The sequence below is a fragment of the Ixodes scapularis genome, unplaced genomic scaffold, assembly GCF_016920785.2.
Source record: "Ixodes scapularis isolate PalLabHiFi unplaced genomic scaffold, ASM1692078v2 PGA_scaffold1__304_contigs__length_218370807, whole genome shotgun sequence".
Lineage (NCBI taxonomy): Eukaryota > Metazoa > Arthropoda > Arachnida > Ixodida > Ixodidae > Ixodes > Ixodes scapularis.
This window is the reverse complement of record NW_024609846.1, coordinates 157,881,474-158,025,652: the sequence shown is the minus strand read 5'-3', so window position 1 is coordinate 158,025,652 and position 144,179 is coordinate 157,881,474. Positions and strand designations below refer to the sequence as shown.

General features: G+C 44.6%; 1 protein-coding gene across 1 annotated transcript; it reads left to right on the top strand.

The window, feature by feature from the left end:
• Nucleotides 1–62,657: 62,657 nt before the first annotated feature.
• On the top strand, nt 62,658–131,580 carry LOC8027374 (T-box transcription factor TBX1-A-like). Its single transcript, XM_029995389.4, has 8 exons — nt 62,658–62,991; nt 68,782–69,091; nt 101,178–101,294; nt 101,832–101,988; nt 103,202–103,354; nt 110,213–110,280; nt 113,711–113,850; nt 129,485–131,580. The coding sequence occupies exons 1-8, from the start codon at nt 62,757–62,759 to the stop codon at nt 129,775–129,777; spliced, it is 1,473 nt and encodes a 490-aa protein (XP_029851249.3). The 5' UTR covers nt 62,658–62,756; the 3' UTR covers nt 129,778–131,580.
• The last annotated feature ends 12,599 nt before the right edge of the window (nt 131,581–144,179 follow it).

The window sequence follows — 144,179 nt, the reverse complement described above, 5'->3', positions numbered from 1 at the left end:
CAATCTTTCGCCGGTAGACATTCTAACCGTCACCGGAAAGTTTGTTCTTCAACTGCACGCTTCGAGATTTTGACCTTCAGGTCGGCTGCTACTGGTGTCGCTCTGGGACTTTCTGGGTGGCAGCAGGTGGGATCACTTCTTCATATCAGCTCGATTAATCATCTGGAGCTGCCACAGTTGCACCTGTCACTTGTTCAGTGCCAGTGACGCTCTCTGCTCCAAAGGAACCTTGCTTCAGCAAAACATCGGTCCTCACGCCCACCTTCGCACCACAGCGCCGTTTGACCGTCAAACTCGCCAACGTGATCTGGCCTAACGCAACCCTGAGAAACATCAACCACCATTACTGCCATGTAAGATCGTTGGTCTTCTTAACCGTACGAACAATGTTTTACTTGCTAGTTCTGCTAACTTTTTGATTGATTTATAGCGGTCATGTCTCTCCTTTGTGATGCCTGCTCAAAACCCATTCCTCCCGACGGTCGTCATATGACGTGCACTTCCTGCGGACATGACTCTCACCTCGGGAAAACTTGCTCTGGGATTAGCGAGGCCACTTTTACCGCTATGACCACCGAAAAAAAAGAAAAATGGAGGTGCAAGGTATGCCGCACAAAAACCACTCGTACTGATCTTGACGTTGGTGTGACGGGCTTTGACACGAGCTCCCAGTGTGACTCCTCCACGCTCGCAGCGCAGATTCTTGAAATGAGCCGGAAACTTGATTCTCTCCTTTCACTCAAGACCAGTGTCGACACGCTGCTTGAGCTTCCCCAAAAAGTTAACGAGCTTCTGCTGCTCAGACCGTCAATACAACTAATGAAGACGGCTGTTGAAGAGGTTCAGAGCTCGATCACTTTTCTAAGCGCCAAGTATGACGACATGTTAGCAGTTGCAACTGCTCATGAGACTGCAGTCAAGGATCTACAGGCTGAAATGAGCACCTTGAAGACCACTGTTTCTGAACAAGCACGGACAATACAAACCTTGAGAACGGAGATAAACGAGGCTGATCAGACTTCTCGCCTAAATAACATGGAGATCCAAGGCCTGAAGGTGGATCAAAATGAAACTCTTACGTCTGTCCTGATGCAGCTGGCTGACAAGCTCGCCATTGACGGACATGAACCAGCTCATGTTATATCTACCCACAGGCTGCCTGGAAAACAAGTTGCAAATCCTACCATTTTGTCGAGGTTTGCTTCGTCGGTCATTAAAGACCGCTGGATGCAGGCTCGCGTCAAACTTCGTACGTCCTTTGGAAAGGATTCCTCGGAAAGAGTATATTTTAACGATGATCTTTCCCCGATGAACAGAGAGCTTTTCTGGCTGGCTCGTTCTCGGGAAAAAGAATGCGGTTACAAATTCGTTTGGGTTAAACACTCACGAATTTATGCAAAAAAAGAAGAGGGAGCTCCTCCGATAAGAATTCTGCAACGAGGTGACCTGGATCTGATTAAATAATGGCTTCAGTCAGTTTTTCTGAGTTCACTAATTTCCATGGTTTTAATGCCTCATTCGATGCCTCTTGCTCCAATAGCTTCACCGTTGCACATGTAAACATTCGAAGCATTCGCAAATACTGGAACGAATTGAAGATTATTGTTGATAAAGTTCACGACCGGATAGATGCCTTGGTGCTAACAGAAATCAATACGGGTGTACATCATTTTTCGCTATTCAAATTACCGGGATTTCAAAACTATTTTTATACCCGCCAGAATGCTCGAGGAGGTGGAATAGCTATATATGTGAAAGAGTTTTGGACAGTCGAAGAAGTAGAAATGCAGTTCACGTCGTCAGAAAGCATAGCTCTAAAGGTGTTTAACGCAATCCATTCAATTTATCTGATAACTCTGTATAGACCTCCCTCCTCTAACTGTACTACCTTTTTAGAGGAGTTAAAAGAAAACTTAAAAACACTAACTACTGAAAGTCATTTATGTATGGTGGGTGATGTAAACATTGATACTCTCAAGAATTCCAAGCCGGTCGTCTGCGACTACCTCTCGCTACTTTCGGAGAATGGGATACATTCCACCATTCAAAGTTCCACCAGAGAGGAAATGCTCAATCAGAAATTGGTTTCATCATGCCTAGACCATGTCAACGTTCGAACATCTGATGCTTCCGTTCAGTCCTCTGTTATTTCACAAAAGCTAGCTGATCACTACTTTGTCACCTGTCGATATACTTTATTTTCCAAGCACCATAAAGAGATTCAATCAATATGTCAAGTAGAGAAACTTGATATAAACAGGTTTGATCGGCTGATCAAAGCGTTTGACTGGTCGGAATTCATGTCCTCGGTGGACACGATAAGCTTGTACCCAAAATTCATTGAAATTATAAAACGTTTTCAGATGATGTCAAAAACTGTAGTTCGTATAAAAAAGCGCAAACCAAAACTTCCCTGGTTGACTTCAGAAATTCTTGATGCTATCGATCATAAAGAGAAACTGTGGAAAAGGAGCCGACGCTCCCCTACGAACGCTGCTCTCAAACTGGAATGCAAAATTTATAGAAACCGTGTAAACGCTCTCCTTCGGTTTGCAAAGCGAATATATTTTGCAAATAAGATCTCGAACGCCCGTTCCAACCCGAGACTCACGTGGTCGGTAGTCAACGAGCTTAGAGGCTCTACAAAAAAAAATGTCTCCCTGACGCTTAGAAAACATTTCGGATTTGATATGAATCTGACTATCAACGCGCTCAATAGTTTTTTTGCTTGTTCCACTCTTAGCTCATCTACTGCAGTGATTTCAACACCCGCCATTCCGTCTGTCTCAGAATCGGCGTTTCTTCCTCTTCTTTCTGAATTTGAACTGCGATCATATATTTTCGGATTTAAGCGCTTCAGATCTGCGGGTGTTGACGGTATTACTGTGAACGATTTATGTCGTAACTATGACACCTTAAAGGACGTTCTCCTAGTAATAATTAATAGCATCCTGGAGAGTGGAAATATCCCTGGTGAATTAAAACAAGCTTTAGTAGTTCCCCTGTTTAAAGGGGGTTCACCTGATAAAGTTTCCTCGTACCGACCCATCTCAATACTTTCTTGCATTTCGCAAATCTTGGAAAAATATTTATTACTTGCTATGTCTGGTTTTCTTGAAAAACACAATATAATATCTCCCCATCAATACGGATTTGTCGCAGGACGTGGTACTTCTTGTCTCCTTGAGAAATTTTTTGATTTTTTATACCACTCTTTTGAAAACAACATGTTTACTTGTGCACTTTTCATTGATGTCGCCAAAGCTTTTGACACCGTAAATCACGACGTTCTTTTAAGCAAGTTACAAAGAATCGGCTTCCGGGGGCCATTTTATTCTTTGATTAAGAGCTTCTTATCAAATCGTACCCAGGTTGTTTGTGTTGACAACATTCGTAGTGCTCTGGCATGCTTAACATCTGGTGTTCCACAGGGGTCTATCCTGTCGCCTTTATTGTTCAACATATACGTAAATGACACCTCATCTGTTGTTACCACTTGCTTCATACATCAGTATGCAGACGACACCGTCTTATTCTCTCGGCACCTAGATTACCAGCGGGCAATGGAAATGCTTCAGGTGGACGCTGTTAACCTTATGGACTGGTTCTCTACAAACAAGCTTCGAGTTAATACTGCAAAAACGAAACTGATATGTTTTCGTAATCCATTAAAAAATGTGAATTTGACTTTCCCCTTATATCTTCATACATCTAACTGCACATGTACCGATTGTACTCCAATACAATATGCTGACTCTATGAAATACTTAGATGTTCACTTTGATTGTGATTTAGCGTGGGGTACTCATATGACTCATTTATGTCAACGCCTTCGAACAGTCTGTTGTTTCATGTACAACATTAAAGGGATTTTACCGTTATCCATTAAAAAAAAACATAATACACGCCTTAGCGTACAGCGTACTGAGGTACGGCATCACCGTATTTTTTAATTGCTCCCTCCAATGGCATTCAAGAATCGATCGGATTTTAAAGGGTATTCTCAAAAGCGTTGCCTATCACACGCAATACTCTAGTACTGATAATCTTTTTGAGTCTCTTCAGTTGCCATCCTTTTACTCGCTCTTTGTTCAAACAGTTATCAGGCGGCACTTTTGGGAAAGCGAGTTCAAAATTCCATCCAATCCATGTCGTGAACTCCGATGTTTTGTTCCTTATCAAATTCCTTCGGTACGGACTCGATATGGTGAGAGTCTGCGCAAACATTATGTACCTAGCCTTTTTAATGACTTCTCGCACTTGCTCAGTTCCATCACCTCTAACAAGCAATTGAAAAGGAAGCTGCAAAATGTATTTTCTGGCATTACGAGACAGTAACCTGGGCAATGGTTTTTTTAGGTATGTGATTGCGCCTTTGAGCGAATGCTACTGCTTTCTACATTAGCGACCTGCATCTTCTGCTTATGCTACCCGCCCTACCTTTCGGTGTCCTCCCTGCAGCATCAAGTGTTCAATTATGCTTAAATTTGTCTTTTTTTTTTTTTTTACATTTACGATCATACCGAATTCAGTCGCCCAAGATGCCGCATGTGTGCTCGTCTGCGTTTGCTTTGTTTCCTTTTTCTCTTCCACCTCATTCTACGACTTATCGAGCCACGTGACCTCGCACTGCTCTCCAAGGCCCTCCGTGGTTCTACCAACTGAGTGATTGTTGGCGTGTGCTCGTCGTTGTCGTGCCTGTGCGACTCGAAGGATCTACAATGTTGATCCAACTGAGTGTGTGTTGTGTTCTCGTCCTCGTCGTGCCTGTGTGACTCCTGGGCCCTGTGAGGCTTAGCCTACTGTCTGTGTGTTGGTTGTGTGTTCGTCGTCACCGTGCCTGTGATACTTTTGTCAATTAAACTGCTGGGTCTTATCCTACAAGCCCCTGATGGCTTTGATCGGGCCCGAAACTGAACTTGGTAGTGGGCAATTTGAGAATAAAGATTTATTATTATTATTTATTATTTTATTATTATTATTATATTATTATTATTATATTTACCCTTATGTATGTACACGATGAAAGGAGCTGAGAAAAAAGCTGCATAAGTGCAGCTTGACAAGGTGTCGGCCCCCTCCCCGAAATTGGCGATAGCGGCGCTTCACAAAAAACACAACAAAGAAAGAACAAAAATCAATAATTAAAAAAAATTACAATCAGTTAACACTTCCAAACTGAACTTGACACACACGTCTCCAATTCATGCCAACAATACAAACCACAAAAAAGTATAACAACAGAGTACTGAGTGGAACACAGAGATAAATATCGCCATGTATTGACGCTCTTAAAAATGCCTCGAATATATTTTGTTTTGACGCTAGATGTTGGACGTTTTGAGTGCATAGATCAGTGGTTCTGTACCACTGATGTTTCGGGGTTCCCTTCTGGACTGGCGGAAGTAATGAAGGACCCCATCTACGGTTAGGAAGGAGTGTCTCGAATGATTACAATGATACAAAGGTAAACGAAGTAAACTATAGGCTTGGAAACAAAGCTTGAAGCTCTGAAATGGAGAATCATCAACCCTACTCACTCGACGCATGTGGGCCGGTCTATTTGACTTCTTGGTCAAGGACTTCGGGAAGCCCGAGAAGGCCTTCATGGACCCCAAAAGCTCCGCGGACTACCATATGAAAACCACTTGTCTAGGTAATTAAATAGGTTTGGAAGTATGTGCGATACTGTCCGCTCCCCATAAGTTGTTCTAGGACAGTGTACTTTTCAGTTATCTACGCCGCGAGTAAGAGTATGTTGGCAATCTCGTCGTAAGGGATGCTAAATCAAAAAGATTACGAACATTATTTGTTTTTACTTCTGACCTATAGTTTATACATACACGATATCCGTACGAATTATACACCCTAATCATATTCAGACTTGTAAAGAGAATACAACTAGGGTGGTCATTCCTATGACACAATACATGTAGCACGCAATATTTCGTTTTAAGTACCTTGTTTAAAGTTGTTTTAGTTGCCATTATTGTAGATGGCAGGGGTGGCCAAACTGCAGCTTGCGGCTCCCTGGTTATCGTAAGTCGCCCCCCCCCCCCCCCTTTCATTCCCATTCTTTATCCCCAAAACAAAAATAGTTCTAGAATAAAAACAAAGGCAGTCTTGTACCACACTACTTCCATAGAGTTGGGGTGCTTTTGACAAAGAGATGTTTCCAATTACCCTGTTTTTTTTTATTGTTCTAGAAAGAATTTTGAACCGTATGCGCATAACGGGCGTCAGGGGCAGTGGCTGGCTAGCGAACCATGCATTCATTTTTGCTCAGCGATTGAAGAAACGTTCTGCTGTCTGGGGCTATTTGTTGTAGTCGACAATTATACTTGTCCCTTTTGGAAAGGTTTGTTCCCTCCAAATCATTTCTTGCTAAAAGTATCCCCCCCCCCCCTTTTTTTTTCCTGGGGCTCTTTGAGTTTTTGTAGTTTTGTCTGTGGCCCTAATACCATGTCACTCTGGTCACCCCTATAGTATATGGAAACTAAATAATGTGTTATAGATTAATACTTGAGCCTTTCTTGGAAAGATTGAGCAATGTCGATGAAATATGACAACAACCCGTGACAACTTTGTCCAAATTTAATTGAGATAGTCATCCCAAGTAATTATTTCCGCGAAAATAAACCTAAGTGTATTAAACTACCCAGCCCGTTTCAATCTGGATGGGCATCGTACAGGCGTGCGGTCGTGCATCACTACTGCGTGATGCACGTTAAAGACCCCAGGCTTGCGGTTGTACTGCACTTGCTAAATTTCTCATGTAAAGCTGATAGACAAGTCGCCCGTTGGGGAAAACTAAGTTCAGGCTGCATAAACGTGCACCCAAATTAAAGCCTCTATTTTTGTTGAATATAGAACGCTATCGGCTGGTAATAGTAACATTTTTTTTTTTTTGCGTGAAATAAAACAGCTTAAATTTTGAGCGACTCCGGACACCTAATTGCTGCTTCAAAGTTTGATGCTTCTGCTACTTCTGCTACTTCCTGTATTGTTTGTTTCTTCACTTCGTCATCGTCGTTTGAAGGGTTTTCATTGCGTATTAGTTTAATTCGCCCTATCGGCTAGTTCGTGACAGCAGTACTCTCTAAAGAACAAGTGGGTATTGTGGTTTTCCTTAGGGCCACTGCCTTTGGGAGTTCCACGTTCGCGGCGAGACGCTCTACCGCGAAGCGGGTTCGTACTCGCGTGGCATGCTGCTCGTTGAGCGCAAACAGACACCAGTTACGTTGGTAACGGTGATAAACTGTTTATTTACAATGAAACAAAATAACAACACAGCGGCTATAAGCTGGTGAACGCCGTCGGTGTGGAGATCGCCCACGGCCGAACGGTCGCTCACAAATGTACAAAGGACGGGCTAAACGCTCACCGGTGTGCCGGAAGGTTCCCCGTTGTCGCCGCCGCCGAATCCCAGGAAGAAGAGACCAGCGAGACTGCTGTCTGCTGGTTTTAAGATAACGGCTGGGCGAAGTGGCCAATCAAGGAGCGACACGTCGATCTCCTTTGTGCGGGGGTTCGTTACGGAAATCGCCCCAAGGGGGAGAGGAGGAAGCCACTGGATGGATGGATGGATGGATGAATACGGCTGAGCCCTTTGGATCGGGCGGTAGCTTACGCCACCTAGCCATTTTGTTTTACCATTTAAGCTTAGAATATTTAAATGTGAAATCTATATTCACTCCGCAGTGCAAAGAAAGTGAGGCTATGAAACCCCCTTGCCATCAGTGGATAAGAAAATACCTAGTTTTCTCTCGATTTCTGCCACCATTCACTTAATCTTTGCTTGGTAATCTCTACAGTCTTGAAATCCACTCTCCCTTCGCTGTCTCTAAAACCCAATGACTTTATTAAATCTATGTTGTCTTCGGTAGGCATAGGGTGAAGCCCTTTACAGTAGAGTATCAAGTGCTCAGCCGTCTCGTCCTCCTCTCCACAAACAGTGCACACTGTATCCATTTCCTGGTACTTCACTCTGTATGTTCTGGTTCGCAGAACACCCGTCCTAGCCTCAAATAGCAATGAGCTTCCCCTAGAATTGTCATAAATGCTTTCTTTGGCAATAACTCTTTTGTTTAATCTATAGCTTTCCAGAGCCGTCTTTGTCTGCATTCCCTCTAGCCACCGATCTCCTTCTGTGGCCTTAACTTTCTTCTTAACTGAGACCTGCTCTTCCGTATCTTCGCTATAGCCCAAAAACTTTCCTCTTAGTTTCCTAGTGCGCTGTCTCCACTTTGTGTCTACACTCCTCATGTATAAATAGCTGAAAACCTTTCGTGCCCATTGCTCCCCGTCCATTTGCCTCAACCTATCCTCAAATTCTACCTTGCTCACCGCTTCCCTGCTCTCAAATGATGCCCATCCCATGTCTCCTTGTACTCCCTGGTTTGGCGTTTTGCAATGTGCCCCCAAAGCCAGTCTACCTACACCGCGCTGTTTTATTTCTAGTCTCGCATGCACTTCGGATTTCATGCATAGCACTGCGTTTCCAAAAGTCAAGCCAGGCACCATGACCCCTTTCCAAATCTCTCTCACCACCTCATACCTGTTGTAATTCCAAAGTGCTCTATTTTTCATTACAGCTGCATTTCTGTTGCCCTTACCTATTATATACTTTTCATGGTCTCTGAGATATTCTGCACCATCACATATCCATACTCCTAGATACTTGTATTTACTAGCTCTCTCAACTGTAATATTCTGTATCTTCAGCCTCTCAACTTCATCCTCGTTAAAAATCATGACTGCCGATTTTTCGCTACTGAATTCTAAACCTAATTCCTCTCCTTCCCTACCACAGATGCTCATTAATTCCTGCAACTCTGTCCTGTTGTTAGCCATTAGTACAATATCATCCGCATACATCAATCCCGGTAAGGATTGCTGAATTTTTTGGCCTAGCTTACTGTAAGAAAGGTTGAACCCAAGCCCACTCTTCTCTAGTCTATCCTCCAATCCTCTCAGATACAACATAAACAGCAAAGGCGATAACGGGCACCCCTGCCTAAGGCCTCGTCTTATCTCTATTTTCCCTGTCGCCTTTCCTTCCCATGTTATAATCACCTTGTTATCTTTGTAAATGTTCCTTAATAGTGCTGTTAGTCCTTCATCTAGGTTTAAGTAGGCGCTACTTACCACTCACAGTGGTAAGTAGCGCCACCTCTCGCTACGCCAGCTCGGCCGCCACGGCGCGCCAAAACGCTGACGCGACAGAATGTTGAGGGATCACAATCCCCACAGTATCATCAGCATATATAACGTATGTTCATCTTTACTTACGTTTCCAATATCGTTTATGTATAAATTAAACAAGGGCTTAAAATACTCCCTCGCGGAATGCCAGACACGATTGGTTTAATGTCAGAAGTGTAACCGTTAATATGTACGCATTGTTGACGATGAACAAAGATAAGACTCAATTTGAGATGCCACATTTCCGGGAAACCAAAACATTTATATTTATTTTTTCTTATTAATAGGTAAACTTTATTAAGTAGGGTCCGCTCAGATAAGATTGTATATGCGTGTCCGGTCGACATTATTTTTAGATATATTTTTATGTTACTTCCAAATCTATGGGGGAACAACATCACAAAAAGGTTTTGAAGAAAAAAATTATGTACCAAGATAAAAAATCTGAGGCTGAATCAGAGCGGCAATCTCCTTTTCGGCATTTTCGGCAAGTTAGACGGATGTAATAGACAGTTCAAACGATAAAAATTTTAAATATTTAATTAAGATAGTAGTCTGTAGACTGGTTTTCGAAATACTGCCCTCTCTTGGCAGCTGTGGAATCTCTAAACAATGGAACTCTAAAACTGCAACGTCACGGTACACGCACACTTTACGTGTTTGGTTGGAGTAGAAGAAATACGCACCCATAAAAAAAAGGTGATGAGCGCAGTGACGTTGCACTTTCGCAGCTGTCTGATTGGCCCGTCGGCTCCTAAGGTTGGCCGCGCTCCGACGTTTCGCTATCTTGTGGAATTACTTGCACGTTCCACGATGTCAATTGTTCCACCATTGTGAAGTGGTTCCGACCTTCCCATAATCTACATGTGACTTCCGAAAGCGGTCTATATCGCTATTATTTACAAGTTACAACAATTTTTACAATTCTAGAAACTATATATTGCGCGTCGAAAATGCACTAGCCTTACGACTTCGACATTTTTACTTTATGTTCGTGATGTATTACCACGTAGTCTTTTTAAGATGAAATATTAAACCTTTGTATATATTGCTCATATAAGGATCTATCGTATTAATTAATAATTGGTCGCTCTAGTAGTCTAGTTTATAAAGAAATACATTTACAAAGCTTCAAACGAGTTCCAAGGTAAAAAAAAATAATTCCGGAACTTTTTACATTGGGATCTTGATTAACACAAGGCACCGGAACGACAGAATTACGCACTCTAGCAATGAATGACAAGAGTGTTCGAGAACCTGTTCGTTGAATCTTGTTCAATGTTAACGCCAGAAGTACAGACCTGTGGGATACTGCGTCGAGGTGCGAAAAATCCCAATATAAAAAAAGAGAACGGCGGTTTATTGCCTTGGTAGCGGCAGTCGGCGATCGTTCCGGTACATCGCGTGCCGTGGGTAGCAAGCTAGTTGTCTTCGAGTTTAGGCGGTGTGCTTTTATATTTTCCTACCGGAGACGGAACTTGCGTCAGCGGCAGTAGACAAGGACACTGTGGTGGCTGTGTTTCGTTTCAGTCACGCAGTGCAGCACGCGGTCGTGCTACGCCGGAGTAGACGACCACGAGGAGAAAGCTGCGCCGAAATGGTGGGGATAGCGCGCCGCCACAGACCTTTGCGAAAATCGCCTTCTGCGCGCTGCCATCTTTGTCTGCTGGGCTGTCGAACGCATTCTGAGCATTCGCTGTAGCTCTACTCTGCGGTATATCGGACGCCGCGCACGCGTCCACAGCTCAGTGACTCGTCATTTGTCGCCCGGGTGATAAGCGATGCAAAAATCTATAGTAGATAAGACTGTTGAATTAAAACATATATTATTGTCCGATTATCCTGATCTAGTAGTCATAACAAAAACATTGTTGCACGCCAACATTAACATGACGAAGTCATTCCACCAACGCATCAAATTTTCCAAAAAGACCGGGAGAAAAGAGGGGACAAGGGGCAATAATTCTTAAAAAGGATATCGAAGCAACATTAATTCGCGATATGTTAAACATTGAATCGGTCATGGGTCAAGCTGCGTATCCATGTATCCATAATCGTCCAATTCTCGTCGGATAATCTACCGGCCGCCAAATGTTTCCAAAAGTGTACTAGGAAACATATACAACTCCGTGAATGTGCGAAGACAGCGTTTTTCAATCATTGTAATTGCAGGTGACTTAAACCTTCCCAACATCAACTCGGAAATTTTAAAGCCTTTGAGCTTTAATTGCAAACGCTTTGAACTTTTGATTAATATGGTGTTGGATAATGTCTTGTCGCAAATTGTTACATGTCCCACGAGAATTCAAATACAAACAACAGTATGCTTGATATCCGGCTTATATCTGGGGAGTTAGTGAGTAAAGCGCTTGCATGCCAGATTAGGGAGGGGATATCTGATTACAAAATTGGTTGGGTGCGAATGAGTTGGACGCCTTAATACTAAGAAAACAAACCGATTAGAGAAAGTGTCGGACTACACTAGATCACTAGATGAAAGCGTTTAGATCACCTCGTATTATCATTTAACGGTTTCTGTGTACAAAAGAACGTGCATTAGATAAGAAAACAGACCGATTAGACAAAGTGTCGGACTACACTAGATCACTAGATGAAAACGTTTTAGATCATCTCGTATTATCGTTTAGCTGTTTCTGTGTACAAAAAAACGTGCATTAGATATTACCGAATTGTGATTGCCGTTTAAACATTCCGTGCACTACTGCATGGACAAGGTTTGTGCTAACGCGTTGCAAACGCATACGGAAACGTAACCTTTGGATTACTCTGAAGGTTTTGTATCTCAAACGTAAAATAAATAGAATTAAAATTCAGAAACAAACAGCGGGCAAGCCTAGTTATCACAACTTCGGAGTAAATTAAGGTCAGTAATTCAAAAGTTAAAACTATACTTCGATAAAATGACATTATAAACATTTTTGCTGTCCGATCCTAGGAACTTTTGGCGATATACGATCCATTCAAAACATTCAGTTAATACCATAACACTAAACGGAACAGAGATTGATGAACCATTCGAAAGTGCCAGCTCATCTAACGAATACTTCTCATAATTGTATGCTATGGATAATAACCAAAATCTAACAATCAAATTCTCACGGGAAAGCGTTCCAAGCGTTACAATGATGTTACGACGTTACTATTTCAAATGTTACAATGAAAACATTCCGAATGTTACAGCGACAGGCAACAAATTATGCTGAGGACGATGTCGAGATTCACGCCACAAATCTACTCTTGGAGAGGGTATTCCCGATAACGATCAAGAGGCTGCAGCAGGCCACTTCACGAGATCCGGTACTCCAGGAAGGGATCACCGCAATCTCTTATAACAAACACTGGGCGGTGTTTTTCGAGACGTGACGCAAGCGCTGTCTGTTGTGAGTGAAATTCTGTTTAAAGGAGCCCTGAAATTATTTTTTTACTTTTGCTAAATACTACTGAGAATCACTCCCTAGCATTAATAACTGAATAACTTTGCCTTGGTTTTTTCTTTCTGGGCAAAGGCAGACGTAAAATAAATTTGAGAAATATGAGCATTGCTCATCCCCTCAACTCGGAGCCAGAACAAGCGGTTACGTGGCCTGGTGCCTATCTTATGCCTCCAATCTTAATCATACCCACGCTCTGGGGTTGGCGAGGTAGGAAACGCTTGCTGAACTCCAGGCACTGTTAAAGTTCGACTGTTCTCATCACCGCTGTGGTTGAACACGAGCCTCTACCCGAGTGTCCTCCGAGGGATTGATTGTTACGAACCAAGTCGAGTGCTCACGCAGTTCTTTCTCATGTCCAATCCGTGAGCCACGCTCGACTATCGTCAGGCAGGTGCTTTCGATCCCACAATTACCTCATAAATCTTTGCGAAGGCAAGACTGAAAGAAATAGTCCCCTTTTGTCCTCGCAAATTCACCGCTAGAACAAAGTTTCTGCATCAGTGGCGGTAAGTACGAGTACATTTGGGCGAAACTAAGAACACTACACTTCTGTAAAGTTATGACCATTCCAACTTGATATCATTTCATGATCCCTTTAAAGGAAGACGTGTGGTCCTTCCTCAGACAATGCAACCCGGAATGTTAACACAAATTCATGATGGTCACCAAGGCATTTCTAAGTGTAAAGCCCAGCACGCAATCTTGTTTTTTGACCTGGCCTGAACTGATACAAAGAGTCCATGATAATTAGATGCAGTATTTGTCAGCGACATACTTACTCTCAACCCAGTGAGTCCCTTCTTATGAGTGAGACAACTTCCCATCCCTGGACACGAGTTGGGGTAAATCTATTTGAATATGCTGGAAAGTCATATTTGGTCGCATGTGACTGGCACTCGAACTTCCCGGAAATTGATCCACTTGACAACACTACAGCGCGAACTGTAGCTGAGAAGTGCTACTTTCGTAAAACACAGTATACCCATCGAAGTTTGCTCGAATAATGGACAACAATTCTCATCAAAATGATTTAAAATGTTTTTTTTTTTTTTTTTTATGACTTTCAGCACACCAGATCAAGTTCTCGCTTCCCGCGTTCTAACGACCTGGCCGGAAAGGGTGTTCAAATATCTATACGCGTCTTCAATAAAACAACGAAAGGAGGAGAAAACTTCTGGCTAGGTGTGCTAAATTATCGGACAATCCCACTGGAGGACGGCCGAGCACCGGGTAATTTCCTCAAGGGTCGGAAACTTCGGTCCCACGTGCCAGACTTCTCACAGACGCCGAAAACACAGGCACGAAAACACAAAAAAGAATAAAGGCGGGTATTGCCCGCACCCTCTCCGACACGGCAAAATTGTCAGACTTGCATCACCGACTGACTGGAACCTCAAAGCCAACGTTCTCAGCCATGTCGCTCCGAGGTCATACACCGTGCTGACAGAAAATAACCGCGCTCTTCGCAGAAACCGAGAGCATCTGAAGCCAACGCCAGAATCCTTGTATCTCAACGGTGGCGATGACGACGAATGCTACCTGGAAGAATCACCTGCAGCAACCCCACCTGGACTAGAGCCACCTGAACCAACATCAGTACCACCACCTCCTCCACCACCACCGCCACAGCTCACCCATGCTACCACCAGAAGCTCCCAACCCACGTAGGTCATCTAGACGGGGTTACCCTCCGGCAAAGTTGACCTACAACAGAAGGTAAAACCAATTCGCGTAAACCTAAATTCATCTTCAACTAAGAGAGAGAAAGATGAACAGATGTGTGACGTAACCTGACGACACTGTAAGGCTATAGAAACGCCGGCGCTCCCGTGAAATACACAGATTGCATCTCGCGACTCACGCGTGACCACGGGACTGCTTGCTCGCGACATAAAATCTAAGGAAGGCATCTTCGCAGTATTATCCAACCTCTACATTAAAAAATCAATATGACCAGATAGAATTCCGAACATATTCTTGAGGTGGTATGCGAAATCACGCTCAAATTTTTTGCTGATAATCTTCAATAAGTAAATTGAACGCAAATCTCTGACGATTGGAAAACTGCTAAAAAATCTTCCAATCTTGAAAGCAAGAGATCCGCGTCCCGTTAATAACTACCGCCCAGAGTAAATCTTGAGCAGTAGTGGAAAATTGATTAAGCACATTTTGTTTAGGCATTTTGTCTCCTTTCTTAAAGAGCCTGCCTTTTTAATAAAGGTCAACACGGTTTGAGACGCGACCTATCTACGGTTACACATATGATACTCACTGTTATTGAGTTCGCAAAGGCAATTGATTACGGTTATCATATGGACGTATTTTTATAGAATATGCAAAGACTTCCGACCGCGTGCCTCACCGAAAACTACTCATTAAACTGAGAGCATTACTACACAATGAACAAATATTAAAATGATCAGAAGCATATTTAAATAACAGAAAGCAGTTTGTTCAAATAATAGACTCCCGCTCCTCTACATAAAGAATATATTCTGGAGTTCATCAAGGATATGCTCTTGGACCCCTACTTTTCCTAATTTTTATAAACGACATTGTCGTTAACAAATCTCTTCAAATTTGTCTATTCGCCGACAATGGTATAATTTACAAGCAAGTGAAATGCTCAGATGACCAAGAAATTGCAAACGAGAGTCTTAAAACGATTTCTGAATAGTGTAATGATTGCCAAATGTCTCTTATTATCGAAACCTGTGCGCTTATATCGATAACCAGGAAAATAAACAGACTGCATTTTGGATACGCCCTTCAAGAAACACCTTTTAACATGGTACGCGAACATAAATACCTAGGATTACCTAGAATACATAACTTCAGATCTACGTTGGAACTCGCATATGTTGACTTTATTAGCCAAAAAGCAATGAATAAATTATGGCCGTTAAAAAGGAGACTGGAAGACTGCTCGAGCAAAAATATAAGTTCAGTTGTTCACCGCTTACTTAGCTGTGCTATTCCAGAAGTTACTACCTATTAACATTTAGGCGTCACGATTACTAATTCCTTAGCATGGTCAACACATATACTGAATATTTCCTCCGCAGCATTTTCAAACCTGTGTTTTCTAAGGCGTAAACTCAAACACGCCCCTAGTAACATCAAGCTTCTTGCATATAACACATTCATTAGGTCCAAACTTGAGTATGCGTCAGTCATTTTGGACCCTTACATAAAAAAAAACAGATTAAACAGGTTCAAATTGTTCAAAGAAAATCGGTCAGATTCCTATTTGGTAAAAAAAAGAGACGACTCCCTCACAAAATGAGCGAAATAACATACCAACGCTACAATCACGTAGGAAAATGACTCGTATATTATTACTTCATAACATATTAACACCCACCTCCTTCTCCGCTTAGCACAAGAAGGACACGATACACCAAGGAACACTCTGCAACCCCAAAAATATGCTTTTCAGCACAGCTTTTTCCCTCGTACAATTTCCGAGTGGAATTCACTTCCGGAGACTATTCTTCAAACACCTCATTTCAATGAGGCTCTAGAAGATTATTTACTTAATTAACCTAAATTTTTTGCAGCATTGGTCTTTTCTATATATGTACAGGGTGTTTCACGCAAGATGGACAAATTCGATATTGCGAAAACTACTTGTCGCAACAAAAAAAGGCTTGGGTCGTTTTGGACCTGGGCCAGGGCCATTTAGGAAAATTATTGAAGTCCGGGATAATTATGTTGTTAATTATTTTTGTATAATTAACTTTTTTATTTTGTGTTTATTGGCATGGTTTCAAGTAAAAAATTGCTCAGCATCATCGAAAAACACTAAAATAACAAATTGCAGAACGATAGCATTTTACGCAGCATTTTACGGCTTTCTCAAAAACCGCGCAAATTCGACGGGTTTTTAGGTTTAGGTTTGCAATCGGAGCACATCTGGGCCCCGACGGTGCAGCACCCCGTGAAGAAATCGTGCAACCAGATCTGCTGCGTTACGCGAAAACCGCGCAGCACAAATTGGTTGCACTATTTCTCATGGGGCGCGGTGCCGTCGGGGCCGAGATGCGCTCCAATTGCAAACCGAAACCAAAGAACCCGTCGAATTTGCGCGGTTTTTGAGAAAGCCGTAAAATGCTGCGTAAAATGCTGTCGTTCTGCAGTTTGTTATTTTAGTGTTTTTCGATGATGCTGAGCAATTTTTTAATTGAAACCATGCCAATAAACACAAAATAAAAAAAGTTAATTACACGAAAATAATTAACAATCAAATTATCCCGGACTTTAATCATTTTCCTAAATAGGCCCTGGCCCAGGACCAAAACGACACAAGCATTTTTTTTTTTTTTGCGACAGATATAGTTTTCGCAATGTCGAATTTATCCACTTCTCGCGAAACACCCTGTATATAAACAAACAGGGTGTTTCTTTTTTATTCTTTACAGATTAGCTTAAAAAAAGCTATGAAAGCTATACACTCTAAGAAATGCCTGCGCGTCTACTTGCCGGAAGACACTCGTAGAGCATATCTCTGCGATTTACGAAATCAGCTCAGCGAATGATGAGGCGGAACATCTGTTTAGACATCAAAATTAAGTCTTCGTTGTGGCATTACGCAATGCAAGCATGACGCTTTGCATAGCGCAATGCCATAGCGCAGACTTCATTTTCAGGTATAAACGGATGTTCCGCCTCATCATTCGCTCAGCTGATTTCGTGAATCCCAGATATTGGCTCTTTGATTGTTTTTCGGGTTAGTAGACGCGCAGGCATTTATTAGAGTGTATTTATGCGGTTTGTACGAGTGAGTTATACGGCCAGGGGGACATAGTATAGGGGGCTAATCGTTACAATCAGTCGGCTAATTAATTATAATTCGTTAATTATATTTTATAATAATACAAATAGACATATGGTTCCAACTAGAAACTTGCTCAGCATCATCGAAAACCACTAAATCAGTAATAGTCAGAAGACTTTGAGCGCGTGAGAAGCGTAGTAGTGTACTAATTTCTAAAGTTACCACTCGTGGAGCAGGTACAAGGCTGGGGCTACACAAGAGGCGGAAAAATCGCGCGGGCGCCTTACCGGAACCGCTAGCCTTGTACCTGCTCCACTATGCGCTACCCCACCCTGTGTATGCTTTATCGTGAACGTTGACCAGTCTATGTTGCTACCTTGGCTGCCCCATAGCTGCCGGTAGTATAAAGAAATAAATAAATGAAATAAATAACTTCAACGTGCAATAAAAACATAATATTGTTTTCTTTTAATCTATGTGTAGCATTTTACATCATATTACCGTGTATTTTTTATTAGATACGTGTTTCAATAGTTTGTCTCCGCCTAAAATACAGGTTGATACAAGGAGACGCCAGGCTCTTTAAATCGACCGGCAAATTCGGTTTCTTAACCTATCGCGCTACGACTTTGTGCAGCGTTGCCCACAGATGGTGCATTTTTCTTTTTTTGTAAAATTTGCAAAGAGCGAACTTATCCGATGAAAAAGTAAAGAAAGAAAAAGGCTTAGCTCTTATGGAAACGCAGCGACGCCACCGGTCTTCAAACAACAAGGCGCCATTCCGCACGGGTGACAAGAGATGGCGCAGGCTGTCGCGACGCCAACTGTCGCCAACGAACGAGCAGACGACGCCAAGAGCCGGCGTATTTAGCAGACAAGAAACTGCAGTTCCTTGTTGTTACCGCGCCTGTTTTTGTTTCTGCGACTGTCGCCGCCTGCCGAACCCGCGCCGCTTTTGAGTCGAAAAGATTGTCTGCTAAAGACGCTGGCTCTCGGCGGCGTATGCTCGTTCGTTGGTGGCGTTTGTTGCGCCATCTCTTGTGTCCCGTGCGAAACGGCGCCGTGTTGTTTGAAGACCGGTGGCGTCGCTGCGTTTCCATAGGAGCTAAGCCTTTTTCTTTCTTTACTTTTTCCTCAGGTAAGCTCGCTCTTTGCAAATTTTACAAAAAAAAAAAAAAAAAATGCACCATCTGTGGGCGTCGTTGCAGAAAGTCTAAGCGTGATAGGTTAAGAAACCGAATTTCGCGGTCGATTTAAAGACCCTGCCTTCTCCTTGTATCACCCTGTAAAGCGCTTCGAAACGCACACATTTGACTACTTTGACATTTTTACTTTATATATTTATTTAATACTTCGTAGCGTCTTTAAGATATAAAATTGTAATTCTTTTCATAATTATTCACATAAAAGTCTATCGTCTGTACATAGTATGTTTTTTCTAGTTGATAATGAAAATATTTACAGCGCTTCAAACATGTCCCAACGCAAAGAGTTTCGCAACTTTAACCGCCGAATTCAGAAACCTCACTCAAACTACACTCAAACTCAAGGGCCCCTCCACTTCCTAGAGGAAGGCTCAAGGGCCGGCGCTGGCCTATCGCGACGGCGGATCCGTCCTCGCGATTGGCCAGCGCCGGCCCTCGCGCCTTCCTCGAGGAAGTGGAGGGGCCCTTCAGTTTGAGTGTAGTTTGAGTGAGGTTTCTGAATTCGGCGGTAAGGATCAAATAAAATTAGAAAATATTTTATTTTATTTTAATTTAGGTAAAGCTGCACTATATATCACAGCGTTTTCACATTAAAAACGTGTTGCATTATTTTGTTTTCATAAAAAAAATAATGCAATTCGACAGGCGTTTTTTAGGCCATTCCAGACCGACATTTTAGGCGCTCGCCTTCCTTTTTTAATTTCTGTCCAAGTTCATATTTTAGATATTTGACTCCGTCAGTGTGACGCAGTGCTCGGGACCAACGCGGCTCTCTCGCTCGGCTGGGAGAGCTTCCGCTTCCGGTAGAAAGGCATACTTTATGTCATGAACATGTGATTTCACATGTCGGTGGCCGGGTCCGGTCGAGTCGAAGAGGAGAGCAGACTTGAGCTTTAATCTTTTTTTTATTCTTTTTTTTTGTGTGCAAACTTTGAGGCAATAAAACGAAAATGGATTCCTGCTTTGTGTTCCATGAACATTAACAATTAATTATCTTGATTTGAAAAAAAAAAGCTGAAAAATCATTTTACGGCCCCTTCTAGTGAACATATTCGCGACTCCAACTAACTATAGGTGGCGCCACTCATTTTCCAAAAATGCGGTTATAGTGAGGGTCGGAGATGCGTGCCGGGCTGTTCAGCCTGTCTAGTGTGCTGGCTTCACTGAGCGACACAGAGTATTTCTGGTAATACGAGGAAGCTAGGGTATTATGGGCGCAGGTCACCTCTTTATCCTGAAAACAAAAACGGTGTTTAGCGTAATATTTGGGCAAGGATGCGCGTTTTAATTCTGGAGAGAAACCGAAGCTAACCTCTATTTTGGATTTAATTTCTCGGATTAAATTTCTCGGATTCTTTCATACCTCAAGATGTGTCTCACATCGTAATTATTTACTTAGAGAAGTTGTTCGCGGAAACTTTATTTTGTGACATACATGTCCGATCCAGGCTGATATTTGTAGTTGTTGAAAAAATCAGTGCTGATGTTTGTACGTTCTCGCTGCTTTTTCTCGCTCAGATAATTGTCATGGGAAATAATAAACTGCGGGCCTTTTAATGGGTTTTTGGGTCCTTAGATGATTAACTGGTTTTACATTATTCCCCGCACAGAAATAAGAGAATTACAATTTTTACAAATGTCCACAAAAGTATAAATTAATAAACGCTGTTTTCACTTGTGGACGCTATAGGGGCGCCACTGTGTGTAAAGAGCGCGGGGGGCGTTACCCCCTGTGAAAGAACGCATAAAAGCAGCAACGGGGACGCCGACCAAAGAAGGAGAGAAGCGGGGCCTGGAGCGAAAGGTACACGCAGCGGCGGTGTCAACCAACGACCTTGTTATTACTAACTTCATGTTTACAATTTACTAATAAATGTAGTTTCACGTTTTCCGAAATCCGGGCTCCGTGTTGTTTCGCCGGGTTGGGCACGCAGCAAGGCAACTTTCCCACATGGCGCCCAACGTGTTTTGCTGCCCTCCTGTCGAAATGACGCGGGTCTGGGGTTTCATCGCTCGGTAAGATTTTTCAACCGTGGCGTTTCTCTTCGAAGTAGTGCACCGTGTCGGCGTTGCGTGTATTCACGACAGCGCGATTGCCCGTTGAATTGGAGCCGCAAAGCATTGCTTAATCACGCTGGCGACGCTTTGGGGGCGTGTTCATCTTTCGTTAGTTGAGTTACCGTCTGTTGCCGCACACCCTTTTGTTGTCTGCTTTGCGTTTGTTTTTTCCCGCCATGTCTCCCACACTACGGTCCGAGACGAAGGATGGCGAAAAGCCCGAAGTAAGCGGGAATCCCGCAGCGAGCTCGGCGGATGCGTAAGCCGAACTGCTTTTGAAGGTGGCAGCCATGTGTGATGCGGTCACACAGCGTCTCGCCGTCCAGCATTCACGTGAGCCGGAGCTGCGCCCCCAGCTCACGGTGCCGGTCTACACTGGCTACAGCGACACCAAGTCAGTCGCTGACTTCTTGGGTGAGTTGGACACCTACAAAGCCGCCTCAGGCACTTCGGAATCTCTCATGATTAAGAGAATACTTCCGCTTGCGCTACAGTCAAGTGCTGCGTGTTGGTTAAGGCTGCAAACCACATTCACGAGCATAGCGGAGTTTGAGCGTAGATTCCGAGATGAGTTCCTGCCCCCTGGTTACGAGTATCAAATTCTGAGAACTCGAGTCCCGAACGCAACATCCGAACGAAAACCTGGTTCAATATGTTCGCGCAATACAGGAACTCACAAGAAGGGCGAAACCTGATGCCCTCGAGTCAGAGAGTATAGCTCGGGTCATAAGGCAATGTCACCCAAAATACCACGCCTACTTACACGGCCGCACCTTTGGGACCCTTGAAGAGCTGGCCCGGCATGCCCGCGGCACAGAGGAGATCTTCCTCGCTAAGCAGAATTATCTGCCCCCGCCACTGCCAGAAAACTCTCTTGAACCCGCATGTGCTTGGACAGGCGCCGAGGCATACCCGACACAAAGACCTCCACGGGACGGGCATAAAATGGCCCATAAGAGGCACTCCAGTACTGGTTCAACGCGGGGCCACTGGAGGATGTCTGAAGAGCGCCCTGGTGCAGGTGGCTCAGGCAGGTATTCGGACCGCTGCCACAATTGTGGACAGCGCGGTCACTTCCAAAGAGAGTGCCCAAATGCATTGTCAATGCAGAATCAAACAAATGGCGGAAGGGCTGGAAGTGGCGAGAGGGATTATCAAGTCCCGGCCAACCCTCGAGAAGTAAGAGGCCGTGAAAGTCCGGGCACTAACAGAGAAACTCAGTCGGGAAACTATTACGGCCGGCGTCGCTGAATCCCAGATTACAGCCGACGACGGCAAATACGACAGCTGGGAACACACGTGGGGTGACGCTTGCTCCATCCGTATGTCGATTGCAGCCTATCGCAAAAATAATCGAACCGCGCATGACGATTACCTTGCTTGGGTTTTCTTTTGCCGCGCTTTTGGGTACGGGGGCCGCTATCTCGCTTATTGGTGACGACGCACATGAGCTATGCAAATCTAAAAAAATAACACTCCGTCCATTTGACAATCTTTTGCAGCTGGCTTCTGGTTTCGCAAAACCAGCGGGTGGAGCCGTCAGGCTAAAAATTTCGTTCCACGAAAAGACACGGCGTCAGCGCTTTCTTTATCTACCGGGGCTCGCCGTACCCGTAATCTTGGGCCGAGATTTTATTGCAGGCGAGAACATGACGCTTGATTTCCCTGGTGGAAGCTACCGGCTAGGAAGCCAGACGGAGCTCGCTCCGTTTACCAGGCGAGAGGACTGCATTACCGGCCCAACCCTCCCGACCCACTTCACAGCGGCCCCAGCTTTCCTGCCTGCAGGCATTAACGCTGCACTACAGAAGTGCCCGGCCAATAACCTGCAAAAGATTAAGCTGGAGGACGTCCTGCGGCCGTTCTCTCCGATGTTCACGGAGCGACCAGGAAAGACAGACATCCTGCTGCATCGGATTGAAACCGGTGACGCTCCGCCCTGGAGGTGCAATCCGCGCCCCATCAGCGTGCACAAAAGGGAACTCCTGGACACGGCACTCAAGGAGATGATTGACACCGGTGCAGTACGTGAGTCAAAGAGCCCTTGCAAGCGTTTCCTGTGGTCCTTGCTCCGAAAAAGGATGGAACCGCCAGGCTTTGTGTAGACTACAGACGCCTTAACGACGTGTCAGTACGGGACAGTTATCCTTTCCCTAGTATTTCCTCTGTAATGTACGCGCTCGGTAACGCGACTGTGTTTACAACGCTCGATTGCAGCCGCGGGTTCCTTCAGATCGGGATTCACCCGTTGGACGTGCAGAAAACGGCGTTCATCCGCCACAGAGGATTATTCGAGTTCACCCGCTTGCCGTTCGGTTTGTCAAACTCGCCAGCGAGTTTTCGACGTCTGATGGACGCTGTACTTGGCGACGCAAAGTACAACTTTGCAATGGCATACATGGATGACGTAGTTGTCTTCTCGCGCACGTTCGAAGAACACGTCGAGCACTTGAGCATAATACTCGAGCGAATGCGTAGCGCGGGTCTCACAATTCACCCGGGAAAGGTGCAGTTGGCCGCGCCAAAGATCAATCTTCTTGGTTTCGTGGTTGACAATGGCACACTCCGTCCTAACGAGGAGAAGGTTCGCGCGCTAACGGAGTATCCGTGCCCACATGACGTGAAAAGCCTGCAGAGGTATCTTGGTATGATTGCATTTTACAGGGATTTTATTCCCTACTGTTCCGAGATATCTCAGCCACTCAATCACCTCCTTCGAAAGGGCATCAAGTGGCACTGAAACGTTGAACAACAGAGTGCATTCATTGCCCTCTCGGGGGCAGTGACTGAAAACGCTTGTCTGCACCTTCCTGATTTAAACCAACCTTTCGTTTTGCAGACAGATGCAAGCGATATCGGCGTGGGTGCTGTTCTGCTGCAGGAGCATGACTGTGTGCTTCGGCCAGTTGCCTTCGCAAGTCAGACACTTACTCCCGCCCAGCGGAACTACAGTGTGGCGGAAAGGGAATGTTTGGCCATAGTATATGCGTTAAAGCGGTTTGACATGTACTTAGACGGCGCAACATTCCAAATTCAGTGTGATCACTTAGCACTTTCATGGCTGAAAAGGCTTCAGAACCCTGCCGGTCGGCTTGCTCGTTGGGCGCTTACGCTACAGCGATACGACTACACTATCGTGTACAGACCTGGTGCAACAAACAAAATTGCTGATGCTCATTCCCGCGCCCCCCTCCCTGAGGAGCACACGCAGGAAGGTCCGGGCCTGGTTGCTGTCGCAATCACAACGCAGGAATCGCCTGAATCACGGTGGGGAGCACTGATCACAAGAGAGGAACTTCTCAAGGCTCAGCAGGACGACGGGCTGTCAGCGGGTGACCGCCTGGCTGGCAATAACAAGCACGGTTAATGGAGCGAGTGACGAGCAATTCGACTCGTACTTGCTGAGCAGCGACGGGCTCCTGTTGCGCTACATCCCTCAAGCTGATGACGACCCGAGCAGCTCGGCGTTCCGGACTGTGATACCTAGAAAGTTACGTAAGTCTTTCATCACATACATGCACAACTCCGCACTAGCCGGACACAGTAGTGGGAGCAAAACGTATGATAAGTTGTCCCAAATTGTGACCTGGCCCGACATGCGGCAAGATGTACTGAGGTATGCGCGTAGTTGCCCGTCATGCCAGAAAGCGAAGCCACGTGGTGGTCAACCCCCAGGCCTCATGCAACCGATCGTAAGCCAAAGCCCTTGGCAGATCTGTTGTTGCGACGTCATGGGCCCATTCCCGCGTAGTCCTCGCGGAAATCAGTGCTTGTTCGTGGTAACGGATCATTTCACGAAATGGGTTGAGCTGTTCCCTTTGCGCAAACTGGACTCGCAGAAAATCTGGGATTGTTTGCTGCAAACATTCGCGCGCTTCGGATTCCCGACGAGTTTGATTTCCGACAACGCTTCCTATTTCACTAGCAAGGTGTTCGTGGATGCGTGTGCGGTGCTGGGAATTGAGCATGAACGTACATCACCGTATCACCCGCAAGCAAACATCACTGAAAGGGTGAACCGGAACCTTAAGATGATGCTCGTCGCGCATACCGATCGCCACAAGGACTGAGACGCGAAGCTCCCAGAAATGGCCTTCGCCACTCACACCACGGTTAACCGGTCGACCGGTCTCAGCCCTGCCCAGCTAAATTTTGGCAAAGAACTTGCCTTCCCGCTTTCGAACGCTCTTCGCTCAACAGAACCCTCGTCGCAATACCGCAGCTACTCAAAGTTTTCAGACGACCTCCGCAAGCGCTTCTCGGACAACCTCAGAGAAGCTCGGGAGAGCCTCGACGTCGCCAGACTGCAGCAGTCCGAGCAGTACAACCAGGGGCGCCGAAACCTGCAGTTTGAGGTGGGAGACCTCGTGCTCAGGCGCACTCATCCCCTGAGCGGTGCAACAAGGGGATTCACGGCCTCACTGGCAAACAGGTGGGAGGGTCCATTCCGTGTTGGCAAAAAGCTGTCCCCGCTCACATACACACTTATTTGCTGCTCCAATGGTCAGTCCACAGGACCAATTCATGTCACCGACCTAAAACTATTCCACAGCCAAGAAGATTTCTCGCAGGATCCAGCAGATGGCAGCAGCAGTCGCGTCCCTGATTCCCCCTCCCCGCCACCCCGGCGGTACAATCTGCGACGTCGGTGACAGCTAACAGGGAGATCACGAAGTGACTAACAAAAGCATTTGTTCTTCACCCTTAAAATTTTGAACGTTCTCCGGTTCATACCCCATCAATATGTTCTCCTTTTGAGAGAGAGGGGGGGGCAGTATATCCCACCTGAGAGCACTTATCGACTTTTATTTTCAGGGGCCACGCGCGGCACGCCTAATGTTGCGCTCATCGGGCGGTTTCTTATTTTTATGAAGATGGAGAGAGGGTGGCGATCTCATCATCGCGGCCGTCGCAGCCATATCAGCCACCACGGCCACCAGGGCCGGGGAACCCATTCGAGGTGGCGACCACGGTCACCCAGGCCACAAGGACAGGGGCCGGGGCCATCACGACGAGATCAGGGCAACGCGGACTTCCACATCCTCTGCCGCCGCTGCCGGCGACGGCCACAAGCCACCGTGACAACATGGATGGTGCTGACCGACGGTGGACCGGTCGGCTGGGCATCCCGGCAAGCCTGGGAAGAACAACCACGCCCAGAACGCGGGGAGGCGCACGTCATCGTCCCCGAGCCTTTCAGGGGACTGACACTGGAGGACCGCCACCCCAACGATCCAGCGGCGCAATACACCGCAGAGGAACGGAGGCTCCTCTGTCCGCTGTGCGGAGTCCCGGAGCTCGCTCGAGAAACACACCGAGCAGGGCTCCTACACGTCACCCGGGAAGCTGCCGACCGCGCTGCGAGGCTCCAGAACCACGACGAGCTGCAGAGGGCCATCGACGTCGTACGAAGGCAACGTCCTCAACTTCTGAGGTCAAACGACCACGACGAGCACGTCATCGACATGCCTGACTTTTGAGGGGGGGCTTATGTGGACGCTGTAGGGGCGCCACTGTGTGTTAAGAGCGCGGGGGGCGTTACCCCCTGTGAAAGAACGCATAAAGCAGCAGCGGGGACGCCGACCAAAAAAGGAGAGAAGCGGGGCCTGGAGCGAAAGGTACACGCTGCGGCGGTGTCAACCAACGACCTTGTTATTACTAACTTCATGTTTACAATTTACTAATAAATGTAGTTTCACGTTTTCCGAAATCCGGGCTCCGTGTTGTTTCGCCGGGTTGGGCACGCAGCAAGGCAACTTTCCCACACACTGCAACAACCTAAAGACGGAATCCGAGTCAGACAGCTGAAGTGTGTGTGTTTTATAGCCACGAGTGACGGATAGTACTTTATATTATATCCAGTGTTTGACTGTTTGTCTATCTTGATAACGATGTCAGAGTTTTTCATATGCCAAAAAGAAAACAAAATTATACCTTTCTGTATGGTTAAATTGCGTATTTTTGTGATCTTGGCGTTAATTGGGGGCATACATTGCTGCGATTGGTATTAATAATAATATTAAAATTCAGCTATTGTAATACGTAATTTTTCCAGCTTTGCTTATGATCGAATTTCAAACGCGCGAACAAATATGACAACCAAAAGTGTGCTAATTATCATCACTGGTGCCAATTTCACATTTTAATCACCAAGTAATGAAATAAGAGTAGTCTAAAGTCAATGAAAACATTCTCGCTGTTGTGAGAAATCCATGTAAAATTAATTAATTGTGGTTAAAGTATCTTTTTCTATCGAGTCGCAACTTTTGACAATCAGCAAAACGCAAGTCGCCGCCAATATTCTTCCAAACCAAATGCCGAAAAGATTTGAAAACAAATTAAATTATTAATTTTTTCTAACATTTAGTTACTTTCATTTTTACGCTCCGTCGTTTTTTCCAATCTCAGCCTTTCCAGTTGGAACGAAGGCCTACTTGCTTGCACCTCTGATAACTGCAGCACGTTTCGTTGGCGTTTGAAGCCGGTGAAACAGTAGTGAATTTTAGCTTTGCGCATACGAGCGAACGCCAGTGCTGTGTCTTTGCGTTAGCTTTGCGTGTTCCTCACTGCGCGTGCGCGGAGCCCAAAATTGCGGTCTTGGATAGCGCATGGCGATGAGGCGCACGCACAACGTGGGACTTGCAAGTTGCAACTCTAACGCAAAAACACACCGCTTGCGTTTGCTTCTATGCGCAACACAAACTCTCCAGTAAGGTACAATCCCATACCGGCTGCAGCACTACGTTGGGACAGTGAAGAGCGTTGTTTGCATTCGGCATTTCGCGAGCCATGATCGCGAGCAGTTCCGCCGTGCCCGCTGAGCAGGAGAATCGGGGAACCCTCACTAGAGCGCTTCCCGTTTCCGCCGCGGGAGGGCGAGCGTCGAGCTGGAGACGCGAATAAACTCCCGACAGTATTTGGAAGCATCGAAAAGCATCCGTCCTGTGTCGAGCCCGCCTTCGAGTTTGTGCCTGTATACGCACGCTCAATGTTTTTTTGTTTTTTTTGGTTCAGATAGAAGAAACTAAAAATTAAGCCATGTGTAACAAATAACTACGATTCCCGCGATTGCACTAAGAAATAAAACAGTTGCTAGGGTAGAAACCCTTTAAACTTAGACGTAAATGTTTACTTCTGAAAGTTTTTGCATAGCGTCTAATATGGTAACAACATGGTCTAGATACATCTACGCACATCCTATCACTTCCCTACGTTTCTCGCAAGGTAAATAATTGTCAAAAGATTGGCGAATTGTTTGCTAGAACTGATGTGATAAAGTACTAATTTTTTTTACTCGTAGAGTTTACGAATGGAACGTGCTGCCCGATTTATTAGTGGAGCCTCCATCTCTTCACTCGATCGTTTATTGATGAAATATTATTGTTGCGAAGTTTCCGATTTACTTTTAGCTTTGTTTTGTATCCCTCCTCGTCCTATGCTTTCTATACTGTGCTTGTTGTATATGTATATATTTTATGCCTTCCCTCTGGGCGATGCAGGTATGAAGTGAATTAATAAATAAATTATTGAATTCCTTCATCCGGCAGTTCTCGTACAAACCCTTAATAAACTAACTTTGCTGACACATGGTGATCACGAATGCGCGCAACCACCACCGTTCAAAAATGCTCACGCCGCAAACTGTCAGCAAAGATTAGCTCCGAACGACGGTCAAAGAAGAAAAATAGCATCAACCTGACTGCAAAGAGTCCAGACCAAGATACGGGCGGCTATTTACAAAGTCGGAGCTGCAGCTGACGTCTCCAGTCATAATTCACGCCACTTGGAAGTCAAAGCAGAAAGAAACTTGGGGGCAAGAGGAGAAGGAGGGGGAGGAGGGAAGGTGCTTCATTTATAACGACACGCCGAGGCAGAACCGTTTCCAGATTGACTGGAACGCGTCCGCAACGCGATACACACTCAAGCAGCACACACACGAAGAACCGCGGAAGCAGCTCGCAAGGGGGCCTTTGGGAAACTGTAGGAAAGCATCTCCCTGCTGCCCCGTGGCTCCCAGTTCCAGAACTGATTAATGGATTGAGCCCCCCCCTCCCCCCCCTCCCTTCCCCCCCCCCTCTCAACGGAGTCACGTGTTCAAGCGGGCGGAATACTTGTGGGTCTGCATGCTAATGGCAGCACGTGAGGGGAGTGGACGTGTTTGGCTTGGCCAGGAAGGTTAGCAAGCTGGCGGATCGGAAATAGATCCCATGGCGCTCTCGGCGACGGCCTGGTTACAATCAAGTTTAAATAATATTTCTCGACTGACACATGGACGATTGACGAACGAGGAAAAATCATTGAAATCTTAACAATCGTCTCAACGGAGAAAATATCCATAAATATTGTAGACGATTTTAGGAAGTACATTGTAAAAACATTCCATCGTGGAGCGAAAGAGCACCAACCAGTCTGATAATTGAGAAGTGTCCGCAAAAACTGTTTCAAATGATAAACAAACTACACGGACCTGACGTAAAAAAAATAAAAAAAAAATATACCTTTGAATCAGTTGTTTCGCCTAACTTAATGCCAAGGTGGCAGAAATGATCAGGCACAAAAGCCAGTAATGGCATTTAAGATAGGTGTCATTAGGGATGATAAGAAGCAGGCTAGTTTACGTCCAAGAAATATATGGCTTACTTAGGACAAGTCGCCTGCCTTTGTCTAAGCGCGTTTTTTTTTTTTTTTGGGCAGTGCTATGAAGTGTTATGAAATGCGTTATTTGTCATTTTTTTCGCCCTCCACTTTAAAAAAAAGGGACTTCGCGTCTGCAGTTCTTCTATAAAACTAAAACAACTGAAAAATAAACACTCGTTGCGGTATAGAGGGGAAAAAAGAATGTCTTCATGGCTTTTAGATATATAGACGCGATATTATACGCCACAGCCAACATCTAAGCCTCTTGCCATAATGCAGGGATGAGCAGTATTTCAGATAAAAGTATTTGAAATGCGTATTTAAAATTATTTCAGTATTTCGTATTTAATCAGGTACGTGTTGGCTAATGTATTTGTTAATTGCATTTAAAGACTAATATTTCAGTATTTAAACTTTTTGCATTCAGAATACTGCCTCAATACAATTTTGGGATCTATTCTTCGTAACTAAATGCGATACTGTGCACTTTTCGTCATATGAAAAGCGTGTGAAACTTGCTCCGTTTTGCTCATAAAAAACATGAAAAAAAGGTAGAACAAGGAATGAATGGCGTGGCTAAAATTACAATCTTTTTCTTTGGCTGATTTGATTTTTTGGACGACGCATTAAAGACATGTTGTTTTAAAATGCTCTGTTGATTCAACTGAGCTTTCCAGGTTATATTTCTACTGAATACATTGAATCCTGACATTGTACCCGCTTATATTATGACAAACAAGTTTTATTTCTAGAGCTGCAACTTTCTTTTAAGCGCTTGATTTTTTGTACATGTGCACTCCACCCTGTATTTGTGCATGGTATATTTTTTAACCGGGGTTAAGAATGAAGTCTAAGATGCCAGACTATGGGAACAAAATGCATTTGTAAAGTTATTGGAACGTGATCGTTGCATTTTTACCTTGTGATTAAGTACTTCTCTAAAAATTGTCATTAGATTAGTAACTAAATACATTTTTGGCAAAGTGTTTTGTACTTGTATTTTGAAACATTTTTGGAAGTATTTTGCCTCTCCCTGCCAAAACGCTTATTGCATTCTGCGCTAATGATGAACTACGTTCTCAGGATGTTGTTAACAGTTGGACATTTTTCACAAATGGAAGTTCTTTTCTAAATGCAGGAATGTAAAAAAATCTAGTTTTTGAGACGTCTGGAGACACTTGTTCAACCGCTGATTGCGACGAATGTTAATAGAAATAAATTAAACCATGATGATCACGGCAGTTAGATTCCACAAATACAGATGGGGGAAATCATTTGAGTATACGTGGATTCTTCACGACAGTTTATGAAGCCAAAAACGTTATCCGGGGTGATAAAATGGCGTAGATCGCGATACTGCAGTCAGAATTATACAAAGTGTACATGTTCCTGATCATTACAAAAAAAAAAAAAATCACGAAGCATGCGTTTTACTTACCCTGTTAACTGGCATAATAAAGACAATTTCTTGTAGAAGCTCAAACCTGACTGTTTAGTGTTTATATAACATGTTTAATTGTGTATATTTCAGCTGATACGTCTTCGTCTCTTTTTTTTTTTTTTTTTGTTCAAAACATGGTTTTCGCGTTGTAGTTATCAGGACAAAAAGTATCTTCCAAATGCATCCGGCACCATAATCTAAACCCTGAGGCACGAAGAAATAAAATAACGTGTCTCAGAGTTTAGAACATGATGTTTCCTAACCCGCACAAATGCATACTTTCGCTTCTTACAAGTATTCGGGATATAGGCTTTGGAAGTGCTGACACCATGTGTTTGCCGAGCTGTGAGAATCCACCATTCTCAAGTTCTAATTATGCTACAATAAAAGACAATCCTTGGTCACTAGAACTCGGATACGAAGTGGCATTCCGTTATACGTGTTTACATTCGTTCCACTTGCAAGTTGCTAAACTATGTAACAAACGAGCGTAGAAGGCATGTCTTAAGCCACAGCTGTTTGTCATATTTACTTATCTGCTGCACCTGACACGTATCTCCCACTGACTCGGCAGGTCAAGACTAAACTACCAAAGGGGGCGAAATCCTGCTTCACACGTTGCAATGTTACTTCGACGTCGCTCGCGAGTCAAACGAAAACGTGATGGAGGTTGCGTTGCTCAATGACGTAACGAGATCAGGTGCAAAATCTCACCGTGCGAATCAGGTGAAACATTTCGTTTTCTTGTGCGTGGGCGTTGTGAGATAGCGCCCTCTACAAAAAGCGTGTAACCATTCATCTAGTAGACATATCTCTTATAAAAATTTGGTCTGTCACGAGCTTGAGTTGGCTTTGGGTTTATACACGTCGGTTCAAACAGTCGGTCGAAAAGCAAACTTTGATAGCTACAATAATACGGACGCGCATCGCCTTTCCGTCTACACGTCTTTACTCATGGGTGAACGCAACCCCGGAAGTGGGACCCCGAGCTATCCGGCAGCGAGACAGCTCTGTTTCGAGGGAGCACGCCTGAGAGGATGCCATAAACCATGAACTGAAGACAGTGTGAGACCTGCTGAGCTCTCTTTCTCTCTGTCGTGTGGGTGCAGCAGCCAAGGGACGCAGAAAAAGGCGACGACAAAGCGGCCACGGAATGGAGACAAGATTGATGACCAACTACACTCCGTTTCGTCTTACGACGGCCCGCAGTGGACACTACTACGAGTCATCCCAGCCAATCCAGCAGTGCGAATGTGCCACGTGACTACTCTCCCCGTGCGTGGCGGCGCCTTCTCTAGAAGATCACGTGACACTCACACATCACAGGATATGTTTGGATGGCTCGTAGGTCCCTCTGGTGTCCATTGTAAGGTGAAACGGAGTACAGGGACCCGTGCGCCGTACCTCTTCAAAAACGGCCTAGGATGGACTCGAAACGGTGGCGCACAGAACAGAAGATACCTCGAGCAGACACCCGACCGCGCCTGTCCACTGCTTTCCTTGGAGGAACCCCGCGACATCGGCGTTCGCCTCGCGCGGCGGGAAGAACGTCGTCCGTGGCAGGGGGTCCCCCTTGCGCGTTATTCGACACCGCGTGTCTGCGTCGTACGCAAACACCCGCAGTTTTTTCTCATGTGCGATTTTTTTTTTTTTTTTTGTTCTTGCTATTTTTTGTTAGGTAAGTACGCGGCTATACACCCTGTGGTTCGGTTGGTGTGACGGCGTTTGTTTGTGGAAACTGAAGCTAGGCACGGGAGCGAAGCTGTAAGGCTGTTTTTGTTCTGTGCGTTTAAAATCGGGGACTGTTGTTTTTTCCCCGAGGCTTTTAAGTTTTTAGAATCGGAGTAAGGCACGCTTTTACTTGCGTGTTTTTTTGTTTTTTTTTAATTTGCACGGGTTATTATTCTAGAATAGCAACACCTAACCCGCTCACGGCACACTGAGAAGCCGGTCTTTATTTGTATGACTTGAGTTGAAATAAAAATTGAATTGAATTGAATTGAATTGAATTGATAGTGTTGCACTCGAGTAGATAGGGACGGTACCGCCGAGTTGGTAGGATTTATTCTGGTCCGGCCTTTAGCGACCAGCTAGCTCTGGTGACACTCGAGAGTGTTTGCGCGCTCGGATCGCATGGATTCGTGCTCCCGATCGTTGTGTTTATGCACTGTGCAATCCAAACCGAAACCTCTCTTTAGAGACAGTCACGATGTTGTTCAGGAGACTGTCTCGGGCACTGAGCTCTGGGTGACGTTGGAACGCTGTGTGAGTATAATGGTCGCTGTGTCCGACGCGTTTTGCCTAGCCTGTACTCTAGGCGGCTCCCCATGAAAATTCTCCTCCGCGGTGGAAGAGATTGAGCCGGCTTTACGCTGTTATCGAAATGTGTTTCAACGATTGGATGATCTGTAAGCTTTTAACGCGATAGCGTTGAGGAGCTCATGTCGCAGAAAATCCGGCGTCGACGTCGGCGTCGGTGGGACCAAAAAATCCCATAATGCAACGCGCGCAGTCACGTATGACGTCACGTGTGACGTCACACGTGGCTGCATGCGTTGCATTCTGGGATTTGCCCGTAAATTTAGCGGAACATTTTCCCGCCAAATTTATTTCAACATTTTCCGCTAAATTTAGCGGGTCGATAGGGTCATGACGTCACATCCACGTGTGAAGTCACGCGTCACGTAACATAACGCCACGCGTGACGTCATGTGACGTCACTTGACACGTGGCACTACCGACTAGACCACGCACACGCGCTTGCATGCGGCTTGGGAACCAGCGCGGGTTTATATGAGACGGATTTGCGAACGGGGCACAATAAAGGCCGGTTCTCACATGCAGCGAAGCGCTGATGTAGCGCTCCCCACGTGCCGTCAGCTACTTATCTTCTGCCATGAGCAACAGTTTTGACGGTGCGATACAACGCTGGTGAACGCTCCCATTAGCACGCGCTTAGCGCGAGGTAAGCGCTATGCTTGGAGCGCTCCGCTGCATGTGGGAACAGGCCTTAAGGCTGCGGTCCCACGGCAGCCATTTTGAACAAGGCGTTAGTTCAACCAATAGATGGCGACACGCACCCGTGGGGTGGCCGAAACATTGGTTCACAGTGGGATGGCTCGAGCACCATCACGTTCCCCTCGTGGCCTTGCTCGCGCCGCTGCCAGCTGTGCTCAGCTAGCTCAAGTAGCGTGGCCCAGCAAACGGATGTATGCGAGAATGTCAGGCTGGGTATAAATTGTTCTCTGAAGTAGGGAGATGCGGTTCGGCGGTTCTAACGGGCTTTCGCAATAAATCTTACGAATAAGTAATCAAATGTTGATTGACGTGTCAGTATTCTATCAATGAAAATTTCCTCTGCAGGAATGCACGCTCAGTGGACGCAATCTTTCAAGACACCAGTGGAAGCGGACGTCAAGTAAACTGCATCGTGATTTACGGCACTTACCTCACCATTTTAATGACGACTAAAAAAAGGTCACGAAATATTATGTTTCACGGGGTCCGGAAGATGTTGTAAAGGTTGTTACATTATAGGGGGGGGGGGGGGGGGGGTTCCCAGAAAACAAACGCCGTTGCAATATTTTCGGAAGTACCGACACACATAATCTTGTAAGTACAGCTTAGGAGGAATATGATGAAAACCATCAGAAGAAATAGGAATACGTTTATTTGCAATGAAGACGCTATAAATAAACGGCGTTTAGCGACGGCAAGTTATGAGCGTTCGGGAATTTATAAGTTGACGTGATTGCTAACTATGCACATGCGTACAATGAAGACCAGTTTTGTCGGGAGATAGTGTTGCGGTGATGGCTTGATATCGGACGACTCATGGCAGACGAACAAGCAAGTTTCTTCTCAGTGAATGGTAAGTGTCCAGTGTCAAGCACAACACGTGGCTACCGACGTTGTCGACGTTTTGAACACTTACCGCTTTCGACAAAAGTCCTGGCACCTGGGCTAACTTTGTGAAAAGACTCAAAGTCTTCCTTGAGTCCAACGCCATCATGAACAGTAACTGAAAACGGTCCACTATTCAGTCGGTGGGTGGCGAAACGTATCCACATCTGCGGAGTCATGGGCGATGCGTACTCTAAGTGGCTGAAAGTTTACACGATGCCTGCCACGACGTCGAAACACGTCATTGACGTTCTACGGTCTCTTTTACCTACTTTTGCCCTACCGAAAATACTTTTCTCTGATAACGCGCCAAATCTTGCTTCAAATAAAATAAACAAGTTTTTGAAGAAAAAAAACCGGCATCATGCATCACATTAGTGCACCATATCATCCTGCAACTGACGGGCAAGAAGAACAGATGGTGTGCGAATCGAAAAAAAAGTCCTTTTGAAGCTTACGGAAGAAGCAGTTCAGTGAAGAATCGCCAGGTTCTTGTTCCGGCAGCACGCGATGGTCTCATCTTACACGGGAAAAACCCGCCGAAGCAATATTCGGCGGACGAAGAGCCACACCCCTCGATCTCATGATACTATGGCCTACGAACAACTACGAACAACTCGTCTACGTGAGGAATTTCAGCGGGAGCCGGGCCTTCCGTGTAAAACTTGAGTAGAAACGGCTCTATGTTGGTTGACCAGGAGGTGTCATCTCTCTGAATACGTTGGATATCAATGCCCTTAAGTGTAAATATAACTAAATCACAAAACTCTCTTTGTGTATTGTGTAACTGCCCTTGCATTTGATAGTAGAAGCTATGGTGGTGATTTGGACCTTTCACACCAGGCTCCTTTTTCTTATTTTTCGCCTCATACTCCTTTGCGGTTTAAGTATGCTTCAAAAATCTTTTGGAAAGGGCACTTTACGTCAACGAGGCCATTTGTTCCAAGTAGTCAATCAGGGAATGCCGCTAGAAATCCGTCCCTCATATTAACAAATAAGCCGCACTTCTGCACAGTGTAGTTTCCCTGTTCCACGTACAGTTGTAAAGCAGCATCCTCATTAATTCTACCATATACTGTTGCGGGTGAAGAAAGTCTTTGGGTACACGATACTTGAAACAAGTCTGGCACTGTACGTTGTGGTTCGACACCCACTAATGTCATCGTCCTTATAGAGCCTCATCATTTAATCATTACCTCGTCACCTCATATTGCTCTTCATCAACAGTAAGTACAATAGGCTACCACCATATTACAATCCAAGAATTGAAAAATTTAGTCGTTCAGTCTTTCAACAAGTTTATTATTTATATAATGTTATTACGTTACATTACCTCGAGACGATTGACGTCCATCGTCGATCTTCAAATACTTATACCTGTATATAAATTAGACGCACAAAGGGGGGGAGGGGTGTGTGGCCGAGCGCATGGTCTAGCGCACACCAGCTCGGAGCACTTGGAGCGAAAGCTCGCCCTGCAGAACCCACCCCGCCCCTGCCCGTTTCAATCTGGAAGAGCATCGTACCGGCGTGCGGTCGTGTATCACTACTGCGTGGTGCACGTTAAAGACCCCAGGTTTGCTTGTTGTACCGCACTGGCTAAATTGCTCATCTACAGCTGAGACACCAGACGCGCACTAAGGCAGACTAACTTCCGGCTGTATAAACATACACATAACAATTTGCAATTAAACGCATAATAAAAAAGAACACAGCGTGCCGCCTCTTTTCTTTGGATGCCTTTTTTTTTTAAACCTGCGCAAGCTCGTGCGTTATCTTTTTTTGAGACGGTTAGAACGGTCGCACATAAAACCCGCGTTTCTCCTACCCGCCCGCTTTCTCCTCTCATTATGTGTATTTGGTTATAACTAAATAAGCTGTAATAATGGTGTATTATTCATATTTACTTTCAGTTTCAGTCAGGGAAAAGGAGTTTCGCGGGAACTAGAGCCAATAAATGAGCTGCGCTTAGAGTATCGGCACTCTCTTCCCCGACAGTGTTGTGAACGCCGCCATTTTGGTGCTTGTGCAGAGCAGGCGCAACCGCCGATCGTCATGATTCAAAAGTGCGACATCCTCAGCATTAGATTCGGTGTTAGGAAGCTCATGTAATGTTGCTTTGCTTTGTCGCAAACTTTTTAAAGTGGAGGACGGAAAAGCGTTTCTTGTGATTTCAGATAAAGCTTTAAATCGCTGGCAACCATGATTTTAAGCCACAATAAGGCCAAGTGTCGCTACTCTGAAGCGTAGCTTATTTAATGTTATTACAAGCCTCTTGTTCAAGAGGCTTGTAATACCTGGAGGGGCCATGACGTAAGCCCTGTGGATTCCACAAGCCACTACCTTAAAAGGTAGTGGCTTGTGGCTTAAAAGGTAGTGGCTTGACACTTGCCTCTTCTTCATTGTTCCCGCTTCTGCGAGTAAATTAGCTGCGGTTCAGAGTAACGACACTTGGCCATATTGTGGCTTAAAATCATTGTTGCCAGTTATATGAAGCTTTATCTGAAATCACAGGAAACGCTTTTCCGTCCCTCCCAAATGTTTAAACAACCCGCGACAGAGCATTGCAATATTGCATCAGCTTCCTAGCACCGCATCTAATGCTGAGGAAGTCGTACTTTTTGATCATGAGATCAGCGTTTGCGTTTGCTCTGAGCAAGACCCAAAATGGCGGCGCCCAAAACAATTTTGGGGAACGGAGTGCCGATACTTTAAAGCTCATTTAGTGACTCTAGGCATAAAGTGAACTCGGGTGTTATTGACGTAAGCCCTGTGGATTCCACAAGCCACTACCTTAAAAGGTAGTGGCTTGTGGCTTAAAAGGTAGTGGCTTGACACTTGCCTCTTCTTCATTGTTCCCGCTTCTGCGAGTAAATTAGCTGCGGTTCAGAGTAACGACACTTGGCCATATTGTGGCTTAAAATCATTGTTGCCAGTTATATGAAGCTTTATCTGAAATCACAGGAAACGCTTTTCCGTCCCTCCCAAATGTTTAAACAACCCGCGACAGAGCATTGCAATATTGCATCAGCTTCCTAGCACCGCATCTAATGCTGAGGAAGTCGTACTTTTTGATCATGAGATCAGCGTTTGCGTTTGCTCTGAGCAAGACCCAAAATGGCGGCGCCCAAAACAATTTTGGGGAACGGAGTGCCGATACTTTAAAGCTCATTTAGTGACTCTAGGCATAAAGTGAACTCGGGTGTTATTCTTTTCCTCTTCGTCGTCATTGTTTATTGATTTCAATCATACCGAATAATTAACACATTATGTCACGCTACGCTTGTGTAATTATTTGTCTTGGATCTATTAGCCTGATCCAGTACTTAAACCATTCAGTCATCGATAATAAATCTTCCAATATATTTTTTAAATGTGGGGGTAAAAAGACACGGAGATTGATGATGATACAGACGCCAACGCCGCCCTCGGAAATTTTTTGAACATTAGAAATCAGTAGTTTGTCTGCCATCCGCCAGGTAGCGCAACAAAACAGCCAAACAGTTTTTAATTGTTTTTAAAATTGGCTAAGCTCTACACCTATTAACAAACCAAAGCAAGATCATTGTGAAAGGTTAATACATCGCAATGTATATCTACTCCAAACAATAAATATTATTAGATGCCAAAAAATATGTTTGATGCCCAAAAAAGATATGCGTCAAAACAGGTAAGTTTGAAACGCTCCTGGAGCGTTATGACTTTGAAAATGAGAAAAACCCATCGTCCACCTCTTGGGCAACCATTGTAGGTCTAAATGTTATAAAAGATTTTGTCATAGCTTAATTATTTCCTCAGCGGCATTTGAAGTACCATGACTCGAAGCGCAAAAAAGTGCTAAGTTTGATATAAAATATCTAAACAAGAAAATTTTACACAACATTACATTTTTTTTTCTGCATATTACCAATTGTAAGCACTACATCTGTAGCTAATTTCATTGCCCTAGCGCGTGTCATTAAAAACATATTTGTACTGAAAAATGTCAATTTTAGGGCGATATTTGGAGGGACGAAAAAAACAAAGTAGCGCAAATACCAAAAAAGTGTATCGTTACATTCTGCTCCGACATCATCTTAACAAAACTGCTATATTGGAACCGTGCTATCTTTAATGGATCGTTCATAAAACATGAACTAGCGGAGCAAGTGAGGGTCCGCGCCATCATATTCGCAACGCTACAAATGCGCATGAACAGTATAAACCAACACATACATAATATCAAATGAAACAGGATTGCATTGCCTTTCGAATGACATCAATCCCACAAAACTGTATTTAAAAGGAGATGAGTAATGACCTGCCAAAAAGTACCTAAACTGCCGCATTCAGTGGGACCGTGGCCTTAACGCTATCGCGTTCCTCGCTTGCTAATGTGATCCTCGTGCCTTCGAACTGTACCTCGCTCGATGGCAAGGCAACCAGCCATCAGTGAGATCCACGTCTCTTTGTGACAGTTCCTGGCATCTATTGCACTGTTTCTGTGAAGTTTCTCCCATACACGTCTTGGCCGAGGGAAAGTTTCCTGGGACACCAAGACCCTGTTTCTTCTATTCTCCTTCCTCGATTGATGAGAGGGCAACACAGGCGGGTTATCACATTTGATAACTGTCGACGAAACATCATCATACTTGTCGTCTTTCCTGTCGTCACACTTGTGGTCGTGTGTTGTTTGGGCATAAACCAATTAAGCCTATACAGGCCGGCTACCTGTTTTATCATTTGCCAGTGCTATTTTGGTTTCTTGTACCATTGTTTCAGCCCGGAGTCATGCGGTTTAGAGAAGCTTGTTTTAGCGAACTCCATTTTGCCGACCCCAGTTTATCGAATTCCTTTATAGAGAAACCCAGTTTAGAGCAAATGGCGATGAGCCTCCTTTTAGCGAATTCGGCCGCCGCGAAGCGACGTGCGCGGATAAGTCAGATGGGTTAACATTTTTGTAATGAGCCGCCGCAGACTGGCGCCGCGAAGCGGCGGGAGCGTAACGGGGTTTTGGGTTAACACGCGCAGAGGTGATACACGCGCGAAGTAGAAAACCCTTTTTTAAATAGCGCCCCTTTTTCGATAAACGGCATTTCTCTAAACTGAGGCCCTGCTTTCTCTAAACTGTGCTTCGATAAAACGTGCCCGTTCTCTAAAACGTGCTTCGACGAAATGGCATCCTATCAACCGTAGTAAACCCGTTTCAGCCTGACCAGTTGCTGCCTGGTAGTACGGCACACTTGTGATGTGTTTGATTTCGTTGTTCTTCAAGATTTCTTGCAATATATTTATCCATGACCACAATTTCGGGTAATTGGAATGTCGCGAATAAGTTTCGAAACTCCTCGATGACAGAGCTTGATTGAATGTTCCACATTTGGCGTACCACCAGCCACTTGCTGCAAGCGTCGACGACAATTAAGAAGATTTTAACTTTCAGTGGACCGGCAAAATCGTCATGGCTCGTTTCCCATGGTTGTGATGCCCGATATCAATCTGGGGAAGGCACGTTTGGTGGATATCACTGGGGCTTCAGGAATGCACAACATTGCTTTTCGCTCGATGTCCTTGTCTATACCGGGCCTCCACACATAGCCTCGAGCAGCGCTATTCATGGTCACCATGCCTGTATGGCCAGCGTTTACTAACTCCAATATTTGAGCTCTGCATGCGTTGGGTGCTATAATCCTGGTACCGCAAGTCAGTTAGTGGTTGATTTCCGACAGTTCATTCCCTATCCTGTTGTATGAACGATAGTCTTCGCCCTTCAACTTTCGCAGACTTCCTTCCTGAACTGCCTTATATACGTGGGTCAAAGCTTGTTTTGCCCCGTCAGTTCTACAATGTGCTCTGGCGACTAACGAGAAATGGGAGAACATGCCAGCATCAAACGTCTCCAGGGACGTAAGGTTCGTCAATCATCGATGGCAGGGGGGAGAATAACAATCAAGTTGATTCAAATCGTGATTTAAATAATGATTTAAATAATGATGTAGACCGTGTTTTTTTTATTTTGATTAAAATCTTGATTTATATCCCCCCTGTTTTACTATGGTGATATAAATCAAACTTGCACGCAAGAAAAAATATTCAAGAATATATACCATTTACCATTTGTTTATGAATTTACGCTTTCTGTGGGAATTAGTTGTGCTTTTTTGAAGAAAAAAAACAGTTATGACCCTTTTTTTCTACTTTTCAGTGTTTTGGTCAGTTATATAATGACCTATTGCAAGCAAATCATAACGTAAAAAAGTAAAGCTTTTGTTTTAGCGTAGCAGGGCTCACAAGGATATAAAGTTGTTAATTACTCTACTTTAAATGTATAGTAATTATTTCTACCTATTGCTTTTGGAGATCGGGCAGATGGACTTGAACATACAATTTGCTATATTTAAAGATAAGTGTATTCTTGCGGACAACTTTCTGTGGCTACGCAGTCAAAGCTATTGTCGCACGTCCACTGGCGTATTGTTGGCGTGCGCGAACTACAAGCGGCGCTTCTCTATCATCATCATCGTTTGTGACGTCACGGGTAGAACAGACTGGGACAGATCGCGCAGATCTTGGATCCCACGTGGCAAAGCCTGTTTCACGCATTGTGTTTATTTGGTGAAATGATATTTCCAGTAGGACATTATTCCAAAGCCTAAAACCGTGGCACGCGTAGCCGTGCTAACAAACACTTATAGCGCTGAAGTGTCGAAGCGCTGGGATGGTGGTGTGCTGCTCTCTATTTTATATGCAAAAAGCTGGATAATAAAAATAAAATATCCAGCGCTTTTCCCCACTACAACATCTACCACGGCGAATAAAGTGTATTTTTCATTATAAATCGGACAAAATACATCTGAGAAAGGGATGTCTCATCAAATTTAAAATAGGAAAGCGAAATTTTAGAACCTCTCGCGTGTACAGTAAACAGTTCAGTCAATACGATTCCATGTATCCTGTTGGTTCCAATATGTTTTGTGAGTCCTGGTCTCTCATTACTTCCAAGTTGATACTTTTGTTTTATTTGTAATCCAGTAAGAAAAAAAAAGCTTTCCTCAAAATAACTGGAAGGAAGAAGGGGTACGAGGCTGGCTTTTGGATTGCTTTCAATTAAATTCCTGCTTATTCACCCGGTCGACGCGAATCGTGCGAGGCCACCGGCAATCGAAGTCTTAAATCTAGTAAGTCGGTGACATTTCAGCGTCCCAAAAAATGTGGTATACACGTCCTATGAATTACTACCATTTGAATGTTTAATTTTGCGGACCCACATGCGCGTAACCCGTGATGTGCTTCTCAGCCAGCGATTTTAAATTTGTAAACAATTCTTAGTTGGATAAAATAAAAATTTGATAAAACAAATGAGTGGATCACTTGATTTTGCCCGGCCATGTCCGACAATTTAAGAGTTTATGAAAATTTCTGATTTTCTATCGAGGAGAAGTCGCGATGCGACAAACGTCTTTGCCACACACTTCTTTGCGACAGTTGCTGACGAGAATTTGCTCGTCAGCAACTGTCGAGCTGCACGTGGATAGAAGTTTCAGTATCGGCAAGGTCAATGGAGTTAAAACAAGTCGTGCGGCGCGTTGCAAAACAACTGTGCGCGCTAAGGAAACAGCACGCCATTTACTTTGGTGAATGCAAAACCTTTTTCTACAACAGCCTTCTCAAATCCGAAAAAAAAAAACAAGCATCAGAGAGGCTGCGAATAGCCCTGAAGCAAGCCGCGCAAGCTGTAATGTGAAGCTCCAGGCTGGTTTTTGAACATTTGAAAGTTTCTTTTAATAAAAAAAGCAACTTCGATACACTGTTATTTATTAAAGAGATCACTCACAAAAACGTAATACCCGTTTTTTAAATAAATTAACCGTTTTTAATCGGCGTAGTTGCGACCATAGCCACCCCGTGCATTGAGCACGTCGTCTGCTAGCACCCTACCAGCTCCGTCACAGGAGAGCGCCCGCAAGGTGGCGCCACGGAAACATCAATAGGGAGTATTCACTGGCGGCCATAGCTGTGCGCGCGACTGCTGAGCGCGAACTGACGGAGAGCTTCCACAGTTTCTTTGCAACGTACATTTCGCAGCGTCAAGATTGAGGGACTTAAAAGCATATTAATGTGAGCTCGTTCTGATAATGCGCTCTAGACATCGTCCTCAAATATGGCACCCATTGAACGCCTCCCATAAGACCTTTTTCTTTGCAAACGCCACCAGGCGGTGCTCCAGTCATTGACGTCTCAGCGAACTTCCGTTTCATAAAAAGAATGAACAAAGTCCACCTTAACACCCTTGCTTAAAACGTCGATGAAACATTTCACCACCAATCCTTGAATCGAACGCCAAAAGAACCAAGAAGCGCGAGATCTGTTCAAATTTTTCGAATATTCTCGTAAAGCAATTTGTCTCCTCCAAAACGTTAAATCGCACGACCGAAAGCCCTCGCTAACTCTCCAACTTTGTTGTCCGTGTAGCATATATTCTTTCTAGCACTGGTCACGTACCCAAACTCGACAGGCTTGCAAAGACAGAGCGACTTGCAGTCGCTTGGGACGCAGGCAGAGGTTCATGTTTGTAAACAGTAAAAGGGTCTTAATAGCGCCCAACAAAGCTGTGCACGCGCACTCTTCACTTCTTCTGAAATGCCATAGAAAGTATTCGCGACTCCAGCGTGAGCGATCGAAAGCGTCCCTGTGGTCGGCCCACCACAATAGACCAATCTCACCAGCTAGTTTGAGTACGCCACCACTGCCGACATGCATCGTGGGAGCTGTAGTCTTTCTGCACGCGCGACAACCCTGCTGGAGGTCTGCGCGAGCAGACCACGAGGCAGCATGAGCTCTCGCGTGAACTGGCGTCTGCCTCCTACGAACTACAGTTATGGCGGCGTCACGCATGGGTGGAACGCTTGGTGAGATCGGTCTATTGGCCGAATGTTGACTATTACCGCGTCAGCAAAGGATGTCTCATCGACGGAAATAAGAGGAATGTAAGAACTTCAATTTTGACGATGTTGGCAGCGTTGCTTTGAGACCGATATGATTTCAGGCTTCCAGGGTGCTCGTTACAAACACCATCAAACTTGTTGTTCACAAGGTAATGACGTCACGAAAGGTAACCGAACGAGGGCGCCACCGAAACATCTCGGCGCCAATAGGGGACGCCACCATTGGGCAAATATTTCTGTGTAATACAGGTCGTGCCGTGCCGTGCGCCAGCCTATGCAACGCACAACGATGGGGCACCCGCGAGCGAGTATTGGACTCCAAAATGGTTTCTCCCCTTTTTTTATTTTCCACGTTTTCGAACCTGCGGCGATGTGTCGGTGTAAGCGAGCTTCCAGACGCGTGACTCCCTTCAAGGAAGCGACGGCAGGACTGCCTACTGTCCTTCCACGGTGCTGATGAACGTTGATAAACGCGGAATGTCCGGTTCACACGGTTGCGTATAGGTTGCGTGCGGAAGGAGGACACAGCGCTCTGTCTGTGCCCTCCTTCATTCAGTCCGTCGTTCTTTTGCGCTGTTTTAACCTTTTAAGTATGTCGTACCAACTCGCCCAAGCTTCAACTTTAGCGAAAGGACCTGTTCCGGACAGTTCAGTGTTTTTCCGCTAGATGTCGTCCGCTTTGCTGGAGTCGCGAATAGCAGCAACGAATCACTATTTTTCCCATATATAAAGAGTAAATCCCGATGATTTCAATTTGCCAAATATAAATTTGAATTGCGTGATGCCCGATGGGATGTGCAATCAGTCTAGCCTACTTGATGATACTGCTCTTAGTAATGATTTAAGCCAAATGGTCAAGTGTGTCAAATGGTAGGGAATCCTTGCTTGATCTCATGTTTTTATCTGGGGTCGTTACCAGAAGTATTTTGACGTATCAATCGCAGATGGCACATCTGACCATGCAATTGTTGCACGTGACCAATCTGCACCGCAGCATGCGCACAATCAAGCACGTAGCCACGGGGGAGGGGGGGGGGCATGGGGCCCGCCCGCCCCCCCCCCCCCCCCCCCCACCCGATATCTTCCATTTTGATGGGACCTCCTCTCCCTCCTCCTCCTCATACAGCATTTTGTCATGGGCGCCGAAGCAAAATCTTATCGTGATTTCAACAGGGCGAATGGTATCAATATTATTGACTTTTTGGAACTAGGTATAGACAGATTTCTTATGTTTTACGAAGCGCACCCGTGCTCAGTAGATAAGCTTTAGCTCTATTTTAAGCAAGTCGTTCTTACATGGGTCGATAGGTTTATTCCAGAGCGACCGGCAAGAAGGAAAAGGCAGAATCCATGGGTGACGCCCGATATCTTACATTTAAAACGAAAGATAAACCGAACAGAAAGGTCCCAACCAAGTTTAAAATTTATGCTTCTTCATCTTTGCCAAGAGCTACGCACTCTTGTGCGTACATCTAAATAGTGTTACTTCAATGTCACGATGCACAACTTTCCCAAAGAAATTCCAAAAAAGTTTTAAGCTCATTTGACAAAAAAAAGAAGAAAAAGTACGGTGATTAAAGGCCGACCAACAGGCAGAAAGCAGGAAACTCTCCCCCAATTCCTCCGTTCCATTCGAGAAAGAGGGAGACCCTCCTCCTCTCTACAGGGAGTAGTTCAGAGATCCGCTCCAGTGTGGAGAGGAGGGGAAAAGTGGGCGAGTGGGATTGGAGAGAAGGAAAATGGGAACCGGTTTTTCCCCGGCAGAAGACGATTCTGTAGGTCGGACTTTAAGGAGCTTATTCATAGCGGGCAGACGTTTTCCTATAAAGCGAGCATCGTTAGTGAGCTTAAATATTTTTTCTATTCTGCCTTCACTGTTTATAACTCTATGCTGCCGTTATTTAATCATGTCAGTTGTAAAATTAGTGACTTAGTGGTCTCTACAGAAGGTATTTTAACAGTCTTTTGTAATTAGACACTAGAAAGTCGAGCGGCCCAGAGGGAATTCCTAACGCTTTCTTACGAAGGTACGCTGAATGCTGTTTCGAGTTTCTTTACGTGATTTACTCTTGCAGTTTAAAAACTAGTGACGTGCCTCAAGATTGGAAAGTAGCCAAAGTTGTCCCTATATATAAAAGTAAAGAAAAGAAGAGTGTTTGCAATTACAGACCATGTGTCATTGTTGAGTACATGTAGTAAGGTTCTCAATCTCAAACACTTCATATTTAGGCACATTGTAACTTTCCAAGAATCTTATACATTCTTAGTAGATTATAAACACGGGTTCCGATGAGGCTTTTCGACAGTGACACAGCTTCTTCATACGGTCCATACGTTTTGTTCAGTGATTGATAATAATGTTCAAATCGACATTGTCTTCATAGATTTTGCGAAGGCGTTTGAATTAATGCATAAATTGAAGCAAGTGTTAGGCAATGATCGTCTACTGAGGTGGATGGACTCGTGCCTTACGAAACATGACCAGTTTGTGTGTCTAGGCAATGCCGAAGCAATAGACCTGTGCTTTCTGGAGTGCTTCAGGGCTCGGTACTCGGACCTTTGCTCTTTTTGGTTTTTATCAATGACCTGCGAGTTCATAAGCCCTCTATACAGTGCCGTTTTTTTGCTGATGGTTGTGTATTGTTTTCTAAGATGTCTTGTGTATCTAACCAAAAATGCTTAGAAGAGAGTATTCAAATAATTTTATTGTGATTTCAAAAATGGGGGGGGGGGGGGGGGCAAATTAATCTGAATGTCAAGAAATGTGTGCAAGTGTCAGTTACGCTAAAGTAGGTGCTTCTTTTTTCTTCTTATACTATTCATTCAAATGCCTTAGAAGTAGTTAATGAGTACAAGTATCTGGGTGCTACGATCACGTCCAACTTAAGCTGGGCTATTCATATTGAGCAGATTATCACAAAAGCGTCAAGTAAACTGTGGTCGCTACGTAGGAAAATGCGTCACTGTACTTCTGCGACAAAGCTGACGGCCTATAAATCGCTGATTCGTCCTTTGCTGAAATATGCTGACATCCTATTGCACCCACATTCGCAATCGCTCATTGACCGATTGGAAGGCTTTAAAAAATATCCCAAATTTATTTATAACTCATACGGCAAAGATTCGCACGTGACACCATTGTACGCTGCCTCCGGAGTGTATATATTATCATGTCGAAGGAAAGTAAAGCGTTTGAAAGGTTTGCATAATATAACTCATAATAAAGCTGGTTAAAATTTTGATGATTAATTGCAGTATACCATGAGTCGTGATACAAGGCAGAAGCACCAAAATTCGCTCCTTCATTTCCGTTGTAGAAAAGATGTTTTTAAATGCTATTTTTTTCTCGTTCTGTTCATGAGGGGAATGACTTGCCCCCAAGTGTGACGGCAATTGCTTCTACCGCTTTATTTGCAAGTTCAGTTGATAAACATTTTTTCTATCATCAATGACTAAGCTGCTTGTTAATTGTTGTTGTTGTGTTTATTCGACCCATTGATCGTTTCTGATGTTGTTGCATGCCTTGGATCTCAAAAGTTGGCCGGCAGTATTCTCACATAAATAAATCAAGTTAATCTGATTTCATTCAAGTAAAACTGATATAAATAAAATAAATTTGATTTACTCGATTGAAAAAAAAAATCTTGATTATTTTCTTACCCCAGTCGATGGGCAGCTTGCTGAGTGCATCTGCATTCTGACGCATGAATCTCGCCAGTACACCGACGTGTAATCGTACGCACTCAACTTGATGCACCATCTTGTCATGCGTGCCGATAACACCTGTGGAATTGGTTTTGTCGATCCAAGAATTTCGAGAAATGGCTGATGATCGGTGTAAATCGTGACGTGGAGCCCAGCCATGTACTTTTTTCAGAATTTCTTTCGGCAGCTCCCAAAAGCTTTTGACGCGAACGCGACTGTGGCTTCCTTATTTGACGTCGTCTTCGCGGGTCAGAACCGCCCCTGCACCATCAGCGACCGGCTGGCTCTCGTGACAATCAAGACCTTCTACGTGCTCGGTTCCCACGGCCCGTGTGCCCCAATCGTCGTCTTTATGCACTGCACGCTATTCAAGCCGATACTAGACACAACAGATAGCGGTGTCGTGTTTAGGACGTGGCTGATTATATTCAAGCTTCCTGCTTCGTGATTCGTTCTTCGGCCTTCTTATCGGCTAATACCGCAATTTCATTGGATGCGAAGCGACGGTAAGATACTCGAAACTCGACGCACCCTGCATGTCTTAAATAGTCAGCGACTGTAGGAGGGATTGCGGCGTTCATTTGACATAATATCTTGGCTATAGCCAACCTTTACTCCGCTGAAGCAATATCAAGCATTTGTTTTGATTCGACGTTTGAACAAAGCCGCCTTCTAAGATTTTTTTTTTTTTCAAAAACGCATTTTTAGAAAACAATTTTGGGGGTGTGTGTGTGCAGTGTGTTTATACAGCCTAGAACTTAGTCTGCCTCAATGGGCGATTTTTCTCCCAACTGTAGATAGGCAATTTAGCCAGTTCCATTTTTGAAGAAGTGACGTGCCCCAGCCGCAGTTGCTTGTAACTACAATGACTTGCTGCAAGTGTGCACATACAGTTCAAGTAATCTTGCCAGATAAATCAACGACGCGTCACCCGTCGTCCCCAAAGAAAAAGGCATTGACATATCTTTGCGGTTTATAATTTTGCAACTACATCAACCACAGCAGAACTTGCGGCTCCGAGGGCCGCGCTAAATGTCCTTCCACGCCTCCCGCCTGTAGGAGCATACTTTCTGCCAAACTTTAAAAACATTGCTCTTAGCACTAGACAACTTGATCCCTGGCGAACCGCTGGTCCGATGTGTTGGCCATGTGGCTTATAAACCGTCAGCTCGAAGCTAGACGCTGGCCTTTCGATGGATACCATCAGACATGCGTGTCGACGGCAATGAGCGTGCTGATGCCTTTGGTGCAGAAGCTTATCCTCAGGTAGTACCGAGCCCTACCAGGAGAGAAACACAGAGGCTTTGCAGGCTAATCAACAAAATACATCAACCACACCACTGAAATATGTTTAACAAGATACGAATCCACACTGTTTCACCGCCACAGTTAAAATTGTGTCTATACATTCAAAACACCAGATGAGAAGACGCAAAGTAAAACATCGCACTGTGTCATCAGCTGCGTTCCCGAAAATATGAACCATATTTTCTATGTCAGCCCGTCCTTAAATCAAGCCCAAAGGTCGATTTGTTTTTCTCATCCTGCGAAATGCCAACATGCCCGCGATCCGGTAAATGACATTCGGTGTTTCTACCTGGAAAATGGCGAAGAATGCAATTCATTTCTCATCCTTTCTACGATTTCTACGATCACGAGGTCTCATGCCCCGTTTTTAACTCTCCAGTTGGAGCCCCTGCTAGATTCTTGCATTAGTAGTTTGACTCATCCTGCAGCCTGCAAGCTTACATATATCGCACGACAGCAGCAGTAATTCATGGTTATGCTTATGAACTCCGAAAAAAGGAAGCAAGCGAAGGTAAAGAAAAAAAAACAAAAAACGACGACGTCTCAAGTTTGAAACGTCGTTGTATTTCCCTTGTTATTCTTCGGTTGTTTCCTTGTTTTTGGGGCTTATAGGTGCAAGCATGCTCGTTCACAAGCTAGCCTGCGCCATCACCCTGCTTTCGGTACTAATTCATTCAAAACAATAGCATAGACATTTATTATCAGAACGTACAAAACGTAAAATCGAAATTTCGAACCATCAAACCACTCCTCCTGTTTTCTTTCCCGTACATTCGCTTACCCGAGTCTGATCCCCACAAATTAATAATGGGCTCTTTTTTCCATAAAAAAATTATAAAATTGACTATCTTTGACTTCTCATCGAATGGAACTCAGGTGTAGATGAAGTTTCTAACAAGCAGCACTTTCTATCGGAACGATATGCAATGTAACATCGCGATTCGTGACAAAATATTTGTGAATGCATCAAAGACAATTAAGAAAAAAAAAATAAACAAAACCACGCATGATGCCATGCTCAGAGATGCTGGAAAAGAACTCAATCCCAGAGTGCCTTGCGCACCGACACTGCTCTCGTTGTCTGCTCAACGCTTGGTCGGCTGGGTCGGCAACGTTAGGCTTAGACTATGTCTGCTCTTTGCCTGTAGTTTCCTTTGGCTGCGCGCTCTCACAGCTGGCTTTCGATACGATCGGCTCTCCCAAAGAAATTTGGATGCGCACATGCAGTTACAGTACGACGCAAGTTAACGCGCGCGTACTTGAAGCAGAGCCTTTGCACTCTCAAGCCGGTGCTATTCCCAGCGTTCGTGCGTACGGCGCCTGATATGTGGGGTGACCCAAGTCACCAGGCTCGGTCTAAAATGAACCGTAAAAATCGACGCCTTCACGTAGGAATCTGAACTTTTCGTCAAAGGTGTATTTCACACTTCGGTTTTGTTCTTGTAAAATTAGAAAGCGTAGCATCCTTTCTGTAAAAAAAATAGTGCCAAGAAACGTGCCAGGGTCCACGGAGGGCGGCGACGCAGGCGACCAAGTCGAGTTGCGGGACACGTTTGTCGTGCGTATCGGAAGGTGTAGCCGGCCAGTGAAAGAAAGCAGACGGCACGCAAAGGAAATCCGTTGGCAGCAAAAGCGCCGTCGTAATGCAAACGCTTTTTTAACTTTAAGTTTTGCTTTTATTGTTCGCATTTATTTTTTCACCAGAGGTAACCAGACGCTCGCGCCGTTCGTCATGACGCTACACCAAGCAAGAATAAACTGTGGCTCTCGAATGCACAACTTCCACTGAACGGGAACCTTCTGCAGCGTGCATTTTTCACCACCAGATTTGATTTGCTCAGCAAGAACAAATCGCAATGACCAGCAGCGTATACAGTGCAATGGCGTCACGTGCAAACCCTGTTAAACAGTTCAGTTCTCTGGTGAAACGCGATGTACTCAACACTAGCAAAAGTGGTTGTCTAAATTGTAAAGTTGTGTAGTATATAAGCGGTCTCGCGATGATATTTGGCAGCCTAATAAAATGTTAGAGCGCGATGACTGATAAAGCACAGAGTTGGAAAGTTAGGGCCAAAAACAAGCGCACTTAAGACCGAATATAGCACTAGCCTCCCGAGACAGAATCTTGCGAAGTTTCGAGCTCGTGCAAGTCGATGTCTAAATGTAAATTATATAAGAAATATATTGGTCTGTCCTTCGCGCTATTTCTGCGTAATTATGAATATCATTGCATAAATCTCTAAGCATTTCTTGTTGCAGTACGGCGTTGTGCATGGGATTATTTAGAAGAATACCATTTATTATCTCTCTTTCTGCAGATTTCGTGTATTTGCCTTGATATCTACTATGTGAGCACAAATTCTTTTTGGGAATACCCCGCTACCCGATGTTTCACACTGACAATTAGCAAGAAGAAAAAAAAAACACGTTTCCGCAGACTCGACATCTGACGTTTTCGAGTATCGTCCTCCCTGTTGGTCTCAAGTGGTGGTGTGAAATTCATGCAGTCAAATTTATTAATGACAATAAAAAGATATTTAATTACTGACTGAACATTCGGCAACATAAATAAAGGGCCGATCACTTTAAAGATATACATCATAAATAAATGCACACCCAAATAATCTCAAATTTGCTCTGCAAATCTTTTTTGGCGTTTTTATCCTCGATAGTGATTTGAGAGATCCTTAAACAAAGTTTTGATTTCGAAGCTGTTTTGAAGAACTATGTGTTCTTGATGAATATTTAACTTCTCAACCATATACAAGTTTGTTATTGCTTCTTTCATGTGATGAACCGCAATTGTATGTGTCTGTGGGCGGGACAAAAACAAAGTAAACAGGGACGCGTGGAGGAACTGTGACCATTGCGCACGCAGACCGCCAGAAAGTGACCAACTAAGTACCTGCAATGTCGAGTAGAATACGAAATACTAATATGTTCTACTTAACAAAAAATGAAAGACGTTTAGAATTCTCTGTAATGCCGAATAAGAGCCCAGCTCTTGAGGAGGAGGAGGGGAGGGTACGGAGGGGAGGGTAGGCCCCTTTTTACCCTCCGTATCCTCCCCTCCTCCTCTTCCGTTCCCATCCCATTTAGCAGGAAAATTTTCCCGCTAAATTTAGCGGTAAAATGTTACCGCTAACTTTAGCGGGGAAATTTCTCATAATGCAACGCGTGGTTACGCCCGGTTGCATTATTCCCATAACGCAACGCGCGCGGTTACGCCGACTCCGACAGCGACGCCGACGGAGACGCCGCTCAAGCCGGAAACAGGCGCCTAAGAGCTGCGCTCTAAAAAAATTAAAGACGTTTACAAATCTCTATAATGCGAAATTAGAGCGCAGCTCTTGAGGTGGAGGAGGAGGAGGAGGAGGAGGGTATGGTAATGTGGAGGAGAAGGGGCATACCCTCCCCTCCGTACTATCCCCTCCTCCTCTTCCTACCCTCCTCCTCCTCCCCCAGTTTCCCCTCTAAATTTAACTGGAAAATGACGTCACATGACCTCAACCCTAATTCAATCTCCCGCTAAGTTTAGCGAAGCAGTTACGCCGACGGTGACGGCGACGGCGACGGCGACGCCGCTATACGCGGAAACGGGCGCTTAAGAGCTGCGCTCGAAAAAACTACCAATTAACCAGAGATGCTTATTTGCAAATTGAATTGCCCAGCATTTTGCCAAGAACAAACCTCAAACACCAAGCTATGCCGAAAGTGTTCACTTGGCTACACGCTATTTTAGGCCAATAGTTTGTAGCATGTTACCAAAGACATTAAAATTAAAGGGAGTACAATTTTTGTTTGTGTATTCCAAAATAACGACCAGTACCGCCACGCGCAGTGAACGTGCGCGTGGTATGCGCGGTGGCTCAGCACAGTGTGCACAGGTTGAGCAAAGTATTATGCCTGTCTTTCTCATTCCGTGATGCTAACAGACTGATCTCAGTAGGCGCTCGGCGCATGCAAGGAGACTCCATGATTTTAGTTCGCAGTAGCTCACAGAAGGCAGGCGGTAGTGCCTGAGTCGTCTCGTGCCGTTTCGTGCTCTGCACGGTCAAAGCTCCAGCGAAACTGTTGCACGTGCAAAAAAAAAAAAAAAAAAATGAATTGCGGCAGCTGTGGCGTAGACAAACTGGCTGGTGAGGTCGGCCTAATTGGTGCGAAAAAAAGTTACACTCCGTCTCTAAATCCGGCTTCCGCAGGCAGCGCGTGCTCATCAAGTGCATCAGGAAATGCACGGGCTGCCAAGGATCTAGTTGTACAGTTATAAATCGGTTTGAACCGGTAACCCGTAACCGAACCGATAGTTCGCCTGCTTGACTTAAAGCGGAACCGAACCGGAACAAAATATAATGCTGTCGAAGCCGAACAAAACCGGAATAATGAACGGTTCGTCACGCTGGTTGTTCGGCGTTGTTCTCAGCTGATGCTGTAATTTCATGGGCTGCGGACCAATAATAGGATGCTTGGGGTTGGCCACGCCCTAGGCTTCTTAAGCCACACTCACGTTGCTCATGCATCATGCAAAATACACAGCGTTCGCTGCAGACATGGTGACAGCTAGTCACTGAATGTTCCTCCCAGAATACCGAAACTCCCAAGCTTCGCTTCAGAACCGAGTTCCGGCGCAGCAGTCGCGATGCCCAACATGGCGCTGCCCTGTGCGGTCGAAGCGAAGCTCGTATACAGTGTAGCGTTCGTTCTCGAGTGAGCTCTTCAATCTACGTTCCTGGCCTGTGGCTACACTGGTTTGCATTTATTAAAGTTCTTTCCTTCGATCCGAGCGGTGCGTGACTTGCTCCTCGCTCTCTCGTCCCTCTTTCTCTCTCTCGCTTCGAAACGCATCGAAGTCGAGTGTTAGGCTTAGCATCTGAGGCGTAGAGTTTGAAACGCAGCGCCAGCGCAACCATGCAGAGCGAGCAAACAAGCCGGCAACCTTCTTTTTAAACCAAGTTAGCGGCTGGCTACATCATAAAGAAAAATCCATAGAGGAAATCAACGCACCTTCTTTTGGTCCTATAATTCATCGATGCCGGAGCTCCCACCTTTGCGTACCCACCGTAGCTGTGGTAACTCGGAACTGATAACTTCCGCCACGGGTTAAACCAGCCAATCAGAACTGGATTCCGCGTGGAATGACTCCTGGTAAGCGGACTGAATGGAATTCGGTGCTCTGGCAACATTCAGTGACTCTAGTGACAGCATGTTAAGTGGACACGCCTCCCCGCATGTTCAGCTTCAGGTTTCGATTATGTCTGCAGACGGTTTTTACATGACCAACATTGCAAGGCCATCGCACAAGAGAGAGACACACCTCGGACAGCGTTCGCAGACTGTTTTTTGTATGATGTATTAACAGCGTGAACGCTGTGTTTAGCTGCCGGTGACCGTAGAACAGTCCGTATACCATCGACATCCAAAACCGTTACCCACGAAAACAAACAGTGCGTCCCTGAAACTGACACCGTCTCCCCACTGCGAGTGATCTCCTTCGGCGACATGTAACGTGAGGTAGATGGAGCGACAAAGAACTGGGCGCCTCTTCAGCCTGCGCAGGATTCTCTGTCCGGGCTTGCCAAGTGCCAGACAGACAGCGACAGGCGCACGTGCGCGCCGGGGGTCGCGGCCGGTTTGAAAAATTGCCGCGGGTTCGGTTGCTGTCAGAGGGGTTTGCGCGTCCCCTCGGTCTCAGGGAGCGGAGAAACACCTCGGAGACGAGGTGACTGCCCACCAGCTCCTCGAAGGGCTGCCGAGGCGTCAAAGCGAAACCTCGGGCTTGCTGTGCCACGTATCACGTGACCCCGAAGCTCTGAAACGCTGCCAGCCGTCAAAAGGGGCTCGAGCCAATACCTCCTGAAAGAGAAGGCCTGCTCCTTTCCTCGTCAAACGTCATCGCCGGTGGATCCACGCAGCTACACCTAGCTTGCGGCAGGGTCACTAATAGCGCGTCTCGCTTTGCAACGACTCTCGTCGAGTTTTAGAGTGTTCCCCGCTTGGGGTGGGTCGGAGGTCCACCAACGATGACGTCATACACGGGCCTTGTTTTTAGGTGGCATTGCCTGAGCGTACGAGAATGAGCCAGGCGAATGTAAATACCGCTGTCAACAGGTTTTTCTCGCTTGTTCTCGCTGTGCCCTGTGAGCCTCCAGAAGAACGCGTTGAAAACAGAGGCCCTAGAAAAGAGTACTCGTTGACATGGAAGGAGGGCGGGAAGGGAGAGGTGTTAACTGTACGGCGATTATCTATCCTCGGGAAAACAACGGTCACAAATCCGCAGTGCGCAAAAGGCATGATGAAAAAAGCTCGCGCTGCATCAGAAGACGTAGTAATTTTGACAAAACATTCGACGTTTCCGGAGTTACGAAAATGTTTCAATTCTATATGAAAGCCGTCTACGGCAGGGGCCGGCATCCCGCCGCCCGCGGGCCGCATCCGGCCAACGAGGCAATATTATATGGCCCCCGGCATGCCACCAACCCTCCTCCCTCCTCCCCCCCCCCCCCCCCCCCCCGCCCCCTAACAACACAGTTCAAGGCAAGGTGTATGCTTGGGAGAAGAGCGTGTTGGTTTAAGTCATGGATGAAGAGCTCTGAAAGATGTGGTTGTGTTGTCCCTGTTTTAATTGTTTTATTCTTTCTTCATCCATGGCAAGGTGTACGTTTGGTTGCAAACCCGGTAAAATCAGACGTATTAGCCAGATAGGGTTATCTGATCAGGTGGTCGCTTCCCCCCCCCCCCCCCCCCCCGCCCCCTCTCCCCTCAAGAAACGACTTCGTAAAGTCTTCCGTTGGCCTCCCTGAATTAAAGCTTTAAAATATACAAAATCTCGCAGTAGCCTTCATCAAAGTGTTCGATACAGCACGTACATATCTGCGAACATACTCTTCCCAGATGAAGGCTGTGAGGCCAAACGTCGGTCTTCCAAATGAAAAATGAGCACCTGCAATTTCTGTTTTTGCGACTTTCAGTTAAGAGTCCAGTGTGAATGTTCGCATCGATACTGGACCCCCAAAATCTTACTGAGAAGGGGCTCGAGCAATCTTACGTTATGTGCCTGAATCAAGAGAACATATATGCATATCGCTTTAATATCTCACCGTCTTTTCTTTTTTTGATCCTTCACTTCTACATTACCTATTTTCCCCCTCCCCTCCCTCCCCATCTCCGTTCCTCCGTCTGGCCCGCTCCGTCTCCACTTTGCGACAATTTGGCCCGTCGTAGCAAAAGGTTCCCGACTCCTGGTCCCTGCGGTATGGGCGATATTTGCACCCGCATGGGATCGTGTTATAACTGCCTAACTCGCATTGTTATGCAGTTATAACGTGTTATAACTGCCTAACTCGCCAAATAGATCACAAACATCTGCAGTGCTGACAAAAACACGACTGCGGTCGCGTGGCTCTGCAAGCCCTTTCCATGCCCAAGTTTTCGCACACATAAAAAATGAAAGCCGCTTACAACTCCCTGTAACGCCGAATTAGAGCGCAGCTCTTGAGGAGGAGGGGGGAAGGGCACTGGGGGGGGGGGGTTAAACTAACCAGGGGGGTCACGTTACGTTGGGGGTCACGTGACCCCCAATGCCGATGATGTCATCACTGACGTCACTGATGACGTCATCAGTGACGATGACGATGCGGGTACCGATGACGTCATTAGTGACGTCACTGATGACTTCACCAGTGATGATGACGATGACGATGCGAATGTTGGTGACGTCATCAGTGACGTCGCTGATGACGTCATCAGTGATGATGACGATGACGATGCGGATGCCGGTGACGACATCAGTGACGTCACTGATGACGTCATCAGCGATGATGACGATGACGATGCGGATGTCGGTAACGTCATCAGTGATGATGACGATGACGATGCGGATGCCGGTGACGTCATCAGTGATGATGACGATGACGATGTGGATGCCGGTGACGTCATCAGTGATGATGACGATGACGATGTGGATGCTGGTGACGTCATCAGTGATGATGACGATGACGATGTGGATGCCGGTGACGTCATCAGTGATGATGACGATGACGATGCGGATGCCGGTGACGTCATCAGTGATGATGACGATGACGATGTGGATGCCGGTGACGTCATCAGTGATGATGACGATGACGATGTGAATGCCGGTGACGTCATCAGTGATGATGACGATGACGATGCGGATGCCGGTGACGTCATCAGTGATGACGATGACGATGTGGATGCCGGTGACGTCATCAGTGATGATGACGATGACGATGTGGATGCCGGTGACGTCATCAGTGATGATGACGATGACGATGTGGATGCCGGTGACGTCATCAGTGACGATGACGTCATCGGGGGGTCACGCGACATCGGCGGGGGTCACGTGACCTCGAGGAGGGGGCCACGTGACCTCAGGGGAGTCACGTGACTTCGGGGGGTCACGTGACCCCCCCAAGGTCACGTGACCTTGGTGGGGGGCTCGCGCGGTGCATTATGGGACATTTCCCATGATGCACCCCGCGGTTACGCCGACGCCGACGCCGACGCCGACGCCGACGCCGACGCCGACGGCGACGGCGACGCCGACGCCGACGGCGACGCCGCTCAAGCCGGAAACGGGCCCCTAAGAGCTGCGCTCTAAAAAAAGCAATAAACATTCTCGTCCGCTCTATGGATATTTGTGAGATGGAGTATACATAGCTGGCACTGACATACCATGAGCGTCCATTGTGAAGGTTCTTGCTGCTTCGCGCGTAACTTCTACACCAAGTATTTCGCACCACCGAACTTGTTTTTCTCCGCGAAAACAAGTAGGAATAATTATTGGAAAGGAGTGATGACGACACGTGCAAGACATGTACAGATGAAGATTCGTGCATGCTTCATGTTGAACGCAAGTTGACGTCGGTATTTCAAAAATGCATGGGCCGAATTGGTAAAAAAAATGAAAGCCGTTTACAACTCCCTGTAACGCCGAATGAGAGCGCAGCTCTTGAGAAGGAGGAGGGGAAGCTACGTAGAGGGGGCTATGCCGCGCCTCCTCCCCCGCTCGCCCCCATTTAGGGAATAAGTTCCCGCTAAATTTAGCGGGTAAACTTTTCTGCTATATTTAGCGGGGAAAATTTTCCGCTAGATTTAGCGGGATAATTTTTCCGTCAAATTTAGCGGGGAAGTTTTTCCGCTAGATTTAGCGGGCAGAATGTTTCGCTAAATTTAGCGGGGAGATTTTCCCGCTAGATTTAGCGGGGAAAGTTGTCTGCTAGATTTATTGGGGAAGTTTTTCCGCTTAGTTTAGCGGGCAAAAATTTCCGCTAAATTTAACGGAAAATTTTAGCGGGAAAAGTTTTCTACTAAATTTAGCGGGAAATTTTTCCGCTAAATTTAGCAGGCAAAACTTTCCGCTAAATTTAGCGGGGAAAAGTTTCCGCTGGATTTAGCGGGGAAAATGTTTTGATAGATTTAGCGGGGAAACTTTTCCGCTAAAGTTAGCGGGGAATTTTTTCCGCTAAATTTAGCGGGCAAAATTTTCTGCTAAATTTAGCGGGTGGAAATTTTCCGCTTGATTTAGCGGGGAAGTTTTCCGCTAGATTTGGCGGGAAAAATTTTGTGCTAAATTTAGCGGGGAAATTTACCCATCATGCACCGCGCGGTTACGCCGACGCCGACTGCGACGGCGACGCCGCTCAAGCCGGAAACGGGCGCCAAAGAGCTGCGCTCTAAAATCAATAGGGAGTTTTCGTAGACCGCGCTGCCCCCTCCGCTAAGCGTTCCGCAACGAAGAAGTTGCTACTGCGCCTGCGCGCCGATAGCCTTGACTGTGCAGTTCCCGCTATCGTAGCGGGTTGCGGAGGGCCTTGCGGGACGGCGAAAACGATCTACGAAAACTCCCTATTGACAGGGTCCCGACCACGACCGGCTTTATTGGGGCGACACTCCGCGTTTCTCTATGGGAGCGCGCGGGCCAAGAAATATCACGTGAACGGCTTCGATGGACCGAGTGTTCTGCTGGGCGCCGCCCTAGCTCAACACCAAAAGCGCGGCGGCCGCTATGGAAGGCAATGGGAACGTGTGGAAACAACGTTGGTTTCAGATGATTTCTGTCGCATTTAATGGGCAGACGCTAATGACTGCACATAGTGTGAATAGAATAAGTTAAAATGAGTCACTATATTAGAGTTTTCTCGAGAAGAATAGTTAATATTGTGAGCTGAGCATCAGTAGGGTGTACAAGGAGGGTGCATCCAGTCCGCCTGCTGGAGCCCACTCCGTGATAGGAATAAAACATTGAGTTAGGTGCTCCGCAGTTGGGCCGTGACGCTCTTGGTGAATGTTCGAAGTGAGACACTGTTGATTGGTAATGATCTGGCGACTGGCGGGAAGGGGGGGGGGGGGGGTATCTTTAAAGTAGCACTGCACGGGGTGCGAAGGAGTTCTAGTGACTAAGCGTACGGGTTAAAAGGGGCTACAGTCCACCAGTACGAGTGCGCCGCAGGGAGGAGGCAAAAGGAAGCGAGGAGTCCGGTAGAAAAAAAGTGGCAAGGAGCCGCGTAGTCGCTACTTGACGTCGATATTGAAGGGGGTCCCTGCCGACTGACCGGAGGAGGTGCAGCGCTCGATAGGATGGTGTTCGGAGGCCAAGTTGACGCCTCATAATATGGGAGGAAGCGCGACGTTGCGCCGACTCGAGGGAGGCAACAAATTGCCTGGTTGCCAAATCCCACACCGAGCAGCAAAACTCTAGGATGGGCAACACCAGTGCTGTGAACAGCAATCTGGGCACATCGGGACTGGCTCTTCTTGTGGACCGAATGACGAAGCCAAGGAGTCACCTTTCCCCGGACACGGCGTTTTGGACATAGCGATGGAAATCGAAATGCTGGTCGATCATGACATCGATTTACGATAAGGAAAGAGGGACATTGAAGACAAACAGACAAGACAGGCTTTCGACTGTTGAAAGTCGAAAGCCTGTCTTGTGTGTTTGTCTTCAATGTCCCTCTTTCCTAATCGTAAAGCAATAACCAACACGCTCAACTATCGACATGACATCGAGGAGGTGGATATGCGTTGTTCTTGGGATCTGCACTCGGTTCAGGAAAAGTGTTGGAGGGGTCGAACGTTGTCGCGAGGCAGTGCTATGCATAGTAGCGCATTTGGTTTAGTTTAGGGGAAGTTTGTTTTCGTTTGACCAGAGAAGAATGCGATCTAGATCAGCTTGTAGCTCTTTACCGAACGTATGCAATCGCAATAATGATGAGAAAAGTCCTTAAAATACAGGCGATTATCTTCAAAACGTCGCCGGTCGTGGAGCGGACACACACAGATACACACGCCAAAGCGTCTGCTAGTGTGGTGAGCTACAGAGCCAAAAAACGCGCTTGCGGTTCAGCGAACTAGAAAAAGTACTAAACAAGCAAAAGCAAATGCGGCGCGCTCGCGCTGACTCGGGTGACCTGGTCGCCTCTAATAAAGCCGGTCGTGGTCTCGACGTTAGCTTCCTTTCGTCGGATTTACACTTTGAGAGCGGCTTATGCTTCCGCGGGACGTTGGTCAGCATACGATACGATAATTACAGGTGCGCTTTAATTGATTTGTGCAAGTCAGTGGCGGATCCAAGGGAGGGAGGGGGCGAGCCTTCCCAAAGCACATTAGCCCCCCCCCCCCCCCCCCCCTTCGCTCCCTTTTCCTTCGGCGCTGCTGTGCGGATTGCCCAAACCAAAATCTGGCGCGAACCTCCGATGAATTCGAAACGCTTGCATCCGAGCGCGAGAAATTCTACCTTTCAAACTTTGAAATTTGAACACTCCACAGTCGAATCTCTTTGGTGTCGTTTCCTGCGACTTGCCAGTTAAGAGGCAGGAGCCTCAAACGCCAAAGCGCACCTCCGTCCTTGTCAAAACACGGAGAAACAAAAAAACCTGTGCATTTTTTTTTATTTGGTATTTTTTTCTGGTATTTTAAAAGAAAAGTACAGCTTTCAACTTAAAAGTACATTCTCCAAATTTGGTCTTGTTAAATTTGTATCACAAAATTATGCTTTGTCACCTCAAACGAAATACTGAAAGGGGTATTTTACTCTCACCATAAACGCGAGCAGACGACGCATCGCTCCGTTTTTACTGCGGGCGGCTTTCCCACAGTATTTCGAACTAAGCGAGAGTAAAATAACTACGTTGGGCTCACTTGACTTTATACAATAGTCGCCACCAACTGATGCACTCCCGAGTTCGCATGGGGTGATGCATAACAGTTAAAAAAAAGAAAAACACTCTGTATAGGGGAATAAAAGGGCATCATGAAAGATTTTGTTAAAAATACTTGTACTTTACTTTTAAAGTATGTTGTATTTATAAATACCGAATGCTCCATGATTTCGCGTTTTAGTCTGTGAGCATCTGCTTGTGTTTTTTTGTCTTTGCTTCTACTCTGACTATATGGTGAAACGAAGCGTTGCTCCATACCCTGCCCTCCCCTTGCCGCTTTTATTTCGATTCTTTTGATATTAGCAGAGTGGCGCCTTATCTCTCCATTTCGACTTCCCATGTCATATGAGAATGCGACAACGAGGTAGAGGGGCTTAGAGAGAAAAACTGGCAGCTGAAAGTGACCCCCACCCGGCCGCCGCCATGTTGTACGTTTTTGACCACTAGACACGTGACCTTATAGTTTTACGCCTAGAAATTAACAAAGTACCGCGCACGGGCAATTGCTTATTGACCTTTAATAACCGTACCGACAAGATAAGTTATGTTTCGTTTGTTTTAAGTCCAAAGTATGCTTTTACGACAAAAACTCGGGCAGCTTCGTAATGGCTCCGCTAGATGCCGTCAGCCGGGGTGTTGTATTTTGGTTTTTATCGGAACTAGACACTGATCTGTGGGGCTAACAATATTTAAAAAAAAATATTTTATCCTGTTTTTTATAGCCATCGCAATACAAATCTCGGTTCAGTCTTGTCTAAAAACTTCAGGATTTGGTACCGTTACGTGTCTAGTGGTCAAAATTGTACAAAATGGCGGCAGCCAGAGGGTGTCACTTTTGCCTGGTGAACGGGATATCAGTTTATCGCTGCGAGCCCCTCTACGTTGTTGGGGCGCGAGAAGTCCATATGACAGGGAGGTTACAGACCTTGGACTATGTTTTGCCTCCCTAACCATGTTTAAGCGCGGACAATTCCAACTCCGACTTTTTTTTTTAATGTTATGATTGGTGAACATTTTATCCCTTTGATTCCTCCATGTAAGAAAATCGTGCAGGTGTATATGGTTGGGAACATTTTCAGCTTATGTCGTAAAATGAAGCAAACGTGACAAATGACGCGGAAGCGATACATTCGGGTGGTACAGGACATATAAAATGTTGTGTCCTTCAGAGGTTATATCCATACTTAGACTGTGGAACTCCGCAGTTCCCAAGTTTTTTTTTCTACATTTTTATTTTTGACTTTGTTGAAATTGCTGATTTATTGCTAGGGTGACGTCGCTACTTTGCCAAGTTCTTTTTAAAGCAGCCATCGAATATTTTTCTGGCTGGCAATCCCAGATCAGGTAGCGGCGATAGATTTCATGAAAATAAACAAAACCGCTTATTTTCCGGCTTTTTCGCTCCAATAAAGCATATTTCCATGGATTGGGTAAATAGGAAGCAGCCGCCTCAACAAAAAACGCCCTTTCGTTGCTGAATATAGGCGGCCCTAACTAACCCACCCGGAAACAGGGGAAACCCCTCAAACCATATCCTCCGTCCCAGCAATGGGAGACGCTGGAAAGCAATACCGCGGCAGCATGCACGCAGCAAGCTGGCAGGACTGAGACCTACAGAGAAAGGCAACAAACAGCTCACAGCAGCGCCCATGCGTCAGCCCACGGCACCCCAACAGCAAGAGCCCCGCAGGTCCCAAGAAACGCTCTCAACCGCGAGGCTTCTGGCAAGCATCCAGAGAGCCCTCCCCGCTGGCAAGCCTGTCGCGAAGAGCCAGGGCTCCCACCCTAGGGGAGGGCACGGAGGCGGTGCTTTCGTAGGGGGGCACCCCGAAAAGCTCCCGGGACCCATTGGAGGGTGTCCCGCCCGAGGACGGGCCTTCATCGCCGGAGGGCCGGACCAGGAGGAGGCCGTGGCCTCCCGGAGGGCCCTGTCGACACCTCGGCGAGAAGGCGCCAGACAATGGAACTTGTCGACACGGAACGGTCACCTCACACGTTCAGCATCGCGGCCCTTATGGCAAGCCAGCCTGGAGAGGCTTACCTGCACGGAGCCGTGGCCAGGGCAGCACCGGCGCCATACCAGGGGGACGTGGCTGCTGCGTCCAGGGACTGCTGTCTCGCCGACTGGGGTGCTGGGCCCAGCTACGCGGCCGCCGTGGCTCCTTCAGCGAGTACGCCGGTGAAAGATATGGAAGGTGAGGTTGGGGTTCTCTTTGCTCGCTCCCCTCGCGCCGGTCTCCCCATCTCGGGTCTCCCGTGTCTGTCGTCGGCGGATGAGTGTCTCTGTCGTTGTTCGCTGAGTACTGTCTGTGTGTCGTCTATGCGTGTATCGCGGTGGCGTGGGAGGGTGGCGGTGAAACGCGAAGTTGTTACGCGTCTTGTGGGTGTTGTTGAAGAAGTAGCCCCGGTGTCGTAAGGGGGAGAGGGAAGCTTGGCGTAAGCGTTTGCGACGGTACAATGAAACCTCGAAAAATTGCATTATGTAGGATATAGAAGGATTGTTGGGGAAAAAAGGGTAAAGAAGAAAGCTCGCAAATATGTATCAACTTGGCTGAACTGGATCTTGTTCAAAGAAAAGTGGTGTATACGCTGTGTTTGAAGAGTTCTTCGGGAATCTGTATGGTCATTAGAAGTTCTGGAGAGCACGTAATTAAAAGAGGGGGAATTTCTGAAGCTTAATGAACACAAGTGCTACATCATGGTTAGTTTTTACTTGTTTTTCTAAGCCGAATAATCTAGTCACGAGGAAAGACCTCCTTAATTTCGCAGCTAACTGGCGAAAGTTTATGCAGGTAAACAGAAACCGCACGATCAGTAGCGCAGAACTAAAACCAAAAAGTGAAAATGGCAAGGACCAAAATTTTACCTTAATGTCGATTTTAACTTAACTATAGTTTGTTGCAGGTTAAGAATATCAAAACAAGCGCCCCCCTTCTTACCCCCCCCCCTTTTCTCTCTAAAAAAAAAAATAAGCCCTGTGCTCGCAATGATTAGTTTACTCGCCTTCTCTTCAATGTTCGATCTACTAGGGTGGAAAGGGTAGAGGTTGTGAGCTGTGCTTGCCCTGATTTCCTTAACCTACAACATACTACAATCAATTAAAAAGTCTAGCTAGACCGTGTGGTCAATAAAAGAAGACAACCTCGAAAATGCTTTAAAACTAAAACCCCTTAAAATTAACACTTCTGCTATGGCCATGACTCATCGGCCTCGGATGAGGCTGCCCAATAAGAATGACATTCAAACAGACGTGTACGTAGTTTACCTACTCTACTCAAGTTACTGTATAGTTTAACTACTTGTCTGAGTAGTTTAGTAACTTTCAACTACATTTTGATTTCGGTAATTAGTAATTTACTTAAATTTTTTTTCCGAGTAACTTCTACTCAAATTACAAATTACTTTCGAATTTTAGTGATTATTTTGCATATCAAAAAACATTCCTGCACGAGAGAGATAACATGTTGGAAGATCAGCTGATTTTTGGATTAAGGGGCAAGCGTGTGACGTAGGAAGGAAAAGGGGGGGGGGGGCAATTTCAAGGGTCCGTAACTCCCTAAAATTTTTAAAAGCCCCCCCACTGCAACACCCTGCCACCAGGAGCGGAGAGCGGACAGACGCGTCGCAAGAGAGAGCGATTAACTGCGGGGTTAGCGCCGAAGACTGGCATTTCTTTTTGTCCCGATGCTCAAGAAGACTTGACGCACTTGAAAAAAAGGGCTTGTTCCCGGTTTTCCGCAAGGTAGGAACTCTCGCCCACAAACAGGAGGTGTACAGATTGCATCATCACTTAAAGGAGGCAACAAAATGCAGCTTCCGCTCTGAAGCTCATGTGGTGCTCCCGTTTTTCGTGCTAAACTTGAAGAATCGCGTGCTATATTGGCAACGCAAAAGTGACCTCTTTGCATTGCCTTTCCTACCAAAACTGAGACTATGCAGGCCTTCCAAGATTCAAAGATCGTTCGAGAAACCTTAGAAATTCCCCCAATGTTTTTACATAAAAAATAATAATAAACTTGAAGTAAACTCTTTGAGCATCGACTTGTAAGTAGTACTTTACTAAAGTATTTTGCTTATATTTTCAGAGGAAAGTACGATTTCAAAATACATTCCCCAAATTAAAAAAAAAAAAATCGCGTATCGTCATGCGAAAACGCGCTATTGTCTGTCGAGGCGTCATCTGGTGATTTCTTTGGGTGAAATAATGGCGGCTCTAAGACTGATACAAATAAGTGCCCCATAAGTTTCTTGTGTTAAATAGTTCGTCAACGAGAGTAAAGCAACTCCTCTGTGGCGACGTGACTTTATCCAATATTCGCTGTCATTCCCCCCCCCCCCCCCCCCCCCGGGCCAAAAAAACAACAAAAAACTGATGCACCTTCAATACTTTGAAATACTCTGCATAGGGGATAAAACGGCATCATGAAAGTTTGTGTTAAAAAGTGCTTGTACTTTACTTTGAAAGTACATTGTATTTGTATAGTACTTCTCCAAATACATGGCACCCGGTGTACTTACTACTTTACTTGAAGTACATAACGTCTCATTTACTTTGTACTTTCCTTCAAGCACTTTTTAGATGTACTATACGCAACACTTTAAACAAGCAAATGGTATCTGTAAAATCAAGCTCAGGCAGTGCTAAACCTCAAAGTAGAAATGATACATCAGCAGTAGATCATTGACAAAAAACCAAAAAGTACGAAACAATTAAGCACGCAGAAGCAGAAACAGGCATTAAAGCATTTCTGTGAAACACAAGCAGCCATACTTGGCTAGCAGAATTTCGTTAACAGATCCAAACTTGTGTACGTGTACTTGTGTACTTGTGTACTTGTGTGTAAAATTATAAAAATAACTTCAAAAGTTATTCGCTTCGTTTTTTACGGTAGTTAGTCATTTACTCAATTACTTTCTATTTGAGTAATTTTTACTCTACTCAAATTAATTTTGCGGCCAATACTCAGTAACATAACTTAATTACTTTTTCTAGTAACGTGTACATGTCTGCTTTCAACCAAGTAATATTGAGGATTGATAGAAAATGTTGAGCAAACAAAAAACTTAGTGCAGTTTCTTGTACTCAGTGGTTGACAAACACGTAGCGTACTTTTATTAGGGGCTTACTTTTCATGTCAGAAGAATATAAAACCTATCCGCTCAATTGTCAAAGGGGGCGCAAAAGTGTTTTCGAATCAATAACATTATTATATGTGTAATTGCAATCGCATCTGATGTTGCTTTTTGCAGTCGTGAAGTATTCGGGTTATAGTAGTTTAGTGTAGTAATCTATTTACACTTGTAAACTAATCTCTAAGGGACAGAAAAGGAGCAAAAAAGTAGCAACGGCGCCTTTTCCTCCCTTCTAATGACGCGCCCTTAAGCGGACACGAGACGAAAGAAAGAACGCGATGTTTATCTCATTTTCCAGGCAGACTGGAGAAAAGTTCCGCCCTCCCGGCTCATCTTCTTTCAGTTTTGTTTTTTGGTCACGTCGCACGCATTGTTTAATAGACGCCGTTGAGCTGAATCAGCGTTGGCAGCGAATGCCGGTTGTAATCCAGTCTCCTGTCCAAACACGCAGGACAGCTTGGTGGCATTGACGTTTTTACCACTCATTTTCTCAAACGAGCAAACGAAGCCGTTAGAAGCAGCGGAGTTCCGAAGTACTGCCAGCAGTGCTACGTACACTGGGCTACTAAGATGGCCCACTGATCTCTACTAAAAAGGGCTGGATGGCACATTGCTGCTCTCCGAGCCTGGCGCAAGTGAAGCCCCCGGAAGTTCGATGCTTGTCCCGAAATTCGGCCGTGTGCTGGGCTTCCTAGTGCATTCAGTCGACATTTTGGTCCATGCTTTTTTGTGTCTTTGATTTGATACTCTCGTCCTGAATTAAATCCCGAGAATAAAGCATTTTAACGTGCGACATACGCACACTTGATCAACTAGACGCTCGAAATTTTCACATCGAATGGCTTCTATAGGAGACTTCTCGGGTCCGCATGCGCTGCTACACCACAACAAGCAGGCTTTCCTGGGATGACAAGAAAAAACCCAGCGCCATGAACGCTGTTCCAACCAGCACTCGGAAGAGTTAAAAAAGCTGTGAAGTGCTCACTTTCGGTACAGGCCGCTTACTTCCGCTGGCTTTATACCTGTCTGCTAAATGCGCCACGGGGCAGGGAGACGGCCATCTGAAAATGAAAATAACATTGGTTTTATTGTTATTATAAACCTGCTAGAAAGTTCAATTACAGCAGTAAAATTTGTTCATCACAACAAAATATATTCACAGTAAAGGTTTCATATCAGAGGAACCACCAGCATGTTTCATCGAGATTGCTAAATTAATCAAGGTTCCCTCTTTAATTTATACGTGGTAGCTTTAAAAAAAAGGTTTCTAGGTCAGCACCTATGAATAATTATGCGATGCCAAGATAAATAAACTTTCCCAGTTTATTTCGTCTAAATTTAAGGTAATGTTTTCACGAGGGAAATGATAAAGGAGAAACGAAGTCAAGCTTATTACCAAAATATGAGCGTGTTGATTTTATCTCGATGCCGAATCAATCAAGGACGAAAAAGGGTGCCTCTAAGATGTTCAATTATTAACGTTCGGGTGAATGAAAAGAAATGCAAATTCTTTATATCAGCCTTGTCCTTTTTGTCCTCTGTTTGATGTTTAGTCAGTAGCAAGTCCATTGCTTACAATTTGCACATAAACGAGTAGAAAAATTGCACATTTATTATTTACGCTTTAAGAAGATCATGACGTGGTTATTTTTGTCACATCGATCAGCCGTCTTTTCGAGCACGTATGGAGCATGACACTTTCCATACGCTGCAAGGTATAAATTGAAAATGACCGAAATAGTTAGTGGGAGAACATCGTGGTTGTTCCCATTTCGCTAGTGATTTTTTTTATATATGATATTGATGTCTCATATAAATTGCCCAAAGTTTCAGTGATGCTATAATTCTACTCTATTTCCGGGTGCAAGCAATCTATATATACCAAATTAATATAGTGGCATGGTCACTACTTGTACGCTGTCAGCAGCATGCCTTGTACACTTGTTGTAACTAGTGGATATTTTTTGTATAATGTTTCTCGGGAAGTTTAATTCAGGAAAACAATGTGAATTACAATATATCTTGATACTAGGCACCACATTCAAAAAGTAAATAGATTACAAAAATGTTTTTTTTCTTTTTTTGACGTGTAGATTTCCAACTAGTCATCACGCTGATCAAGCCACGGCTGGCTAGGAGCATAAAAGACTAGCCTTATTAAACTCCTATTATATGGGGAATACACCGCATAAGATAAAAACTTTAAAAAAATGTTAACTTTCATATGTGTTGCTTTCGCTGTGTTTTAAACCCTAAGATAAAATTGAGAATTGTTTCGCTTTTCACGTCAGCCTCAGAGGCAGTCAAATCCCGTGTCCCATAAAATAATAAATCTGAGAACTTAAATTGAAAGCATGAGTATGAGCCTGGTTTTAAAAATTGAGTTCTTGTATGACGAACAATACAGCGATTTTAAAAGACGCAATCTTGTACCCTCCTATTTGATGGCACTGAGCCCAGCTTTTAAGCTACAGTGTAGTCATGCAAAAAAGTACTTCACTTTATTTTATTTTTAATTAATGTTATTTTACAGTACACGGATGACAAACAGCATAGTTCTACGTTTCGATTCAACCTCAGTGGTCAAATCTAGTGGCCAATGAAATACTCCATCGAAACATTTCAGTTAAAGGCAGGAGCATAACCCTATATTGTTCCTTTTTTTTTTTTTTTTTGAACAAGAGATTGTGCAAACAGAGCAGTTTTTTTTTACGAAATTCGTTTTCTATTGGTACTGGACGGAACAGTTGAGGCAGGATCTAATAATTAAGGCACGCCCTTTACTATTTTAGATTATAATGCTCTTTCAATAAGAAATACTATATCTCTTTTTGTTTTCCTCCTCCTCGCAGCATGCCTGTTGACAAGCACCAAGAACCGTCCCAGTCTCGCCGAAGCCTATCGAAGTTCCACCGAGTTCTCAGTCTGCAAGGAGGACAGCAACCCAGCCACCAAGTCGGACGACGACAGTTCTTCGGTGCACGACGCCGGGGGCGCGACCGCAGTGAGCGAAGCAGGCCCCGCGCTGCTGGCCAGCCTCGCCGAAGAACCCAAGCCCCTGCACCCGAAGCTCGCCAGCGTCAGCGCAGCTCTCGAGATGAAGGGGCTCTGGGACGAATTCAACAGCCTCGGCACCGAGATGATCGTCACCAAGGCCGGAAGGTGAGTGGGGAAAACAAAGGACAGTGATTGCATGTTTTGCTGATTAACGCAGAAAACTTTAGGCGCGCGGTATGGAGAGAGAGTAGCCGAGTGTTTTCTTTCATTGAAGTTCCGAATTTCAAAGCCGTAAATAAATTGAGCGAGTCTCTTTCATTTTTGCATCAATTGAACTAGAGTGAGAGAAACTAGGTTTTGTTGCGTAAAATATTCTATTTAGTCAATGATTTTAACAAATGTAACGCTTCCGCTCAGTAGGTCAATCAATCAATCAATAAATCAATTTTTTCCTTAGATATAGAAGTGCCAACTTTTTGTTCATTATGGCGCGCCTGTAGTTGATTTCGACTATGTTACTACTATTCTTTTGTTACATTATTGTACTAAAGAATGCTCGGCAATGTTTAAAACAGTCCATCAGGAGCTCTAAGCTGGACACTGGGCGAGAAAGTCGTCAAGATTTCTGAAAGGCGCCATTGGCCAGCCCCAAAGTCAAGCGCGGCTGGACAACCTCAGAAATCTCGCCTACATTCTCGCCGAGTGTCCATCTCATTGCCCCTGGTTTCGCACTAATTAATCGATTTAATCAGATCGTCTAAGTTTACATTAATCGGCACCCGAATTATCTAGAGAAAAAGAAAATGCAGTTTGCCACGAATAGTTTAGTCCAGACTTCAGAGTTAGCAAGGCTCAAATCCTCATTAATTTGATGAGGAATAGACAGATTTCAAAAGTCAGTTTGGCTTCGCAGCCGCTGCCACAATGCATCATGGGAACTTTGGTCTTTCAGCACGGTGCGACAACCTCGCCGCTGCTTTGTGCGTGCGTCTACTGTGCCAACTTGCCTCCTGGTGACTAAATTCATGGCAGCGACACGCTTAATTGCGCCAATCGCGTGTTGAAATCGTTCGATTGAGGTTTCCCCAAGACCGACCTCTGAGACACTTCCAGGGTGTCCGAGAGAATGTGAAAGGAGTGTTACTTGCCGATGAGTGTAGGTTACTATACTCCGTTTCACTTAAAAGATGGCCTTCAATGATTTTTTAAGTGGTTTGAAATTTGCGCTGAAGCGGACATCGTCGAACGTACGCTCTAAGAAATGTCTGCGTGTCTACTTGCCCACAAAGCACTCGAAGAGCCAATAATTGCGATCTAGGAAATCAGCTCAGCGAACAATGAGGCGGAACATCCGTTTAGACTTAGAAATTAAGTCTGCGCTGTGGCATTACGCAATGCAAAGCGTCGTGCTTGCATTGTGTAATGCCACAGCGCAGACTTGATTTTAAGGTCTGAAGATGTTCCGCCTCATCATTCGCTGAGTTGATTTCGTATAACGCAGATATTGGCTCTTCGAGTGTTCGGCGGGTAAGTAGAAGCGCAGGGATTTCTTAGAGTGTAAAAACATGGAACAAAAATGTTTTTTTTTTTTTCGGATACTGAAATTATTTTAGGAGTTATAAGCAAATTAATATTACAAAGAGAAAGCAGAGCATTTTTGCTCCATGTCACAGTCGGAAAAACTCAATGACTGGACGGTTGGAGCGAAGCGGCTGGCCAATTGACTGAGGGTTAGGTTCATGGCTGCCGGCTGCGCCGACGACGTGCACGGATCGTCGCCTCGTCGTCAAAGCCCCTTGCATTAATGTGAGATCAGGCTCCAAACGCGATCGGCCTTACCCATGGACCTGGGCTCTTTATACCTAGAAGTTGGCAAGCCCAACGCGGGTAGGAGCAGAACAATGTTCGTCTTCACTGCTCCGCGTCCCGTCATAATACAGCGCGGTGGGATCAAAGCAACAATTCGGGGCCGGGATAGGTTTGAGAAGAAACAAAAAAAATGGTGGGAATAACAACTGCAAATAAGTATTTATTTTCTATCAAATGTCACACAGAAGTCCGCAAAAAAGAGATCACAATGCCGCGTCCGTCAAAGCATACGCCGGGGCCGGCTTAGACAAATTTGATGCCCTCGGGATTAGCAGCAACCTTCCACCAGACATGTACATGTTACTCCCCAAAAGTAACTAAATACCTTACTCGTTACTTGCTCAAAAAGTAACTGAATACGTTGCCCGTTACCGATTCACAAAAAGAATGCGTTACTTGACCTCAAAAGTAGCGAGTTACATTTCTCGTTACTTTGACGACTGCTTTTGTTTTATGGTTTAGTAGTTATTGCACTTAAGCACTAGCTTCCTCTCCAAGTTTGCTTCAGTTATGTTTTCCCCGCTTGCTTGAGGATACATGTCCGGCGACGCTGAAGAGTCGTTCTACAGACGCGCTCGAAAGAACGGCAGGGTTGTGCTTCAGCAAGAGCTCGTCAATCTGGGATTTTCCTTTCTCCTTTCTTCTCTCTAATTCTAAAGTTTGAAGTTGACAATGGGTTCTGTGCCTTCACGGTGTTGGAAACTTCCGGGTTTACATTCGGTGCGTACATGATTTTAGAAGGTTCAACCAATGAAAGGACATTCCCAGCTGTAGAGTTCGGCTGACGTGTTCAGCGATAAACGTTGCAATACTGTCATACTGTTTAATAGTTGTTTTTTTCAAGTTACCCATCTGCCTTTGTAACAATAGACGCACACTCAGGTTAGAATTAAAACGAGTCTTTTTAAACGTTGTTGAACACGTTACTTTCCAAAAGTAACGAAATACCGTTACTCTTTACTTGGTCTTACAAGTAACTACCGTAAGTACGTTACTCGTTCATTTTCTAAAAAAAGAAACTAAATACGTTACTCGTCACCAAAAAAAGTAGCTAGGTAGAAGGAACTTGTTACTAGTAACGCCTTAAGTACATGTCTGCCTTCCACATTGATTTACATATAACATCGAAGGAAGCGGATGATATCTAAATTTCGCCGTTTACGCGTTCGAAATTGTAGCGCGCTCCGAAGAAACATTCCGGGCTCCAACGGGATTTTCATTGCACACCGCTTCTACATTCGGTATTTGTTGTTTCGAGCGGAAAGGGTTGCCGGCGAGTTACAACTTGCACATGATCATACATGGCTCTCCTGAATTGTAATTAACTCTACCTATGGTTCGTCATCGAGCTTCAAGCTTCGGTTGGCACCATGTGAAAGCGTGTCCGTCTCGTTAGGCATATATGAAGCTTCTCGGGGTAGTTCGTAGAGCCGTCCACGTACAGACTCGCCCAATCGAGCGTACGGACGTTTGTACACGATCCAACACAAATAGAAGGAAGCACCATACTGAGCGGCGAGAACAGTACACCACACACGGCATATTCAGATTACAGAAATAAGCGTATAGCCCAGGGGGACTCCGAGCGTTTTGGCTAAAGGGCAGGATAAGGGATTTGCCGCTGTCTGGAGGGCCGGAAAACAAGAAATTATATATTAGAAAAAATAGATAAGCACTCCTGGATAAGCATTTAAATGCAGAGCTAAAAATTAGAGTCAAAATGTAAAAAAAAAAATGTAAATTGGATGAATACATCTACTTTATATTGATATTTAATAGTTAGCTAATTATGACATTGCAGAATGTTTTGGACCCAAACGCCCACCTGGTATAAATCAAAGCTTATAAGAACTGTGCAATGTCACAATAGGACAGGAGACGGATGAGAATGGTAGAGCTAATGCTGACAATATGCAGCACCGCAGTACTGGAGATACGACACAGGACACTAAGCACATAAACATGGGAACGCAAAGAAGTTTTAACGTGCGTAGTGACACAGATATAAAACAGGGGAATAGGAAGTACGCCGCTGGTGGTGGCAACTTCCGACGAATAATATGGCCAGATGACAGGCCTTACGATAGACAGTGTTATCTTGTTTCTTCCGGTATCTTCGTTCAAACGGTTGGTGCGCATTGCAGTGCCGTTTCTTTACACTGCAACGTTGAGCTGTTTTCGTTTTTTTTTTTTTGCTACCCGATCGGATTAAAATATGACGCGCTAATATTTCCCGGCCACTACTATATACTTGTTAACCGAGTAGTCCGGAACCACTAATGAGTCAATAAGATAAATAGGCGGGAAGCTCAAATGTCACTAAGAAGGGGGGGGGGGGGGGGATCCTTTAAGACTGGCTGCAGCCAACGGTATGCAACCCGATGGAGTCAATCAATAAGCAGCGACGAAAGTACATCGTCACCGCGCTCGTCGTCTTTGTGCGTTTGCCGTCACCGCGGCTAAACCAATCGAGTACACAAACACACACACACAAAAAGCAGAATCACGGCGTATTCACCGTGCGTGATTGGTTTAGCCGTGGTAATATAGCCAACGCACAAGGAAGACGAGCGCCCAGCGCCGTGACGGTGCAGTTATGGCGCAGCTTGATTGGCTCCACTGGGTCTTAGCGTCGGCTGCGGTCCCAGTGCGAAACAAACTGTCTATAAACTAACACACACCGTTTATGAAACAGTCAGCGTTTGCCCACACCGGTTGTAGGTACTTCGGCTGCGCAGAAACCAGATCCGCGTGAGAAGATTCGTCTGCGCATGCGCAGTGCCGACAGCAGCGCCACCGCAGTGCTTTGCCGTCGGAGGGTTGAATTGGGGTGAGAAGAAATGTTTGGTAAAATCAACGCCTCTATATACTACCGTCACTGTCGGCTTAAGAAACGCTGGGTGTGGTTCATGACACTCACGTATATATGCCCCGTGCCTCGTGATTGGTTCTTTGTCGTTCTTTTCGACTAACGCTGCACTCTGATTGGCTAACGAGCGATTATAAGACTTTCGGTGCTCGCCATGTCCCGAGTTCCTTAAGCCACCGGTGACTATGCGGAGAGCAAGTCGTCTGCTTCTTGCGCAGGAGTTGGGGTGACGTCAGAACGATGCCGAGCTCTTATTGGCTGACTGATTGGCCTCGAGGCATCTAGCAATGAGGTTTTCTCACTATCCTTTCAATGAAAGCCCATCAGAGCTCGGCGTCGTTCTGACTTCCGCAGACGCAGACGACTTGTTCTCCGCGTAGTCGACCGCCGATGATAGGCGAATATTTGATAGGCTCGAAGAGGAAACTAGACATCGAAAGACAACACTTTTTAAGTGTTTGTTTCGTATGCGCGTAACTTGTGGGACAACTGTGTAGCAGTATAAAGTAAAGTGTCCTGTCACGAAAAGTTTCAAGTTTATAAAGTAATCCTCCGAAGAGTCACATAAAAATGCGTAGAAACGGTAATGATAATTAGTTGGTTTTCCGAGTCAAACAAAGAATAAAATACCTCTAGTACTCGGCTGTGAAAAAAAAATATTTAAAAATTCAGTAAGTATTATTCTAAAATAAAAATGTGAAGGAAAAAATAAACATATTTTTCTTGCGTGCATTCGTTTTAAGAAATCGCTCCTTTTCCTAACAAAGAGGCATGCAAAAATATGAAGTAAGTTTACAGTGACATTCCTTATAAAAATTTTAAGAAAGAAACTCTGGAGACTGGCTCCACACATTATTTTATCATTCAGTGATAGCTTTCCTCAGTCAAAATATGACACCAAAAAATTTAGACAGATAACTACACTTGAAATTTGAAACTGCTCCAACTTATGTAGTACCAACATGTAAACAAAATAATTTATAAAGAAATATTTTGTTATAGGGGCCGTGCAACAATTTTGGTTGGAATATTTCTAACTTTACGCAAGCTTACTGGACCACACTCGGATACAAGTTAAGAATGCGCAAAAATAAACACCACCGCACACAAACCACGGCATCGAATCATTCCGGGGATCAACCAGAAGAAGGGGAAGGGGGTGTCGGTGTTGCAGGAGTTCCAGAACAGTTTCTCCCGGAGAGGAAACAAAGAAGGGGGGAAAGAGTAGAGAGATAAGAAAAATTCAGGATGAAAATAATAAAGGGAACGGTAGTTATGATGATAGAGCGACGAATACGAAAGCGCGAGTACGCACGTACGCACATATACACACACATACACACAGATGCGATCGCTTGGCTACAACAGGGCAGGGGTAGTCTGCATACATGGAAGTAATCCGTTACAAGTAACGTGATTACTAGTAATCCGTTACATTTTTTTTAATTTAGCAAGTAATCCATTACTCTTACCGACGATGTATTTTCTAAATAATTCTCTTACTTTATGAGTAACAAATTATTCGCAATTACTCGTTAAATTTCTAACATTCGGCAGAAAGAAAAGATATGGTGGGAGAAAGGCGATGCAATTATATCCGCGCTTCTAACACGGCCCCACAAGATGCGGGTTCGTGGCGAAGGGAGGGCTGGCCAGGGAGAGAAAAGGAATTTTCGAAAAACGCGACAGCGCAGTGTTCTTAGCAATCTAGTGTGTGTATGTGTGTGTGTGGGGGGGGGGGGGGGAGGGAGGGTAGGGGGCACTAATCCCAGTGCACCCTCCCGTGGCTCGGGAGAAGGGAGACACAGGAGCCGTGCTTTGACACAAACACGCAGTTAGGTGTTTTATTGCCCAGCGCCTTCGGGACAACCGGACGAGCTGGTCCTGACCTTCGCTGCATGTTTTAAGATCAGAACGGACGTATTCCAGGAACCGTTAGCTAAGCCGGGAAGTCAAAGCACGTGTGTGTGTCTGTATGTGAGCGCGTGCGTGTAGTCCTGTTGGAAGGAGGGAGGGACGTACTCGAAGAAAATTCTTCGGGCATATGCGGTGCCGGTGACCAAGCCATGACACCGACACGTCGAAATGCCCCCATTTAATTTTTTCTTATTTGAGGATTAAACGCGAAGGATGCAACGAGAGCGAACCAAATGCGGCCGGCCCAACCACGGCCCAACCAAGAGGGACGTTTTGAGAAAGGTCCTTTTGAGAAGGTCGAAACGAGAACGGCCCCAAATGATAACCGCCCCTCTCCCCTGTCTTGCTTTTGTTTTTGTTGTTAATTGTTTACTGATGTTTCCGCCTAAGCGCTCCCACCCCGCAAACACACAAAGAACATCGTGGGGCCTGACCCCTGTTCACGCCTGATTGTTGTGAAAGCTAAATACTGCAGGCCAGCCAGCTAAGCGCTTTGTGCCATCTGACTTCCCACTAGCGGGTGCGTGAAGCAGAAGATGCGTCGGAGATGTGACACCGGCAGCTTATTGTAACAGCAAAATTGTATTACGAACTCTGCTGTCAGGAACGGAGATCGCCCTAAAACCATCGCCACTTTCGACGGCAAGCAATGAGCAGGCAGGGGAGCGCTGCCAGTGGCTTCAGACCCTCAAGCCGCTTTCTTAGAAATGAGAATGTAGAAGGAAGTTCCAGTTGGGGACGATGTGGTTTTTCGTTAGCGAACTGCGCATGCGGGGAGTTAGACGGAAACTTTGGTGAAAGGGAAAGGGTCAGCAGGAGACAAGGGTTTGAATAAGCAGTGGCTGACATGGGCACTCAAGTTGAGAGAGAAGAGAATGGCTGCAAACGTGTGAGAGTCGTGGGCGCGTGCTACTTACTAATGATGATACCATTTCATAATATTTTAGCAGCATACTCAATTCAGCTGTGATTTTGAGCATTAATATTTCAATTTGGTGAACAAGAAAACAGAAGTCATTCGGTCGGATAGCTACCTTCACCAAACAGCAGTCTTCGAATTGTATCCAAAAGCAAGTAGAGCATTTTGTTCTCACTACTTAACCGTTTAAATTAACAAAAATAGCCCAATAGCAACATGAAGCAGCCAGTGCGAGCATGTGGTAGCGATGTTCTGCAGTACGCCAATGTTGAACTAGGACTATTTAGAGTGGTGTGTGTGGCCTCCACCAGGCGTTAGTGAGGGTAACGTCCAAGTCTATTCGTCTTATGTTCATGTGATGCAACACTGTCTCGGTCGATCAGCGCAGCACCCATTTATCTCAAACACTAGTTTAAGTCATTTATTATTTCATAGATGAAGAAATAATAAAACAATTAAAACTGGGACAACACAACCGCATCTTTCAACCAGCAACAGACGAGTAAAATTTCCACAGCGAGCAGCCGACTATACCCAGGAGGGAAAGGGGAGAGAAGGGGAGATAAAAAACGCGAAGTGCAAGTCAGAGAGTTGGGTTTATCTTGGATTTTAGAAATTTAGCCTCAGTTTTCGTCAGCAGGAGGGAAGGATTTGACACGTTGTTATTTGCTGTGGTCATGGCGATTGACTCTATGATCTTCTGCCTCATCTGCTGTCATGCCCTCCCCCCCCCCCCCCCCCCCCCCCAGATTTTTGTTTCATCAAAGAGTTGATGACAAAGCGAACACGAACGGGCATGTGTGACTATGGGATCATAGGAATCTGGAGAGGCCTTCGAAACTTCGTTGTGATGTTCCCGGAGTCTGTGATTGGTGCATCTGCCGGTCTGACCTATCTATTGATGGCCGCAGCTCAAGGGGATGGAGTAAACTTTCTTCTCTTTGCATGGAATGAATTTCTTCTCGTGTTTAACAGTGCAGCTAATCGGAATCCAATTGTTGTTCACTTGTTGACAGAGTTGCTTAAAACGCATGCGGCACGAGAAGACAACATTCGTGTCGAACTTTGAGGCAATGGATTTTATCCGGTGGGCTGAATTGTGTACGTAAGGAATGACGGCGAATCGGGCTTTCTTTTTTGTGGCTGGTGACTGGCGATCAGGCCCGCGGATCAGCCTTTCCATTACTGATCGTAGAAGGTCGACGGGAAACCCTGCCCTGACGAGCCTCATGTGCTGGAATTTGAAGCTATCTTCTGAAAGATGATAATGAAAGAAAGGCCATCAATACATTGGTCAGACCGGCAGATGCACCAGTCACAGACTCCGGGAACATCATAACGAAGTTTCGAAGGCCTCTCCAGATTCCTGTTATCTCATAGTCCTACATCCCCTTCCGTGTTCGCTTTGTCATCCCCTCTTTGATGAAACAAAAATCCTGGGGCGGGGCATGACAGCAGATTCGGCAGGGAGATCATAGAGTCATTCGCCATGACCAGAGCAAACAACAACGTATGAAACCCTTCCCTAAAGCTGACGAAAACTGAGGTTGAATTTCTAAAATCCGAGATAAACCCACCTCTCTGACTTGCACTTCGCGTTTTTTTTTATCTCCCCTTCTCTCTTCTTCTCCCCCCTTTCCCTCCTTGGTATAGTCGGCTGCTCGCTGTGGAAATTTTACTCGTCTGTTGCTAGTTGAAAGATGTGGTTGTGTTGTCCCAGTTTAAATCGTTTTATTCTTTCTTCATCCATGACTTGAACCACCACCTTCTTCTACCAAGTAGTATTATTTCATAGATTCGACACCCTAAAGTTCTTAACCTAAACATATGGGAAATTTTTTATTGAGTGATTTGATCCTGGTTTTATTTTAGATGAGGCGATACCGTATTTACTCGAGTAATAGCCGCACTATTTAGGAACAAGGCCCTTGTGTCTACTAACCCACAGAACACATATACAGTCAATCATTACGTTGCAATAAATAACAAAGCGAATAACCAGATTGAGAACACGATTCTCTATACAAATGCAATCTTCACAGATGGTATCTTCGGAGGAAGTTGTTACCTCTCTCCTGTAAACAGCCGGAATCATGCTGTAGATCGCGGTGATTGGCAATCTGCGTGCTTTGCGGAAAAGCGAACCCTCAGGTTTTCTTCGTAAACAGTAAAGTAACGAAGTAATTAATCGATTACTTTTTACGGCGAGTAATTTGTAACGGTAATCAGTTGCATTTCAAGTCAAGTAATTGTAATTGTAAATAATTACTTTTTTTCGAGTAACGGGCACAAGTCTGGACCTTGTTCCTCTGAAATGTATCAAAGCGAACTGTTAGAGCCTGTTGACAGGTCGGTTGCGGTCGGGAAGTTGAGAAGTCGCTAAAGCATACGACGTCGGCGTGCGTATCCAGAGTGGAATACAATGTCGCCTATTTACGGTGTCGCAGCGCGAAATGTTCTAAGCTTGTGAAAACATTTACCTCGCATTACCTAATAATTATCACAACATAAAAGTAGACCTTGAATCGTTTCTTTTTCATTTAAGGTTGTATGCCGTGGACTGTCTGCTACACCTATTTAGCGCTATTGGTGCGTAAGCGCATTAGAAGGGCGTTCTTTGCACGAGACACTCTTTTAATAATGCAGAGCTAATATTCCGTTCGCCTACACTGAAAAAAAATGGCGTGGCCCTTACATGCCTTTTCACATATACGACACCCCAAAAGTTCAGTTCGACGTCACTGCGCTGTATACGTCGAACTGACAGCCCCAGATTTTACGAGAGGCTTGATGACGGTACGATGTAGAATATATAAACAGCTAAGGTACGTATCAAAGACTACAGAAAACAAACACGGAGGTTTTGCTGTAGGAGCAAGAAAACTTCGATCACTATGTTTGCGATCAGACACACTTTCCTTTGCTATCTTAATAAGTTGTACAGCTCAGTTATCAAGCCGCTCGTGAAAGTCGGTAGGGTCGGTTCAACGTCAGGGGGCTTTGGGTTCAACGTCAGGGGGCGTCCAACTGAAGCTTTGGGGTGTAAGAATGTACGTACCTTCTTTTTTTGTGTGTAGAATGAGCCAGATAGTCTATGTAAGTCCTGACAAGGCAAAGCGAGTCCTCGAGATTACAGAACTTCGAATTGAGGGGGCTCGGTTATGTGCCTCTCCAGCCAGTCGATCAACTTCGGTGCGACGGTACTGTGAGATTTTTTTTAGAAGATAATTTGTAGTTTTAAGACAATTTTTATTTGTCCGTCACGGGATCCTGGTGTAGCAAGTTTACTCGGTTATATGCGGGAATCGGTAATCACAAGAATCAGTTGTGTATCCCACTGCACTTGCATTTCAGCAAGTGCTGACAATGCTTTCGTGATGACCTCCATGTCTGCAGATGATGATGATATCAGGTTATCAATCTGGCCACTCCACTGAATGTGTATTGTTGTTGCGCTTTGTCGACCTCAGTGCACTGAGCCGTCGATGTCTAGATTTTGAGTGCTCCCGGGTACCGCAGTGCAAGAGCGATTTTTCGAAAAACAATGTCTAGAATGGCGTTCTTTTTTTTTTTTTCTCTCAAATATCTGGCATATGTTTCTAGTACTCGAATGTGTGCTGGCACCATGGGTGATGATCTATGTATGCCGGTGGTTTTGCGCTAAGAAAAAAAATGGGTTCATGAAATATACTGTTCGTAAAAGGGGGGTTGAATCTGGACTCCGTTTTGACTTGCTACCGACTTATAAGTGCAGTTGTTTTTTTTTATTTACTTATGCAGTCATGTAAAATTATGTATAAGATTTCTGGTGATGCAGAGGGGTAAGGGCAGTGTGTCACTCTCAACATACACTTTTTCGTTGGATGATGCTCGGTGGAGGACCAGTGCCTCACGGATGCCTTGGCGTTGAGTGCGTTCAAGACGAAATACTTGGGTGTTAGAAAGCAGAGCGTACACATTGGAGGGAGTAGATAATAAATTCCATTACAGAGGTATTGTGAAACCGGAGGTTTGAGGAGGGCGAAGTTTGCTAGGACTGAAAGCCGTGGCGACAGATGGCGTTCATAAATTTACTTGACGTTGTGTGGCTCTGGTGCCTGCTTGAAGTTTTCCCTGAAACCTCGCATTAAGCGGAGTCCGAGGAAACGTTATGTCCTGAATTGGTGAATCTTTGTAGTGTTTCAATACGAACCTATATTTGAACACGAGCGCCTTTGAATAAGTGAAAAAGGCATATGAGCAGTCTTGCTTAACAAAACATTTAGTCCGATTGCAGCTAGAAATGGTTGAACAGAGATCATGACTGGTTGTAATGATCGACGAAGTGAAACGCGTCTCGAGTAACTGGTTCATAGGCATACGTCATTTGCGTAGAAGGAAATGTTGATGCTTAGTGGTCCACGTGGTATTGCTTTTGGCAGATCAGCCATGGCGATATTGAATAGTATTTGGCTTAGGGTGGAACCTGGAGGTAGGCCTTTGTATTTTTAAGAAAAGCTGCTCGTTGCATTTCCAAAACAAGCCTGGAACTGTCGACAAACTAAGAAATAACCAAACATTTTTCTTTTTTTTTAACGCAGCCCGGGATGCCTTTGCTGGTAACCCGCTGAAGAATGATTGCAATATTTACAGTGCGAGAGGTTCCTCCACGTCAAAATGTATTACAGGGGTGATTTGTTACAGAGCTCTTGTATCTTCTAGACTGCTGAGATTGTATGAAGATTATTATCTGTCGCTGACAGAGTCCGACGAAAACTTGTCATCTATTTAGGTATTTAGGAACCTTATGTCAAGCGGTTTTGGATTATGCGCTCCGTCTATATAAGCAGGTGTCATATGATGGCTTCCCGGGCTTCAGGACTGGTACGATTGTGAATAAGTTCCACTCTTTGGGAATCTATTTAAATTTTCGAATAACGTTAAACGTTTGTAGTAATGCAATTAAGCTGTTGATTGGCAGGTTTTGAAAAGCACGTGGTGAGATATGCCGTGTCGTCGACATTGGCCGAGTGCTGCTGTCAATTCTACTTTCGTTAAATAATCGTCAAGAACATTGCATACGTCCACCCTCGTTTGCACGGGCCAAATCTTCTGCGAGTTCTTTTAATGATTTACTCCGAGCGAATTCATGAGTCTCAAAATGTCGAGGAATCGAATACGCTTCCATATATCAGTGTGCGTAGTGCGCGCTGAGTTCTTCACAGACGTTCCATCACTGTGACCGCCCTAACACATTGTAATACCTTCAAAGTGTGATCAAGATACGATTAAATTCCGTGCGATTGAATAAACTATGGGGATGTCTTAGATGACGCTGAGCTCCCCGACGAGCAGCAGTGAGGCTCAGCTGATTCAAGTCTGAAGGCTGGAAGTATTCTGGCAAATGAACGACTCCTGTCTTAACGCCATGGAGTAGAGTATGTTTGTGATAATGGGAACATTGGAGCTTCTTTGCGAAGTTGCGGAAGTCATCTCAAATAGTAACTCAGTACCATTTCTTGTTTGTTTTACTGCCTCCCGGCAGAGTTACACAAACAGGGAAGTGATACTGCCCAAGGTGTCCGAGGCAGTTTTTTAAGTGCCTGACGGTTGGATCATAGGATGGTGGAAAACGTTCAGGGCGGCCTGTAAGAAGTCAGGCCGCCAGTATTAACAATGTAAAGTTCATTTGCCATAAATAATTATTCGAGCCTACAACCTCGGCTGTCAATTGATTCATTTCCTCAAACGGTTTGGTGTGCGTTAAAATCATCATCACGAACAATCGAACCAGTTTATGCTGCTTGCACCAATATTAGAAATCGTCCGTCATGCCAGAATCCTTTTCCGGTTCGTTGTAAATTACTATAGCCGTGATGGTGGACTTATTAAAAAAACATGTTTACAGCGGTAAATTCGGCACTATCAGTGTTTAAAGAATCAATTGAAAATTTGGGACTCAGGTAATTGGTAATGAATGTACAAGGCGGTATGTACAGCCATTAGGGAATGTGGAGAATGAAGGATCACGGCAAAGCTTTTATCCTGATAATGAATGGTTTTGTTGAAGCTGAGTCTGAGTCCAACGAATCAAGACCTCAGCATTTACGTGACCATGGAGTCAGGAAATTCATCAAGTCAAGAGATACAATACGAATGAAGAGGTCCAAGGAGTCAAGAGGTTCAATATTGCATCTTTAGATTCGTTGGATCTCTTGACTCTTTGTGCTTAATTATTTATTTGTTTATTTATTTATTTATTTCAATACTCTCATGACCATTGGCGTTACAGAGGGGAGCGGGGGTATACAATACACGTAAAACAAGATAGCACAGAATAGTATACACATTAAGGTGGCTTATTACAACAAAAAAGGTTAATAAAGGCATTTTTTATATTTTCAGTATCCGCAAATTTTATTACAAGGTTCGGAAGGTGATTCCAATTTAAAGGTGTGTTGATAATAAATCAAGTATAATACAAATTGGTCCTGTAAGACGGACCGCCAACTTTTTGACTATGGTCGATGCGCGACGACAATTACTATGGTGGTGTTAGTATAGTATTTGCCTCATTTATGGATTGTTATATATTTTGTGGAACAAGCACAACTGTCGTTGGGAAAGGTTAGGCAATAAGTGAATTTTTGTCTGTTACACTTACGGTGAAGTGATAATTAGAAACTGTAGACCAACTCATGTTTACAAACAAACCAAAGCGCCCCTGGAGGACCCCACTGGCGCCACGTATGCGTGATGAAGTGTGGGCAAGAAGCTTGCCGTCGCTCGTAATCAAACCATTGGAATGCGACGTTGTCGGCGTCGGTGTGAGTTGCCGTGCTCTTTTTCGCGTTGGAATTGTTCGTTCTACGTCTTCCTGGCAATGTCTGACCAATTTAGCGGCCTCAGCGAAATTAACGAGGCTCGCTACACCCCAAAACTTCGCGTGAATGTGACATGCGGCGATTCATTTCGCGTGGATGCCGCAGAGAGGACGCTAAAGCCTGATTCGCATGATGAGGTTCTGCTCGCTATTTTTAATTATGAAATTGCTGGGATTGCAAAGCGTGATCCGCAGCTGAGTTGTCGACGTCGATACTGAAAATCGCGAGCAGAATCGGACCAAGTGAACCAGGCATAACATGTCGGTGATGGCCGCTGGTAACACTTATTAACATCTCCTTGTATCTACTGCTTACGCCAAGCCTGCGTAACCCAACCAACCTTCAAACTTAAAAAGTCTTTTGAAGCCTGGGCTTACTTCTTATCGCAATTGCCGGGTCAACGTGTGGTCTATAGGCCGCTGTCGTCTGAACGAGCGGACGACCACGAGCAGAAACGTTTGAGAGAGCAGACAACAGCTCGGACGATCAGGTGACCGTTTGAATTTGACGACGTACTGAACGTAGTCCTCAGGTGGTCTATACAACCTGGCGCTTTTCCCGCGTTTATGTTGGAAGAAAATAATTATAATGACCACAAGTATCCGTGAATTCAACCAAAAGTGCCTCCCGTACAGGCAATCCTGGTCGAACGGCGTATGGTTTTCCTTTTTCACGGCCCCTATCCAAGTTCTCGGACGAACCGAGCAGGCAGAAAACACACGGAAACTGATCTTCAAACATTTCCCGATTCTTTTTGTACAGGCCCAGTTGAGACGTTTTGACGAGAAGGCAGGTTTTTGTCTGGTTTCTTCTAAAACAACGCAGGAATGCACGTCCCGCATGGTGACTTCCGCCCACAGCCCCAGACCGGAAGTGCGCCCAGCGCGCCACCACCGCGCCGCGATGCGAAACAGAGGAGAGTTTGTGTTTAAAGCACGATGAACGATTTTGTTAAGATGCTAACCTTTAAATTATAAATTCAGGACCGTGGTCTGAGGTAGAGACAGCATATTCCATCTGACTACGAACAAGAGTTTTATACAGAAGCAATTTCAAAGACAGGTAGGCTAGGAAAATGTCGTTTCTAATGTAACCAGGCTTGCAATTAGGATTATTAACAATCTAGTTTACGTGAGCTTTTCAAGACAAATTCCCGGTTATGTGAACAACCAGGTACTTATACGAGGACACGGGATCGAGAGAGCAGTTAAGAAGAGGGTAAACAGGACGTGAAGTATTAAGGCGGAATACGCGCATGCATTTACATTTATTTGAGTTTAGTTTCATACACCTCAAGTTGACACGGAATCTTAGGGGAAGAAATGTTTTCAATGTTTCAAAGTAACCGGAGGTATTTTTACGCAACTAGTGCATGTCTTCAAACAAAAAGGTGAAAGGAAAAACATGAACGAACAGGACAACATTCCAACTAGCAACAAAAACGTTAATGGCCACAAATGGGGTTCGTGGCTATCTCTTTCTTAGTTTGGACAACATCTACAATAAGCGGCCGGGTCACAGCGAATGATACATCTTGATAGCGATAAAAAGTGTAATTCGTGTATCTTGATACTCATGTACTAAATTTATAAATAGCTTTTAGAGTTTGGAATTTCTTTTATATATATTCAGAAAGTGTGTTACATTATTGCACGTAACAGATAAACAAAAGGCAAAGGTGTGAAGCGTAAACGATGTTCTCGTGCATTAAATACCTTAATGCACAGAAATTTGAGATAGAAATAAGTATGTTCGTAGGAAACACCGTGTCAGCGTATGCTTAAAATGACCATATCGATTTCGGCCCCACGTCTCGTGGTTTCATTTTTTTAGGCAATAAAAACTTCAAGAAACACAGACGACGGAATCTTATCGTTTTCTTGTTAGGAACGAAAAAAAATATATATTTGTCTTACTTTAAAAGGGAATCGTACTGATCCCATTTAGATTCCCCTTAACCCAGTAGCCGTACAAGGCAAGCCTATCCGTCGTCAAGAATGTGCTTGCGTCTGGAATGCCGCGCACAACGTCCACAAAAATAGAATCTCCCATTCTAGCCTCTCATGTAAAAGAAAACGTAAAGTCCGTTAATGACGTCAGCCTTAGTCTGGTGCTCGTGCGGCGCGCCCCCGAAATTTTTCGAAAGTACAAATCGCGTACACACAAAAATAAAGTTCTTTTTTTTTTTTAGTTTTAAAAGTTAGCAGGGCGGGACAGCAAGCTGTGAAGAAAAAACAAGTAAAAATAAAACTAAAAACAAATATAAAACATCGTTTTTGCACATGAATGTCACAAGGGAGTGAGGAGTTCCTCGTCAGCGCAGACAAGAGCCATAAAGAAGAAGACAACCGTTCTGGAAAGACGTTCGTCGACACTCCCGATGCGAACAATTTGTAGCCGTGAAGACGCCGCTGTTCGCGCCTGCTTTTTCTGGCGATGGCACCCGTGTCGAGCCAAGAATTTTGTTTGGATATGCGTAGCGACGAACGCCATGCACGGAATGAAATGAAAGTTTACAATTACTTTTACACAAAACCACGCGTGCACGAAAGATTCACCCGCAAGTATAATTTCTAATCAAAAATCAATTACAATACAACATTTTAAAAGTTGATTTGTTTTGATTTTTTTGAAGATGGGTATTGAAACCAAGTATGAGTCAACGAACGAGTCATAAAGCCACAGACGCACACTGATTACAGATCACACAAAAGACACAGTGTTTGCGCCGCGAACAGGGTGACAGAAATGTTTGCGGACAGGCCTCTCCGAATGTTGGCAGCATATTTTCTTCGTCGATACGTGTGCTTCGAACATGCATAAAAGGACAGTTTTTGTATGAGCATTGTGACGTCACACAAGGAAGAAACACGCCTCAGTGTTTGCAGACTGTCTTCTGTGCGATGTATATTAGCAGTGTGACAGGAGCAATGTGACCCGAAATTTGACTGACACAATTTTGTATATTTTAGGATTTTTAAAAATTTAAAACATGCTGTAAACAGACGCGATTCAAAACGCATAAAAGTTACTATTATATATTTAAAAAATATTTCCTCGATATTATGGTTGTAAAAGACTCTCTCAGTGCTACCAAGAGCGGGGGGGGGGGGGGGGGGGGGGGGGGGGGGGGTCACGCTTCACGCTCTCGGGGAAGCGTATATATACTGACCAGTCTCCGTGAATGAAATTTGTTTAACGTACTACATCAACAGACCTCATTTGTTTAACATGAGGTAGACGTATACGTTGGTGCATGCTGTGTCGCGCGTACCGACCGAGTGGCCTGCAAGTGCAAGCATACGCCAGGACTCACTCTGCGTCATTCAGGCAGACTAGAATTTCATTGAAGCGCGAAGGCTCACCAAGTCATGAAACTTCACAAAGTACAGCGATAATTATATGTGCAAAAAGTGCAATTTTGAGAAAGGTAGCGTCTTGAGTGTTTGCTGGTTTTTGTGGTGTCGCCGCCCAATTCGTTTGATGATATCATAAATATATACGAATATTGTTCACCCTTCTACTTTCCTGTTATTTTACACATGGCTACAGATTCTCTTTGTCGTAACAATATATTTATGTGCTCGCTCTACGTTATTGTAACGCGCGGCGAGTTCTAGGGGAAGGTCGTTAAAATGTGCCTCCGGGTTTTTTCGTTTTTTTTTTAGCTGTTGGTCAAAATGTGAAGCCATCAAGTCACAAGACGGTACATTGGCCACGTGTTATGCAGAGAATCGTTTTAACAATTTACTGGTCTTTTTAAAACTGCATCTGACCGTTTTGTGACTTCGTATCTTGTAAACACTGGTCCATACTCGGGGACAACTTTTTGTGCCATTCCTGACGAGAGGTGGAGATGGCGTCTGCACGGCTCGAAACGGCTCTCAATCACACTCTCCTTGCCTTTGATTGCGTAGCCACAAAAAGCTGACCCCGAGTATAGAATATAGGAGCTCTGACTGCGGCGCCAGCGTACCATATTTATTGCGGAGGTTAATTGTTTCGCACAGTGTAGCTAAACGATGGTACGCAACGAACAAGCACTGCTTTGTAGCCAGCTGGCTGTTTTCGTGGCTTTATTCGATGGGAACTCAAAATAAATCTTGAGCCGACTTCGTCGTAGCTGCTCTGGCCTACGATCAAAGTGGTTACGTAAACACTGCTGGATTGTTTCGTTCCCTGCATGAAATCTGATACAGCCTTCTTTGATACACACGCTGCAACATGTATCGTAAACATTCGGTCAGTGATCGAGGACAAGTAAAACTATTCATGTACTCAGCTTCCTTGCTTTCTACCTCCGGTCTGTTACTTATTGCAAGAATTATGTCTCGCGATTTGAAGGCATTGAATGCGTATACAGCCTTGCGCAGATTAATCAATATTTATATTAAGAGCTGCTTTTCTTCGTGGTTTAACCGCGATTGCACGTTTTATGGCTGATACGTTGAATTACGCCACTAGATAATGGAGCCGTAGTGCGCTTTTATCCTCTTTACAATAGTTAAAATAACACTGAAAGCAATTTCAACCCTCGTGGCAGATAACGTGTTCTTTATTGGGCTCAGAAAGCTGGGGTATTCTTCTACAAACTTTCCCAGATATGTTTTTGTACAAAAACAAATGCTTGGAAAGCCTTATAAACACTGAAAAAAAAAAGTATTTCTATTCTTTTTTATTTGGATATTAAGATTGCTGCTGTGGCAACCCAATCGACTGATTATTGTAAGTTTTTTAGCAGCAACGAGTTCGCAACTGTATAACCATAACCAACATTTAAACGTATCGCTACTGCTAGCTTGTGCTTCTGCGTTTGTCTATATTGCGCCATAATATTTTTTTCCCAATTCACACAGTACAGATCTGTTGTTTTCATTGATTGTGTTCATAAACGCCACCATCGGTTTTTGTGCCTGTTGAGGCGATATATTCATTATTAATTTTTGATGCTCTGAAGCCCTCCTCAAGCAGATGATCGAGCTAACGCGACGGATCCACCGCCTTTTGTAAGAGACGCCGCCTACAGAAACACATTATCTTACGGGAACTAGTGTTCACATTAGTCACTTGAGTACTTTTTTAAAGTTTTTTCTTGAACTCGGCGGCAGCGCAGCACTGAAACGGGTTTTCACTTCGCATGTGTCAATCATAATGAAAAGTTCGCTCTAAACTACAGCACCAAAAAAAAAATTTAAAAGGAATCAAATTACTTTCTTGAAAAAAAAAAAAAAAGCGTCCTTCACGTGAGGCTAAACCAGAACACTTCAAACTCCGGGCCGCGGGCCAGGTCTGGCCCTAGAAGGCGCTCCGTCCGGACCGCGGGTGGCCGCGGTCTTTCCAGTGACTATGTAACTCGCATATTGTCATCATCAGGTCTAGCTTTTGCATTAGTCTTCTGCCCTGTGTTAATATGCCAGAGCGGGTACGCTCTTATTTATGCCTGCATGGTGAGTTCTCTGTGTCACAAGAATTTTGTAAGGTCATAGTTGGCAACATATTGCATTTAAAGATAAAGTATATGTATTCATCCAAATTCTTTTTTTTTTAACTTTTGCTCTAACTTAGTCAGTTACGAATTCGAACTGTTGAATAGTACTCCAGTGACCTTTCCTGAATTCGTGTTTGTTAAAAAAAAAAGTTACAAGCGTCTAGATGGGATATGAAAGGGTATACAAAACATGATGAGCTTAAATGGCACACTAATAGCGAGATGGGGCGAAAATTTGTAGGATCGGAAGTGTCTCCCATATTTAAAATTGGTACTACTTGGGCACATAGCAAATCAACTGGGACCTAGCTGGAGTCAATAGACTTTAAATTATTTACTAATAATATTAGATTCAGAAGGTTTTAAGATCTAAAAAAAAATTTCTCAGTCATTTTATTGTCACAAGGTACGATGCTCGCACAGAGGTTCTTCCTTGCGTTAAGAATGTCCTCTGCATTAAAAAAGATGGGTAGCCTAAGTGTATAACATTGCGAAACATTGTACTGAGGCAATGGGTGTGTTTTCTCGGTGGATACGCTGGAAAAGGATGAGTTTCAATATTACTTAGATTCTCGTTTTGTTGATTTCAAAATGTAAAGTCGTGTATGTTTGTTTTATGGTTTACGTGTTTCCGAAATTTTGAGGATTCGAAAAAAGCATGCGTAGCAAAAAAAAAATGTTTTAGCACGTTTTACGTCATTTTTGCATTGTTTCGAAAACGATTTGTAAGAAAGCCAACCAGTCAACTTGCCCGCTTTTATTTATTTATTAATTTTTTTTTTTTTTTTTGCTTTGCGAGTAACATTTTTTTTTTTTTTTTCAGTTCGCTTCCTAATGTGTTTGTAAACCACGGAGATAAATCATCGGTTGATATATTATGAATCGCGGGACGAAAGTGGCAAGAAATTCACTAAATGTATATCTGATGATAGGAGTTTTCATTAACTGAACGGCCCGTGAAGGTTTCGGCAAGCTCCCCTAAATCTAGATCTAGCTCACAATAAACTTTCGTTATCGGTACGCGTATAAGTGACCATAACCTTATAATATTTTAAAGTGTTGTGGAGCAAACGACGTTTCATTATGCATGAGAGCATGATCACTGATGCTTTCCATTATGTTTACTGGTTTAACTAATTCACAACTAAAGATAAGAAACAAATCTAAGATGGCTCGGTCACGGATTGCTGAAGTAATCATCTGGTGAAGTCCGTACACTTTTAAGAATTACAAAAAAATTAAAGCATTGGCAAGGATTTAGTACGCAATGTAGAGCAGCTTTTAGCACTGGCCAATACAGGGTAATTGAAATCGCCATCTCGAACAATATATTGATTCGGAAATAGAGTTAAGTCTCTGATGAAATTATGCAGAAAATCGAGGCATTCAGTTTGATCAATGTCTAGAGGGCGATATATCACGCTCCCAATTTATAGAACAAAAATATAATCGCACCCGGATTTATAGCAGTTTAAGGTTATAATTTATCTTAATTTCTGTGCTGAATATGCTCTCTTTTGCGGCAATCAGAACGCCACCACCTCGTCCAGTTTTTCGGTCACTGCGGTAGATATTCGAAACTTTCACGGCCTACAGGGGGCGCGCTAGTTTCTATCAAAATGGCTGTCATTTGGATGACCGTCGTATGACATGAGTACAGTGTTGGGTATGCGACGCACAGATAATTCGAATTTTGTGAAACACGAGCGATGCAAGAGTCGTACCTGATACTTCCACGCAGGGGTGGGCAAAATACATACAAATATGTATCGAAATACAAATACAAAATACTTCGTCAAAAATGTATTTAATTACAAATCTAATTACATTTCCAAAAAAGCATTTAAGTACAAGATACAAATACAACCAAATGTGTTTGGTCTCCTCCAAATACTTTTCCAAATACATTCCTCAAAATTTGCGTCAGCGACTTCACGGCACCTGCAACGGGTTTCTGGGTATCTCATTTTAATTTTACATCGCACACTCGAGACTTAGTGTGCGAGGCTCTAGTACCGTAATAAGAATATAATCACAAAAAAAATGTAATTAGCTTGGACGTAATAGGTGAAAAAAGTACAGAGCTTCAAGCAGCTCTTTTTGTCGATTACATTTTGGTATAGACCAACAAAGAACCGAGACGACCAAGACGCGCAGCACTAGCTAGAGAATTTTTTATTGTTACAACTCGCACCAGTTACGAAAATCTGGATGACCCGCGCATTTAGAATGTTCCAGGCAAACATATGGATGGAAATCAGGCTGGGAAGCATCACAATTTGTCACAGGCACTTATTTAGCCGGTCTGCCTGTGAACGTTGATTTCGTCACTATTCTTGCCCTGGACTAGCACCGTAATCACAAAGTCACTAAACGCTTGTGCTTGATTGAGAGACACTGCATTCGGTGCAGAACGTAGTTTTCTTCCTGCTCTGGACAGTGACAATAAATTTGAGGGATGTATTTTCGCCCACAAAATTGTATTTAATTACAATTGTACTTGAAATACCCACGTTTTAGTATTTAAATACACACGTCAAATACATTACCCGATTTGTAATTAAATACAAACGCAAAATACACAAAGTATTTGAAATACGTATTTCAGATACTTTTATTTTAAATACTGCCCATCCCTGCTTCCACGTCACGAAGGGGCACCTTCATTCGGAAGTCGATAATCCAGGAGCTGGGCTTCGCGATTCTCACACCGCGGTACCATCATCGCTGAAAGTTGCGAATTGCATAGTTTACTAAGTGAAACTTTAGCGTTTTTTACGTCAAGCGTTAGGCAGGTTTTTGTGCCAAGGCAGGTTTTTGTGCCAAGGCAGGTTTTTGTGCCAAGCGACGAGAAATGAGATTTTCGCTTTGGTAGAGGGACGTGAGAACATGTTTTTATAGTATCAATCTTGGTGCATAGCAGTATCTGAGGGTCATGAACCCACTTGCGTGGTCGTAAGCATTGGTTGCTTCATTGATATGCAATTTATGATATTTTATTTTGTAGCGAGTACTCTCGTTCCTAAAATTAAAAGGTGAATTTTCACATTTTTTTATGCAAACTGTAATTTCCGCGAAACATCTTTGGATATATGAACTTTGGATAATGTCAAATGTGAAGGCGTTATGAAAATCCTCATCTTTGCTTTCAAGACTAATCAACTTTACGATGACTGGACAATTTATTCCAGTTTGTTTTCGAACAATACGATGTGCTCTGTCAAACTTGCAAGGATCTATTGCGAGATTATCCTTCATGAAGCGAGTGACAATTCTTTCCGTAACACTCCAGATTTCATTTTCCGTTTACAGGATGGCTTTAAGGATTATGTTATTTCGTCTCATTCGGGTTTCGGTGTCATACATAGTTTCTCCAATTGACGCGACATGCTCACGCAAGGCTACTGTTTCTTGTTGAACAGAAGTTACAATTTCTTTCACACTTTTCACGTTTTAGTTTGCACTCGCATAGATAGATAAAAGAAATCAAGTTCAAGACACGTACATAGAGGGCAGTCATGCCTTTTTTTATATGTTAAAATGTCTCATTATTTGCATCTTGACTTTGGTTCGAGTTTGCGATCAGGCTGTCCACCGATTGTTGAGGCTGGTCGATTTTTTTCTAAATTCATTATGGGGCTTGGGTTCATTTCAACGTCTCCAAAAGAAGCCAATAGCAAAAACATGACGTTTGCTATTGTGAACAACTTCAAGCATCTAGACACTGAGAATAGAACGGGTACGTTTAAGAACCGGCCTTGACTTGGCTGTAACCTGACTTATGGATCTCTTGACTCGTTGAGTTTCTTGACGCGATGGATCTCTCGATCCGAAACGCTTCCTTCTGCCCACGAACCGCGCACGTGGTGAGCCCCGAATCCCAGCGTGCTGTAACTTAAGTCAAGCCGAGACAAGACCATGACGATGGAGGCCGAGATGGGGGGTCAAAGACGTCGCAAGCGTCATCAACCTCCCCCCCTCCTTGCCGACCCTCCCGACTTGTTTAGAAGAACACAGCGCGCGCGCCGCTCACGAAGAAGCTCCGGGTCGGTCGCGCGACGTGCGGTAGGAAGTGAGGGGGGACCGCAAGTTTGGGTAGGTCGAGGGAGTTACGGGACAGGCAGGCGGCCTGCCCCTTGAGAGAGACCAGGACCCCGCCATAAATTAAAGCCCCCACTGGTAAGGTTTTTTCCCCCGTCGGAATCCAAACCACGCGATCGCGGACGCGAGCCCGGCGCCCCCGGACGAGGCTTCGGGTAAGGCTGGGGCGGGCTCTGTGTACACAGTTTACGCACAGCGTCCGGAGGGCCCCGCAAGTCCCCCGAAGGCTGCCTTTGTTTAGCTCTGCTTACTTGGACCCCGGTTGCCCCGTCTGTGGCGAGAGAAGAGCGAAACCTTAGGGAGGCGCGGAGGTGGCAAGTGTTTTCTTTGTGTGCGCAAAATGGGCCGCCCAAGTTTTTGAAACAGCGGTCGATTGGAACGAGCGCGTAACGCTGAGGGTAATTGGATAGAGTCAGTATGCAGTATGTATGGAAGCAAGCATGGTTATCTTACCCTATTGACTCGGGATATATTAAATAGTAACGACATGTTCTCTCCATTTGCTGTTATTTTACTAGGAGCAGAGTACGCCTTAATTACGGTTCCTCACTTGATGATGGGGCGTTTTCTTTTTTTTTTTCTTTCATTTGAAATTATATTTATTTATTGATGTATAGTGGCATATCCTCGCCTCGAAAAGCAGGAAAATTCCGGGAACTTTTTTTTTGTTTTTATAGTTTGACTATCAATTTTTAAACAAGCGACAACAATTACCAGAGTGGTACCCTCTTACACGATACTTTCTCCCATATTGATCCTCCGCTAATATTTATAAAAATATCTTTAGAACAATTTACATTTTTTATCGTACTAAGTGCTCAAATAATGATAAGGTTAAAACGTTTATTATTATATTACATCATGGTTCCTTCGTAGATACCTCAATTTCGGTTCGTCTAGCCCTCCTGCTCAAGTCACATTTAATCTAAAATGCTTTCTGAAGGTGTTTGTTAACGCGAGGAAGCTTGAGAAAGTAATGTTTTACGGGCCGGTGTATGTTTTTAGAAAACGGATTGAAAAACTCGCGAAATTGAAACTTCTCATATTTGTTTACATCTCATTATCTAAAGAAAAAAAATCTATACCATAGGGATATAAAAACTAAATGACTCTTTTGAAAAATTCTTACCTTCAGTAAACGACGTAAGAGGTGCCATACTTTTTGCTGTACATGTGAAGCTGAATGGCTTTTTGAATTGGGGCTGGTCCGCAGAGTAGAAAGATATGGTAGAATAAAAAACATACAACCCTGCGCGTCAGGAAAGATATGCATAACATGCACTTCCTTCGTTCGCATAGCTTTTCTTCCTCATCACGCCAGTTTTCAATTACCCTCCCCCCCCCCCCTCCTCGGCCCCCTCCTCTTCAAACGTCGCACTTACCGACACTGTCACAGTCACGATCCTACGCAGAGCGCAAGTTTTTCTGCTTATTTTACAAAGCATCTGGAGACGTCAAAACGCCGAGATTTTATTGGCTCTGATTGAAGGATAGTGGGTAGACCAAAAGGCAGCTTGCTTTGAGATCTACCCGCCCTCCTTCATTCAGAGCCAATCAGAGCTCAGCGCTCCGATGTCACCACAACCCCTGCCAAAGAAACAGACGAACTTGCGCTCCTCGCTATCTACTTTGCGTTTGTTTCAAAGTCATTCTTGACATGTCCTCCTCAGCACTCATTGAAGAGTGTCCACTACTAATTCAATTGTTGAAGAACGCTAAACGTTGCATTTTGACTCTTTTTAACGACCCTAACAGGCGCAATGAACTCAACATTCCTGAACGTGTGCGCCTGAAATACCGCTTTGCTCTATTTTGCCCATTATCATTATCTTAAGCCATGGGCGTAAGTGTCTCCGATATTAGGCAGGGTATGGACAGCATCGTCAAGGTTCCCACGGTCTTAGCATTTTCCCACGAAGGCCCTCGGCGCGTTCCAGCGCATACCACCCGCATCGAACCGTCTCTGAGCCACCGAAGCAACCCTTGAACGGAGTACGGGCCGATAACTAAATAAGGCTGCGCGGGAGGTCCGATTGTCGTGCAAGCTCATATCTCCCCTGGTCGTCGGCTTGTTTAAAGGTATCGAATGCTAGTCGCGACGATGTTCGTTGGGCGATAATGTCGCCTAACTCAAAAAGACTCAAACACGCGTATACGCATGTTTGAGGCTGACCAGGTGTTACATATAAAAAAAGAAAAAGGCCAGATATGTACACGTAACCCCAAAAAAAGTAACTAAATGCCGTTACTCGTTACTCGCTCAAAAAGTAACTAAGTACGTTACTCGTTACCGATTCTCAAAGGGAACGCGTGATTTACCCCAAAAGTAACGAGTTACTTTTCATGTTACTTTGACGACCAAATACACAACTGTCTTTGTTTCATGTTTTTTGTTTGCTTTTCAGCAGTCGTTGCACTTAAGCAGTAGCTGCCTCTCGAAGTTTTTTCATCAGTTATGTTTCCCCGGTTCCTTGAAAATACATCTCCGGCGACGCTGAAGAGTTGTTCTACTGACGCGCTCGAAGGAACGGCAGTGTTGTGCTTCAGCAAGAGCTGGTGGATCTGGGATTCCCCTCTCTTTTGTGTTCTCTCAGCTTCTAAAGTTCGAAATTGACAATGCATTATGCGCCGTCCCGCGTTGGGCAACCTCCGAGTTTACACTCGGGCCCTACTCGGTTCAGGAAGGTTCAACCAACGAATCTTATTGTGTTCGCTGGTTGAAGAACATTCCCAGCTCAGTACAGAAATTGTTTCAGCGCCGACTAGTATGACGATGCACTCTTTTGTAAAGACATGGCCGCGTGAAAAAATAATTAGAAATGCAATGTTTTCCCCCTTAGACGAGTTTTGTCATACGTGTTGGTTGTAGCTACATGTGAAAGATGTGGAACAGCATCAACAGGTTTCCTTGCCAGCTCGCCTGTATGCTTTCGCTTCTTACAATTCTTCAATCGGAACTGTCATAGTTCACCTCATATTCCAAGTATTGTTTTGAAGTAGCCAGTCTCTAAAGATTACCACTTTTTTTGTAACATCCATATGAATCAATAGGGATCGTAGAAAGAAAATTCGGAAGTTTGGCGTGTTCTACATCAATCGATCTGGGAAAAGCGCTCGTCCATGGTGTCAGCAACATAGTCCTACACTTCGTTTCAGCTTAAGTCCAGACGCAGCCGATGCTACGAGCACGAGAACGTGGCCCTGAACAGTGCATGCACTGCACGAGCGCGCGTGCTTGGCAGAGACGCTGAAAGCCCGGCGCTCGCGCTTGTAGCATCGGCTGCGTCTGACTTGGAATCAAGCTAAAAGGAAGTATAGCTCGATCAACTCACCATTGTTTCCCCAGTGAAAGTCAAGCAATGAACAATTGAAAAGGTCATAGAATGTTTTATTTTATCCGTCGCAATTTTATATCCGCGTCAACGCGCTCCACTTTCATTTGGTAAGAACGATCCTAGATTACGCGTGCGTCGTGTGGAAGCGATATCACGACTTCCTTATAAACAAACTCGAGAAAATTTGAAATCAGGCAGCGCGCTTTATACTTAACAACTATCATCCTAATGGTTGTGTTACAGAAATGAAGGTGCTGGGATGGGAAACGTTCGAATGTAGAAGAAAAAACTCAAGATTAAAATTTTTTCATCGTGTATTTCATAACAAAACAGGGATTGATAAAGCCACACATATTTTGGAGTCACCCTCAGTCTCCTTCCGTTGCGATCATTTTAAAAGGGTTGCAGTACTGAGTCAAAAAACTGTCAGTTTTGCCAATTCATTCTTTGTTAAAACCGCGATTGAGTTCAACGACCTTCCGGAAGAGAATATATGAATTGACGGTACCGACTTAATATTTTTTTCATTTATCATTGTGTATTAAAAAGGAAAGACCTACAATAATGCCAACAGGGCAATGTAGGTACTTCGTAAATAAATAAATATAAATAAATGATCCCATTTTGTTTTTACACCCGTGGAGTTCCTTCCGCTTGGAAATTTAATCAACTGCGGTGAACCACATATCTGAGATAATTTAGGACTTTTTACGTCCAACGACCGAACGCTTAAGCTCAGATGAGGGAAGAATATGCAAGGCAAAATAGCTGCTTCCAGCGCCGCGGCAAACCTACAGATTCTTCTTGTTACTCTATTTATGCGAATACAACCAAGATGGAGCTCGAGAATGGTCAAGGTGTATTTTGGCTCTTCGCTTTCTGTACCCTACACGTTCCATCCCAAACACTGTTCCTAAGCTAGTAACGAAAACGTAACAAAGTTTACTTAGGCTCCAGACTCCTACAGACGAATATTGAGACCAACCTTTTTGTTTCCTCCTATCTAAAAACGACAAACGAAATCGTGCCCCTGCGTCCGGACCCTTTTTCTGAAAAGCTTGCCGCTCAGATTACCCAGCAAACAGTTTCAAAACTCAAACGTCACGAGAAGCTCGCTTTACTTACACGTGACACGGCGCAAATTAATGAAGACAACTCGGAAAAAAGGAACCGAGCACAGACAGAAAACATCGCCTTTGGAGACGACAGCTCCAAAGGCGATGTTCACGAAGTATACGAACAAGGATGATACATCAATGAAAATCTCTTTAGCGAGGCACGCCGGGGCAACGTAACGCCGTCCTCATTAGAAGTTAAACAAGCTTCAGCCTTCCCCGTGATGACGTTGCCGCCAGCCGGAAGCGACGGGCGCTTGCTTCAGGTTCCGCTCAGTGCGTGCGTGCGTGCGTGCGTGCGTGCGCGATTACGTTCTTCCAGAAGGCCCGCAACCCCAGAGTGTCCTTGGGGGGCCCTTCTCTGGAACGGCTTCTGTGGCTTCTGGGCTGAGTGCCGGGTGCGTGCCCCCCGAATCCATGTGGTTGCCATCGCGGGAAGATTCCCTACGCAGCAATCATTCACCCGCGGAGACATGCTGCCTCTTCTCGCTCTGTTTCTGTCTCTCTATTCATTTGCGGCAGACGCGCTTCGCAAGAAGACAGTCTGATTTATTTTATTTTTTTACATGGCGATGATTTTACGAGGACGATTCGATGGATGAAGACGTTTTGTTCAATGAGCTAAGAAGCTGAGAGCGTTCCTGACCCGCCTATAGTCTTGTAGCGTGCGGAGAAACTAGAGAAACCAAGTATGAGACGCATAGTTGAGCGTGACGAATGAATCACTTTGGTTTTGCTCTCCGTTTCGCAGCACTGCAGAAAGATGATCAACATGTGCGCGACGCTAAAACGTTCAATATTTTCAGACGCTCCGCTGTATAGTGCAAGATGATGTTGGTTCATACGCCAGTGATTGAGCAGCTACCCGTACCTAAAAAGAGGAAGGAAAAAAAATGAAGGATATAAAGGTAACGTGTTCTAGAATTATGCTGGGCAATGATCGATTAACCATCAGATTGATTGATTATTATATAAATCGTGGTAGATCTTGCTAACCGGTTAATCCTTCGAACGTTCGTTGGGGAAAGTCGGATGTACCAAGTGAAAGTAAAATATAGGTGCGTCTTTTCTTTTTCTTACTGTCACGCTGTTCTATAATTTCAACACTAATTTTTATATTACAAGTATCACTTTAACAAGAAAAACAAGCAACCAGCGTTTGCACACAATTAGTTTACTTTAATCTCTTCGCTTTGTCACCCAGAATGATAAAACGTCTCAGCGTAGTAACGCAAAAAATAGTTCTTTTTATACGTCACGTGACCTCTGTAGCTCTGCAGGATATACGTTTTTCGTGGGGCTGTACCTCTCTGGAGCTTATTCAATTCTCCCAAGAAAAGTAACAAACAAATCTGCTCATGACAATACCAACTATGTCGTGTGTTTTATATTTATGAGCGCGGGTATATACAAAGTAAAGCTCACCGACGGTACACATATAAATAAAAAAATTAAAAGGAACAAGGTGCAGTGAATGGCAGGTATCCAAGGAAATATTACTAAAACAATTCCTGTCGAAATCAATTTGCTTCATTTATAGCACAAAATCACTTAATAATAATGTCTATGTTTTTGAATCTCTCAAATGGTTCGGATGTTCGGTACTACAAAATACACGTTGAAACGCAAGGCCGTCCAGTTGGACAAATTGAGAGCATATATAATTTTGCTGCCGGGGTTAAAACATTATCATAATACTTTTCTGGAACACTTTGCCTTCTGACCAAGTAGTAGCTTCAGGATAGGTCTCCCGGCCTACCCCTAGGCAGAGCGACCTTATAGTGTGAATTCTAAACGTCGACATTTAAATTAACTTCGTAGACCTGTGCTTATCAAAGGTTGGTGCGGAAGCATATATTCAAAGCGCAAGTTCTTCTGCTTCTTGGGAAGGTGTTGCGGTGACGTCAGAACGGCAGAGAGCTCTGATTGGCTCTGGTTGAAGGATAGTGGGTAGACCTCAAAGCAAGCTGCCTTGAGGTCTACCCACTATCCTTCAACCAGAGTCAATCAGAGCTCTGCGTTCTGACGGCACCGCTACCCCTGCCAAAAAAAGACGAACTTGCGCTTTGCATATATTTCTACTCTATTTCAAGAGTGGTGCGCATGTCTACCAAAGGTGCAGGGACTAAACCCAATTCTCCAAAACGATTTATTCGCTCGATGACTGTCGCGAGATAATCACGTTCTAAAGCGAAGCTTTCCTCGCGCTCGTGCCTCTCGCAACGCTGAATAGAGAATTTGAAGTCCCACAGTCGCTCTGCTCCATCGTCATACAAAACACGCGGTGATTGCTGTAAACATGATGACAGATTTCTCCGCGGACATGCCTGAAGAATGTTCGTGGCATGTTTGCTTCATACATGCTGTGCTCATACTGTGATGTATGTGCCCAACTTCAAACTTCGAACTTTCGAATTTTCTAACTTTCGAACAACTCTGCAGACATGTTCGATGTTCGAAACACGACTCAGACAGTGGATGTAGATTGAATTTCGCATGATGTATTAGCGGCGTGACCTCGGCATTGGGTGCACTCTCTACCGGAATCCGGGGAATGTATGCAACGTCACGGGCAATCCCAAACCGCCCCCACGCCCCACGCCCGGCTCCGACCGTGGTCACATATGGAGCTCATCCCCCGCGAAGGGCTTTTAGGACGCTATTTTTCTTTTAGGAGGGCCCGGTATTTCTTCCGTCTGTGAAACAAAATGACGTTTACTTCTTTATCAGATCTAGGCAAGTTCGAGGAGTAATATAAAACAGTCGCAGATTCTGAAATCTGGGGTCGACGGAATATGGCTTTCTTTGCAAATAAAGCCGGCATTTAGCGGTAAAGTATAGAAAAAGTTTCTGGGAGGCGAATTGTCTCGAGAATAGGGTAGTAATCCCAAACCTATTCCTAACTTGTTACCGTAAAACTGATAACATCATACTTTTTACCAGGCGACGTTCATAAACGGTAAATCACACGAGAGAATGAGTTTTATACGGGCCGTAAAATCGAAATAGCAGACGACAAGGGTGCATCTTCGGCTCTGTTGAGTGGGGTATATACAAAATATATTTGTTTCAAAACGTCTCACCCCTCCCCCTTCTTTTCCCTACACACACACAGAAGAAGAGTGCCAGCCGCTGAAGATGTTAAAAGTTCATTTTGGTACGTTTTCATCATATGAGCATTGTGATCAGTACAACAAGGCGAATTCAATCGCCACGTATACGTGCAATCTGTATAGAGGAAATCGCATGAAGTTTCGGGCCGGCCGAAGAGATGTACACAATAAAGGCTGCCAGGAAGGAACGTCCGTGTTGAAGCGTGTTTAAATGAAGGCGAACCCAGGCGGCAACATTTAGTTTCCAAGGAGGGCATCCAAAAGCATTGGCCTCGTCAAGATAAGTGCCTAACTCTTCACAGTAATGACGGAGGAAGGTGGGGGAGAGCAGCTTTATTATCTACCTAAATTGTGTGTATATTAAAACATTTTTCATTATTCGTGTTCTTATAACCCCATTCATTAAAGCTCGAAAAGTAAAGAACCTCGCAATACGTATGATAATGGATTTCAATCTCCGTTCAGGAAGAAACTATCTGGAGAGTGAAACTATTTGGAGTCAATCATACTGTTTGGTCCATACGGTGAGTGCGTGAATGAGCCAGAGCAAGCTTTGTAGTGGCCATGTCGCCTTTTTCTCAAGCGACGTAATAGTTCATTTAATGCCACCTTCTCTGTTTTCCTTTACATTGACCGTAACGTCGTAATACTTTCTTTCGCAGGCGCATGTTCCCCACGTTCCAAGTGAAGCTGTACGGCATGGATCCGCAGGCGGACTTCATGCTCATGATGGACTTCGTCCCCGTGGACAACAAGCGCTACCGGTACGCCTTTCACAGGTCAGTTCTCGGCACTGGCGATTGTACGCAAAATATGCTATAAGAAGCACCAGCGGGCACGTGAATGCTTTTGTTTTGTCATGGGTCAAATCTTAGTCGCGTTTTTCGGGAGGGGGCGGGGGGGGGGGGGGGGGGGGGGGGGGTTTCTTACACTTTTTGATTTTAATGTTATTTGATCATTCCGTTACAGAATCTTCGTTCGCAATTTTCTTTGAAAGGAAATTTGTGTTTTGTTTGTTTGTTTTTGGTTTGGGGAGGAATTAGTACTTTTTTTGTTTTGTTTTGTTTTGTTTTTTAATACCTTGATTATCCACTTGCACTATCTGTCTTGTTTAGTTTCGTGCGATATTGTTGCTTGTACGTGCGCTTATATGTAGCAGTGCTTAGACTAAGATTGACTCTGGACAAAAAATATATAAATTCGAGAAACGGTAATTAACTTGCGTCATCAGCCCGCCAAAAGTATCGGGAGGTTGTATTGGAGTTCCGATTATTCTTAGTCGATAGCCAAACTGCCTCAACCGATGTTGCCTACAGCTCCAGTTGGATGGTGGCGGGCAAGGCGGATCCCAACATGCCGCCCAGGATCCACGTGCACCCCGAGTCTCCCTCCAAGGGAGCCCAGTGGATGAAGCAGGTGGTCTCGTTCGACAAGCTCAAGCTCACCAACAACCAGCTCGACGACAATGGGCACGTGAGTTGCTGCTCTCGCATCTTGAGTTTCAGTGCTTTTTTTTTTTTGTTTTTTTCACGGCAGCAAAACTATTAATTTAAAGAAACACATTCTCTTACGGCCTTCGCATAGGGAGGGAGTAGTTTCTTCCTCTCTCCATGGCTTGACGGTGGTGCTGTGACCCTACCTTTCTCCTAGCGCTCAAACTCCTTCTGACGTGGCATCCCAACCTCCCCGTGTTGGCCTCTTCGCTCCAACATTAAGTTGGAGAATGCCCAGATTAGTTAGGTAAACAGATTATGAGGCCGTCTACCTGTAGACTCACGCGGAACATTTTTTCTACTTCATCTTCTCAATAAGCGATTTTTTTAAAAGAAAAGTTTATTTAAAGCAAGTAAACCAACATTGTTAATCTGCGCGCTACAGTTGTTTAAGACGAGCATATTTGCACATATTTTCAATCACGGTTGTCAGAAAAGTTGTTCAGAGTGGCTTAGACGGTACGGGAAAGGGTAGCGTGGTCGCGCCCCCACACGATTAGAAAACAAATATCTAATTCTCTCAAGCAAGAGCGAAGGCCTTGAGGAAACCCGCTGTATAGTTTGACCGTAGTCTTTCAAACGAACGGGATGTTAGGGCGCAAACGGGCATGGGATGATTGAATATGATGAACTGGATTTAGTTCATCATCTTTCAAAGCGTTCGCATTAAACGACAGTAATCGGTAGTTGACGCTAAATATATATATATATATATATATATATCTTTATCAGCGGTGCTTTACACTAAGATAAATCGATGTAAGAAAGGTTTTAGTTGCATAGAAGAAATAGAATAAATGGCAACAAAACCTGGCGACCTGTATGAATAAAAACTCGTGTGGTGTATACAATTCAGGGTAGGTAAAAATAATCAAGGACAATGGTCGATACGTGCATAAGAACAAGTGCGCCTGTCGTCTCTCGCTGTGTTTTTATTTTCTATCTATCATCACCGCCACCAACACACTTTAGGGCAGATCATGAATGATCCCGCAATATTTTACACAATCTCTAATTTATTACATATCATGCGATGTGACAAGAAATATCACAGCTTTCTAAATATTGCCAGAACACAATCGTGGTTCAAGGTTGAAAAAGAGTCAATAAAGCAAACATTCGATTGAGACTTTAAAAAAAAAATGCTTTCGGTATTTGACAGACGAAATTATTTCAAACGTCTTCCCGCCCAGATAATCCTCAACTCTATGCATCGATACCAGCCCCGATGTCACGTGGTTTACGTGAACGCCAAGGGAGAAGACGCGTCGAAGACAGAAAACTTCCGTACCTTCATCTTTCCCGAGACCAAGTTCACCGCCGTCACCGCCTACCAGAACCACAGGGTAAGCAGACATTCAAGCAACCAAACCGCACCCCCCCCCCCCCCCCCCACCCCCGTCCACACCTTTTTTTTGTGTGTGTGTGAAATCTACGTTGCGCTACTTAGCACGAGCGCGAATCGTCGCTCTATCACGTTTTAATCATACATGGTAGTGCCATACACCTGAGCGTTCACTACTATGGCACATGCTGTCAAGGTGGGAATACTGTGAGCAACTAGCGTAAACATAATGAAAACTAAAACGTGATGCTTGCTCATTTTAATTTTTTATTTCGCAAATTGGGAGGACAGTTGCTTTCCAGTTGAAAGCACATCGTCACCGTGTTAGTAACTTAATTAGATCAAGGGTTTTAAATTTAACAACAGGAGAAAACGCAAGACGCATGGATGCATATACGAGATTGTTTGAAGGTATATATTGTGGCTTCATTTTTACATCCTTTCTTAAGATCTCTGAATATTCATAGGTTCGGTTATCTGTGAGAATTTCGTGATTCAAGATGTGAGTGACTTAGTATGGATGTCCCTGTCTAGTAAAAATGATTTTGTTAGAAGCTTTAAAAGGTTGAAGAAGGTTATAACCTATGAGTGAATATTTGGCGGGGCTATTTATTATTAGGGCACTCGAACCATTCATTGTCGCTCTAGTTATAGATATCACCTGCTAGCGTAATTCACTTGGCGAAAAACCTCCTTCCTCAACGTATGAACAGATGAACTCCTTGAGTGCCTGCTCTCGAAAACACGAGTGGCACCCAAGGATACCGGACGAAGAGCTGACAGAGTTGAAGCAGCAAAAAGACGTCCGTAGGAGCCCGTTGGTGTCGTCTCCGAGCAGCTCGGTAGAACAACGCCGAGTTCTGCGCTTCCGAACAAAACAAAGAGGAACGGTGCGGACGGGACAGGCGAGAAACTTAGCAGCCGCGCTGGGCTTGGGACAAGTCTCCTGGTTTTCGCGCGCAGTCGACGGGCGACAGCCGAGACGCGAGCCCGTCGGTCGTGACAAATTACACTTCTAACCCCGAACCCTCCATCCTCGCCCCCCTACCTTCATCCTCTTCGTTCCCATCTTACACGGGGCCGCGGTTGTTTGGCTACGGTAACGGATATGCGTGGGGTTCTCGCTACTGAAGGTCCGGAGGATATGTTGTTCGAAAGAAGCACGCGTCGCCGCAGTTTCAAGAGCCTCTGAAACTACATCGCCCTTTTATTTGGTTATTGCGAACTCAGGGGAGGAAATTGACCAGAAAAGTTAAAGATAGATAGAGGAGAAAGAGAGAGAGAGCGTGTGACATAGGCGTATAGATGCAGAGGGAGTAGACGCGGGTCTTGACTTCTTTCGATTCATGTGGGCTTTCTTTTTCTTTTCCCGGCAACACGATGCAATGTTGTATTTTTATGTACCAGAGTAGTTGTTTTTTATTGTCATATATTCTCTTAATCCCGATATGCACAGTTGACTGATTTCGGGCGTAGATGTTTTTGAATGGCTAGATTTAAATGGGATTTTCTGAAAAGTCTCAGAACGGCAGCGTCTACGTAAAGCAACTTATTATCGGCAAGGAACAACAGTTCTGTCGGTACGAAAGGAATCTGGGGAACGCTCACTCTCCGCACGCGCACAGCCTCAAAGCACAACTATGGCTTCCACTAAGTAATTCATATAGGGAAAACGCCCATCAACTTTGATCTTCAGTAAACACTCCCAGCTTTTGGCGGAATGGCACGGGAAAAGTCAACTACAATCCAGTCTAATGATGTTTTCGTGAGTTGAATCGAAACCAGCCTAGGGTCGAAAAGTCGATCAAGGTCTCCTTCAGGTAAAGAAATATATCGTGACGTTCTCTGTGTGATATGCCTCCTGTAATGCACTCAGAGTGGCAACAACAAAAAAAATTGTTTTTGCCTTGATTCCTTTAACGCCTCGGACACATTCAGATGGCATGCTTTCAAATGGCTATTGCGCACTCATTATGCAACTCTTCAGCACCACCCACCAAATGTTTGCCTAAAATTATACTGAAAAACAGAAACAAAAAATCACTGATGTCAAAAGCTGTAAAACAACAACCTTTATAATGTTTCGAAGATATATCAGATTTGGGGAAAGGTACCATAAGGAAGGTTTGCCGCAATTTTCTTGATGATTGTGTTCCCATTACGCCGTATAGGTTCGAACATTTTCTTGACATTAATAAAATAGCGCAAACTGAACAGGGACGAAGAGGCGCACACACGACAGGACTGGCACTGACTTCCAACTAAGTTTATTGCACATCAAACCAAGCAATATACACCATCACCTGCAAAAAAAACGTGCACGTAAAAAAAATAATTAAGCATTAAAATACTTATTTATCACGCGCCAATCGAATCAGATAAGCCATCTAGAAAATATATTTCTTTGTCGATGAGACACACCGAAGGCACGCTAGCACACTTTTCTCCAAATTTCCTAAAAAAACAAAAACAAAAAAACACCTCCATTATTTGGGAGGCATTAATCACTCGCATCGCCACGATATACGCTTCTATTAAAAGTTCCCTGTCAAAACAAGAGCCAAATATACGGGTATCGCTTCTTCATAAGTTGACAATTATAACAACCACGGGGATGTTGATATATCAGCATAAATTTGTCATTTGGCCCCTACACTTTAAGAAGTCTGCAGCGTCTTTTTACCCGTAAAGTACTTGAAAGAATCCATCGCCGAAATCTAAGAAGGAAGTTGAGTGAAGGACGAGGCTTAAGAATAAGAGGCTTGGAGCTTGCCACACCGTCCGTTTCTTAAACTGTCAGTATCATTAGCTAAAACATGAACGTGTTCGTGCATCTACTCTTCTCCAAAGCACTTATAGTGCCAATCACTGAAATCAGCGGAGACGTCCCGATGTATGGCTAGGCTGAAACAAAATCCTTTTAGCCTAAAAATTTGTCCAAGGATGTGGCGCCGAGCGTGACGGTAGCACGTGAAATGTCACGGTGTGTGTGCAGGCTTCAATTTTTCGTATGGGTGTGTGTTTTCCCCGGAGTAGTATTTATGTCCGCGAGCCAATTATTCTGGAGATTGAGTGGCTCTCATAAAGCTCTGCCGAAAAAGAGTCTTACTGGCACGTTGGCATGTTCTTAGTGAGCATGATCTAAAAAAAAAGCACAGAAAGACATAGGCAGCCAGTGTTAATGCATGCGTATATATAGTTTTTTTTTGTAAATATTGGTTGAAGACCAATGAAGAATTTGACGCACGAAAAATTTTCTTCCAAATATTGGTGTTTTTTTTACCCTTTTGTTATTGTTATTGAATTTGCGAAGTTAGTCGTTATTAACTCTTGGACATACACTTCACTTACGACTAATATCCACGTTTGAAATTTTGAGAGTTGGCCTTTTTTTATCCTTATCGATTGTCGCAGGCAGGGCAGACAAGGAACTAAGTCGAAACAACTTGATATTCTTATTTATCCTATCATTTTTTCGCCATTTTATTTACTTGTTTTGTATCATCGCCGTGACGCGCGTGTCGGACTTTAGGCACGGATACGCCGCCAATTATTTCCAGAACAGTCCGTCGCGTTTCTCAACAAAAACTCACAAAGAATTCCCAGTACAAAACAGCGTACTCCTGGCTAAAGCAAGCCAGGACCCGTGGAGCGGTCGCTGTCAAAACAAGACCGCCTCCAAACAGGGTTCGGGCATGCGCTCGTCGGCATGGCGTCCTCTCTGACAACACGCAAGATACTCTGCACACGCCACCCCAAACAATAAAAAATGATGCCCATCACCCGGCCGCATACAAAACACGAACCAATACCCCACATTCTTTTTTATCTTATCTGTTGGCACCTTTTCTTTATTTTTTTCTTTGTTTATCGTCGGTTACTCGAATTCACGAAGCAACAAGTACCCGTCAGCGCGGTTGGAACCCCCCTCCCCCCTCCTTCGAAAATCTCCCCTAACTAAACCGCACGCAAAACAAACCAGCATCTTGAGGAAACGAGAGGATCAGCTCGACCCAGCGCGCAAAAATAATAGGCGTCCCAAGGAGACAGCCGCCACCCAAGACAAACAAACAGGAGTGTGTGGTGTTGGCTGTTGCAAGCCATTAGTCCTGTGGCGTCACCCGTGCATTTATGGCCTCGGAGAGCGCAGTAATTCAGTGCTGCAGCCGCTTGATATTCGAGCCCCGGGTTCTGAAGCCGAGTAATTTGTAAGGCTCAGTCCCGGCCAAGCACGCGGCTCTTTTCTTTTTTTTTTTCTTTTTCCTTTCTTTTTTTTCTTCGTGAGCTCTTGGTGAAAAGAAGAAAAGTAGAGGGTGAGCGGATTCCCAAGGAACCGCTTCGCGACCAGGACCTTGGAAGAGTGTAAATCACGCCCTGGAGAACTGTGGCCCTCGGTGGCGGTAGGCGGCCTTGGGTACCCTGATGACGTGTCTCACTGCGTCTGAGGGGCTTCGCGCGTATTTGGGGGCCTGGACTCGCTTCTACCAAGGGTCCATGAGTGGGTGGTCTTCTTGTCCTAGCTTTTTTCTTTTTTTGCTTGCTTTTTTTAGACGCTTTTTTATGTTTGTTTAGGTGTTCAGATGCTTTGTCCCGATTGCTTGACTGCTGTGTTGTCTTATTTTGTGTTCATTTACATTCTTAACACGGAGCTTTAACACTGACTGCAGACGGTTGGTTACTTCACGTTCACAATAGCTTTAGCGGCTAGGGTTGTTTGCCAGAAAGTTAATCGGTATCCGAACTTATAATACATAGTAATAATATTAGTTGTTGTAGCACGCGGTTCTGTAGGCGCTAAGGCTCCGCGTGTTCCGATATGGGGTGCCACAGCGTCCGGACGGATGTACTTATAACTTTTTCTCTTTCTGTTCTTTCCTTTCCAATGAAAGGTAATAATTTTTCACAGTTCCAGCTAAACATAAACCAATAAGCACTGTAGAATTTTACAAAACGCTGCAAAGTTTTGTAGGAAAAATTAGTTTGATTATCTCATTCACTACGGAAAGTCGCTAAAGTTACTCTGGAACTACTCTATCAAAAGTTCAAGCAACATTTTGGCTGCAGTTATAGCAGAACTTTACACTTGCATTGCCTTCCACCCATAAAAAAAAAAAAAAAATGGAGGTTTATTGAGAAGTTTGCTTAGCTGCAATTTCCTCCACTGTGTGATTTAAAGCACTCCAGTGCTTTCGGTCTAACTTGATAAAATGAAAACTTGGACGAGTTGGTGATTCATATCCTAAGGTTAACAGCACAAGATCACTCACACACACCGGCAGTTGGTGTGTATGAGTGATATTGCGCTGATAACTTTAGGATACTTTCATTCTAATTAGCAAGCTATGTTTCGTCAACCAGGTAGAACCTTGCCTCTCGATGATATACCCATATCTCTCCTTGCTATAGCTCTCATCTTTTCGTTATCTGCACTACGTTACAAAAAAAAAAAAAAAATGAGCGCATGAAGTTAAAGAATTGCTTCTTGGACGTTATAGTACAGGGCGTTCCCGAGACAAGAGAACCGTGTTTTTCGGCCCGGGTAAACAAACTATTCCTTGCAGAAAGCTCACACTTTGTGAGAATGTGATCCTAACGTTTGGGAAAGAACGCGAAAGTTTGAGAACATGACATTACCTGGATCGAAAGATAATTGAGAAAGACGAAATTTCTCTGTGAACCGACATCTACCTAAGCCTAATATTATCAAAACAAGGAGAGACATTTGAGACGCATGTGGTATTTATATCAGTGAAAAAGGGTTGCCGGCACGGAAGTAATATTGCTTTCTTTTTTTCCTTGCTAAAAAGTTTTTTTTTTCTTTTACTGAAATGGATGCTACAGGCGCTTAGAATATCATTTCTTGCTTTGACGATATTAGGCTTAGGTGGAAGTCGCCTCATAATGAATTTTCGTCTTTTATTATGCATCTTGCAATTCAGGCAACGACATGTTCTCAAAATTTTGCGTTCTATCCCAACCGCTAACGTAACATTCTCAATGAGTTCCAGCTTTCTACGACACATAGTTTATGTACCCGGGCTGAAAAACACGTTTTTCTTTGTTTTTTGTTTTTTGTGAGTGGTTTTCGGAAACGCCCGCGAGGCCTGTATACCTCAAGAAAGCACAAAAATAGCAAACGTTGTCAGGGAGAATTTGAGAACAAAGAAACATGCTGCGCATCATAAAATGTAAATTGACATTTTAATAACGAAATCGTTTAGCCCTCCACAGGCGAAGGCGGATATTTCAATGCGACGGCTGCCATTTCAAGACTTCCGGAACTCATTCTTTTAGAGTATTAATTTGTTTGTAATATCATTTCTTTTTGTCATATGAATATTTCAGTAGTGTAAATTTGTCTAAGGACGAGTGATGCGCACGAAAAACATTGGGATAACAACTGTGCGGCACTCGCAATAATACCCCTTTTCAGCAAAAACTCAAGGTTCTACATTTCAAGCAAGATTAATTTTATTTAATTTAGTTATTTGAGCATGGTGCCTGCCGTTAGGACGTTATTCGTTCTGTCTCAACACCTGCATAAAAAATTTCGATTTCGTCTTTTCATACAACGTTTTCTACTCGATCGGTGCCCTTACTATGTGCGTCTAGCGCGTGTGTTGAAACTGCAGAGCCGAAAGCACGCGCCTCACAGTCTGCTAGTTTTGCTATCTGAACTGAATTGTTTATATTCTCCCGCGTTACAAGGAGACCACTACTTATGATGCCAAAGTAACCACTGCGCAGCCAGGACTTCCTTATGGTCTGAGCACCTTGAGGGTACTTAGCGCGCTTATAGACTTTTACATGCCCTATTCTTTAAAATCAAAACGAATGGTTATTTTTTTCTCTTCTTTAGATAACCCAGCTGAAGATTGCCAGTAATCCTTTTGCCAAAGGCTTTCGGGACTGTGATGTAGAAGACTGGTAAGTATTACCATTCTTTTTTTCTTTTTCTGGCGGAAGCGCGTCGCACTGTCACGTCGCAATGTCAAACACTTTCATTAGTGAAAGTGTTTATTTAATTTGACAGAACCTACAGTACAATCTCGTCAATTAGAAACGAAAGTGGCATCGCGAAACGTTTTGTCGGTAGCTTAAATAATGCCCTAGTTACAAGCCGCGACGTGAAAGTTTTAGACCGATTATATAATTATAAAAAGTTTCATATTGTGGTTTTGTTTCTAAAAATAACGTTTATATATCTTTGTTTTCTTCCAGAAACCGATACATAATATAAAACAACAATGAGTGTGCAGGCAAACAGGTCTTACACAGTCGACACCATTAAACTAAAGATAACGCGAAGAGGCAAGCACCGTGCGCATAATCAAAAGGGTTACTCGCTGCTATGTCGTCACATGTGATAAAAAAAAAAAAGTAGGGTTGAGCAGTCGGATTTGTCTAGAGAGGCTGGGCTGATCGCGCTTTTTATGGACAGAAATTATAATTTCCTCTGTTTTGAATATGTTCGCTCTTCGAAAATGCAAATGCGGTCATGTTGAAATCGCACAGTCAATTGATCCTAGACGTTTGTGAAGTATGTACTCGGAATGTATTTCCCTGAAAGAATCACTTCAACAAAACTTTGTCATTTTAAAAAGCACCTAGTTTCACTCACAAAAATGGAAGATCGAACAAAAAGATTCTAATTCCACAGAGGAAGTTAAAAGATTGGTGGGTCTAGGGAAGCGTGACGTCACACAAAATAGGTGGGTTAAGCGATTTAACGGGAGACCGAATTTAAGCCAATGTTGGGAGGGAAGGCGATAAATGGCTAGGTAGCGCAAGCTACTGCCCAATACTAAACGTTTAGCCACTCCGGCTCGGATAACGAACACCCTGGACACAAGACCCAGATCATCTTCAATAGAAAAGTTCCATCTCCCCTTATCTGACTCGGATGACTCTAGTCATGAGAGCCGGGGTGTAACACCTTTCGTATAAATAAGCAACGTTTCCAGAGTAAGCGTTCTGCCACTACCATTCATCCATCCACACATTTCAGCGTAGATTCTCGGCGTGTCATTGACGTTTTCGGCACGAGAATGTTTGAAGATAAAGGTGGAGAGAGTCGGCAACCACACAAAGCTCTGTCGCGCATTCAGAGCAGCGGCATGCGGCGGCACTTGTCCGGAAGGTGTGTTTGGAGAGAGCGGTTCACGGCGGCCCCCCCCCCCCCCCGGCCCTCGCCAATGACAGCTGGTCGGTGCCGCGACGGATGCGCCGCCGACGTTATGAAGCGCCGCTGTTTTAACGCGCTCTTTAAGCGCCCTTAAAACGCTCGTTAAACCAAGCCTTTTCCTTTGGCGGCGACCCTCAGCCAGAGATTTCGGAAGCCCCCTCTTAGAAGCGGCACTTTTATCGGGCAAACACGTGGAGTAGTGGCCGTACCTTATACGACGTCGTGAAAACCGATAGGGCCACTGAATAAACGCATCGAAAATACAAATCCAGATGGAGTATGAACCGAGCATGAATAGGGCCTGTACACTTTTTTTTATATAGCCATTAACAGCTTATAAAACAGCAGGTGCGGCTTATTATGTTAAGGTTCCTTGTTTCCTGATTTGTTGTTTGAAACTCGTATTGACTAATGACATTCATTGAGGAGCGATAATGAGATTTTAATGTGCACACGAGAGAATAAACAAATAGGACTGAGCACAGCTCATGACATACCTTTCAAGTCGTGTTCTGAGCACTGTCTTATTTGTTTATTATTCCGTGTGTAAATTAAACCTTACCAAAACTATTGATTAAAAAAAGATAATAAGATATTGAACTTTTGTCACTTTCTGCGTTTCTTGGACTGTCCGCAATGAAGATAGTTTTTTTTTTAAATTGAATTGCTCCAGATAACGTTGATCGCACGTAATTTCACGATTGATTAATGGATACCCGGTAATTTCAAAAAGAAAATATATTTGGTTTGAAATCTTGTTTGATTTCAGTTGTTAGACAGGTTAAAAGACTAGAAAATACACAAGGGAAAGTATTATACAAATCGGTTGAGCAAATTATGAAAACCAAATTATGTTAGCACTCTCGGGTAACCCTGTAACTCTGGTATCTCTGTAACACGGGTATCGGGTAACCTCCTGTACGGCGTACTAGAATCAATAACCTTAGGCGACAGGGGAATATAAAAGGAAAAAAAAATAGATAACAAAGAGGAACAGTAAGTATCTCTTTCTCGCAGGCTGAACATTCCTTAAAAACAGATGATGGGGCAAGATTGAAGTGTTTTGGTCGTTCACCATAGTTGTAGACTTTTTAGAGCAAGCATGCCCGAAAAGAAGTTAACATTCCTTCTTACGGCGAGATAAATTGTGAAAAGGCAAACACCGAATGGTATTAAATACCATACAAAAGAGTCGGCAAGGACAGTATGAGATAGGTACAAAACATATAGACCTATGGAACCATATTTTTGCCATGAATTGGAAAAAGACGCATGTAACGCATTTGCTTCCCCCGCAAGTATTTATTTTAGTGTTCGGCTGAAATAGATCAAACACATAGGAATTGGGACACATGAATACGCATGATTTTTAAACCATGGCTTGTTATTTAATACTCTTATCACGAAGCAGAGGAAAAATATTTTACATTTTAATAAGGTTATATTAGACTGCAGTTGCGTGCAATAAAAAAGAAATAAAAAAAATGTGACACCAAATTTGAGCTTTTAAATCTTTATGTAGGTGCTGACCGTTGTCTCGTTCTCTAAACGCCATCCAACATTTACCTGAAAAAAGCGTCAAAACACCTCTTTAAGCAAAAATAATAATAACAATAATTAATAATAAATAAACAAAATATGACAAATTGTTTTCACTCTCGTTGTTTGTTTTTTTTTGTTTTTTTTTTTTTTTTGTCAAAAGAGGTTTTAAGCAAAAAAACATGCACTTGTAGTAAAGCAGTTTCCTCTTTCCGTTTGTAATAAAGCAAGGGGATGCTTCCGAAAAGTTGGCGAGAGCCAAAAGGGTTTTCGAGAAATTTGAAGGCATTTAGGGCTAGTGCCAAGGTCCTATGCGCGGTACAACATTTAACACTAGCCAAAAACCTTTTTTTTTTATTCTATTGAACTGTTACCATAGCGGGAAAAGTACATCGCAATTTCTGCAACTGTTGGGGCAACCGCACAAATATGCCTTTGGTATCTTCTTCCTTCTTTCACATATAAAAACCGATGGAGATGTTGTCACTCTCTGCACAGTGCCGGCTACTTCAGATCAATTTCGAAATAAAAACAAAACGAAAAATGTATGTAAAACATAGTACCGATGCCTTCAATTATTGTAGAGCTAACTCGATGTTCACCGTTTGCGTCTTGTGGACGTCTATTCTTCAGGGCTGTCCCAACGGGGGTTGCGGAAATGCTGAGTCACCACCTTCCATCGGCCAAGCTGCCCAAGGTTCACCCGAGGCCCGCCTCCATTCAGCAGCTGCTGGGAGTTGGCCACACTGGGGCTTTCACCAAGTCAGAAAAAGGTGGGACTTGAGAAGAACGCATGCATGTGTAGCTTTGTCCAGTTTATTCGATCTCAATCGCTCCCGCAGATAGGAAGTTAAATGAAAACGGAGCCGACAGATTCGTAGAACCATGTCGCTCATGGATGGATCTCAGCCGTCCAGAAACCGAACTAAGGGCACATCCCTGAGTTTTCGAGTGTTACTGATCATGCCAGCAGCCTAGCTCTATCCAAACGGTACTATTTGAATTTTGTTCGTTTATTGCAACAACTGAGCGTCAATAAGAAAAAAAAAATGTAATTGGGATATTTTAGTAAATCGGTATGATGTGGAGCCTGACCGAATTGTTAAACATGTTGCCAAACTATAGAGATAACATTCGATATACAGAAAACACAGTTGCTTGGATGTTTATAGCGTTATCAAAGCAGTGTATTCATGAAGTTACAAAGGAGTGTATTCATGAAGTTATTTTTTTTACCTACATTTAAATACCATGGGCGGATAACAAAATTGTACCAAATAGGATAAAAATAAATATACAAAAATGACGTAAAGTTGCCATCTAATTTGTAGTATTTATATGACTGAAAAAGGCAAGGCATTGTGAGTTACCAAGACATTTTTGTTTGCATAAAATTTAAAACAATGCACTAAACAAAAGACACGGCACGGTGATTTAGTGATTTCTCATCACCCCTAAAAGATGAACCCATAGAAGAGTCCACCTTTGACCGATGACTCGGTTAATAAATAAATCGGAAAATAATGCGTTACTCGATTAATTGGTAGGTTAATCGAGTTTTTACCGCCATAGTCACTTACACTACACAAATAGAATATTAAACAAATACTTCTAATTCGTGACAGTCACTGCAACTTCGCTGTTTACCGCTTTCGATGAAAAGACGAAAAAAAATAATATTTCGTGTAGAACACTCCGACAAGCATACAAGAAAGCACCGAGGCACGCCTAAATGATTCTCTATTGAAGAGCGAGACCACAATGTACTCTTACCGTCTGTAAAAAGCGTACAAATGTAGTCGATCATAGCTAAAGAAACGCAGTTTGCGGCGAGTCCAGGGCACCTCCTTATTAGTCGATAAGCCGGTAAGAATAAGCCGACATAAGAATAGCCGATATGATAAGGATAAGATTATATAAAGATAAGCCGATAAGATAAGAATAAGCCGATATAAGAATAGCCGATATGATAAGGATAAGATCATATAAAGATAAGCCGATAAGATAAGATTGGCCAATAAGATAAGAACAAAATAAGATTAGCAGAATAAGACAAAAAATGAAAGAAGTTTACAAATCTCTGTAGCGCGAAATTAGAGCGCAGCTCAGGAAGAGGAGGAGAAGAGGGTTCGGAAGGGAGGGTATTTTCCTCCTCCGTACACTCTCCTCGTCCCCTCCTACACTCCCCTCCCCCTCCTCCACGCCTTCCCCACCTTCCACAGTTTCCCCACTAAATCGAGCTAAAAAACTGACGCCACGTGACCTCAATACCAATTCAGTTTCCCCACTAAATTTAGCGGGGAAAATGACGTCACATGACTTGGTGTCACGTCTTCTATGAACAAATTAAGTTTCTGAGCTAGATTTAGCGGGAAAATTGACGTCACGTGATTTCAACACCAATTTAGAGAGATTCTCGCTAAATCTATCGGAGAATCTTAGTTTGCCCGCTAAATCTATCGGAGAAACTGAACTTGTCCGCTAAATCTAGCGTAGAAACTGAATTTGCCCACTAAATCTAGCTGAGAAGCTGAATTTCCCCACTAAATTTAGCGGGGAAGTGAATTGGTGTTGAGGTCACGTGACGTCAATTTTCCTGCTAAATTTAGCGTGGTCACGCCGTCACCGACGCCGACGCCGACTCCGCGAAACACGGAAACGGGCGCCTAAGAGCTGCGCTCTAAAATAAGCCGATAAAGTAAGATTAGCCGATAAGAAGATAAGACAATAACAATCAGATAAGATAAGATTGGCCGATAACTCGGTAAGATAAGAGTAAGCCGATAAGATAAGATTAGCAGATAACATAAGAACCAAAAAGAGTGGAAATAATAATTAAGTTGCACCCAGCAAGTATTGACAAAGTTAAAACGGCCGGGAGGATCTTCAGTCTTCCCGCCTCCAGCGCGAGCTTTGTACCTTCGACAACGCTTCAACTCCATCGTGCACATCAGGCGCGCGCGCGTTGCCAAAGCACGATGGAAGGCATACAGCGCGTGTTGAAGGCCGGACGTTAGAAAGACACACCCTGCCGTCCTCATTTTCTCAGTGACTATAGTAACAATTATGGAAGATGAAAACTCCCTGTCACACGCTCGATTCGCCTTAGAATAAACATGTGGACCGATCGGCCTTTTTGTTTTCATGGCGAATACCCGAGACTGATAGAACAAAAATGACAAACAGCACTCACTATAACTATACTGCCGCATTGAATCCGAGCTCACGGTGAACCTTTGGTAGCAATGAAGAGGATTAACCGCTCGTGCATGATCAGTAAAACGCGTTCATATCACCCTCTCTTTCTTTTACAAGAAAATAAAATTGAACACGTTAACTGGCTGCCAAAGAAAAGAAAAACACGAATTATATTTTAGTGATGCATATGCCATATAAAATTAGCACGCTTTTAAACAGGCATTTCTGACATGGATGTGAGAACGGGAAAACACAGTTGTAATGCCACTGGGAGATTGACAACAAAACACCGTCTTTAAATAAACCTGAATTCGAAGAAACGGATCTAGCTGCTCAAACACTATGTAGAACGTAACACTGAAGTAATGAATTCTACGACGTCATACGGTTGTAAAAAATGAGAAGTTTGGACAATTATTATTATTATCATCATCATCATCAGTTTATTTGATGCGCTCATGAATAGCGAGATTTCCTTATTATTACAATGTAAGGTTCGGTGTTCAGCAGCACGCATGAGCAGAAAACAAGTATGGCGCGTCCTTTTCAGCTTAAACGCTGCGTATAGTGTTTAGAGTTCGGTCGACCCTGATGATGTAGATATGTGAGACGACATTGCGGTTTCTCGAAAATACCCACACTGTCAACCACGGCTGGGAAGTTTCAGCCGGGAAAGAAAAGAAGTACCTTCCATTGCCAGTCATTGACCCATAAGAAATCGTCGCAGTATACCTCCATAAGATTGGGAAAGGGCGACGTCATTAGGTATTATCGCCGAAGCGGCAATAACGCTTACTATACTTAACCTATCACGACGCGTCATCCCATTGTGTCTGGCGTTATATAAACGCCACGCACTGATTGGAGTAGAATAATTACGTGCAGTGCTTATGTCCAAACGGCGCTCCGACATTAGGCAATATATGATTAAGTTTGGGATCAGTGAGGAGTTCACAGGCTTAGTCAACAGCTCCTCCATGAGGAAAGAGGAGTGCTGAATTTTTAATGTCAGCTAAAGAGGCAAACGCGTGACAGGGATTGGGTACGAGTGTATTCGCGACTCCAGCTGCCTATAGGGGGCGCCACCACCAAACAAACATGGCGGCTGGGTTCAGTCGGCTCGGCCGGGCCGCCTGAACGGGTGGCGCATTCAATTTAACAGATTTTCTTTTGTTTAATGCCCAATTTTATAGGTATTTGGACTGCGACGGTTAAGTGTAGCCGGTGCACATAAACTTGGAGAGCATAGTTTTGTTTTCCCGGTGTTTTTTCGTTCTTCTCATGTCAAACTTTCGTTTCAGAGATTTCGTTCAAAACCGAAACTATGGGCTCCGGAGAGACGGTAATAGACTCTAATCAGTTTTGATCAGCTAAGGAAAGCGGCGATGATTACAGAATTGTTCCACCGAGAGTAATTTTTCAGCTAACTCTCATGCCTCGACCATGCGACTTATCTGTCCGCGAAAGCGAGCTTTCGTGCAGCTCCAGTCGTCTGCTCGCTCAACAACCCAGGCTGCAGGCAAATTACGAAAATTAAGCAAGCGCTTTTTGAGCCAAGGAGCATGTTAACCCGCTGGCGCCCCACTAAGCAGCTGATACTCGTATTTCAATGCAGGTTTTAGTAGCAATCAAGAAGTCATCTTGACGAATATGCGGGTTATGTATTATATTACGTACTATGTTTCACTAAAGCGACATTAGTATATTCTTCGGGTTGAAATATGAGCTTAGTTTACTAGCTATTAAGTGAACTGCTGAATGAAAGTATATTTGACAGACAGAGAGATACTACCTAAACTCAGCCAAACGGTTCTAGCCGATAGCACGGAGACGAATACGGACAAACTGAAGAGAGTCTTTATCGGAGATTCACGCAGAACCTCTCTGCATTGAACTTCGACTCCTGAATGGAGAAAATAATTTTTTTTTTTTTGTGGCCGGTCAACCTGAGCATGAAGACGTATATTGCTGCTGGCTTCGACGGGGGTGTAATATAAATATTGGAGGCGCGGTAGATCATAATGCCGTGACAGCTTCTAACTTTACGAGACGCGTCCCCCACCTTTTGAAAGCAGACAATTTCTCTCATTAATCGTATGCAGCGAGCAGGTTTTCCGGAATCAAGTAATTGCGAAATCAGCCCAACTCTTTGGGTGTAATCCAGACGCTTTTTCGGCGAAAAGCAGCCAAGATGAATAGCCAACGCACCGACCGGTGTGGGTGGCTCAAACTTGAACCTAATAGGACACAACCAAACTCAAGAAAAGCAGCTATCGTACCTTCCCATTCACTTGGCTGCAACATTGGTGTTCCCTCCAGTGAAACACCCCGTCTGCCGTCCTCAGTCCACTGTTCTACATCCTTATAAAGAAACCACTTATCAGTTACCAAATAGTCGTCACTTTGAATTGTATTTGAGACAGACAAGAACTTGAAACGTTTTTCCGTGATTCCTCCCCATCCAAGAAATTGAAAGCACGCGACCGTGTGTTGTGGAGTAAACGGGCTCTCAAACACGTGATGGAAGGATACATCAGCTTAGGCTTCACTACACTAATGGACACTCAAGCAAACTTAAGAAATTTTCGGACCTTTGTCAAATTCTGTTGTTCGCTACCGCGTCGACAACGCGTGTCCGCGAAAGTCAACATGAGACACGGAGGGGCGCAAAGCGACCTGTTCCGTCTGGTTCTCAGTTTTCCCGCTTGGTGGCGTCCGTTTTGCTGGAGTTGCGAATACCTCAGCATTCGATTGAGACTGGCGCCCTCACTGATTGAATACGAGTCCTCGTCGAACGCTGACGTTGCACTCGTATCTAATACGTGGTCCGCATGTGCCTCGTTAGGGGACGTTGACATGGCTGGATGGGTGGATGCTAACGGCCGTACCCTTTATACCGGGCGGTGGCTTGCGCCACCTAGCGTTGTGACAATTTAGCACTCTTATTGTCTAAAAGGTATTGACCTATTGTCATCTGTAAACGGCGCTGACCGAATTCCCGCACTATAAATGATTCTACCTGTGGTGTTCCGTAATTCGCACGAGGCCTTGTCTTGTCGTAAAGGTCGGTCTACTTCTTCGTTGCTTGGAAGGCCTTACGTCGAAACGCGCGGAGTCAAGTTAACGTCCCACAGAATAGCGTCGGGAACGCGACCGCCTAAATACCGGCGGCTTCTCGGAGGTCTCGAAACGATGGAGTGACTTCGGTGTCACTTCCTCACACCACTAGTGGTGCCCTAATGAGCTGCCTCGCCGGCAGCTGATAAATCGAGGCTGTCGCGGCGCTTTGCACGCGCGAGAACACCCATCCCATTAGATGCCGCCGCGGGAGATGATTAATAAAGGCTCGGGCAGGCAACAAAGCGGCCAGATATATTTACAGCACCCGCGCAGTTAACCATCTTGCTCTGAGCGAAAAAAAAAATATTTTTGTGAGTTTCCGTAGCTTTCTTCTGGCGGACTTCGGGAAGCTCCGAGAGATGTGTCAGTTTTTAAACGAATCCTTCAGTCTATTCTAGCGTGGCTCTCTCGGGAGGAATGCTAACATTGGCACAGCGGCGTTTTGCTTTTTTTCCTCTTTTTTTTTTCTGTTGTTGTTGTCGCGCTCTGCGGGACGTGATGAATGCGTTCCGGTTCTGTGTCTCGCCTTAACCTCCGGAACCGAGCAAAAAATATAGGGGACAAAAAAAAAAAAAAAGTTTGAGAAAGAGACAGAAGGCATGGTCGTTACTTTAGTGCCTGTTTCGAGACCGTTATGTCAGGATAGCGTAATTTACACCCTATCTCCCGGAGGGGAAAACAAAATATATGGGGAAGGGGGTGAGCGGGTCGTCGCTTGTTTCTGCAGCGTGGGTGCGGGCCCATCTGGCCTATTTTGAGCAGCCTTCGGAAAAAAAGGAACGAACCACTGTGCACATTATTTATCCTTTTCTTCCGGATTAAAAGGTCAACTGCGCTTACGCAAGTGGTTTCGTCGCACGCGGGCCAAGACTTCCTCTCTTTCTTTAGGTTCGCTTTCTGCGAGTTCCTGGCTGAATAAGCCTTCGTACAATGTCTGTTTTCTTCTCTCCGTGTGCGACTCAAATTTCTGACATCCCTCGCATTATCGTAGTACACATAAACTGGCCCGTAAATGTGACGTCGCTGCTCCAATTAAACAGTTGCTTGGGGGCGTTGTTATGAACGAATACATAGGACTGGATTTTGCTCCGAAAGAACGAGCGGTCAAAAATCGGACGTGGAATTCAAAAGTCTAAAAAGAATAGATATAGGAAGCCTAGATTTCGCACTTACACTTTTGAAAAAAAAGGTTCCCGAAAGGTTGCCGAAAGGTTGGAACAACCTACTTTTACACCCTCAACCTGATAAGGAAGGAAGTGCCTTGCTTGTTACCTCCTCGAGGGAGACAGACACTAGCGCCCCCTATCACTCTTAAAATAAAGCTTGCCAAAAAGGTTACCAAAAGGGTGGAATTACCAACTTTTACATCCTCAATCCGGTAAGGAAGGAAGTGCCTTGCTTATTACCTCCTCGACGGGACAGATACTAGCGCCCCCTATTTCAAAGGCGTTTTTAGAAGGTAATGTGGCCCCCACGTCACTTCCTTCGTTCTCCTTTGGATTTTGTCGGTGGTAGAACGCTGGTGCTTCTCGCCAAAAACATGGTTTCTAACCATGCTTTTGATTAAAAACAAATAAAGAAAGCTCTTTTTGTATAAAAAAAAAAATTTGGGGATTAGTAAAAATGACAGGAGCGTGATGTTTGCACACAATTTTAGTTTACAGGGTTTTGAGGCGCAATTAATATTGTTTTTATACAACATTGCCTCATCTGTGACTTCACGTAGCACGTCCCGACCTGGGTGCGCCCTGACTTCGGCGAATGACCGCGGCTCGTTCGCTTGGGAGACAGGGGCCGGGAGCACTGAAGCAAAAGGTTTCGGCGCCGAAATGGCCGATTAAAGCCAAAATTGAATAGTAGCAGGGAACGCTAACGTATGGATACTCTGGCTACTGCGAGAAAGCGCCACCGACCCCTTGAACGAATGTGTGCAGCCTTTAAAGGGATACTTCAACGGAATTTGAAATATTTCTGTCGTGTTCAAAAATAGGTTGAATATGACCCACAATATCCGTAAAAGATAATCGCACGTTTGTATTTTGAGCCTGGCGGCTGTATTTTTCGTTATAAACGGCCCACCCTGGCAAGCGCTCGGAGAAGGCCCAGCGGAGACCACGTGACATCCAACGCAATCGTGTCGTAGGCAGAGGTCGGCATTTTAGGTCGCCCTCACTCACCCTCACCCTCACAGCCACACTCACCTAAGCCCCTCACTCACCCTCACCCTCACAGCTACACTCACCTTCAGCCCCTCACTCACACTCATCCTCACAGTCACATTCACCTTCAGCCCTTCACTCACCCTCACTGAACCTCACGGCCCTCACGGCCCTCACGCCCCTCACCGCCCTCACGGCCTTCACGGCCTTCACGGCCCTCATGCCCCTCACTCACTCATGGCCCTCACGACACTCACCGCCCTCACGGCCCTCACCGCCCTCACGGCCCTCACGCACTCATAGCCCTCACGCCACTCACCGCTCTCACGGCCCTCACGGCCCTCACGCTACTCACCGCCCTCCCCGCCCTCACGGCCCTCACCGCCCTCACGCCACTCACCGCCCTCACGCCACTCACCGCCCTCACGCCACTCACCGCCCTCACGCCCCTCACCGCCCATGCGGCCCTCACACCCCTCACGCCCCTCACGCACTCATGGCCCTCACGCCACTCAGGCTACCTTCAGATGGGGCAATTCCGCCCAGAAACTTTACGTCGCAACACCAGCAACACGGGCCGCCCGCGATCACACGCAGCAACCAATTGCTGCAATTTGCCATCGTCATCATAAAATTTTATTTTTCTTGCACTATTTAGACAGAATTACGCGTTATAAACGTGTTTTTATTCATTTAAAGCTCGTTAAGAATACTAATGCACCTTTCTTAAACAGTTCATTTGAAAAAAAAACGATCGATTTCAAACCAGAACCAAGTCATTCGGTGTCATCATCACCGGCACGAGGTATCACGTGAAAATTTTGCGTCCCTGATTGGATGCAGCCGCTTCAAACGTATTCGAATTGCTCCGAGTTGCTTGCTTATTTCGAGCCGGACCCGATCTCAGCAATTCGTGTCGATCTAGGGAAAGCTAGAGGACAACCCGCCATTAACACCAAAATTGCTGAGAAAGATGCTCGATCTGAAGGGGGCCTCACGCACTCACCGCCCTCACGCATTCATGGCCCTCACACACCTCATGCACTCACCGCCCTCACGGCCCTCACGGCCCTCACGCCTCTCATGCCACTCACTGCCCTCACGCACTCATGGCCCTCACACCCCTCACGCACTCACCGCCCTCACACCACTCACGCACTCATGGCCCTCACGCCACTCACCGCCCTCACGCCCCTCACGCACTCATGACCCTCACCGCCCTCACGGCCCTCACCGCCCTCACGGCCCTCACTGCCCTCACGGCCCTCACCGCCCTCACGGCCCTCACCGCCCTCACAGCCCTCACGGCCCTCACTGCCCTCACAGCCCTCACGGCCCTCACTCACCCTCACACTCATGAATTTTCCTGGTTCAGAAACTCACTCACCCTCACCTCACCTGTGAAGATGAGGGTGAGTGAGGGTGAGTGAGGGCCCTCATGAGTGAGGTTTGCCGAGGTATGGTCGTAGGTCGTCTCAGGACGAGCAAGGCTACGGCGAGGCTGACGTCGAGGGGATGGCCTAGTCGTTTCAGCCACCGAAGCGGCTGCTTTTGTACGAATTTTGAGTGACGGGTTAATCTTCTATAATCTTGTAGGGGGACAATGGCGACTTCTGCGACACACAAAAGGCAATCTCGGGAAGAGGGGAGTTCGTTCTTCCCCTCTCCTTTCGTCGTGGCCGGAGGCGAGATAACCTCCGTCACTAGCTGTCAAGGTTCCTAGACGAGCATTACAAACAAGGCGTTAGCGACATCCACCAGGTGCTCTTTGCTAATCGTTTAATTCGTTTTAAAATTCCTTTTCGAGACTTTTTGAACAAGATATTGGTATGTTCGATATGATACTGCTCCATTGAACACATATAGACCAAAAAATGAGCGCCGAAATTTCGTTGTAGTATCCCTTTAAGTTCGTTGAATGGTCTCTGTCGGATACATGGCGGCGGTGCGATCGCCTACAGTTTGGTTCTCGAGTACTGACCGGTGTCACTTTTCGTATGCAGGCTCCTATGGCAGTTTCCTAATCAGTATTCTAGTAACGTAGAGGTAGCCTCATAAAGGGCTTAAGCTGGTTGACTTCTATTACCTCCTAGAAGATGTGAAGTTACACCTTTGAAGCATGTGCTGTCACTCCCAAAAAAGGTGAAATATTCAACCCATAAGAATGCCCTATTACCTCTTAAGGGAAGTAAAATGACACTTTTGACAAAAAGACTATTGATCCCCATAAAAGATAAGGTTGTCTCCCCAAGGGAGCACATGTAGGTGCACCCATAGGGTGTAAAAGTTGCTCCTAAGCAGAAGAGGTAACTTTGCTAACCTTTTGAAATGAACTCCAAAGACAAGCAACTTGCGCCCTAAAAGTTGTGACAACTGTAATTTTTTTTTTTAAGAGTGTATTACGACACAAGTTTGCTGAGAATCGGCTGTTTCTGAAATATTTCCAACGACAACCTTCGCTCCTCGAGATCCCGGGGGACCGGTGGCCGAGTGGTCTAGCGCACACCAGGGGCCCTAAGCTGGACGCTTGACGAAAACGACGGCGAGAAATCTGGCGGCCGCGATTGGCCAATGCCACATTTGACCTTGGCGCCGGCCAATCATAGCCGCCGAATTTCTCGCCGACTTTTCCACCAAGTGTCCAGATTAGGGCCCGAGCTCGGAGCACGTGGAGCCAAAGCTCGCGCTGCAGAACCCAGGGATCCTGGGTTCGATCCACACCTCTGCCCGTTTCGATTTTCACACCCCTTTAAGCCACTGTAGCCATATGCTTGCTATTAGCTCCGAGATGTTTCCGTGGCTCCCTCCAATGACTCCTGTCCGTGAAATCACGACCATAATTTGCCTGAACGTGACGTCGTAAGTTTGAATCCAGGGTACTCATCATCAGTGGAGAACGACAAGTTTGATGGCGTGTCAAAAGCACGTTGGAAGCTTGGAGTAATTGCATTCTTAAACCGACGCCCATCAAGGTTTACCGTCTGTCGTTACTTCTATTTCAATAAACAAAAGCAGAATTAATCCGCTAAAGACGTCACGGTGAATGGTGGACCCATCGTGGAAAGCCGAACACAACGACGCGGTTTTGGCCCCGCACGCGTCGCCAAAAGGTCCCTGTCGAAAGTTACGTGCCGATTGTTAGGGGCTCTAAACCACTGCACAGTGGCGCAAAACCCGACACTGCAAACGTGCACGTCTAAAACTACATGAGATGGCAATGAAAGGGAATTAGAAGCATTTTTAGGGCTCAAACCTCGGCGGCGTCTTTTGTATTCGTCATTGTGCAGAGATTATATATACAGCTTCAAACAGGGGCCAGACTTTCGAAAGGGGTCTATACAAGACTGCCAGCCTCCCGTACATCCCTTGTCCCATGCGATGTCCTCAATATCGAAGCAACACAGGGAGGTGGGGCGCCCAGAATGTGAAGCGGACCGTGAAACATTCACAATGCAGCAGCAGACAGACTGCGGCCGAGCTGCGCAAGCGGCAGCAGTAAAAGGTGTCCCCCGGAGAAGCAATCATTCTCGGGTCCCGTGACGGCTGCGCGCGGGAGCTCTTCCAAAAACTTGCCATTTAGAGCCCACTTAGCCGCATTCCGCAGCCCGAGCTTCCTGCGAGGAGGAGCGGCAGCTAGGACCCCGGCCGGGGCCTCCGAAAAGCCCCCCGCATCCGTCTCTGTCCCGGGACCCTGGCGTCGCCTGTTTCCGCTTTGTAGGGCCTCCCGACCCGCGTTGCCCACCGCGGGTGCCATCGTCGCTTCACTTCGCACTCACGCCAGCACGCGCGTTGCGTTGCTATCGTCGACCTTCGTCGGCAGCATGTGAGGTTTCAATGGGAGAACAACCGCGACAAAGTGCTTCTGTGTAAAACGTTTCTGCAGGTCAGAAGTGTAGATGGCTAGCTGGCCGTAGAGGCAACTCCGTTTCGCTTATGGCGCGTCTACACTTGCGAATTCGCGGGCGGATACGCTCAGGTGTATCCGCGCAGGCAGAAAGTGGATCTTGAAGCCGGGTGGCGAAATCAACCCGTCGCTGGCGGAAGATAGGGATATTGGCCCGCGGGATGATCCAGATTTTCCGCCAGCGACGGGTCGTTTTTCGCCACCCGGCTCCAAAATCCACTCTCCGCCTGAGCGGACCCGCCCGCGAATCCGCAAGTGTAAACGCGCCATTATAAAGTTCGAACGCAGCCGACAATTCAATGGAGCCAATCAAGTAGCGGCACGCTTGCTTGATTGAAGCGGCACGCTTGCTTGCCACGCTTCTAACGCAAGCAAGCGTTTGTCCACGGGCGCTAACATAGCATTCAAGAAATGGAATCAACAGAATTCCAGCCTCCAGAGTCTTATGAAGCCTTTCACTAGGAGCCTGCTGAAGTCCAGTTACAAGTGGAACACGTGCTGGCGTCTGCAGTCTTATAATTGTTTGAAAACAAAAAATATGTTTTGCTTTCAAACAGTTCTATCTTATTTTGATTGTTTACTTCGAATTACTTATACAGACGAAATGAGCGCGTAAAGTGCATACTTAATGTTTTTGAGAAAATCGTGTTTTTTGGCACATGTAAATACATTACGGATCGTAGGAAGCTGAAACTTCGTGAGAATGTGACGCCAGCAGTTGGAATAGAACGAGAAAGTTTGAGAACACGTCAACTGGATCAAACTATAGAAAAGAAAAAATAGATTTCTCTATGAACGAAATCCACCTCAGCCTAATATTGCAAAACACAAGAAATTACGCTGTAAACATGCAGCGTTAAAATTTATTTCGGTTAAAAAAAAAATCTTGTCAGCAAGAATTAAAACAATAGTCTTTTTCTTGCTGCCAGGTGTATTTCAGTTACATAGAATGTCACATACGTCCACAACGTTAGTTCTTGTTTTGACGACTTTAGACTTAGGTGGACGTCGGTTGATTCAACACACAATGGTGGAACAACCGACATTGCGGAACGTGGGAATTCGAAACTTTGGGTGATAGTCAGAACCGCTGCAAGCGCACGTTTGTACCTTTGACTTGCGCTCCCGCTGCACGAGTACTCTTGCAGCTGAAGTGCAACCCAACGCAAAGAACTCAGGTGTGTATCCGTAATTGTGCAGGGATTCCACAGCGTGCAACAGAGGTCAAACTTTCGAAATTGTCTATTAGGCTTACCAGAAGCACTGTTCGTAGCTTGAGCGTTACGTGCGACTCCTAGCTCTTTTATGTTTTGCACGCCCGTACCCTGAAATAATATTTCCTCCGGACGTCCACTTCCGCTACCAAATAAGATGACATGACCAAGTAAGGAGAAGCGCAAAGATTCCTCCCAGTGGAACAGGGAACAGGGAAGCAAATAGTTGTTGTTTATTATGCCCTAGTTCCCTAGGGCGACAAACAGAAACAGTCGACAGCAATAAGCGTCAAGCAAATGAAGCAATCAATCCCCGCCCCCGCCCTTTTCGATCTGGATGAGCATCGTATCGGCGCGCGGTCGGATGTCACTTCTGCGTGGTGCACGTCAAAAAACGGCAGCCTAGCGGCTGTACTGCACTGGCTATACTGCTCAAGCTCAGAGACAAGACAGCAGTTGAGGCAGACTAACTTCAGGCTGTATAAGTATACACACAAACACAAATTAAGCACGCACGCAGAGGTATCTTTGAAAGGCTCTTTGTCTCTCGGTGCTTTTAAAGTAAGCACGAGCGGTTGCAAGCCAGCCAAAGATACATTCGCGCGCGTGCTTCATTTGCTTAAGGCTTATCGGTGTTGATCGTTTTTATTGGTCACTCTAGTTGGATTTGGGCATACGTGTAGCGATCCCGCAACCGACAAGTGTGGCAGCGCGACCGGGAGCTCGCGCTGTTACTTTAAAGCATATACTCTGCAACTCGCATCTGCAGGAGCAATGGACCTATTGCTAAATTACCCAAGCATCAAGGAAAATGCAGGGATTGCTGTTCCACGCGCCGCACGCGCACGCCTTCCCCGTATAAAATATTCGAAGTAAATACCCAAAATAAAGTGTTGACGAACACGCGTGCAAGATGTAAATTCGTTAAGGCATTTGCTTTAGAAAAGTTACTACTGCTGAGGCCAGCACGCGCGGCGCGTGGAACACCGATCCCTGCATTCTCCTTGATGACGCCAATCCGCCATTTTGTTGTTAGTTTGTTTTTCCAAACAAATTTATAAATCTAAAGGATTGCATCGCAACCGGTTTAAAAGATGTTAGCGTGGTAAGACATAAGCTTCTGTGCTCTGCGCACTTGAGCGGCCACGTAAATCCTTAGAATGCTCGAGTTTGGCACACGCCAGACAGCTCACAACAACAAAATGGTGGATGAAATTACGTCAGTGAAAACACCCTATACACCGTGGCCGCGGTAGCCAGTGGTAAGGTTCCTCTAAAGGCCCATAAACACAGTTTCGTTTGAGAGCGTTTGGGTGTGTTTGACTGGCTGCAAAAATTGGGACATCCCTGCTTTGTATGTCGCGTGCCAAGTTCCTCCTTAAACTTAATTCCACGCTTCATACAAAGTATCAATGTGCAGCCGACTCGCTTCCGTTTCTCGGCGCAGCGCAATCAAATGCACTAAAACGCAACTGTGTGTATGGGAATTTAAACACCTTACTATGCATGGCATTTATTCTTACTGTTCGCCAAAATCTGGTTTCGGTAGCACTTGCAAGCGTCGATCTTTTCCCCGTGTCATCAAGGAAGACGACCGTTCTAACTGATGTAACGCATAAAACCAAAATATTCGTTTATAGTTAGGTAGGTTTTTATTTTTGCTCGCAAGCACAGGCGCCACAGAGAAGCATGCAGCCCGTACAATTAATGCCTAAGAAGCCCGTATAGGGGGTAATAATGATATTTCAGTGCGATTTAATGTGCGGCAGTGATAATGTACATTGAGGCATCACGAATGATGAGTCTAAGTTGATCGCAGGTGTGTGGCAGCTTCACGACAAAGTTGCAGAACCTCTGGTCGGTCAATAATGGGCACGTCAGTTATTCGTTTTTGCAACGTTCAATAAGCTCCAACCAACAGAGCCATTTAATTGTAATTCAGTTGTGTGTACGCTTAGACAGCGGGAAGTTAGTCAGCCCCGAGGGCGTCTGGTGTCTTCGTTAAAGATGAAAGCCAGTGCAGTATATCGCTGCTAGTCTGACGTCTTTAACGAGCGTCACGCAATAATAATATAGAGATGACCGCACGCCGATACGATACTCAGTCAGATTGAAACAAGCAGGAGTGGGGGATTGAATCCACGAAAGTGGGCTTTGCAGCGAGAGTTTTGGCTACACGTGCTACAAGTCCCCAAGTCAAGCCATCGCAGTCGAATTCGAGCTCGAGAGAAAAACAAGAAAATCTCCGGTTTAAGGAATTCAGTACTTGCGTTGCCATCTCGTTTAACACATTGAAAATAAAATTAACAGGGCAAGTTTATTTATACAAACACGCAAATACAAAAATATTATGCTTTCTCGTCATGGCATTAAAATTAAGATTAGAGGCACCCCTAGTACATTTAGTACGTACGGCCACGCGTTTTGTCAAGTTTTCCTTCTACATAATTTTATTTTTAAAAATGCATCAAAACCCGCTTCATACAGTCAAAACGGTCACATTTCTGGATCCCATTAAAAATCTATAGCGCTCAAAAGAAAAACTTTAAGAGCCTGACGACCTTCAATACGTCTTCAAAATTAACCTCCAAAAGAATGAATACTTTCGTGCATTCCTGAAACTCAGGTTTGTGTAGCGAATTTTGCCCATTGAATGACGAGCGAGTTTGTACTACTCAAGACAAGTCCTTAAGTCCCCTCCTAAGCCTCTTGGGAAATGAAGGATGCCTATACACAAATGTGGAGGTCCCCCAAGACGATCAATGGAGACGATTTGATTATTAAGACATCAATGTGGGGCCTTTCTGCGCAGACGACGACACCGAGCAGTTGTCCAACAGCGCCATCTTCTCGAGGGTGCTGGGTTCTACCGGCCTGCCCATGGGAGCCCAGGGAAGCTGCGGCGTCGGCCAGCCGTACTCGAGCGAGCTGTGCGCCTACGCGCCCACCTACGACAACTACGTCTATCAGATGAAGATGGAGTCCAGGGCGTCTCCTTACAACCGACCTGCCGTGCCGTACCCGGGCTACCCGACGCCCACGACGCAGGCCTACAACTCGCTGTACCCGCCGAGGACAAAGCAGACGACAAGTTACGACTACTAAATGCCATCAAAAAAAGGGGGAAGGGGGAGAAGTGGCAAAGCACGTCATTACACATAGAGCCACAAAGTAAGTTACGCTTAGAGTATCGCCCCTTCGTTCCTTAATTATCTTATGGGCGCCGCCATTTCGGAACTTAGTGCAAAGCGGGCGAAATCGGTGATAAAATTAGGACTCAAGAAATACAACTTCCTTAGCTTTATTTACGGCGTCAGGAAGCTCAGGCGATATCGTTTTGCTCAGTCGATTTCATGTTTCTGAAGGATGGAAAGGCGTTCCCTGCGATTTCAGCTAAAATTTTCGGACAACTCGCAACAATGATTTTGAGCGCCAAGATGACGGAAGTTTCGTTACTTTGAGGAGTAACTTATTTATATAGGACATATAATTACACCCTTGCTCGAGCGGTGAACATGTGATGAAAGCAGTGTACTTATGTTCAGTCTAATTGAGCTTGCCTCGTCCTTGTTTTGATGTGACCGCCTAAAAAAAAAAAAAAATTGGTTATCAGTTTTATTCGAGTAAATGACCGGGCATTGTGCAATCTTCGACGACTAAAATGGGAGCTTATATTGCTGCTGTACTTAGTTTCCTGTATTGGGTGATACCGGGTGGGGGTGGAGTAGTGCCATGTACGAGCTCTGCGGAGCTACAACCGACCTCAACTTTGACCTCTGACAGGGGTTCAAAGGGAACGAGGGGTAGTAATTAACACCAATTGGTGGAATCTTCCTGTGCCTCGGGTGATGCCTTAAGAGATTGATGGAATCCTTCGATATGAAGCATGGTGTAAGGCGCGAAAAACAAAGAACACAAGGAAGAAGACACACACACACAGGCGCCCGTGTGTGTGTCTTCTTCATTGTGCCCGTTGTTTTTTGTGCCTTACACCATGCTTCGTAACGTTCACAAACTAGCCCACCTACAAGTTCTTCTACAGAACCCTTCGACTATGCCGTTGACTATAGGGTGGTATAACGTTGTGTGAATGTGATGTGTGTATACCGAGGAGCTGCGTTAGAGAACGAGATAGAAATGACTCGAACTGTCGTCCTCTTTCAGTTGTTACGCTGGACGGGACACCAAATCTTGCGACCCATCCGCTAATGAAAAATTACGGTTGGTTGTTTAGCTTTCTTCTCTGACAAAGCTATGCTCTCGCTGGGGACGTCAGTGTAATACAAACTAATAAAAACGTTATATTGCAGCAGGCTCTTATGATCATTTGGATTTGTACGGCATGTGCAGTGTTATCAAGTCATTGTTATTTTTGCAACGTGTATTTGAAAGAACAAAACAAGCATATGTTCGTTGATTTCCCGATTCCCTGGACTATCTAAAATTATCATTAGCCATGGAGAGCCGGTTGGTTCGTCCTCTTGGTTTTAAGTCAGTATTTTTTTTCTTGATGTTTGATGGTCTAGTGTTCTAATGGGTATTTAGTTCGTCCGTGCTAAGCTATACGCTTTGAAGGGTAAAAAAACGCTCACGGTTCTAGTCCAACTACCGATAATTGCCACGGCAGATTAAGTATTTATGGGAGTAATTCGTTCCTTGCGCAGCAAAGCAGTACAAGAACCGTTAGAATGGAGTGCATATACACATATCAATTTTGAAAGACTTATATTATTCTCAGAATCATGCATCCTGTGAGATTGAGCGCTCGGTTTACTGTCACTGTATTTTTCTTATAAAACTCGCTTTGTAATGACGCTCTTCCTTTGTGCGCGTGCCAAGCAATATTGTAAAAATGACGGATCTATATGAGATCGATGTAAATAAAATCTTGTTTTCTCAAAGTTAAAAGACTTGCCTTTATATATCTTCAAAAAACCTCACCAACTGAGGAAGACATATACGAGTATGAGTGTGTAGATACCGAAGTAAGATACAGCCATGTCTCGTTAATATGGACCCCGTTAATATGGACATCCCTCTGTATGGACACCATTTTCGGGAACAAACTGGAAAAACACATGCATTTATGTCTCGTTATTACGGAAAACTAGTATGAACGATTTTTGGGGAAAACGAAGGTGTCCATGCCTGTTAACGAGACATCACTGTACACCAGATTTGTGCCTATTTTACGTACGCTACTCAAGACCTTGTATTTAAAATACTTTTGGTAGTTTTTTGGCATTTTGCAAATACATTTCGTGTAGAGTATTTGCTACTCTACAGTAACTACATTTCTCACTATCTTGTTCTCAGTATCTCAAATAGATTTTTCAACCTTCGAAAATATTGTTTTCCGGAACAATCCACGTAACTAGGGATTGTCGGACTCCAGGGCAAAGCTGAACCGATTGTAGACTTGGAGGTAAGCGACCAAACACAGGGCCGTAGACAAGGCATGAGTAAAACGCAGTCTACGAATGCCAACAAAAGACCAAATGAATTGCCCCAAATACGCCCGCCTTCGTGTGTCCCCCTGTGCGTTGTCTTTTTTTTTTTTTTTTAAGTTGGTTTTAAATGGTATGTTACGCTTGGAGCTCGCAAAGTTCTGGGGACGTTGTCGGGATTTTACACATTTTGTCTGAAGCTGCAGTGGTTCCATCAACGGAAGATTGCTACGCCAAATAACGCTTGGTACGGTCATTTTCGGAAATGGCTGGTTCAGGGGGTTCTGGTATGAAAATGCGCGAGCACGTTTTCAAGTAAGCACAGGCACTCCCTCGGCCAAGGAAGCTAGATTCCTGTTGGTTTTATTGGGCTGCAGTGGCCTAGATTGGGCTTCTGCAAAGCCCCTTGCGTGCCTATTGTGGCCTGACTTTGGCTCCCAAGCTCGATCAAAAGCGTTTCTTTTATCTCCTTACAAATGCGCACATTGATCCATTTCAAGAATCCTCCAACCCAGTTTTCCGCAAGGTGGAGCTAGGGATTAAAAGCGGTTTCGTGGACACCCTCTTGTGTTACTTGTGTTTCCCTCTTGACCTTAATATATTTTTTGACAGTTTGAAGGTACAAGCGCTCCTCTTCGCCCTTGACGGGGGAGACAAAATGATTGCTCTTGGTTGCTGATCAGCGACAAGAGGCTGCTGTCCTCTAGCCGATGTCTCTCCTGTGCCAGCACGTTTGTCATTCACTCGCGTATTCATCATCAATCATGTCGTTTACTACCTGTGACTGTGGTGCAGAGAAGGAAAAAATATCTTTCAGTGGAAGGAATTGACACAGAAGGGGACGTCTCAATCATGCCGTCTAGCACCTGAGACGTTCCCTTCTGTGTTTGTTCCTTCGACTAACATTTTTTTTTTACTTTTCTGCGCCACACTTTTAGATGTTAAACGACTTGATTAGCTACCACCAGCCCACCTGCGCACCTACAGTCTTTTCATCATCAGGTCTGGTATCCTAATCAACTTCTAGTTCGGCTGTTAGGGATATGCAATGCCGGACTATTTGTCAAGTCCACCGAATCGCGTCAAGACATATTACAAACTTATTGCGGAATGTGTCATGAGCCGAGCCTACCGCCAAACTAAAGCACGCCAGTTGCCATGCCTACAATACGTGAGTCCCCCTTGTTCTAAAATCTTTCGGTATTCATTATGCTGCATAATTCCAAAGTAAATTTCGATTGCAGCAGCTAAGTTGCATCTTGAAAGACGTAAAGATCATAGCATAATGTGATATTCAGTGAAGACATCACAAGGACAGCACTTCTTTGACTTTTTTTTGTTCTTACATTACCAGCTTGCAACCTACTTTCCCAGAATCTTCGAATGTAATTAAATTCCTTTTTCTAAGCATTTGCACTCTACTCAAGATAGTTCGTAGAAAAATTAAGTTAAATACTACTCTAAATACATTTTCAAGTGGGTATTTAGTATCTTATCTTAAATACTTTTGTTGAGTATTTTGTACAACACCGCTGTACACCCATCGGACTTGGCTGTTGTTCATAATACGCGCGGTGGGAGGGCGGATCTCGCTCAGCATCAACTTGAGCCTCAACTTCCACCGTCATCTACGATAAAATTCCCTCCTCCTCCTCCCCCCCCCCCCCCCCCCCCCCCAAAAAAAAAGGAACAAAAAAGAGCTTTCGGGATCATGCACGTTGGCGTCGATAACAATTTATGGGCATTGAATAAACCAAACGAATTCGCCGAATTACCGATGGAAACCTCCACTCTGCAATGCGTCTATTCCGCGTGATGAGCTCAGCTCGATATCCGAGGAACAACACCAGCCTGCTCATTAAACTCTGTTAGTCTTTCGTCATTATCCCCCAGTCCAATGGTCTCAAACTCATTTGATTGTGGGGGCCAGATAGTCAACACCGGAAAGGCTGAGGGCCAGCGTAAAGCTGGGAAGGGAGGGGGAGGGGGCGGTAAAATATATAAAAGAGAAGGGACCTCGTGCTCTATGTTTTTCGTGAACTCGCAGTTTTGCCAGTGACATATTTATATTTCATTTGTTTATATGACTACTTTGGGCCCTGACGTGGTGAGATAAGAAGAATTAAAATAACGCCACGCCGCCAACGTCTTGGCATTTTTAATAGAACCAGAGAGCAAGTACACAGTCGTTCCCGTTGCTCAATTCTTTCAAAAACTACAAAAACTTGACATGCCTAAAAAAAAGAGTATTTGGCAGTTTCTGTTTTTCCGGTGATTTTCATTACAACGGCCGGAACAAATACTTCTCTTATTTTAATGGTGATACCGGAGCTCGTAGCTTTATCAATGGCAGTTGCTCCCCCTGATCGAAAGTTTGCGCAGCCGATATGCATCCTTCAACGAAGAGCTCGCACTTGCAGTTTAGTAGCGAATTGTTGTACATTTCAAAAAGGCTGGGAAGCAATATAATAAAGCGCAAGAAAGAGAAAATTAACACAGATAAGCATAACCTTTATGAATACAATAAAAGGGCAGAGCTACTTTTCGAACGAAAGTGAGTCGGAGAGATGAGAACACTGTGGCGCATGCCATTCCTATAGCGCTCGAGACATGAGAATCGGGACTCGTAGCCGTTTGCCCGCGGTCCACGTCCCAGCGAGTCGCGGGCCTCATGCGGCCCGCGGGCCGCGTGTTTGGGAACCCTGCCCTGGTCCCACTAGGTGACTGGAGCAACAAACAAAGAAACAATCGATAGCGATAGACCTCAAACACGCCAAGCATTCACGCGATTGTACCGCCTTTGGCAGGCTTGCAATCACTCATGCTTATTTTTCGAACGCCAAGTGACTGCAAGGATGCCAAAGATATGTTCGCGTGCACGCTGACGGTTTCGGGGTCTGTCGGTGTCGGTTGCTTCTGTTTGTCGATAGTGCGGCTCGGACACAACTCCCCTGCCTCACGATGTATGACTTCAAATTGACCCTCCAAAAAAATTGTGCGCGCACTTATTTTAAAACCGCTCGCGTGTAAAGCCGCCAAAACCTGCCTTTCTGCATGCCTCGTCCTTATGTGAAACACAAAATTAAAGATCTGTCCCGTCAGAATGGTGAGTTCAAAGAGATTCCCCATTCGGATTTAAGCGTGTTGTGAAGGTCAAGGTGCGGCTTTTGCTTTGTTAGAACAAAATTAATATCCTGTTTAGTGCGTACGATTCTAACGCGAGGAGACAGTGATGATTTAGCTTTTAAGTAGAAACCATCGAGCTTAGCAGGCAAAATTTTCTTAACAAATAATCGGATGACGGAGTCCAACGATCTGCTACCCTTCGAAGGATGGGAAAAAAAAAATATATATATATATAAGAGAATATTTCTGTTATTTTTTATTACGCACACTCAAATATAGACCTTTGCGAAAATTGCCTTCAGAATTATAGTAAAACATATAAAATAGCGCAACAGAAAGACAAGGACAAGAAGTATACAGGACAGGCGCTGTCCTGTATAGGATAGCGCCTGTCCTGTATACTTCTTGTCCTTGTCTTTCTGTTGCGCTATTTTATATGTTTTACTAAGATGAACCAACTAGCCCCAACAACGTACCCTACTATTCAGATATATAGCGTACATTTTTATCCGATCTGTAGCAATCTGCCACGGCATTCTGCTCTTGGGTTGAAAATACTCCAAATAGAGGAGATACCATGTGCCATAGCCTCCTACGGAGAAAGCCTGGCGCGTCGCGTGAAAAGACGGCCGCCGTAAATGGGAAAGGAGGGGCGGAGAAACGGGAGCGGAGAGAACCTTGTCCGCTAGCGCCACAAAAGAGCGAGCGGCCAAACGCAGAAACAATCTTTTTTTTTTTCTCTTTTCTTGTCGCTATCGTGGAGAGGAGAAACTCAACGTCCACCCTTTCCCGTTTCTCCCTGCGCCCTTCCGAATCGCCGGGCCCGTTTCTCCCGGAGTACGAAAACGACGGTGACGAAGACGCAAAAACAAGCGTGGTTCGGGGAGCGGCCGCTCACGACCCAAGCGCTCGCTGTCTAGGTCTGCCCTTTCTGCTCTGCGCTACCATATTGGTCACCGTTCGGCGCGCTCCTCCTCTCCGTTTTCCTGCGGCCGCGCGCTCTATGGCTCCGTCGTCGATGTGCCAGGCTTTCTCCGTATAGAGGAGGCTATGCATGTGCCTATAAAGGGAATACAATCACAACGCATAGCGCCTGAAATATATATTGCTTTTAGAGGCCCGAAATATGAATTTTAAAGATGTTTATATGATTCAGGGCAAAGTGGTTACTAAAACAGTTGTGCAAATTTAATATAATATAATTCCGGTTACAAGACGAGGGTGATAACCGTTCGCATGGTTCTGTGCGTAGGCAGCTAGGTAATAATAAAAAAAAAAAGCTGCGTAAAAACAGCAAAAATAAAAGAAAGAAGCGTCCCAAACTTTTGTATGATTACTGTGCTTACTTACAAAGGAAAAGACGTAATTAGAGCGTTATTTGCTGACGTCAACTCAATTACATTAAATGAATACGAAGTCAGCAACCAAAAAATGCTTATGCTATAAGTAGGATTCCGTGTTTTCGGCGTTTATTTCCCGTGAAATTCGGAGGTTGTTTTTCGGAGTTTCGCTGAAAATTCGAGGTTTATGGGAGTTTATTTTTTTTTTATATATATATTCTCCATTCTCTGAAAATCAGAGTTTTTTGTAATGTGTTCCCAACTTTTAAAAATAAATATAATAAAAAAAGTGTAGGCAATATAAGCCGTTTTCGTGAAGGAACTTCGACGAGCTAAACGGCAAGCTTTTTTTGTCAGAAGTTTGAGATCTTAAAGGGAACTGAAGTTGCATCTCCCAGGACCGCTGGCATTGTGCTCTCACAATTTTACGACTAAAGCACTGCTTTTTATGTTTTTCTTTATTATTTTGTCGTAGTGATTTCGAAATTATGAGTTTTTCGGATAAATTTAATTTGGCAGAAAATTTACCGGCGAAGTGTTTTTCACATTTTTTATCGGATATATCCGAAAACACGGAACTCGATCTAACTTAAATAGTTTAAACGTCTTTTTTTTTTTGAGTAGCAGACATTTTTTTCATAAGTTTTATTAGTGGTTCGGATCTCGCACAAAAAGACGATTATTGAAGTGCACACTGTCTACGGCTTACGGCAAGAAGACATGACGAGGTGCAGCCTACCTAGCTCCCATTAACGGCGAGATGTTTTGGTGGCGCCCTCCTATGGTTACCCCTCGTGACGTCATTACCTTGTGAACAACAAATTCGATGGTGTTTGTAATTAGCACTGTGGAAGCTTGAAATCATTGAGCTTTGAAACCAACACTACCAACACCGTGAAAACTGAACTTCTTACATTACTCTTATTTCCGTCGATTAGAAATTCTTTGTTGACGTCATAGTCAGCATTCCGCCAATCATGGAAGGCCGATCACAGCGAAGCTTTCGATCACTCACGTCGCCAATAGCCAAACGTTTTATATCTCGTGCTCTCGTACCGTCTCGCACATCGCAAGCGCGCGTTCTCCTCTTTGCACGCCGCCTCGCGCATTTTACAATTTAAACAATACTCAAATACAACGCTCCCCAATCGACGGTGTGGTCTTGGTGTGGTTAATAAGTTCCAGGCTTCCTTTCTTTTCAACACTTCTCTCTCTCTCTCTTAAAGTTTCGGCTGGTTCACATAAATGTACCTCTCCGGTGGCCTACGTTGTCGTACGCTGCTTCGAAGCACCGGTGTGGTCGATGCAGCTGTCTCGGAAACAGGCTCCATATACCGAGGGCAGTAGGCTCTGTCATGTTGACACGGGAACCTACGGACGCCATTCGTGGTGTTGCAGCCGGAGTGTCGACACTTCTTCTCTGTGCAGACAGATCATCGAGATGTCTCGGACGGACGTCAACCACGTGCACATAACGATGCTGATCTTGCACCATCACGACGTAGGTAGATGCACTAACTTTCTTCACCACATGTCCCACCACCCATGCAGGATCGGTCGGACGAGATCCCCGGACGAGGACTCGGTCGCCTGCTTCAAAAGTTCGCCAAGAGCCTCTTCTCATGTCGACGGCTGTCTTCATTTGTTGTTGGCGATCTCTCATGCGTCTCTCCATTTCGGGATGAACGAAGCTCAGACGGGTCCTAGGCTTCCAAGAAAGAAACAACTCGGCTGGAGTCCGGTCGGTCGTACCAGTTGGGATATTTCTGTATGCAAAAAGGAACTGGTCGACTCGACTCTTGCATCGATTTTGGTGCACCCGTCTATTGCTCGTCGATCACCTGCCTCAGGAGATCCCGCGTGACGGTTTGCACACACCGTTCCGCGCTCCCATTTGAGGCGGGATGGTACGGAGGACTTTTGGTGTGACGTACCCCATTCATCGACAGTAAGTATACGAACTTTGTCGCCACAAACTGGGGTCCATTGTTTGTCCTACCTCTTCTGGTAGTCCAAACGCGGCGAAGACACTACGCAATCTCTCGATAGTACATTTTGTCGTAGTGGAATTCATCAGGAACACCTCTACCCCCTTTGAATGAGCATCTACGAGAATCAAAAACCAGTTATGATCCCGGTATGCAAAAATCAAGATGCACCCCTTTGCCATCAGCGCGTTGATAACCTCATCAGACACATCCCGCCTACCTTCCCGTCGTACGTTCGGGACACGACTAAGCTTCTGAAAGAAATTTCTAAAATTAAAATACCCAAGGATGCTTTTCTAGTGACAATGGATGTAACTGCTTTGTACACCAATATTCCCCATAAAGACGGCATAGAGGCGCTTGTGAGGGCATATGAAGCCCACAGGAGGGATGACTTCCCGGAGGGCCATGTTCTGGCTGCCCTTTCGAGCCTGGTTCTTGAGTTAAATAGTTACGAATTCGACGGCAAATTTTTTCTTCAAACTAGAGGTACCGCAACGGGCACGAAGATGGCCCCGAACTTTGCAAATATATTTATGGATGACCTAGAATCAACTTTTCTCGCATTCTGCCCGCTCCAACCGATGTTCTACAGAAGGTATATTGATGACGTATTTTTTATCAGGTCACACGCAGGAAATTAGCTTCTCAAGTTCATCGCAAATTTTAACTTCTGTTCGCTTCACACAGAGTTATTCGAAAACTGACTAATTTTTTAGACGTTAGAAAATAATTAAGGGCAGAACTCTGATCCCTCAACTCTATCGAAAGCCCACGGACAGCAAGAAATACTTGCACTTCGACAGTTACCATCCTCGACCTTGCCGAACCAGTATTCCGTACAGCCAGGCTCACAGGTTTAAACGTGTATGTTCTAATAACGATAATTTTGACTCCAACGCCAATCAACTACGCGAGGTTCTAAAAGAACAGAAGTACCCAGAAAAAAATATTATAAATGACGCAATTTGTAACGTGCGCGCCCTCGATCGCGGCATCTTATATATATATCAGGGTGTCGAACCGGAACCGAACTGAACCGAAAACCGGAACCGAACCGGTATTTTTTCCGGAATTGAACCCGAACCCGAACCGTTATATTGTTATCGCGATGAACCCGAACCGGAACTGAACCAGAAAAAAAATAACGGTTACCGGCTCATGTCAAAACGGTTCGGCCACGCGCTGTTGACAATGAATATGCTATCAATGCCATTTGTTTTTTAAGTGCCGTCAACTGACACACACCTCGCTTACATATTTTTCTTCTCCACTCAGTCTTAGGAATATAAACGCTGTATCCATGAATCTTGACAAACGCTGCATCCATGAATCTTGACATAGGAACCAGTATTGCGCTGGTCGCGGCATGCACGGAAAAAAAAAGAATTGAAAAGCTGTGCAAAAAAAAAAAAAAATCGCGTCACGGGATTTTATTTTCCTACAATCTCGTAAATCCTAAATGCTGCTGTGTGCTCATTTCATAACATGTTTCTAGAACGCGCGAGTTCTTGAAGCTTGCTTCCATCGGAATGAGAAAAGAAAAGGCTGTGGAGTTTGATAATAATGCATCCCGTTTCGTATAGGCACTAAGAAGCTAACATATTTGTGAGACAGCGAACTCTTCTATTTTAATATTTATCCTATTACGTCCTTCTGGCGTTGCGTTCGGTGAAGTGTTTTTCACACTCCGTATCTTGTTTAATGAAAACTTCGTTAAGGGTCTAATTTGAGTTACCGATGGCTAGTTCAAATAAAGAAGGCTGTATTTTTTCCCCACTGTTCCTTCAATTGCTTACATGCCGAGGTGGCGGGATAGTTGGCGAGTTCTACTTGTAAGTGGGTTTGTAAGGAGGTCGCGGATTTTACAGCTACTGCGTCGGACCCAATTAGATGAAGTCCGAATGCGTAAACGCCGGTGAGGTAACCTTTGAGTGCACATAAAGAAACCATTCCTGGTAGAAATCCCTGAGCCTTACTACGATATATCTCGTTTTGTATGTGCTGATTTCAGATGTTTTATTTGTAATTTATTTTGATGTTGCAATTTGTCATTTATAATTTCCGAACCGGTTCGCGAACCGGTTCAGCACCCCGAACCGGTTCGCGAACCGGTTCGGGGATCGAATTAATCGAACCGAAACTGAACCGGAACAAAATTAATTTACCTGAACCTGAACCGTAACCGAACACGTATTTTTTTCGGTTGGACACACTGATATATATATATATATATATATATATATATACAGGCTGTTTTTTTTTTGTAAGCTTAACAGAATTTTTAAAAACAAGCCATGAAAGCTAGATTAATGCGGTCTGCGCTGGTGAGTTATGCGGCCAGGGGGACATAATATAAGGGGCTAATCGTAACGATCAGTCGGCTAATTAATTACAATTCGTTAATTAATTGTTTTTAATTATTGAAAAAAGACATATAGTTCTAATTAGAAGCTTGCTGAGCGTCATCGAAAACCACTAAATCAGTAATTTTCAGAGAGACTTTGAACGCGTGAGAAGCGTAGTAGTGCACTAAAGTTACCGCTCGTGGAGCAGGTACAAGGCTGGGGCTAGATAAGAGGCAGAAAAATTGCGCGGACGCCTTACCGCAAGCGCTAGCTTTGTACGTGCTCCACAAGCGCTAACCTTAGTGCACTACTACGCGTCTCACGCGGTCGAAATGTTTCTGAAAATTACTGATTTAGTGGTTTTCGATGACGCTGAGCAAGTTTCTAACTGGAACTATATGTCTATTTTCATTAATTAAAAAGTTCATTACCGAATTTTAACTAATTAGCCGACTGATCGTTACAATTAGCCTCCTATATTATGTCCTCCTGGCAGTATAACGCACCTGAGCAGACCGCATTATTCTAGGTTTCATGGTTTTTAAAAAAAGTTCTGTTAAGCTTAAAAAAAACACCCTGTATATATATGTGTGTGTGTGTGTGTCTGTGTGTGTGTGTGTATGCGTGTGTGTGTGTGTGTGTCAGAGGTAGCCAAATTACTCATTTATTGAAATTAAATTACATTACTAATTCCTTTTCTAAAATCGACTGAAATGTAATTATATTTCATTACAAATTACCACTACACGAAAGTAATGAATTACAATTACAAACTACCGCGTAAAAGTGTTGAAATTACTATTTCATGTATTTTAAAGGAGGAACTAAACTAAAAGAAAAACGCACACTGCTCTGCATTTGCAAAGTAACATCCGTCAAACACACACCACGCCAGTGGGCAATACCAAAGAGAGATAAGGTGAACCAACATGCCCTCCCAAACCGAACCGACTGACCTGGGGTCTGTCTGTGTTGTGGGTTCACGTTTTTCCGAAATTCCTGCGGCGCACACTCTCTATCCCCGGATGCGTCTGGGTTCAGATTGCCTTGCTATTGATTATTCCTGTAAGCCATGTCTTCTTTGTGCGATCTTTTGGGCAAGATAATCTTCAAGGAGGACAAAAGCAAGACAAACCCACCAGGATTTCGGTGGCACGACCCTCTAGTCCGACCTAGAGTCATACATATGAAAATGACTTTCAAAATGTAATTTAATTACAATTACAATTCCTTTGCTTCAAAAGTAGTTTAACTACAATTACAATTACTACTACGTGAAAAGTAATTAATTACAATTACAAATTACTTTTTTAAAAGTAATGCAATTACTATACAATTACTTATTTCCGAGAGCGACCCGACTTGGGCCATATAACTTTTAATTGGGGCGACAGAGTTTTGTTAGCCAGGCAAATAAAAATGTGACAATTAGTCATATGTGAACATTTTAGAAGTGTTAAGATAAAAATAAAATCCACACGCACTTATACGACCGCATTCACATTCAAACATCATGGTATTGTAAATTGTTTACATTGAGTTGTAATTATAATGGTTCAGAAATATATAAGAACCGAATCGGGGCTGCCGAATCATTGGTAACAATATTCACAGGTGCGAGGTCAGTCTACAACATGCTTATGCAAAAAAATATATCAAGTAAAGCCAACAGGAAATAAATTTGAAAATAATATAAAATATACAAATATGCGATAGTACTAAAAAAGGGGCGTAAAAAACTGGCAAAAAAATTTCATAGACAATTAAAATTTTCTAGCTCAACTAAAAGCTGAAGCTCAATATTTTTTTTTTTAATCTTTCGGCACGTTTACGCTATTGTTTCCTGCTCGCACAGCAGACGGCGCAACACGGCGCCGTTGAGCTAGGCTCCAAAGAGGATTGTCTCTCAGCCCGCACTGTAAGCGACAATACAACAAACAATGCGACGCTATTTATGTTGTGCGTGTGTGTGAGTGTGTGTCTTTGTGCGAGAGTTTCACCGAGAGCCAGACCGCTTGTGCGAGCGCTGAGGCTTTCAGGGAGGTTCCATCGGCGCCGCAAAGTTTTGCAAGTGTAATTGTAATTGTGACTGAAATTTTGCAATTACTGACGCTAGAAAGTAAGTAAATCACAATTACAGTTCCTTTTGGCCGAACGTAATTATTTACAAGTACAAATTACCTAGAAAAGTAATTAAATTACAGTAATTAAATTCCTGTAATTGAATTACTACCCAAGCATGCGAGTGCCTTCCAGCAACGCGCACATAAAGGCACCCAGTCCGGCCGTTACAGGAGCCAGCGGCCACCAACGAAAACCGCATTTATCGTTTCTTTTTCGTTATTTTTCAAAGCTTTATTTTTTTTTTGCAAACACAAGAACTGTTTTTTTCTGTTCATTTCCGGGCAAATAAAAAAAATGCCTGAAATATCCAAAAAGTAAGTACGTTTCATTTACAATTACCGCCACTAGGGTAATTCATTATATTACTAAATTACCTGCAACAAAAAGTAATGAGACACATTACAAATTACTCTAAAAAAATTTAATTACTGTAATTTTATTACAGTACCTTCATTACTGCCACCTCTGGTGTGTGTGAATCACGCAGTGCCGGCTACTCCGCGACGACCGTTATATAAAACTATATTGGAACAAAAGAAAACACAAAAGCGACAACACACATATACACAAACAGCAAATTGCAGAGTCCGCGGCTTACACGCCCAATCGCGCAACCAGCAGTCCTTAGTGACGTTTATCGCGACCTGTGGGGTCCCACAAGCTGGACCCTCCTTATTAAATGTTTGATGTTTTTTTGTCGTTTTTTCTTCTCACTAAATGTTGTGTTGTGTCGTTTCCCACTCGTGGAAATTCACAAAAGCTTTAAGTCGGATGCTTCCATACTTTTAGTGCTGTGGTTTGAAAAACCTCTGGTCCTACATATTTTTGTTATATTGCACAATCCATGACTTTCATAAAGTGTTAAATCATGATTGGAGGTGGGGGTTCATTAATAAATTAATCCGACTGATCGCCATCCATTAATAAGCTAATCAACCAATAAATTCATTAAGCGATTATTCTTCAGTCATATTACATGAAAGACGTTAAAACTACACATCTTTTATTCTTTTTACTATGTCATAAATGGCATAATGCATTCCATTCCTCTTTTATTACCTTTCTTTTACAACTTCTCGACGAAGTTGGCTCCACTGTTTTTTAAAAAATATACAACACCATTGATATTGGTGA

Coding starts and splice junctions, on each gene's coding strand:
- LOC8027374 (XM_029995389.4), top strand. CDS start 62,757: ATGGAACTTGTCGACACGGAACGGTCACCTCACACGTTCAGCATCGCG. Junction 62,992..68,781: donor GCCGGTGAAAGATATGGAAG/GTGAGGTTGGGG, acceptor TCCTCCTCGCAG/CATGCCTGTTGACAAGCACC. Junction 101,989..103,201: donor AGCTCGACGACAATGGGCAC/GTGAGTTGCTGC, acceptor CTTCCCGCCCAG/ATAATCCTCAACTCTATGCA.